This window comes from Dipodomys spectabilis, unplaced genomic scaffold (genome assembly GCF_019054845.1).
Source record: "Dipodomys spectabilis isolate Male_0828 unplaced genomic scaffold, ASM1905484v1 ptg000002l, whole genome shotgun sequence".
Lineage (NCBI taxonomy): Eukaryota > Metazoa > Chordata > Mammalia > Rodentia > Heteromyidae > Dipodomys > Dipodomys spectabilis.
The window spans coordinates 450,785-594,963 of record NW_024870679.1 but is presented as its reverse complement, the minus strand read 5'-3'; the positions used below and the strand labels follow the sequence as shown (position 1 = coordinate 594,963).

At 39.1% G+C, this 144,179-nt stretch overlaps 3 protein-coding genes and 1 pseudogene across 4 annotated transcripts; all 4 read right to left on the bottom strand.

The window, feature by feature from the left end:
* Window positions 1-22,692: 22,692 nt before the first annotated feature.
* Window positions 22,693-33,084, bottom strand: Slc16a1 (solute carrier family 16 member 1). Its single transcript, XM_042680891.1, has 4 exons — window positions 32,868-33,084; window positions 31,551-31,694; window positions 25,786-26,652; window positions 22,693-22,967 (listed from the first exon to the last, which is right to left on the bottom strand). The coding sequence occupies exons 1-4, from the start codon at window positions 33,082-33,084 to the stop codon at window positions 22,693-22,695; spliced, it is 1,503 nt and encodes a 500-aa protein (XP_042536825.1).
* Window positions 33,085-51,845: 18,761 nt separating this feature from the next.
* Window positions 51,846-81,364, bottom strand: LOC122111645 (guanylate-binding protein 4-like). 2 transcript variants are annotated; one of them, XM_042684435.1, is made up of 11 exons: window positions 81,263-81,364; window positions 73,332-73,527; window positions 70,105-70,232; window positions 68,342-68,451; window positions 67,986-68,182; window positions 66,354-66,599; window positions 65,378-65,658; window positions 63,291-63,503; window positions 53,935-54,037; window positions 53,440-53,633; window positions 51,846-52,199 (listed from the first exon to the last, which is right to left on the bottom strand). In XM_042684435.1, the coding sequence occupies exons 2-11, from the start codon at window positions 73,519-73,521 to the stop codon at window positions 51,981-51,983; spliced, it is 1,881 nt and encodes a 626-aa protein (XP_042540369.1). In that variant the 5' UTR covers window positions 73,522-73,527; window positions 81,263-81,364; the 3' UTR covers window positions 51,846-51,980. The 2 variants fall into 2 exon arrangements, with proteins under 2 accessions (XP_042540369.1, XP_042540370.1); XM_042684436.1 differs by having other exon boundaries at window positions 73,332-73,533; window positions 81,263-81,346.
* On the bottom strand, window positions 76,334-112,706 carry LOC122108863 (annotated as a pseudogene).
* Window positions 112,707-127,249: 14,543 nt separating this feature from the next.
* On the bottom strand, window positions 127,250-140,145 carry LOC122110613 (guanylate-binding protein 5-like). Its single transcript, XM_042683197.1, has 11 exons — window positions 139,963-140,145; window positions 136,641-136,841; window positions 135,966-136,093; window positions 134,207-134,316; window positions 133,668-133,897; window positions 133,101-133,343; window positions 131,572-131,852; window positions 130,344-130,556; window positions 129,346-129,448; window positions 128,846-129,039; window positions 127,250-127,486 (listed from the first exon to the last, which is right to left on the bottom strand). Exons 2-11 carry the CDS (start codon window positions 136,828-136,830, stop codon window positions 127,406-127,408), a joined length of 1,773 nt encoding a protein of 590 aa, XP_042539131.1. The 5' UTR covers window positions 136,831-136,841; window positions 139,963-140,145; the 3' UTR covers window positions 127,250-127,405.
* Between the last annotated feature and the right edge of the window lie 4,034 nt (window positions 140,146-144,179).

The window sequence follows — 144,179 nt, the reverse complement described above, 5'->3', positions numbered from 1 at the left end:
CTTCTCTGTATTCACTTCTCCTTATTTTCAACTATACTATACTGTATAGTTGAACTGTACTATATACTCTCATGAGGACTAGAGATCCAAACCAGGTTAATTCTAGGGGCTCCACAGGTCAGGTCCTGCCCACTTACCTCCAAATGCCAAATAACGATATAGGGAAGGGCCGAGAAAGATTTCTTATGCCAGCCCAGGCAGCTGTGGGAAGAGGCAAAGGAAGCATTTTGGCTCATCCTTGGAATACAGACAGGCACTTTAGGTTGACATAGAGAAGGAATTGGAGCAGGGATAATTTTGTGTAATAATAATTACGCAATGGGTACCTGAAATGCAATAGGCAGGCAAAGTGCCATCTAACTGTTCATTCTGTCAGTTACGGTCATGTGAGGGGTTTCAGAGATGTTGTTATTCTCATCGCTGAAGAGAAACCATCTGGTTTCCATAAGATGAAGCTCCACTATTCCTTTCCTAGGGGTAGTTTTGGTCCCTTCTCATAAAGATATTATTGATCAAAGCAGTCCTTTTTGGAATTCAAGGAGGGGGGTGGGCAGGGATGTTAAGCTCTCCTTTTGTTTTGGCCAGATGAGGAATCATTAAATTTTAGCAAAAGCAATTGCTTAGCTTTGTTTTTGAAATGGTACTGGGGTTGGAACTCGGGGCTTTGAGCTTGCTAGGCGGTCATTCCATCACTTGATTTATGCTCCCAGCACGAAAGCGGTTTCTTTCTGTAAGGGATGGATACTGGAGCGCCTCAAGCTCACTCCATTTTGTTTACTTGATTGGCACTCTACCATTTGAGTCATGTTTTGTGCTTTTTGCTGGTTAATAGACTTTTCTTTCTGGGGTGGTTCTGAATCATGGTCTCCGCCTCCTTAGTAGCTAGGATTACAGGTGTAAGCTACTGTCTGCAGCTTAAAACTAGTTTCTAACTAGTTTTCCTGCCATAACTCTCAAATCTAACCTCTAGTGTTGACCCATCCCTGTCCATACTTTAAGTGTTAGACATATGGATCTGTAATAGATCAAGATAGATCACAGATGGCTATCTTTGATTTATCAGGACCAAATATGATTTTTAACATACTTGTCTTTCAAACAGGCTTCACTGTCTTCATCTTAGTAACTGGGCTAAGTACTAGTAACCAAGCTGCTCAAGCCAAAAATATTTGAGACAGCCTAGAATCTTCTTTCTCATTATTTCCCCAGCCACCCCTGCCAGTCCATGCACAAGTCTAACCTGACTTTCCACCCTCTTCTCTGCTTCATCCTAGTAAATTAGCCATCAGCTCAGAATGAGTTGGGTGAAGAGTTTGCAAAGATCTCTAAGTAAGTCTTCTAGATTATTCAGTGGCTGAATCTCAATCTGTTGTGACTTTTCTCCTAAGCAAAAAGGACACTTGAAGCAACAAATCTGGTGGGAGTGAGGGGGAGGGGACCCACAGAGGTGCTCCCAAGAAGCCAGGAAGCAAGAGAAATCAAAGCAGAAAGCTGTCCCTTTTGATGACCTGTCTGTCTTAGAGGGAAGGGGTCCACATCACTCTCTGTAGGTGCAGACTGAGACTGTGTGCTGCGCTGAGGTGACAGCCCATAATTACTCGTGTGGGTTTTACTAGGGCTCAACCCAGGTGAGAACCGCGGCATTTCAAGGAGCAAGCTTTATTCTGGTGTGTTAGCTTCCTGCATGAATCGAAAGGCACTTATTAACAGAAGTGCATTTGATAATTAGGCTGGTCCTGGCTTCATTAAATGCTTCCTGTTTTTCAGTTCAGACAAGAGAAGAACAGAATGACTGTTTTTCAGGTTAAGTCTTTTGGAATCAGAGAGGCAGATTAAGCCTAGTGAAGGGTGAGGCGGCAGGCAGAGGCAGGTTGCCAAGGGCCAGCAGAAGAGGCCTTTTCCCCCTTGGTACCACTCACAAACCAAGGCTCAACTGGGGCTTAAAACCAAAGAAAGGCTTCATCTCAAAGAAGGAAAGATATCTAGCCTGGCAAGAGGGCAGAGATACCTTTGGTGTCCAAAAAGGGAATAGAACTTGCCCCCAAATCACACAGCTGTGTCAAGGCCACTGTTACAATCCAGATGTTCTTTTGATTACCCCAGCCTCAGAGATCCTGGCTCTACCTCACAGCATCACCACAGGGAGCCATTGATGTGAGACACAAACAATGCCCAACAGAGTCAACAGCTTTCTGTGTGGGCTGTGGCTGGGATGATGTCGTGGGTTCTAAACTTGCTTCATTGGGAAGCCGAGCTGGCCAGCTACTACCCAGTTTCTGGGCAGTTACTGGCAATCAACTGGAGAAATGAAGCTGGTGAAGCTGCAGAATGCTGGCGGTGGGGCTCAGGCCTGCTGCTGTCTCCCCCACATCATCAGGCATGCCTTTCTCCCAGGAGGCTGGGCTGCAGCTCAGACCAGCCAGGCACAAACCTTGGTCAGCTTTGGCAACAGCACTTCTGCATTTGCTTTCTGAATTATTTATCTCTCCTTTCTCTTCCCCACCTCAGACCTTGTACAAGATTGAGCCTTTAAATAGGCCTGCAACTTGGCTGGGGAAAGCAACGTTTCCTCCTTCCTCCTGCCAGAACCTAGTTAGGGAGATGGCACATCTCTATGCATACTGATACGGACTCGTTTTTCCCCTTGGCTGTGCCTCATTGTAATGGACTGTGCCTAGGTAGTAATCAGGGAACAGTTGCAGGCAGGGTAAGGCAAAGAGCATTCTCATCCCTGAACCGGGTTCTAGCATCTGCTCCAAGTAAGCACTAGCGGAGTATTTACTGTCATGATTTAGCTAGCTGGCTTGGGGCTAGGTGACAGACTTGAGGCTAGATGACTTCTTGGCCAACGCATTCTGTCCCTTCCTTGGTTCCCAGGTTTGTGCACAGTTCATTCAGGGTCCACAAATGGCAGCCTTCGAACTGCTCTGTGCTCTGTCTGCTCTCACCCCGTCTCCTGCCCAAGAAACTAAATCTGGGAAGGGAGACCCTTGGAATTCCTTGAGTTGATGGGTAGAGCCTTTCATGGGACTGATTAAAAGCTGCTGATTTCTGCGGATTCCTCAAGGCCATCTTTTGGAGAGATGGGGGGGGGGGACTATTATTGAGAGTTAAAGGCAAAGTCCTTGGGACCCAGAGGAGGGGTTGTTCTGCTGTGTAGGGGTCGGAGGAATCCAGCTGAGACTAAGGAAATTCTACCTGCTATTTTGCATCTTATTTGCACCTTTTTATTTGTTTGGGGGCCCTGCAGCCTGGGTAAGCCAACAGTCCTTTCCTTTTTGTTCCCTATTTGGCTTTCTGGACCCAGAAAGCCACACTGCAGTCCCCAGATAGAAGTGTTCTTTCCCACTATCCCCTCAGTCTCTACGCTGCTCAACAGCTCCAAGTGTGTATTACTTTGTTTCCTATAGCTATAATGAATACCTTAGGCTGAGTACTTTATGAAGAAGAGAAGCGAGGTCTATTTAGCTCATAGTTTGGAAGATTGAGTGGCTCCATCTATTTTACCTCTGATGAGGGCCCTCTTGGCTATATCCTAACACAGTTGATGGTGTTAGGATAAGGAGGGGGGAGAGAGAAACAGGGAGAGAGAGAGAGAAAAACATGGAGGAGGGAGGAAAGAAGGGAAAGAAGAAAAGGGAAGGACAGAGAAAGGGAGGAGAGGAAGAGAGAGGGAGAGGGAGGAGGAAGGGACAAAGGAGAAGGAAACGGGGAGACAGAAAGAGAACCTCAAACAAGATAGGAAGCAAGCTGGAGAGACTGGAGAGGAGCCAGGCTTGTTCTTTAAAAATAACCCTCTCAGTATATAATGACCATCTTCACTGGGCTGTGAGTTTTACAGGGACATCAATGTTGCCAGAGCAGTTCTGTGGCTGTCAGTCACCTGACTATCGAACGGAAGAAAGTCCAAGTCCTGAGGTTCAAAAAGGCCAAACAATCAACTGTACTGGATGTTGCACATGTTTCCAACCCAAATGAGAAGTTAACATTTCCCCAAATCAAACTTGTTTAAGAAGTTAGTGCCGTGGGGCTCTGGATAATGTTATAGGGCTCTGAACATCCACTCTCTCCCTAGACTGATCATCTGCTTCATAGTCTCCCTAGGACTAGGTCACTTACTGACTGCCCCGCTCCCCAGCCCTTCACGCTGGTGCTGGCTGGGGAGACCGATGCTCAGGCACAGGTAGCCACAGCAGATCTGAAAGCCCAGTAGGTAGATTTATTTGTGCTGGGTAACTGGCACATCTAGGAAGCCCTGCAGTTTGTGGCAAGTTGTTTGAACGTTGAAGCAAATTAAGCTAGTCATGAATAGTAGACGAAACCAAGGAGATCTCCCAATTGGCACACAAGGTGTTCCCTGGAGGATTCCTGTCACTCACATGAGGATGGCTGTGGCATTTGGGCTGCAAAAGAACTCATGGAATGTGAAATTTCAAGTCTGGGGAATCCTCTGCTTAGAAGGTGGATTTGGAATAAACAGGTCTCTTCCAAGATTATTGAGTTAGCATCATCTTTAGCAGGTATCCATGGGAGAGATTTGGGGGATAAAAATGTGTCCTCCTCAGGAGTTTCTACTGGAAACATGGCTTAAATGGTAGAGAACTAGACTTGTGCAAAAAAGCTAAGTGAGAATGAGAAGCCCTGAGTTCAAGCCCCAGTATTGGGGACATAGAGAAGAAAAAAAAAAAGCCAACACTTAAACCATAGATATACAAATCACATTTAAACCATAACACAGCCCTTCTGGCCCCCAAATCTCCATTTCCTTCCTTCCAAACACTCTCCCTGATTGACAATGACCAGTCTCGGTTGGCATTGCTAAGCATGCTCAACCCCATTGTTGCCGGACACATGCGCCTCCTTCCTTCCCATCCTCCCAGATGCAGGTGACTTGATGGAATTGGCAGGTATCTCTGTCCTGTTTCTTTATCTCCACTCCAAGATTTCCACATCCCAGACTTGAATCTCTTTGGATGCGGTTTTTCATTTCTTTCCCCCTCTTTTTGTGTTAGTAAAAGGACTTGAACTCAGGGCCTTAAGTGTTTACTCTGTTGCTTGCTCATGGCTGGCTCTCTACCCCTCGAGCCACATCTCCCCAGTGATGCAGTTTAAATCTGCGCTCCTCCTGTTTTCTTCCCCAGCAGAATTCTGCAGTAGAGTCTTACATGAATACCCCACTTTCTTTGCTCTGAGGTTGAGAGTGGTTCAGTGGCCTCCCCAACCTCACAGAGCTGTGTCAGAGGTGATGTCCTGGGATCCAGAGCCTCACACCTGCACAGCCCACCACCCCATCCTAGGAGACAAAGCCCATAAGGCAGGTTCTACTCCCATGATCACCTTCCCTTTTCCTTCTCTCCATCCCTCCTCCTCCATCCCCCTCAGTTCCCATGAGTCTGTAAACCATCTGGAAATCTTACAGTCCAATGCAGCTGCCAAGGTAGGAGTGGCTCCTTCCTGCTAGAGGTCCTTTGGGGCAGCATAGGATAGGGGTATTTAGTCAACAGGCCAGGGAGTGATACACAGGCTGCTCCCTGAGTATGGCCTGCAGGAGTCTTGCAAATTATGGTTTATCAACATTTGTTGAAAGGAAAAATAAAATTATAAGCTATGTGGGAAGGGCAGGCAGTGTCTTCAATGGGCTAGGATCGTGGCTCAGGGAAGGTCTAGGGCTGGCATCCAGGAATTGCTTTGAGCCTTCATTGGTTTAATACTTACTGAGATTGGCTGTCTAGGCCCTTCAGGCCCAGGCTTGGTAGAACAGTGCCATCTTGTGGCTAGAGACAGAGGTGCAAAAGGGTTCTGAAGCCAAGTTGGTCAAAGGGGTCATCCTGGGAGTTCTTGGGCACTGGCTAATTCCTTAACAGACCAGTGGCCTTACACAGACCTTACAGTCTCATTTGATCCTCAGTGACAGCTGTAAGGGGACATTCAAGGTCAGTCTGTGATTAAACACTCTTATAGGAGCCTTGCTGAGCAGCTTGCCTCTAATTAGGCTGCTCACAGAGGCAGTGTTCAGGCCTATTGTGCACTGAGCTTTGTCATCCAGGGCACGGTGCAGAACTCACCTGTGAGGTGAGAATTTTTTTCTTTTTTTGCCAGTGGTGGGACTTGAACTCTGGGTCTGGGTACCGTCCCTGAGCTCTTCAGCTCAAGGCCAGAGCCCTACCACTTGAACCACAGTGACACTTCTGGTTTTTTGGTGGTTAATTAGAGATGAGTCTCTTGGACATTCCTGTCTGGGCTGGCCTCCAGCTATGATCCTCAGATCTCAGCCTCCTGAGTAGCTAGGATTACAGGCATGAACCACCAGCGCCTGCTACTGTACTATGTAAGCCACACCTCCACTTTTGGCTTTGTGCTGCTTAACTGGAAATAAGACTCTCACAGACTTTTCTGCATGAGTTGGCTTCAGACCTTGATCTTCAGATTTCAGCCTCCTGCATAAATAAGATTACAGGTGTGATCCATCAACACCCAGCCAATCCAGTTCTTTTGTTGTTTAATTGGAAACGGGGTCTCTGGGACTTTTCTGTCCAGATTGGCTTCAAACTGCAATTCTCAGATCTCAACCTCCTGTGTAGCTAGGATTATAGGCTTGAGCCTAATGCCCAAAGGAGGTGAAGATACTTTGGCTGCTATTTTGTTTTCTCATGCTCTGCTTCTCTTGGTGAAGTTGCTATGGAGAAGCTGTCTGTCATTTCCCTTGGAGTTTTGTGGGGGAGACTTTGGTGGCAATGGATGAAGGGCTCCTTCCCTGAATATTTATGTGTGTAAACGTAGCCTTCAGATGTCTGCAGTCCTGACCAGGATCCTGACCTCAAATTCATAAGACTCTGAGTAGTAACCATTTGGATACACTGTTCCTGGTCTGTGGAAACAAGATGAAACACTAGTTGTTATTTCTTGTTATTACATTTTGGAGGTAACTTGCTATATACATAATCTTTGATAAACACAGAATGTTGAATTTTAAATATGACTGAAAAAGAATAGTCCAAAGTAATGGAAGGGAATCTAGACTGGAGAAAAGCCCAGTGGAAGTCATGGAGGTGGAGCCCTGACATTTGGTGGGTGCATCTATGGGAGGAGAAAATATGTATGATCTCAAATATACACATTCCCATGGCCTGCTGACTCATCCTGCTCCAGGAAAGGGGTTAAGTGAAGGGAAATTGTCAGTTGCTTTCCCTTCTATTCTCCCCTCCCTCATTTTCCCCGCAGTAGAGTTTCTGCTGCCTAAGCCAAGCTTTGTTGGCTCACGCCTGTCATCCTAGCTATTCAGGAGGCTGAGATCTGAGGGTCAAGGTTCAAAGCCAGCCAGGGCACACAAGTCTGTGAGACTCTTATCTCCAATAAACCACTCAGAAAACCGGAAGTGGTGCTGTGACTCAAGTGGTAGAGCGTTCGCCTTGAGCAGAAGAGCTGAGGGACAGGACCCAGGCCCAGAGTTCAAGTCCCACAACCGACCAAAGAACAAAAATAAAACAAAACCAAAAACCTCCCTGCCTGTGGAGAGGTGAGAGAGCTGGGATACTAGGAGAGAGGCTGTGGGGCTGCTATTGGCCACACGAGGGCGCCCTGCACTGCTACTTCTGCGGTTAAGGGCTGGCAGAAGGGAGTGTGAGTTGTGAGTCTGGTGGTAGGCGAGCCGGGCACCTGGAAAGTCTCCTACAGTCGTGCAGAAGGAAGCCCTCTCCTGCCTTGCTGACCCTTCCTGCCCAGGGGAAACCGAGGGCCAGGTGCAGGAAGTTGTCAGTCACTTTTCTCCTCTCTTCTTATTTCCTTCACTTTCCTAGTTGTAGAACTTCTTAAGTCCTTCAACAAAAAGGTTTCCAATGAGATATGACAAAGCAAACAGAACTTAAGAAACAAAGGACCTCCACTTAATTTGTCGTATCGTTTCTAAATGACTCCATGTTCTTGACCTCATATATGGTATATACATGTGCACATCTGAGGGAAGGTAAGAGGAGGGCACAGAATCAGAGGGTAATGGGGGAAAAATACAACAGAAGGACCCATCAGCTGCACTGGACATTGGTGAAAATGAACTAAGCAACTCCAGGGCAGCGATGGGAGGGAGGGAATGAGAAGGAAAGAGGGAACAGCTGACACTAAGCAAAAGGAAAGAAATGTACATATCACCTGAGTTGGAAGAAATAGTTGTACTGTCATACACCATGATAATGACAATTTGCCTTGTGAAGGTTAAACTGTGTTTGCTGCTTTAAGTATCACTATCCCACAATACTGTGAAATTTGTAAAATGTATGTCAGCAGTTAATCTCAATAAAAATAATTTTAAAAAAAGGTTTCCCATGGGGTCTGAATAGGAAAAACCTCTGTGGTTTCTCGGGCATTGTGGATGCTCGATAATGATTGAGGGGTTTAATTGTATGGAAGTCTTAGGGTAGATGCCTGAAAGTGGCACTTGGACATGCTGAGTGCATACATTCAAAGGACTTTGGCAGAGTCTCAGAGGTCTGTCTCTGACCTTCTCCAGCTCTCCCCCTTCTTCCTTTCTCCCTCTCCTTTAAAGTGACTCATAAAAACTAGAATTCCTTTTTCCTGGGTGGTCATGAAAAGCAGAATCCTCTCCTCCATAGCCAGCCACAAAATCTTGAATGGTGGCTCTCTTCTCTCATCCTTCTTCCTTGAAGTCCTCCAGAGGGTCCCTTTTCATACCTGGAGGGAAGAAAAGCTATGTAGAGAGAAGCCATGAAGAATTTGCATGGACAATCCTTGTAAGGAAACTGAGTCATGAGGGTATCAGAAGAAGGGCAGAAAGCAAACTCAACAGACCAACAGGCTTTATTAAGGAGTAAAGCCTAGGAAGGGTCACCAAGCCTCCTTCAGCCCAGCTGAAGGGGAAATGACACTTCCCCTGACAGTTAGGGCTCCTTTAAATATTAGGCAGAAAGAGTGAAGTCAGGAGGTGGGGGGGCAGATGGAAGCTGGAGGAGAAGGAGGTGGGGTAGGTTAGCAGTGTTATTTTGATTGAAGAGTGTCAAGGTTTTAACCGCTTCTGTGTTCATTAGGTGCATCAACATCAGACATGGCCTTAGTCTCAGGCCCTCTTCCAAGACTGCTGGTGCATTTTCAGGGGTAGGGAGAAGACAAATGATTCAGTGGTGGTCCTGGGGCTTGAACTCAGGGCCTAGGCACTCCCCCCCCCCCCCCGAGCTTTTGTGTTCAAGGCTACCGCTCTGCCACAAAGGAGATGCAAACTTTGTTCATTATACACTGAAGAATCCTCACATCATTGCTACAAAAACACCATCTTGGGCGGGGAAGGTGGCTCAGTGGTAGAGTGCTTGCCTTGCATGCATGATGCCCTGGGTTTGATTCCTCTGCATCACATAAGCAGAAGCCAGAAGTGGTGCTGTGGCTCAAGTGGTAGAGCGCTATCCTTGAGCTGAGCGACAGTGCCCAGGCCCAGAGTTCAGGCCCCAAGACCAATAAAGAAAAACAAAAACAAAAACAAAAAACAAAACAAAAAACCCGAAAAAACCCACCATCTTTTCTGATGTGTGGGGTTTTTGACTATTCAAAACACCCTGCTAAACCAGACCCAAGGGGAGCACGTAATTCCAATTTTAAGTGAAGGACTTTGGTCTTCGTTGCAATTCTAATTTGGGTAGACATCTCCTAAGTGCAACTGAGGACCACAGTGCTTGCTGTGGACTAGAAATGCAGGATGAAAGAAAGGCAAACTGTATATGGCAAAGAGATCTCCTATGAGTCACTTGGTTATTATCAAGCACATAAAACCTTATGATCCAAGGACACTAGATCCAATACTGCCTTAAACAGAGCCACTTGCTGGATGGACTTACCAACAAGTTCAGCTTCCTCTGCTTCAATGCCTCCAGCAAATTCATTCTAGCAACTGCTTCTGCAAACAAGGCTGTGTAACTTAACATTTAAAAATCCCTACACCCTGAAGTTTTATAAGAATAAAAATGTCCAAGTCTACTGGACTTCACAGTAGCAATGAGCACCACTTGAACGTGTGGAACTTAAACAGCAGAAGATGCAGGAGCCGGGTGGTGGGGGAACATTTCAAGATCTCAGAATGTAGTTAGAACACCAATGAGTCTGGCATCATTTGCTCGGTGTTTCAGCATAGCATTGTTGCAGGTATGAAAAATAACCTGAAAATATGTACAATTAGGATGAGTCAGGTGTTACAACATCAGAGTCAGAGAGACAAGGATATTAAACCCAAAGAATAGGAGATGTTTCTGGTGAAGGGTAATGTTGCATGAATGCTTGATTTAACATGCACTATAAACGCATTGTCTGGAAGTAAGGCAAGGCAAACAGAGGGCTAGACAGGGAAATTTTATTGTTTCTAATCAATTTCAAAAGGGCAGGCTACAAGCTGAAACCAAGAGGTAACTGATAAAGCAGTAATTACTGATAAAGCTGTACTCTGCCCTCCACTTAAATGCTGAGTTGAAAGGCCTGAGAGCCCTCAAGGGACTTAAAATGGTAACAACCTGGCAATGCTCTGTAAATGGGTAGACACAGGAGGATGAGAAGCTTAACTAAAAAAGCAAGCCACAAATTCACCTGTTATCCAATTAGGTCCAGAGACATCTCCATATTTTAGAATAATAATAATAAGCACCCCTCTTGGCTACCCCAGACTACTGCCTAAAGGTTACAGGTTGCTAGGTGACATGACCACATGTGTCTCCCCAGCTCAGAAAGGATAAAGGCAGCAACCATCGGCTGCCATGTTGACTTTTTCACTTACATTTTCTTTATGAGGAACAGGAAAAAGTTTCTCTTGCCTTCTCCCTCATTTAGCTTTGCTATACTACCTAGTTAAAACTTTTGCCTTGTGAGATCCATCTTTTTGTGAATCACTCTCAAATGTTTTTCATGCATAAACCTCAAGATCTATAGGAGAGGGAATCCCCCATCTCATAGATGGGATCCACTCATCCCATTCATCTGGGACAGTAGGAATGTAAAGCCGCTTGGCTTAAGAGATTCTTGGTCCTCTCATTCTAAGTGAACAAGCGGCGTGTTTGATCATGGTGTAGCTAGAGGAAAAAAGGGATGTTGCTTAAGAGATAAAGTACTTGGTATGCCGTTGATTCTACTGCTGTATATTATCATTTTTCTCAGTTGAACTTCTTGCTCAAGCTTCCAAATATGCAAGGATAGCTCCACACTGGATTGTGTGTGTGAGTGTGTGTGTGTGTGTGTGTGTGCGCGCGCGCGCGCACATGCCTCTACTAGGTCTTGAACTCAGGGCAGCTTATTTATTATTATTATTATTGCTGTTGTTGTCATTTTGTTCATGGCTGGCACTCTATCACTTGAGCTGGAATGGGTTAAATCCATCTTTTTGAAAGTTATTACATTTTTGATCATCTTAAAGGAATTGTACAAAGTGGTTTTGGGTCAATAAATCTGTTTGTAAGTACAATGCAATGCATCTTGAGTTAAATAGGTCATTGTCCTGTGCTGATTATTGTGTATTTATGAGTCATGTTTGACCCTTGTGATAATTATATCATGACTGGAGGTGTTGGGGATATTCAGGAAGTGAAGAGTGAGCAGCCTGGGGGTTCTAGCAAGGCTATGCCTGCTGATGTGAGAGTCTGATGGAAGTCAGTAGAAGGGAAGAAGGGAACAAGGGGGGGGATAGAAGAGGCACTCATACTATCAGCCGACCTTATCAGTGCTGGGAAACGATGCCAAATATCCAGGAGGAAAGGATAAGGGCAACATGTGGCTCAGAAAACTGTGGCCGCAGATCTAAGTCTTCCTTGGCTTTTGCTTATTTAATAAAATATTTGAGAAACTGGATAATGCTTAGTATTCACTTGGCTCTAGGACCGGCATGATTCTTACAAAATGTTCCCACAGGTTCTAATGTGAAAAAAATGTAGAATAAAATCTAAATAACAAAAGACTCTGGGCCTCTTATTAAAAAAATACTTAAGAGGCAAGTATCAGGTGAACCCCGGTTCAAGGCTAGCCTAGACAAAAAGTTAGCAAGATCGTCATCTCAACAAGCCAGGTGTGAAGAGGTGCCCCTGTAATTCCAGCTAGGTGGATAATGTCAGTAGGAGGATCAAAGTTCAGGACAGCTGGGGGCAAAAATGTGTGACACTATCTGAAGATTATCTAAAACAAAAAAGGGATATGGTATGACTCAAGTGGTAGAGCCCTGCCTAGAAAGCTTATAGGTCTTGAGTTCAAATTCCAGTATTGCAAAAATGAAAATGAAGAAAAGTGGAGATCTGAGAGAAAAAAATAAACATAGCAACAAAAATGAATGAATTGGGATTGGGGATTTTTAGCTCAGTGGAGAAGTACTTGCCTGGTAAATATAAGGCCTTGAGTTTGGTCCTCAGATCTATAAAAAACAACAAAAAAATTTAATGAAACTTCTCTTAGTTTTACAGCTAGCACACCTATTCACAGTCCATTTCTCAAATGCCTTTATAAAAAAAATATGTGGTACTAGGGCTTGGACACAGGCCCTGGGCACTGTTTGGGGGCTTCTTCTGCTCAAGGCTTCTTCTGAACCACAGCTCTACTTTCTGGCTTTTTATTTCTGGTTAATAGGAGCCTCATGGACTTTTCTGCCTGGGCTAGCTTCAAACTGCAATCCTCAGATCTCAGCCTTCTGAGTAGCTAGGGTTATATGCATGAGCTTCTGGTGCCCAGTCTCAAGAAGGCTTAACAGCTGTAGCCACTTCCTTCTGGTGCTCACTAGGGGTAAATGAAGCTGTTTTCGTTCTTGCGACAGCAAAACATACTAGGAAGGAAAGTCTACAAGTGTTAAAAATCATATTATGAATTCCAAATCCAAGGAAACGGCTTACAAAGGAGAGTATATACTTCTGGGGACCAGGGATCATTTTACTCATTTAGATGTAGGAACAGGAGGTTGGCTTGGCCTTTATGCACCCTTCAAAGCCACCCAGAATTCACTCTGCTTCCAGAGGCTTCTTTCTGCATAAGCTTCAGGCCTTGGACTAAGCTGGAATGCTCTGACTTTGCACTCTTCGTATCTGAGATGCCCTTCTAGAAGGAGGGACCAGATAAGGAGTCAGCATTATGCTCTTCCTCACTCTTGTAATTTCTGATTTATAGGGAAGTCACTAAGATAGTAAGAGAATTCCTTTATACTCCTCATTCAGCATCCTTTCATGTTAATTTTACACAACCAGGGTGCTTTTTAAAAAAATCAAAACAAAGAAATTAACCTCGGTTCAATCCTATTAATTAAATTACAGGCTAGCTTTTCTGCTAATGTCTGCTTTCAGTTCCAGGATGCAAAGCAGGTGTCAATACCACATGGAATTTGGAGGGTTAGTACTGTTAATTATACTCGCCTTCAAGAGTTTACATGATTAGATGCTATATTGTAATAAAAGGAGAAGGACTTTGTAAACAGTAATTATTACCAACGTTTCTTTATTCATCATTATTCTGGTTGTCTAGTTCATAGTTAGACTTTCTGTGGGAGTGGTGGACACAGCTATAATCTCAACCCTGGGTTGGGGCGAGGGGGGGGGAGGAAGAGGCAGAAGGATTTGAGAGTTCAAGGCCAGTTTGGGATACATAACGAGTGTGAGACCCGCATGGGCTACATAGTGAGACTCAAACATAATAACAAACAAAAGAAAAAAGAAACTTTCTGATACATCCCCCTATATACACTACAAGTACTTGAAAAAAGATGGTGGATTAGGAATGTCTGCCATTTTGACTCCACCAACAAGCAGAGTCTGGAGAGATTATTTTGAAGCAGAAAGAGAGGAGGAATATTGAGAATCACAAACAGGATAGCAGGACAGCAAAAAGCACAAAGAAATAAATCAAGACAACACAGAGAAATTTGGATTCCTGTGGAAACTGAAGATGCCATCCCAAGGTACAGATGGCCCTGGTGTCCATTTGGCAATTCTAGTTGCAATATAACCCCATGCTTCTTTACAAGCCTTAAACCCTGGATGGCGGGGGTGGAGTGGGGAGGGGGGCGCATTGTGACACAGTGATTGCTCTAGTGCTGAATGCTAGCTTTGATGAAGAAAGATGTTCTGTCATTTTCCTTATCTTGGTGGGCAATAGACAGCACTCTCTGCAGAGAAAGCCTATTATTTGAAATGAAGATACTCTGGGATCCTGAAAATACAACACAATTATAGCGCAAGGAGCCCTGGGACATCCTACCACTGAGTCTTGAGTATGAGATCAAGATGATCAAGAGGAGGAGTGGGTCTAATGTGATCCTGCAGAAAAGTTCAAGCAGTGGGGGGCCTCCACTGGCAGGGCACTGTGGTAGTTCTAGGCCTCATCATTACTGTCCAGAAGCAAGTCCATGCACCTGAGGCTCAGGTGGAGAAAGGGTTGAGTCTGTGGACAGTTTAGTATTCAGCCTGTAAGGCCTGCTTCCTGGCTGGGTGTGTTGACTGGTAGGTGGGTCAGGCTCACGCCCTCTGAACCACTGCCTTCTGCCAACAAGGAGGCAAATTATTGGAAAGGGCCTTAAATCACCAAGATCTGCCACTGTGAATTACAACCTGGTGTGTTTTGGTTACCTTGGGAGCATAAAGGCCTATAGTTTAGACTCTGAATCATGAACCTACCACTACCTCTTCACAGGGAGGTGAACTATTGGACAGTCTGTGAGTATTAATATTAACTAGTAGGATCATGAGGTCCTCTAGTTCTTTTCTAGGCAATGTAGAACTCAATGCTGTTCCTTTCTTACACTTTGGGATGCATTTGGGGGTCACCAGAGTCTTGGATGCTTGCTTCCCCTGGGGATATAAAGTGGGAATCTTATAGAGCAAGTAAGAACCTGTTCAGCCCACAGGAAGGAGAGTTCTGTGTACCCAACAGTGGCCCCCAGTACGCAAGCAGGAATGCTTCCATGAAACTCTTGCTGAGGTGACAACCCTTCTTGCAAGAGACTCCAGCTTGTTTACCTCAGTCTGAGCAGTGCTAGGGATCAAGTCCAGAGCATGTGAGTGAATGCTTGGATACCTCCAGTTCAGTGAGGGAGTCTAGAGGTAAGAAATATCACCATAATGGAACCACAACACTGTCTGACCTAAACATTGTAACAATCTCAGCTGAAAGACTACAGGTGATCAAAACTTCCAATCAATGATTTGGCTACAAGTGCATAAATTCCAATATAGAAATACAATTTTAAAACCAAACAAAGACACCCCATGTACAAGTACCTAAATTAATTTTGGAGGATGCAAATGAAGAACTGAATGAACTAAAAGAGAACTCAAATAAGCAGCTGAATGAAATATGATGTTCAGGGCATGTCCTGGAAATGACATGCTTAATTACTCAAATGTAAAAGCTCAGTTAGCTCATGCCTATAATTCTAGCAACTCAGGAGACTGGGATCAGAGGATCTCAGTTCAAAGACCTTGGGAAGACAAATCTGAGAGACTTGTATCTCCAATTAACTAGCAAAGAGCCAAAGGTGGAGGAGTGGTTCAAGTTAAAGAGCATCAGCTGTGAGTGATAAAAGCTGAGTGAGACTATGAGGTGCTGGATTCAAGACCCAGTATTGGCAAAAAACAACTACAACAAAAAAATCAGAATACCCTCCCCCTCCAAACAAACAAACAAAAATCCTCAGGTAAAAGCCTGGCTATTAGACTGGAACAAAATGAAAATAGGGTATCATATAGATAATAAAATAGAATTAGATCAATCAGAAAAAGACAAAGAAAAAACACTAAGATAGTACAAATAGAACATGAGTCCCTCTCAGATACCACCAAAAGACCAAGTCTACAAATTATGGATATTAAAGGAGATACAATACAATACAAGATACAATACAAGCTAGAGGAATAGAAAACATATTCCATAAAATAACAGGTGAAAACTTCCCCAGTCTTGAGATCATCTATATATAGGAGGCTTTTGAATACCAGATGGGAAAGATCAGAAAGAAACACCTCAAACAGCAAATACTTAAAACAGCAAATATACAGAAGAAAAAGAATTTTGAATCCTACAAAACAGAAGTGAAAAGTTACATATGATGGTACACACATCAGAATAGTATCAAATCTTTCACCAGAAACTCTAGAAGCAAGGAGATTATAGAATGATATATTCTAGGATCTGAAATAAAAATTATTGTGGGCTGGGAAGGTGGCTCAGTGGTAGAGTGCTTGCCTCGCATGCATGAAGCCCTGGGTTAGATTCCTTAGTACCACATAAACAGAAAAAACTGGAAGTGGCGCTGTGGCTCAAGTTCTAGCCCTGAGCAAAAAGAAGCTCAGGGACATTGCCCAGGCCCTGAGTTCAAGCCCCAGGACTGGCAAAAAAATACTGTGGACCTAGATTAATGTATTTAGTAGAGCTATCCTTCATATTTGAAGGAAAATCAGACCTTCTATGAGAAACAAAAACTAAGTCAGCAATAAAGAAGATACTTAAGCAACACAACCAGGAAAGTACAGAAAAGAATAAATTCTACTACAGGTGTAGACTAGCAAATGAGGATTAGAAAAGAAGCAAACATCACAAAACAACAAAATGACAGATAATATTACATGCCTTTTAACATTAACACTGGATGTTAATAGTCCTATTGTTCCAGTCAGAAGATATAGATTGAAGGAAGTTACATTTGGCCATTTGGTGCCTACAAGAAACACACCATTGATAAAGGCAAACGTTGGCTTAGGGTGAGAGTATGCAACCAAAATTATTCAGAAGAGACAAAGAAGGTTACTTCATCATGGATTGTTAGAATTAACATTGTGAAATTGCATTTACTACAGAATGTAATCTACAGGCTAATGCAATTCTCATAAAAATCCCATGTCCTCTTTAGAAAAAAAGTAGAAAAATCAATTCTAAAATTCATATAGAAATGTAAAATTCAGAAATCCTGACCAAAGAAAGAAATGATGGAGAGATCTATCATAACACCGCACTTCACATGCTACAGAGCTATAGTAACAAAAATTGTAATACTAAGCTGGGCGCTGGTGGCTCACACCTGTAATCCTAGCTACTCAGGAGGCTGAGATCTGAGGATCACTGTTCAAAGCCAGCCCGGGCAGGAAAGTCTGTGAGACTCTTATCTCCAATAAACCACTAGAAAACCGGAAGTGGTGCTGTAGCTCAATCGGTAGAGTGCTTGCCTTGAGCTGAAGAGCTGAGGGACAGCACCCAAGCCCAGAGTTTAAGCCTCACGAGTGACAAAAAACAAACAAAAAACCCCCACAAAAATAAAAAACCTGTAATACTAGCACAAAAATAGACACAAAGATCAATGTAATAGAATAGAAGACCTAGAACTTAAACCACACAGATGTAGTCATCTGACTTTTGACAAAGATGCCAAAAACAACCTTGGAGAAAACACACTCTCTTCAACAAATGGTGCTGGACAAATGGATTACTGAAACTAGAAACCTATCCCTTACACTGTACAAAAATAAGCTAAAAATATATCAACGATCTTAATGTAAGATCTGAAAATTAAAAAATACTACAGGAAAACAATGGAGGATATAGATGGAAGAAATTATCTTTGGAACAGGACTTCAGTTGCTCAAGAAATAAGAGCAAGAATTGATAAATGGTATTGCATAAAATTAAAAAGCTTCTGCACATTAAAATTAACAATACCAAAATCAAGATACAATGTATGGAATTGGAGAAAAATCTTTCCACCTATTAAGCAGATAAAGTCTTCCAAAGAACAAATGGCTAATAAATAAATGGAATGTTCAGTATCCCTTGTCAAAAAACTGAAATTAAAACTACCCTGAGATTCTAAGAATAAATACTGGTAAGGATGAGGAAGGAAAAGAAATCCTAATACACTATTGGTGCGAACGTAAGTTAAAATAGTGAACCTCAACATGGAAGTTCATAAAAAACTGAAAGGAGATCCACCTTACAAACCTGCTGTACAAGTATGTATCTGCTTTAGTATACATCCAAGGGAGTGTAGATCAACATACAAGAGTGATACCCACACATCATGTTAATCACAGCATTCTTCACAATAGCTGAGTTGTGGAATCACCCCAAATGTCCAACAACTGAGGAATGGATAAAAAAAATGTGGTATATATACACTATGGAGTGTTGTTCACCTATAGTGAAGAATAAAAATGTGGTAAATATACACTATAGAGTGTTGTTCAGCTATAGTGAAGAATAAAAATGTTGTACTTATACACCATGGAGTATTGTTCAGCTATAGTGAAGAATAAAATGATGGTGTTTGCAGGAAAATGGATGGAACTGGGAAGCCAAACTCAAAACTCCAAATTTCATCTATATATCCTATACATGGAATTTAGACCTAAAATGATGGTGCTGATTAATAGTCATAATAACATTATTAGTAATAATAGTAATGACAATGGGACAGGACTGCCATGGTAAGGAAATTAGCAGGAGCGGGGAAGAAAGGAGAAGGGACTAGGGGTAGTGAGGAGGATTCAATGTGAATATGTATATCTATCTATATTTACAAATCCATACACATATACACCTATATATAAAGACAGTAGAGTGAAACCCACCAAACACTGTTTGTAAAAGAGGTGAGGAAGGGGGCTGGGAAGGTGGCTCAGCGGTAGAGCGCTTGCCTTGCATGCATGAGGCCCTGGGTTCGATTCCTCAGCACCACATAAGCAAAAAGAAAAAAGCCGGAAGTGGCGCTGTGGCTCAAGTGGTAGAGCGTTAGCCTTGAGCTGAAGAGCTGAGGGACAGTGCCCAGGCCCAGAGTTCAGGCCCCATGACCGGACCCAAAAAAAAAAAAAAAAAAAAAAGAAAAAAAGAGGTGAGGAAGAAGGGCTAAGGGAACATACTAAAAAGTGTGAACTTGCTGAAAGCACATTGTATGCATTTAGGGAATTATTATTAAATCTCTTTGTGTTAATGTATGTTAACATAAAAGTGGGAAGCTACCAGAAAAGAGTAGCTACCCACTTTCATAGATAATTTTCACAATTGCATTACCCTTGTCTTGTCTGTGACCGAGACGTTGACTGACTTGCTTGAGAATGGACTTGTGGACTTTTAGCACTCCAGGATTGGGTCAGGTGCCTCAGGCTCTACTACAGTTTGGCCTGTCAAATGCAGACTCCATACGGGCTTGGAACTTCTTGCTCACTGTTATCTCTTTTCCTTCCATGCATCAAGGACATAGACAGTGCTACCCCAAAATACCATTTGGTGAAAGAATGAATAAAGGCAAATCTTATATCTATTGGGCTACTTTGAAAATGTTCTTCCTTATGACTTACATGTGTATCAGCTATCTTCCACTACTAGAAAAAATGTCTATGGATTTCAGACAATTGTGTTTCGCTACTACTGGATTCCCAATGCGTAGGACAGTGCTTGGACAGCCTGTGTCAGTAGTGGTATCTGTTAGTGAAAATGTGGAAAGGTAGACTTCTTCTGCCAGCCATCATCACCCTGTCTTTTTGTGACATCACTGCTATGGATTTTCTCTTGCAGATCTCAGTAACAATCATAACTTGTGAGGTGGGTGTGCGTTGAATCTCTAGCTTCTTGAATGACACATCCCCTTGCAGCTGACACACTCAGAAGGGCAACCGCAGAATACTGTCTCCAAGACACCTGGCAGCGGGAAGGAGGTCAGTGCAACATGGCCCTGTGCAACACAACAGCAAGGTGACAACTGGAGACCAAGGTGCTGCTGGGTTCCATGTCACACTCGCAGTAGCTTTGTTTTCTAGGAGATAATGTCTCTTGCTAGGCGCCTTCTATTTCTAACTTATTTCTCTTTCCTCTTGTTATTAGTGACAAGGTAGCAATCATAGTTATATGTAGGAAAATTGGAATAAGTGGGAAAAGGCACCATCCAAACACAAGGATGGGTAGAATTCTGTGTGTATTGCCTTCCTCTCTTTCTCCAAGAGTATGTTGTCTATATTGACCTAACTAGTTGGTACTCTGCCTTTTCCCTTAATGCTGTATTATGCTTGTAACATAGATCTTTCCTTGTTACTAGACTTCATAAACATCTATTTAAATTTATTGCAGCATACTTATGGATTTTTCAAACATATTCATTTTACTGTTACATAATTTGAAAAGTCACCGAGTTTGATAAACAAGAAAAGCAAGTAATTTAATATCTCTTAGATGTTAGAATTAGAAAAACAAAGCTTCACTAAAAATATATGGATGACAAGTATATGAAAAAAATGACTAACATCACTAGTCACTGCATTGTCAAGGAAACATAAATTAAGCAATACTACAGACCTACTAAAACAGGAGCATTAAAAAAACCAAAACAACTAACAATAGGCCAAGGGCTGATAGCTCATGCCTTGTACTCCTAGTTTCTCAGGAGGCTGAGATCTCAGGATCACGGTTCAAAACCAGCCTGTGCAGCAAAGTCTGTGAGAGCCTTATCTCCATCTAAACATCAAAAAAGCTGGAAGTGGAAGTTGGCTCAAGTGGTAGAGTGCTAGCTTTGATCACAAAAGCTCAGGGACAGTGCCCAGGCTCTGAGTTCAAGCTCCAAGATCAACATGCTCACCAGCATGCAAGCATGCGCATGCACAAGCGCGCACTCACACACACACACACACACACAAGACTAATAATAAATAACTGCTGACAAGGAGGTAGAACATCTAGAATTCCTTACATTGCCATGGGACTGCAAAATTGTAGCCACTTAGAAAGTAGTTATTTAGTTTCATGTAAAATTAAACATGTACTTGCTGTACAACTCAGTAATGCCAACCCTAGCTTTATCTAAGAGAATAGGCAAATGTTTATAGCAGCTTTATTCATATAGCCCCAACATTAAAAGACCAAAGTATCTATCATCTAGTGAATGAATATACAGTTGTGGTCTATCCATACAAAGAGATACTACTGAGCAATAAAGAGCAAAAAAGTGCTGACAAATGGAACAACACACACACAAATCATAAACCATGATGCTGTACAAAAGAAACCAAACACAAGGCTCACTTCTTTTTAAAAAATTATATTTACTAATCCATATTAATTGTACAAAGTACAGTAATGGATTTCACAGTGACATTTCCAGACTACTCATGACATTTCTGACACCCAACGAGCTGGGTTTCCAATATGAACGATCACCCACCAGCCTTCTACTACTAACTACCATAGTATCAAACTTCACAGGTTCAAGGACCTGGGCCCACAGACACCAAGTTGCAGGCTGCCCTGCAGTTGATCAGCTAGCTATAAACTAGGCATTTCCATGGCTCTTTTTAATTTGATGATTTGCTGTAACAACTCATAGAAATCGGGAAATCACCTCATGTACATTTAATGGTTTATTATAGATAATACAACCCAAGAGTAGGCACATAGAAGATATGCTAGGGCAAGGCACAGGTTAATGGCATGGAATAAGAGGTACTAGGTTGCATGTTATTTTTTGGCACCAGCAAGCCCACCAAACACTGTAGCTTGGCAGCTTTATGGTTCTTTCATGACGTAGGCCTAACATTAAATCATTAGCCTTAGTGTTTGAACTCAAACTCTAGTTCCTTACCATCTCCAGAACTGAGGGGGTGGAACTCAAAGTTCTAGCCTTGCCAAACACCTCTAGATCATAATAGAGACCAGACCCCCCCTGAAGCCAACTAAAGGCTCTATCCACAAGTCATCTTATTAGTATTCAAAAGACACTGTGAAGACCCTAAGGGTTTTAGGACCTGTGTGCCTAGAACTGGGGAAAAAGACCAAATAATTTATATCCTCTTAGCCACTAAATGATCTCATTTATTCCATGTTGGAAGAGACAAACTAATAGTGTTAGGAATTTTAGAGCTACAGGTTGGTAGAAGAATTGACCAAGAAGAGTAAAAAATGGTTTATTAGGTTGCTGTTCAAGGAAAACCAGCAGGCAGGCAAGCACAAGGGGTATGTTGCTACTGCTCTGCCAAAGTGATCTATGGGGTTGGGGATAGGTGTTCATGAGATTAATGGGGATTCTGTTGATTGGCTGATTCTTTTTCATGTGCATTGCTGATTGGTTGATTTTCTTCCAAGAATGGTGAGAACACACATTTCTTTCTGTTCTTTCTTTCTTTCTTTCTTTCTTTCTTTCTTTCTTTCTTTCTTTCTTTCTTTCTTTCTTTCTTTCTTCCTTCCTTCCTTCCTTCCTTCCTTCCTTTCTCTCTTTTTTTGACACAAGTTCTCACTATGTAGCTCAGACTAACTTCAAACTAAAGATGAAGTTCTCTCAGTTTCCTGAGTGGTGTGATGTGCCACTAGGTGTGTGTACCAGTGTGTGTACGCGGAAGGTGTCAGGCCTGTAATTCTAGGACTCTGAGGTTTTAGGCAGGACTAATATGAGTTTGAGTCCAGCCTGAGCTACACAGGGATACCATGTCTCAAAACAAAACACAACAAAACAGGAAGGGGGCTTGTGAGATTGTACAGTATGTAAAGTATACCTTAATCAATCTAAGCTCAAATAAAAGCCATTTTCTTCTTTCCCTTATTCTTTAAAAACTCCTTGCCCCCAAGGGATGTGATTTTCTTTTTTTAGACTGCTGTGAAGGAATAAAATTGAAATTCCATCAGTGGACACTTGTTTGACTCACCATAGACCTTAACTGTTACTGGTTAGAACACAACTCAGAGAATGTTTCCAATATTTGTGAACAAAAGCTTCTCATATCATGCACGGTTCCAGACCAGATGCTTCTCCTTGGGGCCTTTCTGTTCTGTACATGCTGCTGCTTTAGTGATTTCTTTTGGCTTCTTGTCAACACTTGCACTGGTCTCTTCCTCTTTGCCTTCCCCTTTCGGCTTCTCCGGTGCTTTCTGCTCTTTCTCCATATGTTTATAATTGATGCCCATGCCAATGAAGAGATAGACCCCAGCAACAACTAGGATGCCACCGCATGCCCAGTACATGTATTTGTACTCTCCGTATATGTCATTTAGACGGCCTGGAGATGTGAAGAACAAAGATCTATGTGTGAAAGGAAGTGTAACTACCCTTTCCCAAACAAAGCAGAAGATCTGCTCAATCACCAATGAACTTACAAATGACAAATATGTATAAAATGGAACTGCTAAAAAGTTACCCATCTTATATGTATATACTCAATGCTTTTGAGTAGCCTTGTATATTGTTATTTTCTTTCTTTCCTCCCTCCTTCCCTCCCTCCCTCCCTCCCTTCCTTCCTTCCTCCCTTCCTTTCTTCTTCTCCCCCTCTCTTTCTTTCTTTCCTTCCTTCCTTTCTTTCTTTCTTTCTTTTCTGCCCTGGGGGTTGAACTCAGGGCCTGGGTACTGTCCCTGAGCTTTTTTTTTTTTTTTTTGTTCAAGGCTAGTACTCTACTTCCAGCTTTTTCTGTTCATGTGGTTCTGAGGAATCAAACCCAGGGCTTCATGCATGCTAGGTGAGCACTCTACCACTAACCCACATTCCCAGTCCTTGTTATTCTTTTTCTTTAGCAACTTGGAAAAATAAAAGCAGCCCTTGAAATTAGGAAGAACATAGATCATTTGTTTCAATAGATAATATTCAAATTTGGTGTTCAAAAGACATTAGGAGACTTGCTAAGGCTATTGAGCTATTCCAGCTGTCCAAGGCCAACACTTTTTTTTTTTTTGCCAGTCCTAGGCCTTGAAGTCAGGGCCTGGGCACTGTCCCTGAGCTTCTTTTGCTCAAGGCTAGTGCTCTACCACTTGAGCCACAATGCCACTTCCAGCTTTTTCTGTTTATGTGGTGCTGAGGAATTGAACCCAGGGCTTCATGCATGCGAGGGAAGCACTCTACCACTATGCCACATGCCCAACCCCCAATGTTCCTTCTTTACCAGCATTTCCCACAGACTGTTCTTGTGGATAGGCTAAGAACAGCCACACTTTCCCACCATTCTAAGCACGTAATCTTCACAACACATAGCTTCTATCATTCTCTTGTGCAGATATGAGACCTGAAAGACAGAGTCACTCAGTAACTTGTCCAAGGTCACAAAGCTGGTAGAGAACTTGCTTGGATTTAAGCCAGGAAGACTGGCTTCCGTGCCTTTTGTGAGACACTTCTCATGTTTTAAAGCCAAAGTCAAATGCTGTATCATATCCTTCTCTTCAAGGCTTTATGAGGTTGGTAGTAATGCACATTCTTTAGTTTGGTATTTCCAAATTAATGTTTTTTTTTGGCCATGAAATCCTAGTTACACAAAGTTTATTACATTTCATCAAACTACTCTGTCTAGAAATAAACTTTGGTAAACACTATTCTTTACTCAGCCAAACCAGTCTGTATGGGATATCACACTGTTTCCTAACTTACCATCACTCATCATAGTGCTTGCCATTCTCCAGTACTGGCTCTGAGGGCAAGGGTGAGCACAGGACATAATACCCCTACTTCAGCAGGAGTGTTCAGAACTACACAGAAGGAGAGCTCTTACTGGAAAATAGAGAGCTCTTAATGGAAAATGGAAAATTTGGGACTCAGAAGTGGGGTGAAGGCTTCAATTGAGTCCACTGAGTCAATTGAGCTGAGAATTGCAGGAGGATAGGGATCATTTAGAAGTGGGTAGGGAGAGGCTCCAAGCTAACAGCAAGTACAAAGGCAAAGGGGTAGGAAGAAGCATGGTGTGTAAGGGGAAGCAAAGGCTCAAGTTGTTGGACCCAAAAGCAAAGGGCTAGTGGTAGGACATAGAGCTAGAGAAGACAGATGTGGCTGGGCTCTGCAGAGTACAGCAGGTCACATGAAGGAATTTGATTTCTAGCGAAGAACAATGAGAAGCAGAGGGAGAGGTGTACGACACAGAACAGCTGGAGCCAACACAGGCAGACCAGTTAGGAAGCTACTGTTAACAGCAGTCTCAACAGCAGACAGGATTTTGACTAAGGGTGGTGGGTTGTGATGGGGAAAAATGGGCAGACTAAAGATTCAAGGGATAAAATCTGACAGGATGTGGAGACTCAGTAGCTATAGGTAGAATAGAGGGAGGAGTTTCAAAAAGTCAGTAGGGAGTGACAGCACTAGGAAGCCTTGAGCTTCTGGTTCGTTTCTTTTTTCACTCAATGCTGGTGTTCTATCATTTGAGCCATACCTCCAATTTAGGGATTTTGCTGGATAATAGGAGAATAAAGAGTCTCTTGGATTTGTCTGCCTGTATTGGCTTCAAACCAGATTTTCAGATCTCAACCTCTTGATTAGCTAGGGTTATAGGCAGGAGCCACTGGACCCTGGCAAGATGTGGGATTCTAAGAGAATAATCCTCAAGTTTTAGGGTTGCTTACGTGCTGTGGGATTTTGGGCTAGTTATTTCAATTTTAGAAGCCTATAGTTCTTCATTTATCAACTAATCAATATCACTGCTAGCTCCAAAGACCTGTGAAATGTGGCAGGTTTTATAAAGCAATTACAGCAACCTGTGGTACACTGTATTCCCTTCCCTAATAGCTATTGTGTTTTTGAACAGTTCTGAGATAAATTTCTTGATTAAAATAAAATTGCTATTTAGTACTCAGAAGGAGGCATTGTATATTGCACATTTTCTATAATAAGTATATTTGTTTTTTTTTTTTAATTTTCCTCTTAGCTTGCTAGGTAGGTCAACTTAATCTCATATTATAACTATTTGGGTGAGCATGCTGTGCCAAACACTGTGCCGACAGCATGGGGATGACATGGGGAAGACTTGCTTTTTCCACCAGATAGCTAAGGATCTCTGTCACTGTCCCCATCAGGTATACCCATTTCATGGTTAAAAAAGCCCTAGAGGTAGAGAGTCATACTATACCTAAAAGTGGTGTCCCTAAAAGGATAGGGCAGCATTGCATGATGGTCACCAAGCCCACTGCGCTGGAAAATCTCTGGGGTCCAACGAGGTCCATCAGTGTTTCAAACAATATGGAGCTGAGCCACCCAAAGGCAAAGCCAAGGAATCCCGCATAGACACAGAACCCAATGTAGCTGGAGGATAAAGGTAGTATCATATGACACATGCCATTTGCTATAACAGAAGCAGCCAAAAAATATTGGATTTTGGGTCTTACCCACTTTGTGTTGGCTACGATTCCCATAGAAGGTCTGGCTATAATATCCACAAAAGACAAAATAGAGAGAAGGAAGGCAGCCTTCTCACTAGCATAATGTTGACTCTTGGCATAACTATTAAGAAAGACTAAGGGTGCACCCAGTGCAAAAGCCATTATCATATTACCAGAGAGATACAGAACAAAGCCTCTGTGGGTGAACAGTGACAAATCCAGCACTTGGTTAACTGTCTGGAAGACTGATAGCTTCTCCTCTTCCAGGGTCACACGATGACACGTTGCATTTGCATCATCTGTATCTTTCTTTGCACAAGAATTTCCAGCTTCCTGAAGAGATTCTTTGGACCTAGTTTTCTTTGTGTGGGTTGGCTTGGGCTCTATTGGTCGCATCAGGGATCCTGCTATACAGCAGTGTAGTAGGAGGCTCCCAAGAATAAGGAAGCTTCCTCTCAAGCCAAAGATATCAAAGAGAGTCTGATTGAGAGGAGCCAGTGTAGCAAGGAGCACAGGGCTGCCTGCCATGGCCAGTCCATTGGCCAATGGTCGCTTCTTATAGAAATACTTGCCAATCATAGTCAGAGCTGGGTTCAAGTTGAATGCAAGCCCAAGACCTAGGAAAAGGGAAAAAACCACTATGTACTATAGTGAATGTGAAACATATTTGTTATTAATTAACTAGAAAATAGAAATGGAATGGAAAGAACGCAAATTATCATGATTGTGAAAGAGGTTATTGTAACTGGTAGAACACTGAGTCATTTTATAAACATTCACAGATTCTATGTCTCTTTATGTAGCACATATAAGGCTTACACTATAATGTTGAAGTAACTGTCTTCAATCTAGCAACTAGAAGATAACAATTGTGGGATCCTGTTTAATCTCATAATATTAGCTTTCCAAAGGAACATGAAACTGAGAACCAAGAAGAGAAAGAATAAGTCTCACAAACATAGAAAGATACCAAGCAAGTAAAAATATTTTTGGGTGGTACAAGCCTCCATGGGAAAGCTGGGCTAAGTGGCGAATGCTTGTCATCACAGCTTTGCAGGAAGCATAAATAGGGGATTGTGGTTCAGGTTGGCCTGAGCAAAAATCAAGAACCCAGCTCAAAAAGAATTAAGACAAAAAGGGATGGAGGTGTGGCTCAAGTGGTAGAGTTACCTGAGGCTCTGACTTCAACTCTTAGAACTGGAAAAAAAATCACTGCCATAAAGATGTACAGAGAAGTCATGGGAACACTGATTATCAATGGTAAAAAAATGTTAGCTGAATACTACAAGGCCTTCAAAGCAGAGCTCGCACCAATATTCCTCCAACTCTTGAATGAAATTGAAAGTTCACTACCAAAATCCTTCTATGAAGCCATCATAACCCTCACACTAAAACCAGGCAAGGACTCATCAAAGAAAGAGAACTATAGACCTATTTCTTTGATGAACATCGATGCAAAACTTCTCAACAAAATTTTGTCCAATCGACTTCAACAGCTCATCAAAAATATCATACGCCATGATCAAACAGGATTCATTTCAGGGATGCAAAGCTGGTTCAGTATAGGCAAATCAATTAACATAATTCATCACATCAACAAGAGCAAGGATAAGAACCATATGGTTATCTCAATAAATGCAAAAAAAGCATTTGACAAGATCAAACACCCCTTGATGATGAAAGCTCTGGAAAACCTAGGAATCCACGGAACATTCCTCAGTATAATAAAGGCGGTACATGACAAACCTACAGCCAGCATTATACTTAATGGCGAAAAGCTAAGGCCAATCCCTCTAAATTCAGGAACAAGACAAGGATGTCCACTCTCTCCACTCCTCTTCAATTTAGTATTAGAATGCCTAGCTAGAGCAATAATACAAGATGCAAACATAAAGGGGATCCAAATAGGGAAAGATGAAGTAAAACTCTCCCTCTTTGCAAATGATATGATCTTGTATTTAAAGAACCCCATGGACTCCACTCCCAAATTACTCAGGCTGATTCAAAATTTTGGCAAAGTAGCAGGATACAAAATTAACCCTTAAAAATCAATGGCTTTCCTGTATGCTAATAATGAAAAGAGCGTGGCTGAAATCAGTAAAGCATTTCCTTTTGTAATAGCCCCACAAAAAATAAAATACCTAGGAGTTAACTAAAGAAGTGAAGGACCTCTATGATGAAAACTTTAAAAACCTGAAAAAGGAAATTAAGCAGAACTAAGGAAGTGGAAAAACCTCCTGTGCTCCTGGATTGGGAGGATTAACATCGTGAAAATGTCAATACTTCCCAAGGCTATCTACAAATTCAATGCAATACCCATCAATATCCCAACCTCATTCTTCAAGGGAACAGAAGAGACACTCCAAAAATTCATATGGAACAATAAAAGACTACGAACAGCAAAAACTATCCTTAGCAAAAAGAACAGTGCTGGAGGAATATCAATACCAAACTTCAAACTCTACTAATCAAAACAGTTGGTACTGGCACAAGAACAGACCTGAGGACAAATGGAATAGAACTGAAGACCCAGAAATAAACCCTCAGACCTATAGCCACCTAATCTTCCATAAGGGAGCTAAAATAATAGAATGGAAGAAAGACTCTTCAGTAAGTGGTGCTGGCAAAATTGGTTAAACACCTGTAGAAAACTAACGCTAGATCTTTATATATCACCCTGCACCAGAATCAACTCCAAATAGATCAAAGACCTCAGAATCAAAGCAGATACCCTGAAAACATTACAGGAAGGAATAGGAGAAGTCCTAGTGCTCCTTGGCACAGGCCAAAATTTTCTTTATAAAGACCCAGAAACACAACAAATGAAAGAAAGGTTGGACAAATAGGATTGCATGAAGCTGCAGAGCTTCTGCGTGGCAAAAGACATAGCTAGCAAGATCAATAGAAAGCCCACAGATTAGGAGAAGATCTTCACTAGCCATACAACGGACAAGGGTCTCATATCTAAAATATATTTAGAACTCAAAAAAATTAAATCCCCCAACAACAAATCCTCAAAGAAACGACAACCTCATTAATAAGTGGGCTAAAGATTTAAAGAGAGACTTCCCTGAAAATGAAATAAGAATGGCCAATAGACACATGAAGAAATGCTCAACTTCTTTAGTCCTAAAAGAAATGCAGCTTAAAACAACATTGAGATTCCACCTCACCCAATTAGAATGGCTAGAATCAAGAAATCTAATAACAACAGATGCTGGAGGGGATGTGGCTAAAAGGGAACCCTACTGCATTGTTGGTGGGAATACAAACTTGTTCAACCACTTTGGAAAGCAGTATGGAGGTTCCTCAAAAGACTATACATAGAGCTCCCCTATGATCCAGCAATCCCCCTTTTAGGCATTTACTTAAATGATCACAAACAAGGCCATACTAAAGCTACCAGCACAACTATGTGTATCGCAGCATTATTTACCATAGCTAAGATATGGAACCAACCCGGATGCCCCTTAGTAGATGAATGGATCAAGAAAATGTGATATATATATATATATATTTATAAAATGGAATTCTATGCCTCCATAAGAAAGAATGACACCACCCCATTTGTTAGGAAATGGAAAGACTTGGAAAAAAATCATATTAAGTAAAGTAAGCCAGGCCCAAAGAAACATAGGTCCCATGGTTTCCCTTATCTACAATAACTAGTATATGTCTAGGACAAGCAGAAGAGGTCAAAAGCTATGTACATATAACCATATAACCAGATACTAAGTGAAATGAACCCCAAGATAGGGACACAAGAGGTTTAATTTTTGTTGCTGTTCTTTTTAATGTACTTATAATATACTATGTGATTTTTTTTTGTTTCTTTGAATGTTCTTTCCCCATGGTACAACTTCTGTTGTCACTGTATTTGATTCCGGTGTCCTTCATCTTGTATATACATTTTTCTAATTTGGGAAGGGGAAGGGAAATAACAAAATGCTGAAATAAGGATACAGGATGACCCATTGTAACAAGACACTATTTTGAAGACGAACTTTACAACTTTGCAGGGTGAGGGTGGATGGGAGATGGGAGGGAAAGTTGGGGAGGTGGGGAGGAAAGGGATGATAGGGGAAAAATAAAGGAGAGTGTAACAATGTTTGATAGGAAATGTACTCATTACCTTGCTCATGTAACTGTAACCCCTTGTACAGTATCTTCACAATAAAAAATATATATTAAGAGAAAAAAATTAGTAAAAAATGTGAAAAATCTCTACATGTACATCCATCAGAGAATGGTAAAATAAATTATAGTATTTATTCAATGTATCTTTACTGAGATAGGAAATTATGTGCATGATGTATAAAGTTAAAAAAATTGGTAACAGGTTAGGAGTGTAACTCAGTGGTAGAGCACATGCTTAGCATGTACAAAGCCCTAAGTGAAACCTAAACCCCAAAGCTATTACAACATAACATGTAACTTCATCTTCTTTTTGTTTGAAAATAATTATGTGTGCATGTGTGTGTGCTGTGTGTGTGCATAGGAAGATGTATGAGCAGATATGGCATAAAATAGGAAATGGTCAAATGGTCTTTCTTTTTATTGGTGGTTTACTTGGAATTATAGAAGTATGAATGATGTGTATTTTTATATTATTTGTAGTTCCTCCTCCTTCTCCTCCTCCATACCTCGTCCTCTTCTTCCTCTTTTTTCTTCTGCTGGTACAGGGACTGAGGAATGAACTCAGGGCTTCATGCTTTTGCTTAGTATTTTTAGCTCAAGACTCGTGCTCTACCACTTGAGCCACACCTCCACTTCCTGTTTTCTAGTTAACTGGAAGAGTCTCATGAGCTTTTCTGCCTGGGCTAGTTTTGAACCATGATCCTTAGTCTCCTGAGTAGCTAGAATTACTAGCATAACAAGAGCCACTGGCTTCCAGCTTCAGCTTTGTCTTGTCATTTGTGACCTTCACACTGGGAGGGATACCCAGTGCTTGGGCTCATTTTTTAAAGTTAGTTACTCAAAAGGAGAGCAATTGATGGGGATGTGGCTCAAGTGGTAGAATGCTTGCCTAGAATGATCTAGAAGGCCTTGAGTTTACTCCCCCAGTACTTAAAACAAGAAGGCAGGGGAAGGAAGTTCTCAGGTGTGCCCTTCACTCTGAAAATACATCTGGCTTCTTTACCACAAAATTTGGCACCATCTCTCCAAGTCCAAATGGAGCCAATTTTCAAGGAAAATTTTATGCTGAGTGGGAATAAGTCACTGGACCATACTCTATACCTATCACTATTACCTTTTTTAAGGGAAAGAAAGAAAGACAGGGAGGGGAGGAGAGAGGAGGAAAAGACAAGAAGGGGAAGACAAAAAATTTTAACTTGTTTATTTAACAAATAAAGGTATTGCATTTAAAAGCTTGCTTTTACATTATTCTTAATCTATCCAAACTCTTAAAAAACACTCAGTATATTTTCTAATGCATCTCAAAAGAATAGGCAGATAAATGCTGCACTAGTCCACAAAGTAATGAGTGTGTGAAAATGAATCAGTAGCAGCTTACCTCCAATGACTCCAATACACAAGTAAAGTTTCTGTACAGTGTTACAGAAAGAAGCCACAATGAGGCCACAGCTCGACAAGCAACCACCAGCAATCATGACTGGGCGGCTGCCATACTTATTCACCAGGATACTACTGATAGGACCTAGGAGAGAACGAACAACTTGGTGGTACACAGAAGACATGTTCACACAAGCATTACTAATGAGAAAGGTATCAGGATCAAATCCCCCATAACAATCAGAAAACAAAACAAAACACTGTAAGGAATACTGCTTTCTATCATTATTTTGGAGTTACCAGTTTGTATAGTAGAAAAAAACAGATTTATCTTCTATACATCTATATTAGATGTATAAAAGTATATATAAGCATATATATTATATATATATATGAAAAACTTCAAACTAAATTAGAACAGGCTGCAATTCTATGATTATAAATATCCATAGGCTTCTTCATACATCTAGATTATTACCAAAGTATGTAGCAAGTTTGCTGTTATTTTGTTTCAACAAATCTGATCCAACTTCTACCTTCAGAACATATTTAAAAACTAGCTAAAATATGTTTTGTTTCTTATAGAAGACAACAATAACAAACCAACATAAAATTACAAAACAAGAATGCCTACCATCACCTCTTTTCTTCAATATTAAACTTGAAGTCCGAGCCATCGCAGTAATACAGAGGGGAAAAAGGTATAAGGAAAGGAAGAAACCAAACTATCAGTATTTGCAGAAGTTACTGTGTATATCTAAAATTTTTGATAGAAGCTACCAATGAACAAAGAAGAGCCTAGAGTAAGATTACCAGATACACAATTAAAATTTAGGGAAATAAATCAATCACATTTCTATATGCCAGCAAAAGCAGAAAACAAGGGCCTCATGCATACTAAGCAAACATTCTGAGCCATATCCTCAGGCTAAAAAAACATTTTAAAGAAAGTTATCTTTATGGGTTTGTTTGCTTAAGAGACAGGTTTCTCTCTGTACTCCAGCTGACCTTGAACTTGTGGTCCTAATACCTCAGCTTACTGAGTGCTGGGATTACAGGCATGAACCAATATATCTGTTAAAAATTATTTTTCCAAATACTTGTTTTATAATGTTATGATTGCCCTAAGAGAGCACACAGATGCCATGTAGTTTTGCTGATAAGAAAAATTTTAAAATGGTTCTTGGTATATAGTGTTAACACTCTGTACGAACTCACATTGTGAATATTTTACTAATAAAATCATCGGGAACAGAGACTACCTGACATAGAACTTTGGTCTTCCTTCTGAACATTCAAACAAGTAAGGAGCACTTACCTCCAGCATACATGACAGCAAACATGATGGAGGAAATCCAGGATACGTCACTGGTGCTGGCATTGAATATACCTTCAATTTCTTTGTAAAAGATAGAAACAGATTTTCCAAATGCACAAGAGAAGCCAATAGAAATGAAAGCACCAACTACCACTGCCCAACCCCAGCCTCCATCTGGGGGTGTATATCCAATTGGACCTCCATCTGAAGATGACATCTTATGTGAAGATGGATTTAAAAAATGCGGCTTAACTCCAACTATCTGAAGGACAGAAATGAAAACAGTACGTAAGACGTAGGTCAGTAACAAAGCACTCTGGCAGAACTTCTAACACCTATGTTACAAATAACTAAATTGTTTCTCAGTGTTGCATGTCCTCCTTGAACCTAGCAGGAAAACAAAGAAGCAGAATACTGCCCTCAAATTTCAAATGCTTAAAGTCAGAAACTCACCAACATTTGAACTGAATGCCAAAAAAATTTCCAGTAAATGCAGTATTTGCCTTTAACTTTAAAATCATATCTGTTTCAATAATTAATATCTACATTACTGAAGATAACCAAATTCCTCTTTGGAACTACTTGTGCAACTTAATATACACTCCCTAAGAGTTTTAGAACTTGCTATTTTTTTTCTCCTTTTCTCAAATTTATGCTCCAAAATACTTACATAGTTTTAATTTTCTGGTTTTTTTAGGCTGCCTTGAAAAACCAGGAGTGACTTTTTTTTTTTTTTTTGCCTGTCTTAGGGCTTGAACTCAGGCACTGTCCCTGAGCTTTTGTGCTCAAGCCTGGTGCTCTACCACTTTGAGCCACACAGCACCGTTTCCAACACAATTTGTTTTTAAGTTCACTGGACTCAAAGCAATTTACAATTCAAAAGATCACTTCTAAATGCAAGATTTTTGTTTAGTGGAGTGGAAAATAATCTCAGGAAAATTATGCTTAGATGTCAGTGTTTTTCCTATGATGAGACTAGATATATTCCTAAACAATAGCTGGCAGCTACAGTTAAGAAATCAATCTTACCCAGATGCCAGTGGCTAATACCTGTGATCCTATTCACTTAGGGAGGCTGAGACATTGAGGAGATTCAAAGAGAGGCTGGGCAGAAAGACCACGAGGCTCCAGCTCTAATAAATCAGCAACGGCTGGGTGTGTCTTAAATGGGAAAATGTCAACCTCAACAGCCAGAGCACAAGAAGCCCCAAGTTCAAGCTCAGGTTTAAAAAGCAACAAAAAAGGTAAACCTTAACTTTAGAAGCTGGTAGTTTTAAATAAAATGTTTCCCTACAAAAAGAAATGCATTCTTTACGTGACTTATTTAACTGCAACTCCTTTGTACATAACCTTTATAATAACAATAAAACATTAAAAAAAGATTTCCCTTTTCCTTTTGTTATCCAGTACTAGCAGACAGAAGAATTAGTAAAGGAAATACATTGTAAAATTTGAATTAGTAGCAGGTCGGAGAGGCTGGGAACAGCATTACTAGCATTCTTTTGAGCAATTTACCCTCTCCTTTGGTTTACTTTGGTTTACCAGTGTCAAAGTTATAATAAGTTTGTAAGTAGAAACTATTAGGAAGAGGACAGAAAGAGGGGGTGAATATGATCAAAGTCCTTCATATGCATGTGTGATAATAGAATGAATATCCACCCCTTAAAAATTGTTTGGAAAAGAAAGGGAGATAAGAAACAGTAACAGAGGAGATGAATCTGACCACATCATATTCATGTAAGGATATATCACAATGAAACTCCTTTGTATAATTAATGTACACTAATATATTAAAATTTATGTCAAAATTAACAATGTATCCTGATGCTACCATGACCGTTTTGGTTACCTGGCATGGGTGTAATACAATATCAATATGATTTAGGTCAAATGACTCACTTTTTACCAATGTATGTCTTAGTCTATAAAAATCCTCGTTTCCTGGAACTAAAGGTGTGGCTCAAGTGGTAAAGTGCCAACTGTGAAAATTTCAGTATCCTAGCTATAGAAGTCAACTTTAAATAATTAACATGCTCATCAACATAAAGGCTTTAAACATAATTTACAGAATGATATTACAGTAATAGAAAGAAAACAAGTCTTTTCTTGTGCTTGTTTGTTGGTTTCTCTATTATTTCATTTTGCAGGGGGAGGGGGAAAGGGGGAAGGAAGGAGGTGTTCCTGGCATAATGCCATTTAGAAAACAAGTCTTAAGAGTAGTTCTACTAAAGAAGATGAAAGGCCTTTATAAGGTTTTTTAAAGTAAGACTTTAATGGAAATAAAGTCTCTAAAAATATTATAAAATTGGAAAATGCCCAGGGTTTGCACAACTTTTGTCTTTTATTAAGTTTTATTTTTGTTGCTCTTGTTAATAATTAAAAAATCATCTTTCTCTGTAGTTTTTTAGTATAATAAAAAATTGTATATAGCGGGTGCTGGTGGCTTACACCTGTAATCTTAGTTACTCAGGAGGCTGAGATATGAGGATAGCGGTTCAAAGCCAGCCTTGGAAAGAAAATCCATGAGACTCCTATCTCCAATTAATCTCTAGTGGGAAAACTGGAAGTGGCACTGTGACTCAAGTGGTAGAGCGCTCACCTTGGGCTGAAGAGTTCAGGGACAGCACCAAGGCCCAGAGTTCAAGCTCCATGAGTGACAAAAAAATTGTACAAGCATCATAATTTAATTTCAGTTGAAGTTTCTAATAATTCTTATTAAATTGTCTATTTTCCCTTTAATTTCATCAGTTAGTTTGTTTTGGTGCCATTCCTGGGCTTGATCTCAGGGCCTGGGCATTGTCCCTGAGCTTTTTTGCTCAAGACTAGTGCTGTACCACTTGATACCCACCTCTACTTCTAGTTTTTGGTGGTTAATTAGAGGTAAGAGTCTCACGAACTTTCCTGGCCAGGCAAGTTTGGAACTACAATCCTCAGATCTTGGCCTCCTGAGTAGCTAGCATGAACTATTAGGGCCCAGCCAGAGCTTTTTTTTTCTTTTCTTTTTTCCAAAGGGAGAAGATGAAAACTCTTAGATTGCTGGGTTGATGATTGTAATTGTGATCTTACATATTGGGTATAGTACTAGTAAGCAAAATTACTGAAAATGAACATTAATTTACAAGATGGATAGCATTTGGATAGCATTGCTTAATGCTATCCTGGTGGACGCGTCTATATTACTACATCATTTCATTTAAACAAATTTAGGCTGTGTAGCACAGTGAGTGGTAGCAGGCACACATGGGGTTTCAGGTTTGGTCGGCATTGCCCCAAAGAACAAAAACAAAAAGAAAAGATAAAATATAAATGCATAGCTTATTAAGTAAAAAAATATGGTCTTCAGTTGTTAAACATACCATTTAAATATTAGCTATGCTTCACCATCATAATTAAATTCATAGTATATATTAAACAAGGACTGAGACCTTTTCCCCAAAAGCTTGAGAGGCTCCTGGCCTTTTCCCTAAGTCTCCTCAGCATTTCTTGGCTGGAGAAACAAGACTAAGCTATGACCAGGAGAAACTCCTCTGGAATTGTCCTATTTGCAGGAACCTAGAATCCATCAGAGGGCTTGTAGTTCTCTGGCGATTTGGAACTCACAGTCTAGAAAGCAACACTTCAACCCTTTCTCCCCAATTTAGAAGTTATTTAGAACTTATCTAGTAGCTGCTATAGCCCAGAAATGAACAAGGGATCACTACTGTTCTAGGGCACGAGAGCAATTAAAGATTCATCTCCTTTAGCAATTATTTCAATTATTTATCAAAATGGCAAGAACAAAAACAAAAACAAAACCCTACCAAAAAAACCCATGCCAGGTGTCAGAGCCATTTCATAAAGTCTCCTCAACTCTGTCAAAGCGCACATCTTTGGTGACGGTTTCTGCAGGCACTGCTTAGTTCTGATGTAGAAGCTCAGTTTCTGTTTTCATCTCTGGTTTTGTTCTGAAAAGTGTTTTCTCATATTATTCATTCATTGGGGACTTTTTAATAGAGTTAACAAGTTAATTTTCTTTTTCTAAACTATGTAAGATTTACTTTTGGTGTCAAGGAGAAAAAACAGTATCAGCAAAATGGTGGGTGAGCTCAGTCAGTGGGCTAAAACCAAGCCAGGCTGGGGTTGGGCCATCTCTGTAGGGCAGGAGTGTTCTATCTCCTCTCCAGTACCAAGCAACCAGCTGCTCATTTTTTTTCTCTAAATAATAAAGAACACTGGAAACTGTTTGGAAAATACAACAATATAGATGTCCCTAGGCATGACTATAAAGTCAGGGCTGTATATTGAACCAATTACACAAATGGTTATGGGTTTGGCTAATTTCATAAATTACATGGAAGGAGTGATTATGAAGATATTTGATCATAAGAATCTGTATCTGAGGGGCTGGGAAGGTGGCTCAGTGGTAGAGCGCTTGCCTTGCATGCCTGAGGGCCTGGGTTCGATTCCTCAGTACCACATAAGCAAAAAGAAAAAAGCCGGAAGTGGCGCTGTGGCTCAAGTGGTAGAGCGCTAGCTAGACTTGAGCTGAAGAGCTGAGGGAAAGTGCCCAGGTCCAGAGTTCAGGCTCCACGACCGGACCCCCGGCCCAAAAAAAGAATCTGTATCTGAGAGAGTGATGGAGGGTGTGAACGTAATCATTGTACATTGTATGCAAATATAAAAGTAAAATAATGAAACCATTAAAATTGTGAAATAAATAAAAGGATAAGGAAATGTAGTAGAGGGGGTGAATATGATCAAAATATACTACATATATGTATGAAAAATGTCACAGTGAAACCCCTTTATTTAGTTAATATATGTTAAAGAAAAAGAAGAAAATGGACTTGTATATGCCATACTTTGCAGACATTAAAAGGATGACAGAAAATATAATGGTAAGCTGGGTGTTGGTGGCTCATACCTGTAATCTTAGCTACTCAGGAGGCTGAGATCTAAGGATTATGGTTCAAAGCCAGCCAGGGCAGGAAAGTCAAATAACCACCAGAAAACCGGAAGTGGTGCTGTAGATTAAGTGGTAGAGCACTAGCCTTGAGCTGAAGAACTCAGAGACAGTGCCCAGGCCCAGAGTTTAAGTCACACAATTGACATATATGTCTATATATATCTATATATGTATATACGTATCATATATATAATTGTATCATATTTATCTGATGACACAGAAAGGTCTTCCCGTGGGAATTCTTTATGGAGTAAAAGTGTATGAAATTGGCAATAGTATTATAGCCCATAAAAAAACAATTCATGGATTAACAACATAAAAAGAATTTTTTTTCAGGTTCTGATAATGAGCTTTGGCTCCTTGGAATACTAAGAAGTCATAATTGTTGCAACTCTGCAGTGTGTTCTGAAGGGCCTGATTGAGATAATTGCAAGACCTATTATAAACTTAGGTCTGGGCTGAAGGTGGAGAACTACAGCATACTGGTGGAGAAACGTGGTCAGCATGTAGGCCCTGGAGCCCTGGGCAAAACAGCCTAAGCCCTGCCCTGCCCTGCCCAGCCCTTCTTCCTGTGTTCCCTTTCTTGTGCCAGTGTAGGGCTTAAACCCAGGAACTTGTGCTTTTTCACTCAAAGTTGATGCTTTACCACTGGAACCACATCTCCACTTCCAGATTTTTGTTAATTAGAGGCAAAAATCTCTCAGATTTGTCTACCCAAGCTTGTTTCAAACTGTGACACTCAAATTTCAGCCTCCTGAGCAGCTAGAATTACAGGTAAAACAACTTAATTTTAAAAGCAAACTTGTACAAAAGGCAAAACCAAAATTGTAATAAGCACTGAATATCATTCAGAGATATAAAGGATTAAAATATTAAAAATTTCAGTCTTAGAAAAGTCATGGATGATATAAAGTCATCATTTATACTATTTTCCTTTTTTGACTGTTTAGGGATATTTATTAGCTGTAACATGGGATAAATGGTCTTAATACATAGAGATCATTTTGCTTTTATAAAGTACTTGAGTAATCAACTGAGTATTGCTTTTCTAGCATAAACATTACATACACTACACAGATAAATGGTTATTTGCAAAGATTGTTTTACAGGGCATTTGTGGGCAATAAGGAAGTATTAACATGGAAGTTTGCCACTTCCAAATACACTTAAGGTGAAACTTACATGTTCCCCGTATAAATCTTAGGCTTTGTTGTCATTAAGATAAAAATCACTTCATTATAAAGTACAATTTATAGTAATTCCAACTTATTTCATCTACTTGAAAAATGTTAAATTGTTAATGCATTACTTTTTCTCTATTCTCCATTGAGAGTTTTCTAATGACTACCATGGTGCGAGGTAAACGTGTATCTCCAGTCTGCGGAGCAGACATTCCAAATCTGACTTTCCAATAGCTACATCCAAGGGCCTGCATCGGAAGTGGTACTAAAGACAAAAGTTGCTGAGGGACATCGCCCAGGCCAGAGTTCAAGCCCCACGACCGACAAAGGAAAGAAAGAAAGAAAGAAAGGAAGGAAGGAAGGAAGGAAGGAAGAAAGAAAGAAAGAAAGAAAGAAAGAAAGAAAGAAAGAAAGAAAGAAAGAAAGAAAGAAACAAGAAAGAGAGAGAAAGGAAGGAAGGGAGGAAGGGAGGAAGGAAGGAGGGAAAGAAGGAAGGAAAGGAAGGAGGAAGGAAGGAAGGGAGGAAGGAAGGAAGAAAGGAAGTTGCTCACATCAGGACATTCTACCCTGTACCTAAAACGCTGCTGCTTTGCTTGTACCTACGGTTCCTTTTAACTATGCTCAACACCTACTGTGGGTTCATGGAATTACTCAGAGTCACTAGCTGGAAAACAACAAAAAGACAATCTGTTAAGGAAGGGAAACCATGCAAAATGATGCAAGGTTCACACCCTGCAAATGCACTCTCCCCCAGACTTGTGTCCCCAAGAACCGTGTGTGGAGACGTCCCTTTGCCAGGTGAATCCAAGAGAGCAAAACCAGAAACCCACAGGTGGGAAGGCAAAGCAGCTCTCGCAGGCATCCCCGCCCGAACACGCCCCCCGCCCCGGGCCCGGAGCCGGGGAGGCGGCAGGTCCACCGACCGCGCATCATTGTCCGTCCCGGCCCGGCCCCCGGGGTCGCGTCGCCTCGCCCAGCCCCTCACCAGCTCCGAGCTCCCGGGCTCCGCGGCTGCCGCCGGCGACCACCAGGCCCCGGCCGCATCTCCTCCCTGCCCCGGGAGCCAAAGCCCCCCGCCGCCCCTTGCAGGTCCCTCAGACCCTCCTCTGGCAACCCCACTGACCGTGCTGCGGGCTTGCTGCCGCGTGGGCGTGAGTGGCGGGCAGGGAGCCGCACTCGGGGGCCCCCTCGCGGCCGGGAAGGAGCTCACCCGGCCGCTGGGCTCTGCGGGCAGCCGGGGAAACTGTGGGCCTGGAGCATGCGCACAGGCAAAGAGGCCCCCCCCCCCCCCCCCCCCCCCCCCCGCCCACCCCGCCCGGCCCCAGCCCCAGACACGGAGCGACCCGCGCGGGCTCCGCATCCCGGCGTGCATCCGGCCACCTGCGCTCATCAAACAGCCGCGCCGGGCGGGACCTGGAGACCGGGGAGACCCGGGGTCGCGGGAGGCGACTGCCCGGGGCCGGGCGGGGTGGGTCCGGACCCGGGGAAGACGCCGGGAGCCAGCGCCCGAGAGCCTGGGCTGTGAACTCCCACGAGCCGCGCCCCGATCGCGGCCTGGCACTGGGTCAGCGGCCCGGGATCTGCGTCCTCCTGAACCCACGACTGTGGAGGCTCCTTCCGAGTCTGGATGGAGGAGCCCGGCTGTGTCAGTCATGGACAACCCCCCCCCCCCCCCCCCCCACGTCTGTCTGTCTCTCCCCCTCCCTCCTTCTCCTCACTCTCTCCCCCTCCTTCCCTCCCTCCCTCTTTGTGTCTGTCTCTGTCTCTCTGTCTCTGTGTCTCTGTCTGTCTGTCTCTATCTCTCTCATTCCCCCTCTTCTTCTCCCCTCTCTCCCCTGTCTCTCTCCGTTTAAAGACAGGTGTGCTGAGTGAGGGCCACTTGGAACACCCAGAGCATGGTAGGATTGCCAGTTAGAGGACCACACATTCTTTTTTTTACTTAAAAAATTATTATTAATAAGTTTTTTTATTGTGAAATACCGTAGAGAGGGGTTACAGTTACATGAGCAAGATAATGAGTACATTTCTTATGAAGCATTGTTGCCTCCACCTTTGTTTCCCCCTTCCCATCCTGCCCCCCCCCCAAAGTTGTAAAGTTCGTTTTTCGACATAATGTCTGTACATCTCATTGTTGCAATGGGTCCACCTGTATCCCTATTTAAACAATTTTTTTTCCCCTTCCTCTCCACAAATTATACCAACATCCAATACAGTGAAAACAGGGGTTATACCGTGGGGGAGGGACATATAAAGCAATAAAAAAAATCACCTTATATATATGTTAGAAACAATAGCAAGAAAGAAAAACCACCTGAAGAATAAATCTATAAGTACCTTTTAAAAATGGATGAGAGAAGAACGCTGTCAGAAAATCCAGAGACTGAAACATAGCTCCTCCAGAGGCCAAATCTGTGTGGACTCTGAATGTTTGGGAGCAAATTCAATTATAGCTAATTATGCTGGAGGCAGATTACATGCTAAGTACCTCGCCTGCATTCTTTTGTAGAATCCTCACAACCAGCAAGGTAGGAATCACGGAAACCATTTTATAACGAAGGGACCTAAAGCTCAAAGGATTTAAGTAATTTTCTAGAAGTCACCAAGTTAGAAAGAGGCCCATATTTGAAGCCAGACTGCAAAGTCTGATTTTGGCAGAAGAACTGTTGGATTGAACTCAGAGGTCTGGCCAGCACTCCACCAATTACACCACATTCCAAGGCCCCATTGTTAGTCTTTGACCAGGTCCAGATACCAATTTGCATTGTGTGTTGAAGTAATCAATCATTGGCTGTCTCTGAGGTTTTTTGAGAAATATAGAAAAAAAATATATATCGAGAGTACTCTTTGAGGAACAGTACACGTTCTTTGAAAAGACAGACTAAATTAAACATATATGGAGCACTTACTGCATACCAGGACACTGCCTTCTCCATATCCTCTTTCTCCTTCCTACTTTTCAACCCCACTTATTTTTGCAACGAGCCTGTCAGTAAGGTAGTTCTTACAGTTCCTGTTTTGCAAATGAAAAACCTGAGATTGAGGGAGCAGATCTTGGGGTGGGGTGGTGGTGGTGTCTCAATACACTTGTCTGTTTAATAACAATTCAAAATGGCCATGTGAAATCCATGATCAAGTGCTGCTTGGGAACAATAATTGCTTCTTATGTTTGATGAACACAGAAAATGGGAAAAAATTTCAGGTCATCAGAATAGCCAGGACTTAGAATAATAGTGCTGTGGAGTTGCGAGGAGGGTAGCAGTATTGGAGTTGATAACTTAAGAAGACAAGACTTGGTTAGGTGTGATCTTTCAAGTCTGATAGGAAAGAATGGCAGTGGAAAGAATGAAATGGTACTCAAGTAGTTCTCAAGAAAGGCTTAGGAAGCAGTGTGGTAGATTCTTTTTTTTTTTTTTTTTTTGTGTCCGGTCGTGGGGCCTGAACTCTGGGCCTGGGCACTGTCCCTCAGCTCTTCAGCTCAAGGCTAGCACGCTACCACTTGAGCCATACCTCCACTTCCGGCTTTTTTTTTTCTGCTTATGTGGTGCTGAGGAATCGAACCCAGGGCCTCATGCATGCAAGGCAAGCACTCTACCACTGAGCCACCTTCTCAGCCCCAGTGTGGTAGATTCTAATAATGGATTTGGCAATAGTCTGCCCATCTTCCAACAAGAAAAGTATATATTCCATAGAGTTGTTATGGGACTAGAATAAAAGAAAAGTTTTGTAAAGCATTTGAGCATGGTACTTAGCAACTGCTGAATAAGAATTCGTTAGAAGACAAATACATTAGGAAAGGGATAGAACTCAGGGGCACAATAATTGCTTATCCTATACAAAGGCCTGGATTTGATTCTCAGCATTGGGGGGAAAAGCCCCAACAAGTACATAGGAAATTAAGAAAGTCTCAAAAGGGGCTGAGAAGGTGGCTCAGTGGTAGAGTGCTTGCCTTGCATGCCTGAGGCCCTGGGTTCGATTCCTCAGCACCACATAAGCAAAAAGAAAAAAGCCGGGAGTGGCACTGTGGCTCAAGTGGTAGAGCGCTAGCCTTGAGCTGAAGAGCTGAGGGACAGCGCCCAGGCCCAGAGTTCAGGCCCAACAACCGGACCAAAAAAAAAAAAAAAAGAAACTCTCAAAACTGTCCATACTTTAGCTGTTCCCAAGACCATCCTCAGACAAATAATTTTTCTGGAAGTCTCAACTCATTGGTATAACATTGACTATATTGGCTTTATTATACTCAAGGTTATTTTATGAGGATAGGATACATTAAACTTGACCAAGGAAAGGCAGTATAAGACTAAATCTCAAAAGGGTTTAAATGCACAGCCTCTGGTCACCTTCTCCTTCTGCAGTCCTAGATAGCATTGCCTCCTCCAGTCTATGAAGTGTGACAGACTTCAGACAGTATTGTTGAACCAGGCGCCAATATCTCATGTCTGTAATCTTAGCTACTCAGAAGGCTGAGACCTGATGATCATAGTTCCAAGCCAACTCTGGCAGAAAAGTCTGTGAGATTCTAATTAATGAGCAAAATGCTGGACACTGGAGATGTGGTTCAAATGGTATAGTACCAGCTGTGATTGAAAAGTCCTGGAAGCAGGGTCTCATGCCTGTAATTCTACTAGTCAAGAGGTTAAGATCTGAGAATCATGGTTACAAGCCAGTCCAGGAAGGAAAGTTTGTGAGACTTCTATCTTAACCACCAAAAATCAAAAAGGGGATCTTTGTTTGGCTCAAGTGGTATATTTTAGCCTTGAGAAAAATAAGCTTGGGACAGTGCCCACGCCCTGAGTTCAAGCCCCAGTACCCTCCCAGCACCCCCCACAGAGACAGAAAAGAAAAGGAATAAAGGAAAGCCTTAGTACCACCACACACACACACACACACACACACACACACACACGCACGCATGCACGCACACACGCACGCACGCACGCACACACACACATGTTGCCAACTAGGCAATTTCACCAAAGCTCTGGTTCCCAGAGTCTTTATTATAGAGTCTTCATTATACCAGCATAATTAATGAATTGCCTATATGATTGGATTTGATCTCCAAGCTTCCTTCTCCTCTCCGGAGGTCAGAATAAGTGGTGCAATACTACCATTCTCTGATCACATGATTAGTATTTCTGGCATTTCTAGCTCTCACCCTGAGTCATTTCATCGTACTTACAATTGTTGAGGGTTCACCATGATCCATGGTGACTTATTTTCCATCACTGTGAAAAATGCCTAAGCAAAACAATTTAAAGGAGGATTTATTTTGGCTTAAGTTTCAGAGGTTACAATCCCTGGTCATTTGGCTGCATTGCTTCTGTGCCCATGGTGAGGCTCAGCATCTTGGCAGGTGCTATCTGTCATGAGGAAGCAGAGAGGGATGTAGGAAGGGGCCAGGGACATGAGATACCCTTCAAAGCTCTTTCAAATGATCCACTTTCTTCAAACAGGCCCTACCTCCTAATAATCCCTTCATCTATGAATGCATTAATGAGTTATTCCATTGATGATACTGGCATCCTCATGAGCTAATAACCTCTACTTCCAGTAGTTGGGGACTAAATTTTGAACACATGGGCTTGTGGAAGGACATTTCATGTACAAATCTGAATAGTCTACCTATCATAAACTATGAAGTGTGTTCTGAAGAGTACCACAAGTTTTGAAGGCACTCCTAATACATGGGAATCTGCAAGAATTTAGAGGTCATCTGTGAATTGGTTAAAAGTCAGCTGTCTCTTTAGGTGAGGAAACTTCCTTAATACATAGATGTGAAAGACTTGTATACCACAAAAACTATAAAGCATTATTTAAAGTAAATGAAATAATACATAAATAAATGGGGACTACTCATGTTCATAGATTGGAAGATGATATTGTTATTATTAAGTTAATTTTGTTACGTACTATCTAGAATGACCTACAGATTCTATGCAATTGCTATTAAAATTACATTTTTTTCAAAGTGGACAAACAAGTCTTCAAATTCATGCGGAATTACAGGGAGCCCAAAATAGTCAGAGTAGTATTGGAAAAGAATAAAGTTCTGTCACACACTTTCCAATACTAAAATCTACCACATAATAGATCAAATATAGCATGATAGTGGCATAATGTCGGACATAGAGACCATTTGGACAGAATTGATAGTCTAGGAGTAAACATATATTTATGGTCTATTGGTTTTTGAAAAATGTGTCAAGATGATCCACTGAGAATCAAAAAGTCTTTCTAACATATGGTAGTGGCCAACTAGGTATTATTATGAAAAAGAATAAAATTTTACTCCTGTGTTGAGTCATATATAAATATTAACACAGAATGCATCCATTATAAACAAAAGGACAAGACTATAAGACTTGTAGGAATACAGAAATACTATTTTATAACCTCAGATTTGTAAATGGTTTCTTAAATGACAGCATCAAAAGTGGAATAAAGAAAGGAAACTTAACAAGATTAAAAACTTTTGTGCATCAAAGGAAAAACACTGTGAAAGGCAAACTACAGTATAGGAGAAGATACTTAAAAACATATCTGGTAAAAAGTCTATTCTGAATATGCAGAAATTCCTATATTGAAATTTCCATATATCCTGAGCACATATGTTTAATAATAAAGAGACAAACAGAGCCAGGTGCTGGTGGCTCATGCCTATAATCCTAGTATCAGGAAACGGAGATTTGAGAATTGAAGCTAGAAGCTAGTTTAGGCAGAAAACAAAAGAGAAAATTATCTTCAATTAACCACCAAAATTGAGGAGGTGTGAAGGTGTGAAGGAGAAATTGGGACTAACTAATAGCATGGGAAGTTGGGAGGTACAGAGGGTGGAAATGTTCTGAAATAGTTTTGATGATTATTTAACATGACAGTCACTGAAAACTTTGAATGGCAAATACACTGTTTAAACATAGTAATTTTTTTTTTTTGGGTCCGGTCGTGGGGCCTGAACTCTGGGCCTGGGCGCTGTCCCTCAGCTCTTCAGCTCAAGGCTAGCGCTCTACCACTTGAGCCACAGCGCCACTTCTGGCTTTTTTTCTTTTTGCTTATGTGGTGCTGAGGAATCGAACCCAGGGCCTCATGCATGCAAGGCAAGTGCTCTATCACTGAGCCACCTTCCCAGCCCTACACTGTTTATAAAGAAATGTATTCAATACCTGACTTATGTAACTGTAACCCCACTGTACAATACTTCTACAATAAATTTTTTAAAAAAAGAAATAAAAAATAAGTTCACTAAAAACTTTGAATGGAGAATTTGTGATGAATAAATTATACCTCAAGCAAAAGGATATTAATGAAATAGGATTAAAGATAACTTCCTATTTCTTCTTTCTTCCTTTTCTACTTTCTTCCCTTTTCCCTGCTTTTTTGCTTTCTAGTTTTTCTTCTTCCTATTTGTTAATTCAAAGAAATATTAGAAGGTGGGGTGACACATACCTGTAATCCTAGCTCTGGGAAGCTGAGGCAGAAGGATCTTAATTTCAAGGTCAGTCTAAGTTATGTAGTAAAACCCTGTCTCCTAAATACAAAAGAAAAGAAAACCCTAATGACAAATGGAGCAGTTGAATCTGTCAGTGAAAGTTCAGTGAGGGAGGGAGAAGATAAGAGTTCATTTTTAATCAGCAGAGTAAGTAATACATGGTTAGTAGATGCATACACCATGCTGCTGTTTCTTTGAGGGTACTTAAAATACTGTCCTTTGTCATTCAGAAATTCATTTCCCATGTTACACTTCTAAATAAACTCAGCAGTGATTAGATGGATTGTGGTTTGAAAAATAGCTCGACACATACAAATGCTCTCATTCTTTGAAAAAGATCTTTAATAGAATTGAAACATGGTATTTTATATAGAAGTATGATGCAGACTAGAAGAAGATCCTTCACCTTGCATGAGTGGCTAAAATCTTTACCTGATACTTGCAGACCTAGGGCCTACAAAAAGATTCTTATCTCTAATATCTTACTTTTTACTTTTACATTAGTCATGATTCTAAGAAAGAAAATGTACTTAAGGGACATCTAGTAGTTCTGAACATACATAGCAGAGAACAAGTCTGTGGGTCATTTTCAGGTGCTGTGTCAGAGTATGCTATCCATAACAGTCATTCAGATAGTATAAGATGGTGTCCTGAGGGAAAAAAATGAATTCAGTCTGTAAGAGATGCTTGGAAATAGTATGCCAGTAGTGGGGCTTAAACTCAGGGCCTGTGTTCTGTCCCTTAGCCTTTTCACTTAAGATTGGAGTTCTACCACTTGAGCCATAATTCCACTCTGGCTTTTTGGTGGTTAGTTGGAGCTGAGACTCTCATGGACTCTCCTACCTGAGGTGGCTTCAAACTTCTATCCTCAGATCTTAGCCACCTGAGTATTTCAGAATTACAAGTGTGAGTCTCCAGTGCCCTGCTGGAATACTGGTGAAGTTTAAGATTTTTCTTACACTCTCCTCTTCTGTTCAATTTTAATGACAAAAAGTCTGAAAAAATAGTCGAGACAATTCTATGCTAGTAATCCTTCTCGAGGAGATTGAATATTGCAAATAGTGAAGAGTCAAATACAATTGTTCTTCCCCTCCCCAAAACTCATGAATAACTTTAAAATTGTCCTAAAATCTGGACATTATTCCAGAAGCAAAGATTCTCCCTTAATACCATGACGAATGCATACATGTGCTTTGTTGTTCTTCATCTAGCCACTCCTAATCCAAAAATTTATAGCTTACTAAATATAGGTAGAAAATGCCAAACGTCTGGGAGTTCTGGGAAGACCTCCAAACACAATGTGCAAGTAGATGAAGAGCATGCTGTCTGAAAATCTAAACATCATGAGAGATTTTTACTTTCCCTTTACTCAAACTGCAACATCAAGGTCTTAGCACCAGAGGGAACCATTGTCCAAATGTTGGATTGTAGCTTGATAAGGCACAGCTCGTAACTCTTTAATGATAAGAACCTAATCCAAAAGATTGATCAACAATGATGGAAAGGATTGAACCAAAAAGTAGAGACAGGTTGGGCACGTGTGGCTCATGCCTGTAATCCTAGCTACTCAGAAGGCTGAGATACGAGGATCGTGGTTCCAAGCCAGTCTGGGAAGGAAAGTCCATGAGACTCTTATCCCCAATTAACCACCAGAAAACCAGAAGTGGCCCTGTGGCTCAAAGTGGTAGAGCACTAGACTCAAGTGAAAAAAGCCCAGCCCCGAGTTCAAACCCCATAAATGACAATAAATAAATATGTAGAGACAGACACAATCATTATATAGTTCTATTTTGGATTACCATGTTATTTTATCTATTAAATATCCAAATATTCTAGGTACTCCTAGAGCTCTAACCCAGTAAGAGAAACCACATTAGAATCAAGCTTTTAATAGAAATCTATATAATAAATATAATAATAAATATAAACACTATATAAGAAATTTATATAATAAATTGACAGGTCTATATTGGTTTTAGTTTGCTTAAAATGAGATAAATATGTTTGATGCAAACAGAAAATATTAAAATAGAAGAAAATAAAGAATGCAGATATTTGTGCTCATAGTATTGTCTATCACAGAGCAAATGATAACAATCACCATGTGGAGAAGGGGAACATATGTGGTCGGGAACTCTTGCTTGCAGCCCCATGAATCAGCACAGTTGTAAACTAGACTAATGTGAGAAAAGACAGATAGAATGGCTTGGCAGTTGCATGGTCCAGCTTGGCAGAAGTCCAATTTTTGCACCAACAGAACTGCAAAATAAACTGGAAAATGCTGATGCCACTGAGGCTTTTATAGGAAAACAAATGATGGGTGTGATAATCAATCTTGACAGTTTCCTGATTTATTAGGACATTGTTATGATGCTGTTATTACCTTTTTTTAGTATAATTTGGCAAATGATTTTTACTATTGGAGGCTTACTGGAGGAGAGCTGAGAAGAACTTCTACTCTTCCTTTTTTCCTCCGGGGGTAGGGCTTGAACTCAGGGCCTGGGCACTGTCCCTGAGCTTTTTTGCTCAAGACTAGTGCTCTACACTTTGAGCCACTGATCCACTTCTTACAGTTGTCTTGTGATTGGAGATGATTCTCAGATCTCAGCCTCCTGAGTAGCTAGGATTACAGGTGTGAGTCACCAGTGCCTGGCTGTTTTTTCAAAAAAGTTTTTATTTTATTCTATAGAAAATTGGAAGATCTTGATCTAATTGCAGTTTTGTTCAATTAGCTAACCTTCTTTTGAAATATATTTAAGATGTGGCACAATTACACAAGGCAGTCTGCCTTTTCTTTTACCTAGACAACTGGTCAGCTACCCACATGGATATAGACTTTCTCAGAGTGGGAAATGGGAATAGCATTTATCAACAAAGCAAGCATTGAGACAGAGCAGAAAGTGTGAAGGATTATGATGTGGGTAGATGACACAAAGTTGGGTCTCCTATTCTCTTTGAAATAGAGAAAGCATATATTCTATCTTGTTGCACCTATCACTGGAAGTCTGATCATGTAATTTATGTGCTGCTTCAGTAATCTGCTGTCATTGCATGTGATTTATTCATCTTCCTTCAGTGTTTTTTGTTTGTTTGTTTAGTATTAGATCTCACCATGCAATTGGAAACTAAGAACATCTGGATGTGAACTACACAGTTGTCCTTGTTGAATGCTGACAGCCTTGGAGTTATAAAAAAAGGTGAATCAGGGGCTGGGAAGGTGGCTCAGTAATAGAGCGCTTGCCTTGCATGCCTGAGGCCCTGGGTTCAATTCCTCAGCACCACATAAGCAAAAAGAAAAAAGCTGGAAGTGGCACTGTGGCTCAGGTGGTAGAGCACTAGCCTTGAGCTGAAGAGCGGAGGTATAGCGCCCAGGCCCAGAGTTCAGGCCCCACGACCGGACCAAAAAAAAAAAAAGGTGAATCAGAAAGTCTCAGATACATTTCAGTTTATATATTCTAGTGCTCTAAGATTTTTTAAAAAATGTAACACCTGTGATCTGTCCCTGACATCTTGAAATTCAGCTGTATGGAATGAGGCTGACTTTGGTACCTTTGACATCACATAATGGAGCTTAAGAAAATCATTTTCAGGTTAATAATTGTGTCCTGTGACCCTGCTTCCTGCCTGACCCTATTTAGGGGCAATTACATCATGCTGTAATATGGTGATAAAAATGTGGACAATAAAGGATAGACAGGGATGGAAAGTGAAGTTTTATATGCAAATATTTGTTTAGAATTAAAATTTAACATATTTTAATTCATTAGGTTAGAGACAACCTCAATCAAAGAATAAGGAGGCTTTCAAAAGTAATTTATTTTTTCATATACTAAAAACATATTTGGTAATATTTAATTTCAACTATTTGAACTATTTGTTAAATTCTCATTATGTATGTGTCACTTTTCTATCTTGGTGAGCAAAACACCTTGCATCATGCAGTATTCCCCTTTTTATTTTATTTTTTATTGTAAAGGTGATGTACAGAAGGGTTACAGTTACCTAAGTCAGGGAATGAGTATATTTCTTTTTGAACAGTGTTACCCCCTCCCTCATTTTTTCCCAGTTTTTTCCCTCCCAACCCCTCTCCCCTCAAGTTGTATAGTTCATTTCCAACATAGTGTCTAGTGGGTACCACTGCTGTATTAGTTCACCCTCTGTCTCTCCATTTCTGTGCTTCCCTTTCCCCTCCTGAAATCAGGTAAACTTACACAGAAGACAAAAGATACAGAAATAAAAAACAGCAACAAAAGGGGGAAAACAGAAAAAAAGAAGAACCACAGCCTCCCTGAGTAGCTAGGATTGTAGGTTGAGCCACCAGTACCTGGCACATTTCCATTTTTGGCGTTTGACTGTAACAGTTCACAAACTCCATAGCAAACAGCAAGACTCAACTTCAACTCCTGGCCATCCCAGCTTCTAGCAAAAATACTCTTCCTTGACCACCATAGAGATGAAACAAGAACTTCACAGGTTTAACTTGCACAACTTTTATTTTCGGTCAAGTTTAATGTTTTGTTTCTCACAGTTATTCCCATTTAAATGTGACCACAGCTCAAAAAAGCTCCTTATAAGTGATTTATGTGATATTTTCTTTACCTTGTCATACATGTTTTTGCTGTCCTAAAATCTTTCTCATATATATAGTCATTTGTGGGGCCTGGGTACTGTCCCTGAGCTCTTTTGCTCAAGGCTAGCATTCTATCACAGTGAGCCACAGCACCCCTTTCTGTTTTCTGGTGGTTAATTGAAGATGAGTGTCTCATGAACTTTCCTGTCTGGGGTGGCTTTGAACCGTGATCCTCAGATTATAGCCTTCTAGGGTTACAGGTGTGAGCCACCTGCACCCAGCTCTAGAAATAATTTTATTCTTCTTAAGTTCCAAGTTCTTTCAGTTAAGTTAATCATACTATGAATGTTATTCCCTGATATTCTCTTTCTTTCTTTTTTTTGGTCTGTAATGGGGTTGAACTCTGGGCCTGAACACTATCCCTCAGCTCTTCAACTCAAGGCTAGCACTCTACCACTTGAGCCACCGCAGCATTTCCAGTTTTCTGAGTGGTTTATTGGAGATATGCATCTCACAGACTTTCCTGCTAGGCTGGCTTTGAACTGCAGTCCTCAGATCTCAGCCTCCTGAGTAGGTAGGATTACAGATATGAGCCACTGGCACCAGGCTCCCTGATATTCTTTGACAATTGCTTTTTTTTTTTTTTACATTTTTTATTGTGATTAAGTGATTACATAAATTGCACAAATTTCACAGTATTGTGAGATAGTGATACTTAGTTAAACACATTCTAACCTTCATGGGGCAAATTGTCTTTATGATGGTCTATAAAGTTTGTGAATTCTATGAGCTTTGAGACATTTGCTTTTCATTTTAAAACTTTTCTTGAATAAATTCACTGTGACACATACATTTTGAAATTGAGACACAATTTTCTGCTTTTGAAATAAAAATCAACCCGTTTATACATTAATTCCCAGGAAATTTTAGACTATTCCATCTGTGAGCTCAACACTTTTGTCCCTAAGCCAAACAATTTACCAGCCCCAGGGAGTACTGCCATGAGCACGTCACCAGCCGTAGCAAGGAGTTTTGAAAATAGTGATTCTTTGTTTCTATTTCTTTCAATCTCTTTTTGTAGTCTATCTATCTCTTTAGTTAACTTTTCAGACTCCTTTCTAAATCCATCCATAAGCAGCAGCTCCTGAACCTATAAAAGAGAAAAAGCCTATTGTAAGAATTCCTCCATAATTGATGATCAGTTTTATATCTACCAACTTAGCTCAAGCACACCTATCTATTTCTCCACTATTTTGGAAAGTTCTGAGCTACTTTGCAGACATCTGGATCTAAGGAGTGAAGCTATCCAGGGCTTTCACATTGCTGAGTTTCCCTCAGCACTGTGTGAGGGAGGGAGAGTGGGGGTGGTGGTGATGGTGAGAAGATTCTTCCAGAACACAGATGGGGGAAAATGCAGGTTGCATTCCAATTAGTTCTGAGCTCCAGGGAAGTGTCATAACCAGGATTATACAATGAATTATGGAAATGATGACCATGTAATGAGCACTGATGATCCAGCTCCTTATCAAATCAACAGGGCTTATTGCAGTCAGATTGTATTGAGTGACTCTGTCTGATACTGAAACAAATGGAGCAATTTTTGAACTTTCAACATTGTTTTATTTCAGGTAAAAAAAATTAATGTATTCAGATGGGATGGATTTACTTCATGTGTCTTTGATGGCTCTGCCAAGAATTCTAATGATTAGTAAGCTGTTCTGTTGAGACGTGGAAAGCATCCGTTCATCTCAACAAACAGCAGCCCGACATTCTGGGGGACATTATTTCTACACTCTAAAATCTCATACTATAATATATATAATGATGGATTCTTTGTAAGTGCATTGGAAGTTTTTTTTTTTTCTGGTCCTGGGGCTTGAACTCAGGACTTAAGCTCTGTCCCTGAGCCACTCTGTCTCAAAGTTAGTGCTCTACCACTTAAGCCACAGCACCACTTCTTCTAGCCTTTTCTGTTTATGTGGTACTGAGGAATTGAATCCAGGGCTTCATGCATACTAGGGAAGCACTAAGCCTGGGTGGGGAGCTTAAACTCTGGGCTTGGGCGCTGACCCTGAGCTCTTCAGCTCAAGGCTAGAACTTTACCACTTGAGCCACAGCACCACTTCCGGTTTTCTGGTGGTTGATTGGAGATAAGAGTCTCACGGACTTTTCCTGCCGGGGCTGGCTTTGAACCACAATCCTCAGATCTCAGCCTCCTGAGTAGCTAGGATTACAGGCGTGAGCCACTGGTGCCTGGCTTGGAAGTTTTATGGAAACATTTACCTTTGGACTGTCCCTTGAGAATTGTCTCTGATCTTAAGATTTGGTCCTCCCTTCCGGAAGCACCTGAACATGGTCTGGCAGGTCTTGCCAACCCTCCCCAGACTCACCTTCAGCTTGTGTTCCAACATTTCTTCCTGCTCCTTCAGAATATTCTCCCTTTCTATCTCCCATTTCTTCTGCAGCTGGGCCATGTTTTCCTCGTAGCTTCTCTCTTGAGCCTCCATCAATTGTTCCTGTTCTTTCTGCTTCTGCTTTAGCAGCTCTCTTTCCTTCTCAGCTGCCTCCTTCTTGGCACGCTCAGCTGTTCCAAAATGGTTACAAACAGGGAAGAAAACAACGGTCAAGCCCGAGATTTACCTTTCTGAGCTCAGAAACTGAACTGTTCCCGTAAGACAGGAGACTCTGAATTCTCCCATTGACCAGGACAGAAGGATCCTGATTCCCAATGTTACATAATGGCACTGATGGCTTGGATGTGCTAGCCCAAACCCCCTATTATTTTCAGATCTAAAACAGTATGGGGAAACTGTTTCCTGAAAATCTTCCTATGAGAGCTTCTCAGAAACCTCCCCACACCTCTGAGAGCTCAACCCTCCTGGTACCTGCAGTGGCCTTCTCTCCATCTGTGAGAGCTTGGTCTGATTGTAAGATGGACTTCTCTATGGTAGCCTGGGACTGCAGGAAGCTCTGGAGAACCTCATTTGCCTAGCAAAACAAGAAGGACCAAGAATGACTTAGGCAGCAAAAACCTAGTGTCCTGTGAGGAAATTATTTTTAAAACTTCTCAAAATGGATTCTACTTAAGATCTCAATGTTCCTTTAATTCCACGACCGCAACAAAATGCCTAAGTGTTTGGTGAAACATGCAGCATCTCCGCAGAAGAATCCTTCTTATCTCTTCAGCCTCCTTTCCGTGGGGCACTGTCTACAAGCCAACTAGGTTGGAGGCTTTTCAGATTTTTGTGTAGTTCTATAAATAGGTATCTTCCATTGGTTGTAATGTTTGCACATACCTTTCTGCCTGTCTTGGTAGTATTAGATCCTTTTCTTTGGAAAGTTAGGTTTATTAATTTTTATAACCAGTATGCCATGTTATATACCATATGCCATCATGATACCATATTCATACAATCATATAACATATTTTGTTTATTCACCTCCCACTACCCTTTCCTTTTTCTCTTTCTCCACTGCCAACCCTCTCAACAATCCTTCTATTATATTTATGTGATTCTTTTAGGTCTAGATTTTGCATTTAAGAGTAAATATGCAGGGGGGACCAAGATGGTGACGGGGCAGTAGGGAAACGCCACAGCTCTCTCCAACCAAAAAGAGAGTTCGAGTTCCAATGCTTAATCTCCCCAAGAGACCGACAACAACAAAAAGACGAACACTCAGAGAAAAAACAGAAGTGGAAAATAACAAAAAAAAGAGAGGAAAAGAAGAATTTCAGAACAGAGAAGAGTGAAGACCCCTCCCCCAACCTTTACTGGCCGCGCGTGCGCCAAGCCGCCGGCCAGCCGGTCTGGCGGGGGCTGCCGGAGCCCCAGAGACAAAGGGGGCCGCTTGCAGATCACCAGGTACCGGTTTGCAGAACAGCGGATCACCAGGAACAGAGAAACCTACCAGCCGGAGTCTCCACGAGGATCCCACCCCCACCGCTCACTCTCCACCGGAGCAGAGAGGCTCCATCCCGCCAAAGCCGCCCGGCACCAGCAGCGTGACAAAGGGACCTGTCGGCAGACCACCCACCTGATCGCGATCGCAACGACCCGGCGGGGGCCGCCCGGGTCCCAGAGGCACAGGGGACTGCCTGCAGATCACCCGCGCAGAAGTCGCCTGAGGCACTGGCGTCAGACCCACCGGATCTCTACAACCCGCGAAGAAGCCGCCTGAGCGTGGACACTGTTGACCCAACAGCTTCGATAGAGGCAGAGACAGAAAAGAATCACACAGAGCCACCACCACCCAACCCAGCCCATAACCACCCCAACTGAACTAGGATTGCAACAACAACTGACGACCTACACCACACAGAAACAACCAGCTCCAGGGTGAGTACCCCACAGAGGACAGTGCATCCCTCAAGGGAGACCAGAGCTGGAGGGAATCCCCAGACCCTGACCTAGACTCCCTACCCCAACACCCGGACCACAGGACCCACTAAAACTGGGAACTGTTCGAGAGCTCCACCAGCCCGTGGAGCACACTCTGCTGGCCAGGCCAGAGCAAGAGTGCCCCTGGAAGGGAGCTTAAATGCCCAAGCCAGGAACAGCGCCCCTGGGTCAAGACTACCAACAGTAGAAGAAATTTGAACTGTGTCCTCCAGGCTGCATAACCTAGGTGGTATACACATCAGCACAGGCCTAACGAGTGCGCTCCAGGCTGGGGCCGGAACCAGGCCCGGGGATCCGGCGCCTGAACAACACAACCAACTCCTCCCAACTGAAGTAAAAAGCTGAGCATACGTCTCAACAGAGGGGAGAAAATCAGGAAACAACACTCCCTGGGAAGCACACCTGTGACAACAAAAGACCTGGAGGCTCAGGATAAGAGAAGCCCAAACCCCACCAAAACTCCACCCATATAACCTAGGCTGGGAATTGGGCAACACAGGCTGCCAGCACCTGATAGTAAGCAGGAGCTCAGGCTGATAAGGCAGCTCAGCAATAGAGTGATAGTCTTGGATGTATGAGGCCCTGGATCTGATTCCTCAGCATCACAAAAGCAAAAAGGGTCAGAAGTGGTGCTGTGGCTCAAATGGTAGGGTGCCAGCCTTGAGCTGAAGAGCTGAGGGACAGCACCCAAACCTAGAGTTCAAGCCCACAACCAGCCCAAAACAAACAAACAAAAATACATCAGGAGCCCATATCAGACTCCAGTATTTGGGAGAGTGCATCCAGAGCATCTGATCTTCTCAAGAGCACTTGTAGGAGCAAACACAAGCAGTCTAGGCTGCTCAACCCTTCCAAAGGCGGGAATTGCCAGCAATCTACAGCAGATTGCTGAGAATCCTAAGTAAGTCAAAATAGCAGCTGGAAATAGGCTCCCAACAGAACCCAGATCAGGCACAGACTCTCTCTACCAATACAGAATCAGCAACCAAGCAAAGACAGACACACCAAAACAAAATTGAAGAGCAGTCTCCTGAACCCCCATGCGAAAATCACAGAGAAAAATCACAAGATTTACTACCACCCAGGACAGCAAGCTCACCTCAAAAGCCAGCAGCCACGCAGGGGAGAGCCCCAGTGGGAGCAAAGCAGGAATGGAAGACAAAAGCTACATCCAAGGGTTGCTGGAGGCAATGACTCAAGAAATAAAGCGAGAAATTGATCAGAAATTGAAAGAACACAAGGATGAACTATCAAAAGAGATACAGGATATCAAACAAAAGTTGGATGCAAAAATAGAAGCTGCACAAACCTCAGTAAGAAGTGAGATAAACACCAAATTAGAGGTAATGCATACCTCATTGAGAGGTGAGATCAGTACTCTGAGAACCAACATTGAATCCATAAAGGGATCCATTTCTTCCATGCAAACCACAATAGAAGCCACGGTCAACAGAGTGAATGAAATGGAAGGTAGAGTGTCAGATACAGAAGACAGAATACACCAACTGGACCAAAAAGTGACAGATATGGAAAAATCACTCAAATTAAACCAAAGGGAAATTCAAGAGCAAGCAGATAATGCTAAAAAATTTAACCTTCACATAATCGGAGTGGACGAAGGTGAGGAATTCCAGAGCAAGGGAATGCAACACCTATTTAACAAGATAATCAATGAAAATTTTCCCCACCTCAAAAACGACCATCTTAACTACATTACAGAAGCTTATAGAACACCCAACAAGCAAGATCCCAGGAGAAACACTTCTAGACACATTATAGTAAAAATGATAGATCCAAATAATAAGGAAACAATCCTGCATGCAGTAAAAATGAAGAAGGAGCTATACTACAACGGGAAAAAAATTAGAATCACTGCAGATCTCTCCACACAAACAATGAATGCAAGAAAAGCCTGGGAAAGCACCATACGAGCCCTGAGAGCCAATAACTGCCAACCCAGACTAATATACCCGGCAAAGCTAGCATTCACATTCGATGGAGAACTGAAAACTTTTAATAGCAAAGAAAAACTAAATGAATATATAAACATTAAGCCAGCATTACAAAGAATTCTAAGAGGGGGGACACAACATGAAGAAAGCAACCAGGAACTGGGACCTGCCCCAAACAGGCGTTACTCAAAGTCTAACTGAGCAAGCACAGGAGGAAAGGAAAGAAGAAAAACTTAGGAAAACGGAATGGCAGGGACAACAATGCATCTCTCTATACTTTCTCTTAATATAAATGGGCTGAATTCGCCAATTAAAAGAAAACGAACTGAGGACTGGATCAGAAAACAAGACCCATCCATCTGTTGCCTTCAGGAGACCCACCTCTCAGCCAAACATACAAACAAACTCAGAGTGAAGGGGTGGAAAAGGATCTACCAATCAAATGCCCCCAGTAAGAAAGCAGGTGTAGCTATCCTGGTATCTGACAAAATAAACTTTTCATTAAAATCAGTACAGAAAGACAAGGACGGACACTACATATTAATAAAGGGAACAATCCAAGAGGAGGATATAACCATCATCAAATTATATGCCCCAAATATTGGTGCACCCAGATATGTCAAACAAATGCTCTCAAACTTACAGAACAAAATAGATCCCAATACGATAATATTAGGAGACTTTAACACACCACTCTCACCAAAGGACAGGTCTACCAACCAGAGGATTGGCAAAGAAGCTACTGAATTAAGTGAGGCCATACTTCAAGTGGAATTAACTGACATTTACCGAGTATTTCACCCTAAAACAACACAGTACACATTCTTCTCAGCAGCTCATGGAACTTTCTCCAAAATAGACCATATCATAGTTCATGCAAGGAACTTAAGCAAATACAAAGGGATCGACATAATCCCCTGTATCCTATCTGACCACAGTGGAATCAAGCTAGCTCTCAATAACAAAGCATACCGCAGAAATTTCTCTAATACATGGAAATTGAACAGCACACTCCTTAACAATGCCTGGGTAACAGAAGAGATCAGAGAAGAAATAAAGCATTTCCTACAACTCAATGAAAATGAAAACACCTCACAAAGAAACTTGTGGGACACAGCAAAAGCAGTCCTGAGGGGCAAATTTATTGCCCTCAGTGCCCACATCAAGAGAATGGAGACAGACCAAGTAAATAATCTCATGTTGCAATTAAAACAGCTAGAAAAACAAGAAAAAATGGGACCTAAAGCTACTAGATGAAGCCAGATAACCAAATTAAGAGCAGAGATTAACCAATTAGAAAATCAGAAAACCATAACCAAAATAAACCAAACAAAAAGCTGGTTCTTTGAAAAAATAAACAAAATTGATGGCCCGTTGGCAAGATTAATTAAAAAAAGAAGAGAGGAAACCCATATTAATAGGATTAGGGATGCCACGGGAAACATCACAACACGTACCCAAGATATCCAAACAATTCTAACAGACTACTTTCAAAAGCTATACTCTCTAAAGGAAGAAAATCTGGCAGAAATGGATGCATTTTTAGAGAAATACAAGTTACCCAAACTGAGCAAAGAAGAAGTTAACCAATTAAGTAAGCCAATATCCTATAATGAGATACAGGAAGCTATCAAAAGTCTTGCAACAAAAAAAAGCCCAGGACCAGATGGATTCACAGCAGAATTCTATAAGACCTTTAAACAAGAACTAATACCGATACTCCTCAAGCTCTTCAGAGAAACAGAGAAGGAGGGAGCTATCCCAAACTCATTCTACGAAGCCAATATCACACTCATCCCCAAACCAGGCAAAGACCCAACCAAAAAGGAGAATTACAGGCCAATTTCCTTGATGAACACAGATGCCAAGATCCTTAACAAGATTCTAGCTAACAGAATCCAGAAACACATAAAAAAAGTAATACACTATGACCAGGTAGGCTTCATCCCAGAGACACAGGGATGGTTTAACATACCTAAGTCAATAAATGTAATCCAACATATCAACAGAGCCAAGGTCAAGAATCACATGATTATCGCCACAGATGCAGAAAAGGCCTTTGATAAAATTCAACATTCATTCATGCTAAAAGCTCTGGAGAAAATAGGAATAGAAGGAACATTTCTAAAAACAATAAAAGCCATTTATGACAGACCAATAGCCAATATTATACTTAATGGGGAAAAGCTACAACCAATTCTCCTAAAATCAGGAACAAGGCAAGGATGCCCACTGTCTCCACTCCTCTTCAATATAATCCTAGAACCCTTAGCCAGGGCAATAAGGCAAGAAAAAGACATTAAAGGGATCCGCATAGGGAAAGAAGAAGTTAAACTATCCCTTTTTGCAGACGACATGATACTATACCTCCACGATCCCAAAAACTCCATCCCCAAACTCTTAGAAATCATAAATCACTTCGGCAAAATAGCAGGATACAAAATAAACTCACAAAAATCAGTTGCCTTCCTATACACTGATAATGTACAGGAAGAGAGGGAAATAAAGGGAGCAACCCCATTCACAATAACCTCCCAAAAAATAAAATATTTAGGAATTAACCTAACCAAAGATGTAAAAGAACTATTTAATGAGAACTATAAAAAGTTAAAGAAAGAAATTGCAGAAGACACTAGGAAATGGAAAGACCTCCCATGCTCCTGGATAGGCCGACTTAATATAGTAAAGATGGTAATACTTCCAAAACTAATATACAAATTCAATGCAATTCCTATTAAAATCCCAATGACGTACATCACTGAAATACAGAAAACAGTCCAAAAATTCATATGGAACAACAAAAGACCTAGAATAGCCAAAATAATTCTAGGGAATAAAGACAACATGGGAGGGCTATCCATGCCGCACTTCAAACTCTACTACAGAGCTATAATAACAAAGACAGCATGGTACTGGCACAAAAACAGACCCGAAGACCAATGGAACAGAATAGAAGATCCAGAAATAAATCCACAGGCCTACAGCCAGCTGATATTCGACAAAGGAGCCAAAGACATACAATGGAAGAAACACAGCCTCTTCAACCACTGGTGCTGGGAAAACTGGGAGGCCACATGCAGAAAACTAAAAGTGGACCCCAGCCTATCACCATGCACCAACATCAACTCAAAATGGATTAAAGACCTTAACATTAAACCTTAATCTCTGAAACTACTGCAGGACAGAGTAGGAGAGACACTTGAACTAATAGGCACAGGAAGGAACTTCCTGAACAGAGTCCCAGGGTCACAACAAGTTGGAGAGAGACTCGACAAATGGGACTACCTTAAAATAAAAAGCTTCTGCACAGCTAAATCTATCGCAACTAAGCTAGAAAGACAACCAACGAATTGGGAAAAAATATTTACCAGCAATATATCAGACAAGGGGTTAACATCCTATATATACAGGGATCTCAAGAAACTAATCCCTCCCAAACCTAACAAACCAATTACTAAATGGGCAAGGGAACTAAAGAGGGACTTCTCAAATGAAGAAATAAAAATGGCAAAGAAACACATGAGGAAATGTTCATCATCCCTGGTGGTGAAGGAAATGCAAATAAAGACAACCCTGAGATACCACCTTACCCCAGTCAGAATGTCCCACATCCACAAATCAACCAACGACAAATGCTGGAGGGGATGTGGAGAAAGAGGAACCCTATTGCACTGCTGGTGGGAATGTACACTTATACAACCACTTTGGAAAGCAGTCTGGAGGGTCCTTAGAAAGCTAAAGATTGACCTCCCTTATGACCCAGTCATACCACTTCTAGGCATCTACCCTGAACAACAGGAACCAATATACAAGGACACGTGCACCTCCATGTTTATTGCAGCACTGTTTGCAATAGCTAGGATATGGAAACAACCTAGATGCTCCACCACAGATGAATGGATCCAAAAATTGTGGTATCTATACACAATGGAATATTATGCAGCCATTAGAAATGACAAAATAATGGCATTTGCAGGGAAATGGATGGAGCTAGAAGGAATCATGTTGAGCGAGGTTAGCCAAGAACGAAGAGACAAACGGTACATGGTCTCCCTGATAAGTGGATGCTAAATCCAAAATGTTAGGTGATATGACAAAACTAACAGGACTTAAGAAACAAAGAACTCCCACTCATCTGGTTGAACCACTACTAAGTATCCCCATGCTGCTGATCACATATATGGTATATAACATGTGAACACCGTTATGTATTACAGACTGTGATAGACAATTTGCTCCAGGAAGGTTAGAATGAACTTGTGACTTTAAATGAGCATCATTATTCCACAATACTGTGAATTTCCGGAAATTATGTAATCACTTAATCACAATCAAAAAAAAAAAAAAAGAACCTTGGGGAAGGGAGGGAGGGAGGGGATGGTAGGGGGAAAACAATGGAGGGGGTAACAATGTTCAAGAGGAAGTGTACTCATTACCTCACTCATGTAACTGTAACCCTCTGTATAGTATCTTTACAATAAAAAAAGAGTAAATATGCAGCATTTATCTTTCTGAGTCCACCTTATTTCACTTAACATGATGATTTCCAGCCCTATGCAATTTTCTGTGAACAACATAGTGTTCTATGTGTCTATCTGTTGATGAACACATAAGCTAATTTCTTAAGTTAGTTATTGTAGATGAGTTAAAGACTCAAATATAAAATCTGAAGCTTTAAAGCTCTTAGAAGAAAACTTAGGGGAAAAGTTCATTGACACTGAACTTTATGATAATTTGGGGGGTTTAATAACAAAAGCACAAGCTGCAGAAATAGATGAGAAACCATGAAACTAAAAAGTTTCTGCAGAGCAGGAAACAACAACATGAAAAGACAGCAAATAGAATGGAAGAAAATATTTACCTGCCATTTACCTGCCATCCAAAGTATATAGGAAACCACACATACAATTCAATAGAAAAAAGAATAAATAACATGATCAGAAAATAAAAATAAAAAGCAGACCTGAATAGACTTTAAAAAATTTAAGTGGCTGACATATATTTGTAAAAAAACCTTCGGTATCACAAATCATCTGTGAAATAGAAAATGAAACTATAATCAAACACTATCTTATCTCTGTTAGAATGGCTGTGACCAAAACGTCAAAAGATAATAAATGTTGCTAAAGAACTTTTGGTGGGTTTTAAATTGCTACCACCAGAATAGAAAGCAGTATAAGAATGTCTCAAAAGAAACAAGAAACAAAAACTCCCCCTAATTTTCTAATGGTTGCCATGTTAGTTCAGCCACTTGCTGGCTGTTTAATCTCAGATAACTTACTTGGTCCTCTAGGTGTTAACTTTTTCTGCTGCATAAATGTGATAGAAGGTGTTAGCTAGTTCATATTATTCTGAAAAATAAACTGGCAACCGAGTAAAATGACCTGAAACTGTCTCTGGCATAGGAAGCAAATGCTCAGTGTCTTTTTTTTACCATGAGGCCTATCTTACTCCTTATTGTTTCTTTCTATGTTTATCAGTTAGTGTGATGTATAATAGCATCACACCAAAGCAACATGACCATTATTTTCTGACTTAAACTCAGATGCCTTTTTTTCATCTTGAGTGCATATGATAGCTCAAAATCTATTCCTGACAGGGCTTTGATAGTCATTACCCCAACCCCATCCCTAAACTATCCCCTCCAAATTTTTTTGATATAAGAAGAAAGTTCACCTGGATTCCAGCTTCTCAATCCTTTTAGGGAAGGCGTATTTCTAATTTCTCTTAGAGTATCTAACTACTGATGGATACAAATACAAGATGTTAACATAGTCCTGTGTCTTCTTTCTTTTTACAAATAGTATTCGGTCTTGGATTTTCAGAATAGGGAACAAAGACCCTCCTACTACACTTCATGGGTCATCCTTACTCTCCCCCATTCCTCACCTTCACTCCTTTCCTGGGCACTAGCTTGTAGTCCTGCTCAAACTTCTTCTTGGCTTGTAAGTAGAGACTATGCCCTCCAGGGACAGAGAAAATTCCTGCCGAAACGCTTTCTATGAGGGTTTCTGAGAGTTTCTTCAGCTCAGCCTGGCAATATTCGATGGATGCCGATTCATTCTGCAGCATAAACTCTTCCTTTTTCCTTTCTATGGTGTCCTGTCAAGGCAACGTAAGGAAAGAAGTGCAAAGAAGGTGTTAGAGGGAATGTTCATTAGGGATCCTTTTGTCAGAGTGGACTGAGACATGGATGGAGCCAGGAATCTGGCTTTAGACCAAGTGTGACTGTTGGAAAGCCTATTATCTCTTTTGGGTTTTGATGCAATAGCTATGAAATGATGTAGGAAGGAATAAACTTTATGCAGCTGTAGTGTGACTAAGAGAGACCAAATCCTAACAATTTTTGTTCATTTTTGACAATTGTTTGGTCAATTGAAATCCTTTAATGTAAAATAAGAGATTTTGGTGCTTTAAAATCAAACCCAGATACACTTATGGACATGCTTTCAGTGAAGGTGGCTATCTATGGTCAGGCAAATTAAGATGTCCTTGAGAATTTGCTCTTTTGTAGTGTATACCATTTATTATCCCTCAGCTTGCACATAAACTTTCTACTAATCCCATGATTATATTACCTTGGATAGCACAGGTTGACTTTAAAAAATAGAGCGCCTTATGAGGTATCGCCTGATCACATGAGATCTTTAATATATCAGCTTTATGTGACTGTGGCAGAAAAAGATGTCATAAAGAATAGAAATAAAGGAAGTATTTAATATGCTCTTGCTGGCTTTACATTGGGGTGGTCTTTCCCAGAGTATCCAATTGAGAACTTAGCACATTTGATACCATATTTTAGCTTGAGGCATTGAACACACCACACAGATATTCTATGCTCACATCTGAATTTAAAAATTGAATCTAATACCCATTTAATCTAAATACCCATTAACAAGTGGATAAAATATATTATGTGACATATATACCCAACAGAATAATATTCAGCCATGGAAAATAATCATAACCAATTATTTGTGATGAAATTAGTGAAATTTGAAGTCTTTAAGATTTAGTCAATTAAATAAGACACAGAAAGCAACTAGTCAATGTTTTCTCTCATGTGGATGTTTAAGAAACACCTGATCAGAATATCTAATAATTATTACTAGAAGCTAAGAAGGAAGAGGACAATGCGTGAACAAGGGAGATTGAATAACTGGTAATAAATGCAGATAAAAGCCGGGCACCAATGGCTCATGCCTGTAATCCTAGCTATGCAGCAGGCTGAGATCTGAGGATCATGGTTCAAAGCCAGCCTGGGCAGGAAAATCCCTGAGACTCCTATCTCCAATTAACCGCCAGAAAACCAGAAGTGTTTTTTTGGCTCAGTAGTAGGGCACTTGCCTTGAGCTGAAGAGCTCAGGGACAAGGCCCAGGCCCAGGGCTCAAGCCCTACTACCAACAAAAATTAAAAAATAAATACAGATAAAAGTAATAATTTCTAGTGTTTTATAGTATACCAGGGTGACTTTATTTTACAGTAATCTTTTAAAGATTTTATGAATCATGAGCAAAGTTTGAGGATTCCACATATAAAGTAAAAACAATGAGGTGTAAACATTTCCCTGATGTTATCAGTGTCTGTTGTATAAATATCACGTGGTACTGTGAAAATACGTAGATTACATTTCTTTTTTCTTTGAATGTATTTTTGTTGTAAAGATACTGTATAGAGGCTTTACAGTTGTAGATTACATTTCAAAGAGACATAAAAAATAAATTAACATTTCAAAAAATGTGGGATAATAAACGCATGTTCTTGGAAGTTGCTTAACACAGGACAATTTGCTTTATAACAATGGAAAATTGAGTCTCTTAGAGAAGTATATACTGTAGCCTAAAGAGACATGCTACCCATAAAAATTCAGGTTCTTTGTTTGGTGAGAAGGATATGAACAATGGAATATAAAGGTGGAATCTAGGCCTCTTCGGAAAGGTGGGACTCAGAAAGGATAAATGCTAAGTGACATTACCACCAGTTGCTTCTGGAACTTTTGCTCTTCATCCTGGAAGGAGAGTTCTATGAAGACTGCGATGGCTTCTCTCTCACAGGCTGCATGCACATCCAACAGCTCCTGGAGGTCCTCAGTGGGGAGCCTCAATTGCTGAGCCATGTGCTGGCTGTAGTGGTCGGCTGCCTTCTGCACAGCTGCTGAGTTCTCACGCTGGGCCAGGGTAGTCACAGCGTTCTCCAAACATGGCACTGTTCCACTGTTGATAGCATCTACGTAGTTCTTAGTCAGACTTCCCAGTCCTTAATGTTAGGAAATAAAGTAATTTATAAAGTAATTTCTGTTTGTTTTCACAATTGTCTTTTGTGTATACTCTTTCTTCAAACTTACCATATTGCCAAATTAAATTACTGATTACAACCCGGGGGTTTTTAAGGTTTCCTGGAAAACGACTACCCCATTTAAGCAAAATAAAAATAGGTAATTTATTAGCTAGAGAAAGGAAATTACTCAAATTATCAATCCTGATTCCAAATTAGAATACTTTGAAAAAATATCATCAGAAAATTTAAGACTGCAACATGGAGGACCGGACCAAGCCTGCTCCATCTCAGCACATGCAATATGTTTGCAAAAGCCATGACTCATGAAGCTGCTCTGTTTAAATTTGTGTTTAAAAGAAATTTCATGGTATTCACAGCTTTTTGTTCATTTTTGACCTCTTCCCAAAATGTCTTGCATTTTCTCACTGAGTCACATTATCCTATGAGACTTTTCTTCATCCTGAAGGTTTCTCTTCCTAGCAATAGTTGTGCTTGTATACTTAGTGTATTAGTTTTATCAGATATGTTAGACTTCAATAAACCCACACATAGAGAATGTGTGTTTAAGAAACATGTTATCTGTGTGTAACATGAACACATGCTTCTCTACATTCTTTCACTGAAACCAACAACAACAACAACAGCAACTACAAACCACGATTTGGGAAACTCACGATTTCCAGTGACAATGATTCCTCTTCTCAGTGTCTTGGTCTTTCCATTTGTGAAGATATAAGAACAGAATTTTTTGGATTGCTCCAGGAAATTCCATTCCAATTGGTCTTCTGGAACATTTTCTATGTTTTGTAATAATTTTTTGTCATGTGTAGGCCGGTCAAAAACAAAACACTTCCGGACTGGAAAGAAATACCTGATGCATTCTCTAGACATGTTGGACTTTTGTAGTTTGGGATTCTTCCCTGTAAAAAAGAGTACTCATTGAAGAGAAACCTTACGGACAAAGTGATGTGAACACTTTCCCCAAATCTTTGTATAAGTAGAGCTCCTGTGCCTGTACATCTTCCTTCACCTACTTATACAAACAGCCTCATGAAATTTGGCTCAATAGATAGATACATTCATCACCAGGATAGAGAACTATGATTGGCTTCCACAGCCTTTGTACAAGGGACAATAAATTTATTGTTTTTATTCTCTTTAAGTAGCTATACAGAGGGGTTATCTTTAAACATGTCAGTTGATGAATACAATGCATCTTGATCAATTGGGGATATGTTTATTAAGGTTTTAGAGTAATTGATTCATCCACAAAATTATCAGAAAGACATTTCTGATAATGCAGTTCTATATTAGAAATGAGACACAGCCTCTAAAGTAAGATAATGCTGAAAATAAGGGAATACTGTTGCTGAGGAAACAGTAAAGAAGACATGATTCACAAGTCAGCAAAGAAGAAATCTTAAAAATCAGAGCCCAGACACACATACCATAATTAGGTTTAGTGATTTCTTTAGCAGAAAAATCCCAAAGTAAAGTTAATCTATATGCAATTTGATACTAGATTATATTAGACATTGTCTTACAGAAATTCTGTGGCATAAATCAGTGCTTAAAATAGACATTTGTTCAAAGAATGAATAAAGGAATGAACTGAAATAAATATTGAATCTAGGTATCATTCCTTATCAGCTCCTCTAAATGCAATTCACATAATGAAGTTTTAATATTAACATAACTGTATTTTATGCTGTAGGATGAAGAAGGTAATGTTATGAAAAAGATAAAGAGAAAAATTTTGCAGTGTTTTTTCAGGACACATATGAGTTTTTTTTCCCAGAAAAATTTATTAGAGGATATTTAATGAATAAATATTCTTTTTCAGAAGGGCTTAATGATACAGGCTAATAAAATATGCTAAGTAAAATATGTTTTAAAAATGAGATTTTGTTGTGATTTGGGTTGTATCCACTTCTCATCTGATAAATTATTTTTCTAAAAGTAAAATATGAAGAGCAGATAAACACGAAGCAAATATTTAAGTCTTCAAAGTGGTAGTATTAATAGTAAATTCACAAGTTTTGTTATGATACTTATTGGTCTACAATTATTGATATTTCCCCAAATTTTCCTCAGTAAGTTTAATATGAACTTCTGAAGGCTTTGCATTAAAATTGCCACAGTTAAGGTCATCTGTCAATCACCAATCACCACCTTCAAAGATATTGATCCATGTTTCAAAGACATTGATCCATGTTCCAGTAAACATATATATCAAGTGCTGAACAGGGCTGAGTTGATCCCATTTCTCTACTGAACCTTCCTCTACCGAAGCCAGAAAATTATACCTGAAATCATCTTCAAGGCATTCTCCAGATACTCATCTTCCGTGATGACACAACCATTTAACTTCAGCTCCAGAGAGAAATCCCGAACAGCCCAAACAAAGTCTGGAAAGAAACTCACAAACTCTGAAGAGTCCTCTAGTTCATCAGTTCTAGGGCTGGACTTGGCCTTGATTAGCTGTGTTAATTCAGTTACATAACTGGGATCTTAGGTAAGGAATTTTGTCAGACAACAAACATCCAGATTTCACAAACAAATCTTCTTTGTCCTATGTCCATTCTTACTGAACTAAGACAATTAGTGTCAGTTTCCATTCTAAACTCAATGAAACACGACAATTCCTTTCATAGAAGGATACTGTAGCTGCTCCAAGGCCTGATGGTTGATGGTGCCTAGGCTGTTGTAGACGAAGGAGCTGCTCAGAAGCACAGCCAAGGCAAAGATCCACGAGTCATTCTTAGGATCACCCTTGAAAACACATGAGAGTAAGGGACTTACAAGTGTATTCTTCACTCAACTATTGGTCATTCATTCATTTATTCATTCATTCACTTTTTTCTGTTGTGTAATTACTGAATCTGAGGAAAGCAACATATTTTGAAGATATTGCTAAACTTAAACCTCATATAGATAGTTACAATGAAACTTATCAGATGCTATTCTGTTTAGGATTTAAGAAAGTGACACCTCTAATGTGTATAAATATTTAAAAAATATCTAGGATATAGTTTATTTTCAGTATCATAAAACTTTCATTTTGAATGTGGCTATGCTAAGGGCACAAATATGAGACAATCAAGTTCAACAAATTTACATTAGATCTGTGTTTTGGGCTATGTAAATTACTAAATAATAGTCCCTGTCCTCAAGATAATTCAATATATAAATGCAACCACAGGAGTGGATATAAGCTTTCAAGTAGAACACCACAACAAAACAAATGTTAGTTTCATAAAGTTAGAATAATTATTCTGGGAATTCAGTACAAGAAATTACCATATGTGACTGAATAAATTGAAAATTAGCTGAGCTTGAATGGGTTAATAGGATATGGACTTGTAGAGATGAAGGGATCCAGCACATGGAAGAACAGCAGAAACCAAGAAAAGATGTTAGAGCAAAGAATATACAATCATCACAGAATTATTTCATTGAATGGAAGCAATGATCATGCATGCTAGAGTGGAAAATGAGGCTAGAAAAAAATCCACAGACAGCTTTGAAAGAGATTCAGGTATCACTTAAACCACATTGTAAGTTACAAGAGAAGCCAGAAATTCTGCTACCAACCACTTCTGTTTGGTCTATTGATAATGCAAAAAGATATTTTAAAAAGGTTGAACAAATTTTAACCTATTACAACTCATAGTCCAACTTGGATTTATACTTAGAAGATAACTGAAAAAAAAAACATTTTAAATTCAGAATTTCTAATGCCTTCTTCCTGGCCACCTTTTGCAGGGATGGAAGACAAGGATCAACTGCTGGCATTTTAATTTAGGATCAGGTTAATTTTAAATTAGGAGAAAAGAATTGGTTGCCTCTAACAGTACAAAGAATATACTTCAAATTTTAGTGTTTTTCATGAGTGTAACTTATGCTTTTCGTTATTGAACAATTCATGCCAAGTGCTCAGAGTTATATGCAAGACTTGAGTGATGAAACAAGCTTTCCTGAAAGTTAAATGGATTTCTTCTTTGGAACCCATTATCATGATCGTTACCTGCAACCCATCAAACCCATGCACGTGAGCTAGGAGATCCTTTTAATCCTATTGGTCACAGTGTTTGCAAGGACCTTTCCCTAATATAATGTAGTGGATCAATGTTCTACATTGTCATGATCATACTCCATATATTGTGTCTGCAAAGTCAGGCTCTTGGCCTTTACCATGCTTTCTATTATGTCTGTAGTACTTACATTGGAGCCATGGACCTCAGCTCTTCAATCCATATGCATAAAATTAAATCAGACAAAGCATCAGAGGTTTCCAAGGGAGTTTGTAAAACATGGAATTTAGCACCATGATTACATTTGAACTTTACAGGAGTGTGTTATGGAAGTTGAAAGGAGGTGACAAAAAATTTAGATAATCCAGAGTAGAGAATATTCTCTGTCTACCTTTTCCACATCTCCTAGGCCCTCAGTGTCCAGAAGGACCAGTGTGTGGTTTGGCTTGGTGGGGTGGGGCACACACCACATCCAGATACCCTTGGTTTGAGACCTCACTGTGGATCCCAGGGTGAAGCCTGCAAGGGAAAAGGAAAAACAACACAGGGTCACAACAAAGAAACCGAGTGAATAGGGAAGGAATGCTTAACAAAGATAAGAAAAGTTTTCTGGGACTTCAGTTCTATTCCATTGGTCCTCAGGTCTGTTCTTGTGCCAGTACCAAGCTATTTTGATTCCTATGGCTTGGTAGTAGACTTTAAAGTTTGGTATTGATCTTCCTCCAGCGCTGTTCTTTCTGCTAAGGATTGTTTTTGCTATTTTGGGGTCTTTTATTGTTCCATATGAATTTTTGGGTTGCTTCTTCTATTTCCTTGAAGAATGAGGTTGGGATATTGATGGGTATTGCATTGAATTTGTAGATAACCTTTGGCAGTACTGCCATTTTCACAATGTTAATCCTCCCAATCCAAGAGCATGATTACTTTAATTTCCTTTTTCAGGTTTTTAAAGTTTTTGTCATAGAGGTCCTTCTTTGGTTAAGTTAATTCTAGTTACTTTATTTTTGTGGGGCTATTTCAAAAGGAAATGCTTTACTGATTTCAGCCATGCTCTTCTCATTATTGGCATATAGAAAAGCCATTGAATTTTGAGGGTCAATTTTATACCTTGCTACTTTACCAAAGCTTTGAATCAGCTCTAGTAACTTGGGAATGGAGTCCATGGGGTTTTTTAAATACAAGATCATGTCATCTGCAAAGAGGGAAAGTTTTACTTCATCTTTCCTTATTTGATGTTTGCATCTTGTCTTATTGCTCTAGCTAGGCATTCTAATACTAAAGTGAAGAGGAGTGGAGAGAGTGGACATCCTTGTCTCATTCCTAAGAGGAAATGGCTTTAGCTTTTCGCCACTAAGTATAATGCTGGCTGTAGGTTTGTCATATACAGCCTTTATTGTATTGAGGAATGTCCCATGGATTCCTAGTTTTTCCAGAGCTTTCATCATAAAGGGGTGTTGGATCTTGTCAAATGCCTTTTCTACATCATGTGGTTTTTATCCTTGTTCTTTTTGATGTGATGAATTACATTAATTGATTTGCATATAGCAAACCAGCTTTGCATCCCTGACATGAATCCTGTTTGATCGTGGTGTATGATTTTTTGATGAGGTGTTGAAGTGGATTGGCCAAAATTTTGTTAAGAAGTTTTTATTTTTTGTCGGTCGTGGGGCCTGAACTCTGGGCCTGGGCACTGTCCCTCAACTCTTCAGCTCAAGGCTAGTGCTCTACCACTTGAGCCATAGCACCACTTCTGCTTTTTCTGCTTATGTGGTGCTGAGGAATCGAACCGAGGGCCTCATGAATGCAAGGCAAGCACTCTACCACTGAGCCACTTTTCCAGCCCCTGTTGAGAAGTTTTGCATCGACGGTTTCCCTCATTTGCAGTAATTAGTATATGTCTAGGATAATTTTACCAGATGAGCAGAAAAGCTCAAAAGGTATGTACATCTAGCCATAAGATGATGCTAAGCAAAATAACCCCAAGATATGGACACAAGAGGTCTTTCTTTGTCGTTGTTTTTAATGTACTATGTGATATTTTTGTTTCCTTTGTGTGTTCTTCCCATTATGCTGTATCCCCTGTTGTCACTGTACTTGATTTTGGTACCCTCCATCTTGTATATATATTTATCTAATTTGAGGATGGCTAGAGGAATAACAAAATACTTAAACAAGGACACAGGCTGACTCATTGCAACAATGACATTCACAAGACACTATGTTGGAAATGAACTTTACAACTTCATGGAGGAGATAGGAGGAGTGAGGGAGGTGGTAGAAAGAAGGGATTGCAGGAGAAAAACAAAGGAGGGGGTAACAATACTTGACAAGAAATGTACTCATTGCCTTACTCATATAACTGTAACCCCTCTGTACAGCATCTTTACAATAAAATAAAATAAAAGTTTTTTTGAGCATTGGTGGTTATATTCCTAGTTACTCAGGAGGCTGAGATCTGAGGATTGTGGTTTGAAGCTAGCCCAAGCAGAAAAGTGTGTGAGACTTATCTCCAATAAACTACTTAGAAAGAGCCAGAAGTGGTGCTGTGGCTCAATAGTTAGAGCTCTAAACTTGAGCCAAAAAGCTCAGGGACAGTGCCCAGGTCTAGATTTCAAGCCCTAGGACTAGAAGAGAAAAAAAAAAAAGGAAAAAAGAAAAGAAAAGAAAAATTTTGCTACCATTCAGCAAGTCTAGAAAATATCCAATCTTTATATACATTAAGAATTTCTCAAGCCGGGCACTGTGGCTCACACCTATAATCTTAGCTACTCAGGAGGTTGAGAGCTGAGGATCGTGGTTCAAAGCCAGTCTGGGCAGGAAAGTTTGTGAGACGCTTATCTCCAATTAACCACCAGAAAACCAGAAGTGGCGCTGTGGCTCATGTGGTAGAGTGCTCACCTTGAGCTGAGAGCTCAGGGACAGTGCCTAGGCCCAGAGTTCAAGCCCTATGACCAACAACAACAAAAATAATTTCTCAAGAAACCTTGCATCTCCTATTCACCATGTTGCTTCCAATGATCAAATTAGTGTAAATGATACTAACCTATGTATTTGCATCTGACCAAAAAGAGCTCCTGTGTCTTCTGGCTTTTGGTAGAATTTGAAATGTAGGAAGTAGCAACAAGTCATCCCCAAAGGAGTCATGTTCCTCCAGCTTCTACCCTAGTGGGCCACAATGCCCCTGGAGCCTGACTTCCTATCTCAATCACCCCACTTTTTATGTAGTATAATTTGGATATGAACAGGTATGTTTCTGTGTATTCTTCTGTCCACTCAGTCTCCTTAGAGTCATATAAATTGTATGGCTACTGGAAAAGAGCATGTAGCTTAGGTAAAGAAGGCAGGAGAAAAAGAGAACTTGTTGGAGATTAGCTCCTGAACAAATGAGACTGGCTGGATAGTACCAGAAAAAAAAGTGGGGAAACTTTTAAGATGATTGGAAAATTCTTAATTAGTGGCCAAGAGAGTGAGATTTTGTGGGTAGATTTGAAATTGTAAGTTTGATGATGAAAAGGGGAAACGGTTTTCATGGGAGTTATTAAGCTCTGTCTTAAGAAAATATGATCAGCTTCTTTTATTATTGCATGAGAATGGTACCTGCCCCAAGACTGTACTCACCACTGTTCTGTCCTGCAAGTCGATTCATGAGGTAAGATTTTCCTGTTCGATATAACCCAACAATGGCCACCACCACCAAAGGTTGAGATATCTTTTCAAGAAGTGTTAAGGCTTCCAAATTTACTGTCAGCTGCTCATTCTTGTTTTCTACTAAACAAACTGGAGCCTTCATCATAGACGTAGATGGCATGGTAACCTGAAACTCAGAAAAACCACTCATTAAAATATACAACATTGGAAGTACCTGCTATGGGTAGTGAAGCTATATGCTTATCAGGTTTCTGATTATGAAGTATGTCTACAAACTTTCAACATTTGATATGCTTTTAAAGGAGTGATACTCATTATGAATTCCACGGAATGGCTTTTCTGAGAGGAGAAGAGTGAGCATCCAGTGTCTGCCTGTAGTGTTCTCCAGGAGCCAATGCTGACAGAGTCGGCAATTTTTCTCCAGGGCCACTTAGATTTGGATAAAAGCATTAGCAATGTGGGCTGCTCTTTTTGACACCATCTTTCCCTGAAATCAAGCCATGTACTGTCTCCTCTGTAATAAAAATGTGGGTGTCTGCCACTTGTACATCCTTTCCTTCTGTGGTATGAGTCAGGGTGTAATGGAAGGAGAAGCTGCATCTTTGGCCTGAAGGACCTGCTCTGATTAGGGAGTGATTGGTGGATCATTAAGTCCTGGGTCTTTTAATATTAGTTTAATCTCTGACTTATTATCTCTCTGTCTTTCAGTCCCTTTGACTCTCTCTCTCTCTCTTTCTGTCTGCCTGTCTGTCAGTCTGTCTCACTTGGTATTCTGTTCCTCCAAGTATAGTCATCACAAACACACTGTTAAGAGTTACAGAGAAAGCTCTAATATTTGTTCCAGTCAGTCTGATAAAAAAGGGGGGCATGTAAATCAAGCAGCAGTTCTTTCCTGCTGGCTGACAGGACTGTGGCTTAACACCCACCTCTCCCTGATGGCCGAACTTCTTTTCAGTTCTAGGGAAGTGCCCAGACTAAACTTTCTCTTTCACAACCATTCATCCAATACACTTGAGTGACCCTAATGTGGAAGTTCAAAATCCAGTATCCTCCAAAAAGCCAAACATTCTGAGCACTGACAAGAAGAGTATTCCATACCAGGAAACTTTCTTTTTTTGTGCAAAATTATTTAAAATATTGTATAGAGTTACCCTCAGGCTTTGTACGTGGAGTGTATATGGATTTCATGTTTGACTTGATTCTCATCTGAAAAAATAGGAAATAGCAAAACCATTTTTTCTGTATACATTTTATTCTTTACAATCACTTTATAATGAGCATATGTTTATGTATTTATATTATGTAAGATAAGGAATCTGGATCCTTACAATAGAAACTTTGCCTTCAAGATTCAACTTCAGGTTTAAAAGGCTGAAAAAGATTGGTGGGATAACCTGCTATTACTCTGTATAGGTGAGACATATTTTACACAACTGAGTTCAAATTGGCACATAGCATTTCTCCAGAAACAAAAAAGAAATAGTTCAGGCAAGTCCCATAAAATGTTGAGCAATACGCATATAACAGAACCCCCCACAAAACTATGACCAGCAATGCTGAGAAAAGGGTCTAAAAATACTTAGAGATATGGGTTAGGCGTTATAAAATGTCCATTTTCTATTGTTACTTTCAGGTATTTTTAAATCTCCAGTCCTGGGGCTAGAAATCAGGGCCTGGGTGCTCTGAGTTTCTTTTGCTCACGTCAAGCACTCTATCATTTGAGCTATAGCTTCACATCCAGCTTTATTTTTTGGCAGTTTTTTTGGAGATAAGAGTCTCACAGACTTCCCTGCCTGGGCTGGCTTTGAACAGTGATCCTGAGCAGCAAATGTGAGCCGCCAGCATCTGGTTCCAGTTATTAAGTGTTAGAACTCTGTGAGAAACTTATTCTGCACAGATTATAGATAGTATTCCTCTAATAAGAATCTATATTTGAAGTTCTAAAAGTAGAACTTTTAGATAAATTCAGCTAAATAACCTCAATATCTTTTCAGCTTTAACAATCTAGACAGATGATAAAATCCTGCACATATTCAAGTCTGGATAAAGCATAAAGTCAAATGGAAAGTGGGCACTGGAACACCCCGGCTCCTCTTCTCTGACATGGCTTCAGAGTCTACCAGCCACTCCTGGAAGAGGGGCAGCCCATTTCCTCAGCTGCTTTTTAGTAACAAGAGCACCGGCATTTGAACTTGTAACTCTGAACACTTACTTCAGGATCTGCAAGCTTCTGGGACTATAACTTTAACTTAGCCTTCCATAATAGTCTTTTTGGTTTCTGTTACAGAATGTGACACTGCAATAACAGCAATAAACCCACTTCAGCCTTTTCACTTCTGCAGAAGCTAAAACAAATACAATACATAATGGGTCTGGAAAGTTAATTTCTTGAGAAAAAATACACTGCCTTGCCCTGGCATTTTAATATGCAGAAGAGCTAAGTCCTTTCACTCAATCAGTGAAATACAGAGAAGCCACACTTTTAGAGTTGGGAATCTTTATTAGAAAGACAGCGAGTGCAAGCTGACTAGTGTCCCAAAGAACCTGCAGTACCAAGTGTTCTTAGCATAAAGCTTACAAAGGAGAAAAAAAACACATCAAGGAAGATGCTGCATGGTATGAGGATTAGCAAGCATGTTTACAGAAGCAAAACAAGCCAGTTGTGGTTAACTAAGGGGGGGCACTTAGGGTTCATTAGAAATTAACTAGTGGGGACAATAGCGGGTAGAGATTTACTGGAATCCAACCATCTTAGCAATCAGGGCTAAAGGATAGAGATTTCCTGGAGTCTAACAATCCATAACATCTCTCCAGTTCTCAGCTTGTGCCCCATCTACATGATACCAAAGGTGTTGGTTGGAAATTGTCGGGAGTCTCTTCAGGATCCTCAAATTTCACCAGCAGGATTTTTAGCATCTTTCTGTTTACAAATTATACAAGAGTGGAGAAGGCTTTCAGAGATGGAAGACTATTCAATTCAATAGGGGTTCCCTGCTATTACTAGATAATGTAAGGAGAAAGGGAGAAGCGGGAATCTAAAAGCACATTTCTTGCCTTTATAGGATCCTAACAGGATCAAAGAGCTCCACAATTTGGCCAGACCACTGCTAGGTACTCTTGAAATATGGATATGGGGTCTAAGCAATGCCATCTTGTCCCCACCGCCATCATAACACCTTAATAGGTGCAGGGACATTTCACTCAATTCCAAGAACTATAGATAGGGCCCAGGTCTGAGAACTGGAGAGATGGCATGGATTGTTAGACTCCAGGAAATCTCTATTCTTTAGCCCTGATTGCTAAGATGGTTGGATTCCAGTAAATCTCTACCCATTATTGTCCCCACTAGTTAATTTCTAATGAACTCTAACTGCCCCCCTTAGTTAACCATAACTGGCTTGTTTTGCTTCTGTAAACATGCTTGCTAATCCTCATACCATGCAGCATCTTCCTTGATGTGTTTTTTTCTCCTTTGTAAGCTTTATGCTAACAACACTTGGTACTGCAGGTTCTTTGGGACACTAGTCAGCTTGCACTCGCTGTCTTTCTAATAAAGATTCCCAACTCTGAAAGTGTGGCTTCTTTGTATTTCACTGATTGAGTTCTTGTACACTGTAACACTTTCAAGATAGTCTTCTCTTCAAAGCTTAGCGCATCCACAGGTAAATTAGCTCCAACCTCCATGAACAGGTCCTTAAGGGCAGACACAAGTGCCTGTTTGAATTGGGTAACATTTCCCTTCCACTTCATGATCTTGAAAGTCTAGGCAGACTTTCATGTAGTGGTGCTCAGAGGGGATTTTGTAAACTACTCTTTCATATGTGATACCTGATCACACCTGTTGCCTCCTTTGATGAGGGATCATTAACCATTGTATAATTAGATTACAAGAAAGTAATACAATGTAATTTAATAAAATTTAATTATTTTGGATATAAATTATTACTTGGGTTAAAGAGGATAAAAAATTTAGTACTTTTTTTTGCCAGTCCTGGGGCTTGAACTTAAGGCCTGGGCACTGTCCCTAACTAAACCACTTTGTGTTCAAGGCTAGTGCTCTACACTTGAGCCACAGCACCACTTCTGGCTCTTTCTGAGTAGTTTATTGTAGATAAGAGCTCATGGACTTTCTTGTCTGGGCTGGATTTGAACTGCGATCCTCAGATATCATCTCAGCTTCCTGAGTAACTAGGATTACAGGTATAAGTCACCAGTGACTGGCTAAAAATTCAGTACATTTTGATTACAAAGAAAGAGATTCCTTTGTCTTTTGGTAATATGGAACCTGTTCAATACGGGTTCTTACTATTCCAAGCACTGGATTGGAGGATTATGCACAATATTACCTCATTTTGGTCTTATCACTGGTTTCATTAGTCTCTAGCCATTTCTACCAACATAGATCTAGACATGGTTCAAGAATGTTTTTTCTTTGAGAGGAAGGCTTCTTGGAAATGTTACCTGTTTTAATACTAAAAAATTAATTTGTTCAAGTATGTGAATTAGTGATGTTATCAATACTCCATGGGTTAGGGATAGAGTTTCCATCTGTCACTGCTTTATCTTATGATTTTTTGGTGAGCTGTTCTCTATTCTTTCATCATAAAAATTTTACGATTCCACTCCTGGGCATTTATTTAATAGAGTATAAACAAGGCTACAGTAAAGCTACCAATAAAACCATATTCACTTTAGCATTATTCACCATAGCCAAGATATGAAATCAGCCCAGATATCCCTCAATGGACAAATGGATCAAAAAATATTGTATATATTTGGGCTGGGAAGGTGGCTCAGTGGTAGAGTGTTTGCCTTGCATGCATGAGGCTCTGGATTCGATTCCTCAGCAGAATAAGCCAGAGATGGCGCTGTGGCTCAAGTGGTAGAGTGCTAGCCTTGAGCTGAAGAGCTGAGGGATAGAGCCAAGGCACAGAGTTCAGGCCCCATGACTGGCAAAAAAAAAAAAAGAAAAAAAGAAAAAAAAGAAAATAAAAAAGAAAATATGATATATATATATATATATACACACACACACACACAATGAAAATTTACCCATTCATTAGAAAGAATGATATTATACCATTCCTAAGGAAATAGAAAGACTTGGAAAAATTCATATTAAGTGAAGTAAGTGAAACCCAGAGAAACAAAGGTTTTCCCTCATTTGTGGTAGCTAGAATGTGCTTATAAATCTATAAGTAAACACAATGAGAGGTATGCAAGTGGTTACAAATGAATTAATTGAAGTATAATAGACTCTATAGAGAATGCAAATAGTATACTTCTTTAGAAAAAGTACGTCAAAGCCAACAAAATAAGTGCTAGGAAATGAGTCCTGGCAGAGGGCAGAGCAAGGGGGAGGAGTAGACAAATGAAGTGGGGAATGAGGGAGAATTTGGTCAATAACTCATTGTATATACCACAATATTAAGACAAATAGAGGAAGGGGTGGGTCAAAGGGTGGTGAAAACGTTGAAGGGATGACACAGTTTTGTACACAAAACTGCTTTGTTAAATGGCAAAGTTTCAGTACATATTCTACAAAATTAAGAAAAGTAAGGAAAGAGGTGGGTTGAGCATTTTGAGTAAAAATGTCAAATGGGGTGGCATTGATTAAAAAAGCACTGCATTCATAAACGGCTTTGTGAATGGAAACTCCTTTGTACAACTACCTACACAATAAAAGAATTTAAAAAAAGAAATTGCAAAAAAGAGAAAAGAAAAAAATGGGAAAGAATGCACTCAATAATACAACATATAGCCTATAAAATTAAGGAAGGTGAGCAAAGAAGTGGGCTGGGAGGGAGAGGTAAGAATGTTGAAAGGGCTAACATTTATCAAAATGCATTGCATTTATAAACTACTTTATTAAATGGCAACTCCTTTGCACAACTACTTACAAGTGATAAAAGATTAAAAATGAATAAATACATAAGTCAAAATAAATTTCAGTAGGTGATGGTGTCTTGACCAAACTTCTCTTTCAATTTAGTTATAGTTAACAGGTATTGTGATGGTAAAACCGTCATAGTTAAGGTCCATCTCCTTGTTCTAGTCTGCTGGTCCGTGTGTGTGTGTGTGTGTGTGTGTGTGTGTGTGTGTGTGTGTGCATGCACCAGTGTGTGTGCCAGTGATGGGGCTGGAAATCAGGGTGTAGGCTCTCTCTTAGCTTTCTGCACAAAGGTAGGACTCTACCTCTTAAGATAAAGTTCTACTCCCAGGTTTTTTTGATGGTTAAGAGGAGATAGGGTCTCTTAGACTTTTTAGCCCAGTATGACTTTGTGCCTGGTTCTTCAGATGTCAGCCTTCTAAGTAGCTAGGATTTCAGGCATGAGCCATCATCATCAGATCTGGTACATTGGTTCTTTGATATCTAGTCTAAACAATGCTAAGGGAGTAAGAGTCATCACGTTGGCCTTAAATATTATTATGCTTGTGATATAAATAGGTTTATAACAGATTTATCAGTTAATGTGATATCTGAGAAGATAAAACAGGTAGTGGATTATATCTCCTAGTGGATTATGGAACATTGACCATACAATTTGCTATGTAAGTGAATTTTGTGTGAAAGGGACAAAGTTTTCGAGACATTTTTGTGCCTGAGTTTCTTTCCTTGTAAATTGTGAATACTGACACTATTTCATAAGATATAAGAGAGTTAAAATATTTTATAATCATGACTAAATTAAGTACTGTATAAACATTTTGTTTGTTAAGACAAAATAACTGGCAAGGTGAAAAGGGTGGAATTCTAAATGCAGGTAAGAGACTGGCTTTGAGTAGAATCAGTTCTATAGCTCTTGTCCAGAAGTTGGTTTGAATGTGGAGATAGCCATCCACAGGAACAAGGAAAGTAGCACCTTGTGAAGAAGAAGAACAGACAGGAGAGAAGCAGTGGGAAGAGGCTGCAGGGAGAACCAATGGAGAATGAATCAGGAAATAGGAATCCAGAGTCCACTGAAATGTCACAGCACCGATTTGGAAAACAGCCAGTTAGGGATCAATCTCTAGGGTTTCTATCACTTTACTGCCTGCCAGAGGTAAAAAGAGAGCTTATCGCTGTATATGTTGTTTTACTTATTAATATTGTGAATAAATCAATTTCTGCTTCATTCCTATGCAGGCTAATAAGAAACAGGTTCTCAGTAAGTTATTTTTAAATTTACAGGATGACTGTAATGTATCTGCAGTGAGTGAGTGAGACTAGGAGTTACTAAGTGTCAGCATGCCCTGTACGTGATAATAATTACCAAGGAAAGGACAATCTTTTTGTCAGAGAAACAAATGAATGACAAAACCAACTGGCCTCTTCCTGGACTTGCTCTGTAAAACTTCTATACTTTATCTGGAGCAAAACACCATCCTTTAGTTACTGTATTAGATACAGAAAGAAACAGTTTTTGCTTTATGTATAAAAATCTTAAGAAAACATTGGGAAAAAATCAATGAGCTTAATTTTTTTCTTTTCTCTTTGCTTTTCCTTTTACTTTCTTGTTTTATTTATTTTAATACTGGCTGTAAAGTACTACTGAATCTAAGCCAAGAACCTTTCAACTGCAAGTTAAACAAATAACTGGCAAATAGGATCAGAGTTGTATTAGATCGTGTACATAATCAAACATTTCTATGATTACTAGTTAAAACTGAACAACATTCATTTTCTCTAAGTACGGCAAGGTATACTGGTGGCATTTGAGAATATACCACACATCTGAAACTGTTCAGGACTGGCTTCCCTGAGTCTGATCAGAGGGAGTTTATTAGCTGTGCAGCACCCAGGGCTCCTGTCCTTCCAGTAATCCAGTCCCTCTGGCCTCCCAGAATGTTCTTGGAATATTTCTTGTTTCTGCTTCTTAAGGGAAATGCACACAGAAGACGCATTTACTCTGAGTACTCACCCGATTTTGAAGTCAGGAGACAAATTCTCTGCTGCCTTAGTTTGAGTTTTCTCTGGAGTCTGAATGGTCTTTAAACTAAGAAGTAAGCCAGATATCACAGCGCTCCAAGTAAGTGTTGTGCAAGAAGAAACTGAAATTGAAACTGTATTTAGTTCTTGCTGAATTAATCCTTTCGGTTTCTACAGTGTTTTCTGTTAGTCTGAAATGGGTAGTTTTTAGCATCTGGATGTTAGTTTGACAACCTAAGCAAAACAAAACAGATAACCCACAAAGAAACAAAAATCAGTTCTTATTTAGGAATAGCTGAGCATTACAATGGAAATACCTCTGTCTTCATGAGTATGGAAACTTTAAAGTGTAGGCACTGGGAAAGTGTTAAGTCAAAATTCTTTTTAAAAAACATATACACCGGGCTGGGAAGGTGGCTCAGTGGTAGAGTGCTTGCCTTGCATGCATAAGGCCCTGGGTTCAATTCCTCAGCACCACATAAGCAGAAAAAAAAGATGGAAGTGGCCCTGTGGCTCAAGTGGTAGAGCGTAGCCTTGAGCTGAAAAGCTGAGGGACAGCACCCAGGCCCAGAGTTCAGGCCCAGGACTGGACCCAAAAAGAAAAAGATATACACCAACACAAATATTTTAATATTTTTCAAGTAATATGAGGTTTGCAGCTGTATAAACATTGTATGTATTTTCAGGTATACATCAGAGTAAACAGACCTATCTCCTCAAATATTTGACAATTTTAGGGCAAACATCTTTCTTCTAGTTTTTTGGAAATGTACACTACATTGTTTATCATTAGTCACTTCCACCGACCAGGGTGGACTAAGACTTTGCTGATCTAACTGTAACCTGCTATTCTTTCATTCATTAATATTTTCCCCTCCCTTTCACTGCAAGGGGATTGTTTTTAAAGTAAAAGTGGGAAAGATTGCATCAGATATTATAATGACATAATTCTTCAAGTGATTAATATAACTAGATGGGCAAATGTCCTTGATGTGCATTTTTTTTTCTATGAGGTTGGGGCTGCTGTGGTGAAAGCCATAGTAGCTCTCACAATCTTTTGTGAGGGTTTCCATGAGGCAGCCAGCCAAAAGAAGCTTTCCTTTATAGCTTCCTGGCTTTATTTACTTCACTTGTGGTAGTGGCAAAGCAAGTGGCTTCATTTTCTTCCTGACAACTTTCATATTTCCCTCTTAAGTTTGTGGTCATTGTGCTACTGCTCTCCAGAGATGAAGTCCACTGTTTCTCTTCCTGCTCTGCTTCCTCACATCAGATAAGATCAGCCTTGTGCATTACTGCTAGGGTATGTTAGTTACCATGCCACCCTCCAGAGGGAGCCTTCTGAGTTCTAGAAGGCAGATTCACTGACTTTGCATGTAAGCCAGATAGGCAAACTCCTCCCCCTTCTGACGACAGTCAGGAAGCACGGTGGCAGGAGGGAGTGGGTGGACCTAGCTGAGGTGTGGTTGAGACTAGAATGGTAAAGTGCTAAGTGAAGAATTTCCAATATCACCCTCACACAGTTGCCCATCACACATTTGCACTGTATGTCATAGTTCATTGTAGTTTAAAAATTGTGATTCGATACTATATGTTCCTGTTAGAAAATGACTGCTCCTAATTTCTTTCTGTGTCATTTAAAAGAGAAATGTTACTTTGGGATAACAGCTCTTTTATTTTATTTTTTCCATTCAATGATCTCACAATATCTTAGTTTAACAGACTTCTACATCTGGTTTCAATAGTTTGTAACTACTGCAGCAGAGACAAAAATGGAATCCATACAGTGAACCTCCATATGGTTTGTCATCCTGTTTGTCTGTTTGTCATACTCTCTAGAGTACAGTAGTGACAGAAATGAGTAATTTTCATTCACTATCCCTTGAATCTTGTCATTCCTCCACCAAGCTTCAGAACCCTATGAGAAAAATGAACTCTCTGATGGAATAGTAGAGGGTAATATTGGAGTTCACCCTCCAATGAAGTTTGGTTGCTATGAATGAAATAACACATTTCAATAGTATTGACTTAATCACTTCACATTATATTCATTATCAGATTGTCACACTGTGCCTCTTAAATATGAATGGTTAAAATCATAACCATTTCTAAGATTAAAATAATTTTGAGACTCTAAAAATGAAATTCCAGTTGATCATTATTCAAATTGCCTTGGGACATAGGAATCACATTATTGCTTCCGTTATTTTTCTTCCTTTGTTTCTTTTATCTTGTGTATACAGATATTAATGTTATGGTATCTCTCATTCACATGTCTACTAACTATCAAGTAGGCATTAAGTTCTTTTTTTAAATATAAAAATTGTAGAACATTGCTATAATGAAGATAGTTGTTTATTTGTTTGCATCTTTGTGCTTTTAAGCTTTACCTATAAATCCTAAGATAAGTGATCTCATGTTGACATACAGACTTTGCTTGATGGAGACAGTAAAGGCATGAAGCCCTTCTTTAGACACAATTTGCATTGCAAACACCATAACCAACCAATGAACTTGAGGATTCTTAAAGCAAAAGGAAGAGCAAAGCTTGCTTTAATACTAGTAGGTATGGCACATTTGTGAAGAAGCAAAGGGAAGGACACATTCTCTCAGTCCTCTAGCTGCAGCAATTTCCACCACATTGATTCTCTAGCTCCTCCTAACTCAGACATAAGAAGCATTTCACAAGAATATTTCTTTATATTGCATTTGCTATTAGTTAATGGCTCCCTGGCATGTGAAATAAATAGAATATAACATTTTAACTTCTAATTTGCTAGGGATCATTTCTTGGGAGGTAGAACAATTGAGATAAATATGTTTACTTTTCTTTTTCTTTTTTCCTTTTTCTTTCTTTCTTTTTTGGGGGTGTTGGCTATGAGGCTTGAACTCAGGGCCTGGGCACTGTCCCTGAGCTCTTTTGTTCAAGGCTAGTGCTCCACCACTTTGAGCCACAGCTCTACTTCCAGTTTTTGAGTGGTTAATTGGATACAAGAATCTTAATGGGACTTTTCTCTCAGGGCTGGTTTTGAACTGTGATCCTCAGATCTCAACCTTCTGAGTAGCTAGGATTTCAGGTGTGAGCCACCAGTGTCCAGTTTATTTTTCTCAACTCTTTTTAACTTTACCTCCTATTAAGTGTTTACTTTGCTAAATGTCAGAAAAAAACAGAAAATAGAGGTAAAGAAAACAAGCAAGTAATTTACATATCTTTGCTTAAAAATGTAAATTTAAATCCAAATAAAATTTAAAAAGTCAAGTAATAGATACATCTGGGAAAAAACCCCCAAATCTCTTCTTACTGTTTTAGTTGTCTCTTGATTAGTAGGATTGCTCCACATGTTCCACTGAGTTCTCTCTCTTCCACTGTATACCTACTTATGTCTGTTCCCAACTGGCAGGACACAATCACGTTATGATGTGATTTCTAAAATCCCTAGAGTAGAGATGGTGGACACTGAAGGCAGAGTATACTTACACAAACTTGCTCTATGTCAGTCATGTGAACTTGGACAACAGACAGAAAGAGAAGACTAAGCAGGTGGGAAGCAGAGAGTGTAAAATGTTCTTTTTTTATTGTGAAAATACTGTACAGAGGGGTTACAATTACATGGGCAAGATAATGAGTACATCTTATCAAGCATTATAGCCTCCTCCTTTGTTTCCCCTTCCCATCCCTTCCCATCCTCCCCGCCCCCGCCCCTCGCCCCCTAACCAATCCTCTCCCCCCCCACCAAAGTTGTAAAGTTCGTTTTTGACATAACGAACTTGTACATCTCATTTTTGCAATGGGTCCACCTGTATCCCTATTTAAACGATTTGTTTTTCCCCTTCCCCTCCACAAATGATACCAACATCAAATACAGTGAAAACAGGGGTTATACTGTGGGGGAGGGACGTACAAAGCAACAAAGAAATCATCTTATAAATGTGTTAGAAACAATCGCATGAAAGAAAAAAAAACAATTGAATACATATCTTAGGTTTCATTTCCCTAACATCAACTTATCTGACCTTTTCTGCTTGACTCAGACATATACTAGATATTGCAAATAAGGGAAATCATGGGACCTATGTTTCTTTGGGTGTAAAATGTTCTAAGCACATGTCATGCACAGTTTTCAGTTGTAGTTGCAAAGACACAGCAGACCCCCCAAATACATTAATTTTTAAAATTAATTTTTGGGGACACTGTGCCTCTGCCCCTCATCCACTTGTAACTTAGCATCATTTGTTATACTTCACATTATTGATAATGACCATATATGTATTATTGTGGATACAGCCCTGAAGTCTTTGTCATTCTTTATTACTCTCTTAGCAGCAGATTCAGTGAGCATAATTGGAAAGAAAAATCTTTATCATTGCTTCTTTGTTCTTATTGATGACTGTTATGCCAAGGTCGCAGGTTCCCCCCCCTCCCCCCCTCAAGAAGACCACCGAGAGTTAGACTCTACAGCTGTTTTATTTAAACGGGCTGCAGCTCGGGCCTCGTCCTACACTCTGACACAGCCTAGGAGGAGAACCCCGAGCTAAGGATTTGCAGGGTTTATATAGGCACACAATCAACCAGGTGTTTTGATTACCACCATGTGTTGCTTTGCTAGACAGAAACAAGCAACAAGTGGTCACTGCCTCAAACTTTAACCTTTCAATGACCTTGAGAGATCACTTATCTTCCCCTCACTGTCTGTGATAATTGTGTTGTGATAGTGAAAATATACACATGTATTTTATAGTCTTCCACAGTGGAAAGTGCCCTCTATGATTCTCTAAAAATTTTCAGATTGATCTATTCCTGGATAAGAAATGTTTATATATATATATTTCTGGTCGTGGGGCCTGAACTCTGGGCCTGGACACTGTCCCTCAGCTCTTCAGCTCAAGGCTAGTGCTCTACCACTTGAGCCTCAGTCCCACTTCCGGCTTTTTCTGCTTATGTGGTGCTGAGGAATCGAACCCAGGGCCTCATGCATGCAAGGCGAGCACTCTACCACTGAGCCACCTTCTCAGACCCAAGAAATATTTATATTTTGACTTCAGTGGACACTCAGAGTCCGTTGTGTAAGTCTACTCATTTATATTATTTCTGTTCATTATTACATCATGACCATCAGAACAAGCATTTCTGCTGATTAAAGTACTAAAGGACGTTTTTGAGACCATAAATTTTCCTTTTTTTGTTAATGTATATTTTTTATTGTAAAGATACTATACAGAGGGGTTACAGTAGGTGAGTAAGGTAATGAGTACATTTCCTATCAAGCTTTGTTGCCCCTTCCTTTGTTTTTCCTCTCTTTCCTCCCCAACTCCTCCCTCCCCCCAAAGTTGTTAGTTCATTTTCAGCATAGTGTCCGGTACATCTTATTAATCAGGTAGTTGTTTCTTTGAGGATTTGTTATTGGGGGATTTAAGTTTTTGAGTTCTAAGTATATGTTAGATATGAGACCATTGTCTGTTTTATGACTAGTGAAGATCTCCCAATCCATGGGCTTTCTATTGATCTTGCTATGTCCTTTGCTATGCAGAGGCTCTGCAGTTTCATGCAATCTCATTTGTTCAACATTTCTTTGATTTGTTTTGTTTATGGGTCTTTATTAAGAAAATTTTGGCGGGCTGGGAAGATGGCTCAGTGGTAGAGTGCTTGCCTTGTATGCCTGAGGCCCTGGGTTCGATTCCTCAGCACCACATAAGCAAAAAGAAAAAAGCTGGAAGTGGCGCTGTGGCTCAAGTGGTAGAGCGCTAGCCTTGAGCTGAGGGATAGCACCCAGGCCCAGAGTTCAGGCCCCATGACCGGACCCCCCAAAAAAAAAAAGAAAGAAAATTTTGGCCTGTGCCTAGGAGCCCTAGAGTTTCTCCTATTATTTCTGGTAATGTTCTCAGGGTGTCTGCCTTTACTTGGAGTTGATTCCGGTGCAGGGTGATATATGGGGATCAAGCTTTAGTTTTCTACAGGTGTTAAACCAATTTTGCCAGCACCATTTACTGAAGAGGCTGTCTTTCTTCCATTCTGTTTTTTTTAAAGCTCCCTTATCAAAGATTAGGTGGCTATAGGTCTATGGGTTCAATTCTGGGTGTTCAGTTCTGTTTCATTGGTCCTCAGGTCTGTTTTTGTGCCAGTACCAAGCTGTTTCGATTACTATGACCTTGTAGTAGAGTTTGAAGTTTGGTATTGATATTCCTCCAGCACTGTTCTTTCTACTAAGGATTGTCTTTGCTATTCAGGGTCTTTTATTGTTCCATATGAATTTTTGGGTTGCCTCTTCTACTTCACTGAAGAATAAGGTTGGAATATTGATAGGTATCACATTGAATTTGTAGATAGCCTTTGGCAGTGTTGCTATTTTCACAATGCCAATCATCAATCCAGGAGCATGGGAGGTTTTACCACTTCCTAGTTCTGCTTTAATTTCCTCTTTCAGGTTTTTAAAGTTTTCATCATAAGGTCCTTCATTTCTTTGGTTAAGTTAATTCCTAGTTACCTTATTTCTGAGAGGCTATTCCAAAAGGAATTGCTTTACTGATTTCAGCCACGCTCTTCTCATTAGTGGCATACAGAAAAGCCATTGATTTTGAGGGTTAATTTTATACCCGGCTACTTTGCCAAAGTTTCAAATCATCTCTAGTAAAAAAAACTTGGGAATGGAGTCCATGGGGTTCTTTAAATTCAAAATCATGTCATCTACAAAGAGGGAGAGTTTTACCTCATCTTTCTCTATTTGGATTCCCTTTATAAGACAAGTCTTATTGCTCTACCTAGGCATTCTAATACTAAATTGAAGAGAAATGGAGAGAGTGGACATCCTTGTCTCATTCCTGAATTTAGAGGAAATGGCTTTAGCTTTTTTTCCATTAAGTATAATGCTGGCTGTAGGTTTGTCATACACAGACTTTATTATATTGAGCAATATTCCATGGATTCCTAGTTTTTCCAGAGCCTTCATCATAAAGGAGTGTTGGATATTGTCAAATGCTTTTTCTGCATCTATGGAGATAATCATGTGGTTCTTATCCTTGTTCTTGTTGATGTGATGAATTATATTAATTGATTTGTGTATATTGAACCAGCTTTGCACCCCTGAAATGAATCCTGTTTGATTGTGATGTATGATTTTTTTGATGAATTGTTGAAGTCTATTAGACAAAATTTTGTTGAGAAGTTTTGCATTGATATTCATCAAAGAAATAGGTCTATAGTCCTCTTTCTTTGATGAGTCCTTGCCTGGTTTTGGGATGAGGGTTATGATGAGTTCATAGAAAGTGCTTGGAAGTAAACTTTCACTAATTTCATTGAAGAGTTGGAAGAGTATTGGTGTGAGCTCTGCTTTGAAGGTCTTGTAAATCATACAGTCCTGGGCTTTTCTTGGATGGGAGGTCTCTTATTGCTGTTTCTATTTTGATGCTTGATATGGGTCTTTTAAGTTGGTTTAAATCATCTTGGTTTAGTCTGGGCATATCAAGCTAGAAATTCGTCCATTTCTTCTACATTCTCAAATGTATTAGCATAAAGGTTATGAGAAGTAGTCTCTTAGTATGTTCTGAATCTTGGTTGTTTTTGTGGTGATGATTCCATTCTCATCTCTGAGTTTGTTTATTTGGGTATGTTCTCTTCTTTTTATGATAAGCTTTGCTAAGAGTCTGTCAATTTTGTTATTTTTCAAAGAACCAACTCTTTGTTTTGTTGATTCTATGTTTTTTGGGAGACTCTAATTCATGTAATTCTGATTTAATTTTAATTATTTGTTTCAGTCTACTGGCTTGCTGCACTTTTGCAAGGAGCTTCAGGTGCCTCGTTAAATTGTTGTTTTCAGGTTTCTCCGATTTGTTGATGTAGGAACTCAGAGCTATAAAATTGCCTCTGAGTATTGCCTTTGCTTTGTCCCAGAGGAGCTAGTAGTTTGTGTGTTCATTTTTGTTGAATATCATGAACACTTGAATTTCATGTCTAATCTCTTCCATGACTCACTGGTGGTTCAACAGTGTGTTGTTCAGCCTCCATCTATTACAGAACTGTCTTTGTTGAGCTGCTTTCAGTGTTGTGCTGTAATTTTATTTGCTTGTAGTGTGAGAGAATGCAGGGCATAATTTCAGTCTTTCTGAATTTGGACAGATTTTCTTTGTGACCTAAAATGTGGTCTATTTTGGAGAATGTTCCATGTGCTGCTGAGAACATGTATTCTGATGCTGCTGGGTGAAATGTCCAATAGATATCTGTTAAGTCTAGTTGATCTGTGCAGTTATTCTTCTGTTGAGTTTTTGCCCAGCTGATTTATCCAGCAGGGATAATGAGGTGTTAAAGCCCCCAACAATTAGCATCTTTGGATATATGTGAGATTTGAGAGAAAGTAGTGTTTCTTGGATAAATTTGGGTACTCTGATATTTGGTGAATAGATATTTAGAATTGTAATATCCTCCTGAAGGCGTGATCTCTTATTAGTATGCAATGACCTTCTTTATCTTTGATACTATAACATTTCTGATTCTAGGCTCATTCTATAAACTCTGTGAAGGGTCCAGAGCTGAGAACAGCCTCGATTTTGGTTATGAAATAGGCTGCCAAAGCTGAATTTAGTTGATTCTGTCCAAGACTCATCAATTGGCCTATATGACAAGGAGCAGTGTGTGTGTGTGTGTGTGTGTGTGTGTGTGTGTGTGTGTGTGTGTGTGTGCGCGCGCGCGCGTGTGTGTGTGTATTTAAAAGGGCATAACAGTTGTATTTTTCCTGACAGCTATTCCTATTTTGGAATCTATTGTAAGAGAAGATATTTAAAGTGCATACTGGGAATCCAGTTTTTCATTATTTACTAAATTGAATAAATCTATTCTTTGATGTGTCCACTTTATTATTAAGTATACACCAAAGAGTTGTGTGATCATGCGCACACACAAAACTTACAGAGATCTGGGTGCTGGTTGAATATATTTGTAATTCTAACTACTCAGAAGGCTGAGACTTGAAGGATCACAGTTTGAAGGCAGATGAGGCAGAAAATGATGAGATTCCATCTCTAATTAATTCATTAATTATCAGGCTAGAGGTATGGGTCAAATGGTAGAGTGCAAATTAGGACAAGAAAGCTGAGTGAGATCATAAGGCTCTGAGTTCAAATCCCAGTACTAATATACATATATATACACATACACACAAACTTACAGAGAATGACCAGAACACAGTATTTATAAGAACACTTTCATTCAACCGGGTGCCGGTGGCTCATGCTTGTAATCCTAGCTACTCAGGAAGCTGAGATCTGAGGATCAGGGTTCAAAGCTAGCCTGGGCAGGAAACTCCTTGAGACTCTTATCTCCAATTAACCACTAGAAAACTGGAAGTAGTGCTGTGGCTCAAGCAGTAGAGCTCTTGCCTTGAGCTGAAGAGCTGAGGAATAGCGCCCAAGCCCAGAGTTCAAGCCCCACAACCAACAAAAAAAGAGAACATTTTCAAAATGAAAATATCCAAATGTCCTTCCCTTCTTATAAGATAAAACATTTTAAAATGTAAAATCTTTCAGTACATTTACTAGTTATACCAAAGACATATTAAAATATCATAATGTTGACAAGAAGCACATAGTACTGTGTAATTCCACTCATGTAAAGTTTATAAACAAACTAATTTCTGACATTAGAGCCCAAACTATTGTCTGTCATATTTCTCAGTTATCTAATAGAATTTGGAGTTTTTTTTTAATCCTTGGACTACTTAAAACACAATCCTAAAATCAAATTATGACACAGACTTTCACAAACAGAAACTTAGACCCCAAATTACTAGCCATTTAATGAATAGAGTTCTGGATGTATTCAACTCTAACATGAGAATTGGCATGGTATCATTAATTCTGCCAGTCTCTTCTTATTCTCTCTCAAATTTTCTTAGCCTACTAGTAATATATTCTTGTAAATGATGTACAAGTTATCCCCAGATTTTAAAAGAAAATTAATTCCCCTATCCATTTCAAGACACAAATGGACCCTTTATTTTTTCTTGTAAATGAAATTGAAAGTGAAAACCAAGCAAGCTTCTTGGAAATAGAAGAAATGCGCAGAAATCAGCTGCTTTCCTTTCTGATTGTTTGTATCCGGAACCAAAATATTATTCCTGGGGAAATAGAATTGTTTTACAGATTTAATCAAACAACAAAGTTTCCTTCCTACCCATGGTTCTTTCCAAATAAAGTAAATTGAAGTGAGGCACTGGAGGCTCACAGCTCTAATCCCAGTACACAGGAACTTAGTACTGAAGATCTTGGTTTGAAGCCAGCCCAAGCAGACAAATCTAAGAGACTCTCAACCAGCAAAACCCAAAACTGGATGTGTGGTTCAAATGATAGAGCATTAACCTTAAGCAAAATAAAAAAAGAGAAAATCCAAGCAAGAACACAAGGCACTGAGTGCCTTGAACTCAGTGCCTTGAGTTCAAGCCCCAGTACAAAAAAAGTAAACTGAGGTCTAAAGATAAATTTAGAGATATTGGCTGGCATTGTACTAATTTCAGGCATATTTAGTATGACTTTGTATAAAAATATAAATCTAAAATCATACATATTCCAAAAATCATAGCACTGTTAACTTACTGAAGGGATTAATGATTTGTTTTATTTTAGTAATTTTTTTTTTTTTTTGGTCTGTCGTGGGGCTTGAACTCTGGGCCTGGGCGCTGTCCCTCAGCTCTTCAGCTCGAGGCGAGTGCTCTACCACTTGAGCTACAGCGCCACTTCCAGTTTTCTGGTGGTTTATTGGAGATATGAGTCTCACGGTCTCTCCTGCCCGGGCTGGCTTTGAACCGCGATCCTCAGATCTCAGCCTCCTGAGTAGCTAGGATTACAAGCGTGAGCCACCAGCGCCCGGCTTATTTTAGTAATTTTTGAATTACTATTTCTCAATAAATGTAAAGGGCTTCTTTTAGTCATATATATATATATCAATTAAATCTTTTCCATTTTAAAAGAAAATGACTTATTATAAGAAACAATATTTAGGTAACTTCTATGTAATGAGTATTATTTTCAACTGCTCATTTACTTCTCAGATATATATTTTTTTGAACAGTAGCTCATTACATTCAAAATTCTATCATATAAGGGATAGATTTGGCATAGATGATGTATGTTTATAACTATAGTTTCCATAAAATAATTGTTTAGAATGAGAGCTTGTAGTGAATCTAGAGTCTGAAAAAATATTCACCATTCACAGGACTCCATGCTTCTTATAGGTGGACTAGGAAATGATCCATGGGGTTAAATAGATGAGCTTTAAGCATCATTCAAAAAAGAGAGAACAAGAAAGTCAATACAGAGTACTCCCAGCTTCTTCTGTAGCTCCTGGTTTTCATCCTGGAATGAGAACTCCAAGAAGACTGCCAAGGTCTCCTAAGCTTGGGTGGGGTGGATGTCTAGCAGTTCCTGCAATGAGTCTAAGGAGAACTTCACCTTGTAAGCCATCTGCTTGCTGTAGTGATGGGCTGACTTGTGCAGAGCTGCTGAGGTCTTAAGCCAGGATGAGTTGCCTCTGAGTTTTAAAACCAGTATTAAGCAGATCTCTGTAGATCACTAGCCCTACCCCCAGCCTGAGTGCATCAAGTAAGTTAGGAATAAACATCAAGTTGCCTCTACTTTACTTTTTAATTTGGAAATTGGCATTTTGAAAATCATAAAACCTGAAAGTATAAAGTTTTGTTTTCTTATTTGTAGAAGTCTACTTTCTTCTTTATGTATTTTCAGATGCTTTTAATTCTTATGTTCCAACATAGAGCACTAATATCTACCAGTATAATCAGGGTAGCCTATGAACAATATTCCATGCAAAGTAAAAAAGGAACATATTAGACAAGAAAGATGGTAACATTTATGAGACTAACTCACAATATTATAAACTGCATACAAAAATTTGTCAAGAATCAGAACAGTAAGAGAGCATTATGCAGAGACATTATTTTCTTAGCACTGTAGATCAATACAGGTCTAGGAAATGTACTCATTACTTTACTCATGTAACTATAACCCCTCTGTACACAATTTTTATAATAAAGACATTAAAAAAAGAAACAAAGAAAAGAAACTACTTCCTTTCCTAAGGTCATGCTGAATTTTGGTTACAAATTCTCAATGATTTTTTGGCCTTTTGTTTACTTTAATGTAATAACTACCAAAGCACATCAACTAGTGCAGAGTATATTCACCAATGTCTTTTCTACTCAAACAGAGAAACACTTACTTTTAAAATATATATTTAAAATTATCTTTAGTAGTTGTACAAAGGAGTTTCCATCTCACAAATACAGCAAATCTGATCAATATCACTCATCCCTTCCTTACCCACCCCTTCCCTCACTCTTTAATTTTGTAGGATATACATCACCCCTTCCCTCACTCTTTAATTTTGTAGGATATACATTGAATTCTTCACTGCATTCTCCCCCTCTTCTCATCTACCATTTTCCCCTTTCAAGTACCCACTTCGTGGTGTTTATTTTGTTTAATTTTGACTTTGCCTTTCTAAGGAATTACACTATTTGTGTTCTCCCCTGAATCTACCATATTTCAATTAATATATATGTATACACTTGAAAACTACATACTATATTTACTTTTAAGCTTATATACTAAATCTATCTTCCACATATAAGGAAAAAACATGGATCCGTTGTCTCTCTGGGCCTGACTAATTTAACATAATTTTTCCTAGTCTTTCTATTTCTTTACAAATAGTACAATATCATTCTTTCTAATGGATGAGTAAAATTACAGTGTGTGTGTGTGTGTGTGTGTGTGTGTGTGTGTGTGTGTGTGTGTGAGACTTTTTTTGATCCATTTGTTCTTAGGGGGCATCTGGGCTGATTCCATATCTTGTCTATGGTGGATAGTGCTTCAATGAATAGGGTTGTAATGTGGCTTTACTGAATCCTTGTTTATCATCCTTGGATAAATGCCCTGGAGTAGAATTGCTAGGTCCCAAGGTATCTCTGTGTTTGCTCTATAGTATTTTATTTCAATCACAAGTATCCACTGTTTAACCCTACTTTTTGTTTTTATGATCTCTTAAAGATCTATTAAAGCTCAATAAACCTTCAAACACTCTCCTCAATCTAGATGAAAACTTATTTTGGATTTTTTTCCTTTTTGTGCTGATACTGGGGTTTGAACTCAGGGTGTGCAAGCTGTCCTTTAGCTTTTTTGCTCAAGGCTGGTGCTCTACCACTTGAGTCACATCTCTACTTCTAGTTTTTGGTGATCAAGTGAAGAGTCTCAAAAGTATTTCTTCCTGGGCTGACTGAACAGTGATCCTCACATCTCAGCCTTCTGAGTAGCTAGGATTACAGGCATGATCCACAGTTATCCAATATTATTTTAATTTTTAAAATTATCTTTAAGTAGTTGTACAAAGGCATTTCAATTCACCATGTCAGTTTATGTATTTATGCATGCAATGTATCTTGATCAGTAAGACCTCTTTTGCCAATCTTCCCATCTCTCTCAATCCCAGTCATCACTTCAGGTTATTTTAGTACTATTTTAACATATGTACTTTAATAATATGGCTACATCTGCCTCCCTTTCCTATCTCCATTCATCAGGCAGGCAAGAGATTTAAGTAGATAGGCATCAATGGCATGAGTCCTCCCAAGATTCAGTCTGAATGAGAAGGAAGGCAGACCCACATCAGGAAGGAAACCAGCCTGCCGTGAGGAGGAAGAGCTGGCAGGAGGAGCAGTGGTAGGACCAGTGAAGGATAATTAGGAGAAAAGAGCCCAGAGTTTCTAGGATTCACAATACAGACGAGGAGACAATCTGCTATACAGTCCAAGCTCCAAGGCTCTCAGACCTGGAAGGGGAATGCCTATATAATCTTTTTTTAAAAATACAAATTATGGGGCTGGGAAGTTGGCTCAGTGGTAGAGCGCTTGCCTTGCATGCATGAAGCCCTGGGTTCGATTCCACCAGATAGGCAGAAAAAGCCAGAAGTGGTGCTGTGGGTCAAGTGGTAGAGTGCTAGCCTTGAGCTGAAGAGCTGAGGGACAGTGCCCAGGCCCAGAGTTCAGACCCCATGACTGGACCTGCCCAAAAAATAAAAAAAATAAAAATTACAGATAAAACCGTTTCTGCCTGATTACACACTATACAGGTTAATAACAAATAGTGTCTCAGTATTACTTTTAATTTTCCAGGATAACTAAGTTTCTACAATGATTTGACATGTGATAATATGTCCTATAAGGTATAACTTGCTCCAAAACTGGACTAAATAATGTTTTTTTCTAAAAAATGAACAACTGGTTTCCTAGTTTTGATTTTGTACATATGATTTCTATTTTTCTACTGTGATTCTTGGACAGAATTTAAGAATAAGATGCGACCCTTTATCCCTTTAACCACTAGGGCAGAGGCAGGAAAAATTAAAGAGCTCTTTCTCTTAAATTTAATGCACAGGAAAGTGCTAAGAAAAAGTGGATCAACTCAGTTTTAGTTTTTTCCTTTGTCCTCTCTCTCTGCTTTGTCTTTTATTTCCTCATTTTTTTTCCTTATATGCTTATTTTCCAGGTTGCAATGAGCTATCCAAACTAAGAAGCTTTCACATTCAAGTAAATTAAGCAGAATAATATAATTCCATCAAGCCACATTCACAATCAAATGTTTCAAAAGTTATTTTCCATGTGTCATGTGGATCGACAATGAACTCTCTCCAAGCATCACAAGCTGTTTCTGTTGCCAGTATTGGATGGTTGTTTTAGCATTTGCCTAACAACATACAGAATGGCATCATCCATGTAGTGTTGCTGCAAGGAATCCATGGAATACTACACGTGGACACCATGTGCTGGGCACTTAGGTAGGATTCAAATTCACTGAGGTGAGGGTTATTTTTGCTCTCTTCTGATTTTAGGCACTGGACAGTCAGGAACTATCTGAAGATGGATGGAGAAGTCAGGAAGATAAACTCTTCCAGCAATGTCTCTGTGAGGAGGTCGGGGTTTGGTTCTTCAGTGACGTGAGGCAAATAGGGGGCTGCACTTATTTAGTGTTCCATGCAGGGATTTTTCTTGCAGCTCAAGATGGATTTCCATGGTGGAAAGTGCATCCTGGGAGTGGAGGCCAGTGCTATCCTCCTGCCTCTAGGCCAGAGGGAGTCTGAGCTGTCTTGAACATATTAACATGTGGAGTAAGATTATGGAACCTCCCATACTGTCCAATGATCCAGTCCCTTTGGTTCTCCAGCATATCCTTGGGACAACTCTTTGTTCCTGTGCCTTAAGGGAATTGTACAGGAAAGACCCACTTTCCCCGAGAAGTCACCTGGTTCAAACTCTGCAATTACTCAAGCTGCCTTACCCCTGAGTTTGCTCCCGAGTTTGACTGCTGAGAAAAGCACTTAAAAACTTAATTTTATTTTATTGTAAAGATGATGTACAGAGGGGTTACAGTTATGTAAGTCAGATAATGAATACATTTCTTTTTGAACAGTGTCACCTCTTCCCTCGTTTTCTCCCAGTTTTTCCTCCTGACCTTCCTCTCCCACAAGTTGTCTAGTTCATTTTCAACACAGTGTCTAGTGAATATCACTGCTGCATTTGTTCACCCTTTGTCCCCCCCATTTTGATACCCTCTTTTATTCTCTCCACGACAAATCCACGTACACAGAACACAAAAGGTACAGAAATAAAAATGGTGACAGAGGAGAGAAAAAAATAAAAATAACAAAAACCTCCTGTTTTCGTTTCTTGGAGTTATTTTCAATAAACATCATCAAACCGGAGATTGCAGTTGTGCAAGTAAGTCTGGGTGAGGATAATTGAGGTTGAAACTACATTCATTTCTCGCTGCTCACCCTGGAAGCTTCCAAAGTGTTGCTCGAACTTCAGAGAAACGGAATTTTTGTAAGAGGAGGTAAAAGTGCCCAGAGTTTTCCATACTGTCTCATAAATCTGAGCGGAATAAGACAAAAAAATTTAAAAAAGCAACAATGGAAAAAATTTCCAAAGATCACGGTATTTATTTGACAATCACAGAGCATTGCAATGAGAAAGGTTTTTTTTTTTTTTTAGAAATATAAGTGAAATTTTTGGATTAGCTTATAGGTAATAAGAAATACACACAGATTACCTGCTTATAGGTGATTTATGATACAACTGTGTTATGTATATGTCAGCTTAAATGTACCTATCTCCTCGAACATTATAGCATTGCTTCAGGTGAAAATTTACAAAACATTTTTCTTCTAACTATAAGAAAACCTCACAAAATTGAAGTGGACAGACTTTGGTGACAGAACAGTTCTGGGCAGAACAGTTGTCTGTAAGAGCCACAGCAGAAGGGAAAGAAGGTTCCACACAGAGAATGTCTAGTGTCTGTCTGTGTCACTCCAGGCACTGACACTGTGGCAGTGTCTTTTGGATCTGGATGAAAACATAAGCAGTGTGGACTTGTCCCTTCTCCATCATGCAGGGCTTGGAGACATGGCTCAGACTGTAGAGTGTCAGCACTTCAAAGATCCTGAGTTCAAATCCCCCTATATAAATAGATAGATAGGTAGAATACATAATAAATTATTATGTAAAGCATTAATAAAGAAGGTGCTATGAAAAGATAAAATGAAGGATTTGCTAGTCTTTTAGAAAGATGCATAAATGCTTTTTTTCTGAAATATTTTTTGTCTGAATACATTATTATTATAATATATTACTGCATGTAATATATTTTAAATGTCATTTGATTTTATTATTATTCTCAGTGAAATTTCAATGTCATGTGCTATTGTTTACCCAATGTACAATGGGCATACCACCTAACAAAGAACTAAGTATAGCATTGTAGAAATTATAGCATTGGTAATAATGCAGAATATTTTTGTTTATACAAGACTTTGATTAAAATTACTTAAGTCCAACATTAAATCATAAATTCTTTGAGTTCAAATTCTAATAACTGAAGTTTGCCATGTAATGGGGTGATGTCATGCTTTCTGATGGAGGCATAGAATTAGACTGTTTTATACCACATTTTCTTTTTTATTTTCTTTTTGTATTTTTTATTGTAAAAATCATGTACAGAGGGGTTTCAGTTACATGAGCAAGATAATGAGTACATTTCTTATTGAGCATTATTGTCTCCTCCTTTGTTTTCCCCAACCATCCATTCCCTCCCACCTCCACAACTGTCTATACCACATGTTTTTTTTTGGGTCCGGTCATGGGGCCTGAACTCTAGGCCTGGGTGCTGTCCCTCAGTTCTTCAGCTCAAGGTTATCACTCTACCATTTGAGCCACAGCGCCACTTCCGGCTTTTTTTCTTTTTGCTTATGTGGTACTGAGGAATCGAACCCAGGGCCTCAGGCATGCAAGGAAAGCGCTCTACCATTGAGCCACCTTCCCAGCCCCCTATACCACATTTTCTTGATCCATTCATCTACTGAGGGGCATCTGGGTTGGTTCCATATCTTAGCTATGGTAAATAATGCTGCAATAAATATAGTTGTGCTGGCAGCTTTAGTATAGCCTTGTTTGTGATCATTTGGGTAAATGCCCAAATGTGGGATTGCTGGGTCGTATGGGAGCTCTATGTGGAGTCTTTTGAGGAGCCTCCATACTTCTGTCCAAAGTGGTTGAACAAATTTACACCAACAATGCAGTAGGGTACCCTTTTGGCCACATCCCCTCCAACATCTGTTGCTATGAGATTTCTTGATTATAGCCATTCTAACTGGGGTGAGGTGGAATCTCAATGTTGTTTTGGTTTACATTTCTTTATGGCTAGAGAAGTTGAGCATTTCTTCATGTGTCTATTGGCCATTCTTATTTCCTCTTCAGACGAAGAAGTCTCTCTTTAAGTCTTTTTTTTTTTTTTACATGAGCAAGGTAATATTTCTTTTTTATTGTGAAAATACTGTACAGAGGGGTTACAATTACATGGGCAAGGTAATGAGTACATTTCTTTTTTTTACTTTTATTTTTTAAATTTTTATTTATTTTTTATTGTACAGAGGGGTTACAATTACATGGGCAAGATAATGAGTACATTTCTTATCAAGCATTTGTAGCCTCCTCCTTTGTTTTCCCTTCCCTTCCTATCCTCCCCCCGCCCCCCCTACTATCCCCCCCCAAAGTTGTAAAGTTCATTTTCGACATAACAACTTGTACTTCTCATGGTTGCAACGGGTCGACCTGTATCCTTATTTATGACTTGTTTTTCTCCTTCCCCTCCACAAATTATACCGACATCAAATACAGTGAAAGCAGGGGTTATACTGTGGGGGAGGAACATACAAACGCATATAAATGCGTTAGAAACAATCGCATGAAAGAAAAAAAACATTTGAATACATATCTTAGGATTCATTTCCCTAACATCGCCTTATCTGACCTTTTCTGCTTTCTCTTTAAGTCTTTAGTCCACTTATTAATGGGGCAGTTGTTTCTTTGAGGATTTGTTGTTGCGGGATTTAGTTTTTTGAGTTCTAAGTATATTTTAGATATGAAACCTTTGTCTGATGTATGGCTAGTGAAGATTTTCTCCCAATCCATAGTCTTCCTATTGATCTTGCTAACTATGTCCTTTGCCGTGCAAAACTGTAGTTTCATACAATCCCATTTGTCCAACCTTCCTTTGATTTATTCTGTTTCTGGGTCTTTATTAAGAAAATTTCGGCCTGTGCCAAGGAGTCTAGAGTTTCTCTTATTCCTTCCTGCTATGTTTTCAGGGTGTTTGCCTTTACTTTGAGGTTGATTCTGGTGCAGGGTGATATATAAGGTCCTAGCTTTAGTTTTCTACAGTTGTTAAGCCAATTTTGCAGCACCATTTACTGAAGAGGCTGTCTTTCTTCCATTCCATTTTTTTAGCTCCCTTATGGAAGATTAGATAGGTCTGTGGGTTCATTTCTGGGTCTTCAGTCCTATTCCATTGTTCTTCAGGTCTGTTCTTGTGCCAGTACCAAACTGTTTTGATTACTTGGCTTTGTAGTAGAGTTTGAAATTTGGAATTGATATTCCTCCAGTGCTGTTCTTTCTGGTAAGGATTGTTTTTGCTATTCGGGGTCTGTTATTGTTCCATATGAATTTTTGGATTCCTTCTTGTATTTCATTGAAGAATGAGGTTGAAATATTGATAGGTATCACATTGAAGCCTTTGGAAGTATTGCCATTTTTGCAATGTTAATCTTCCTAATTCAGGATCATGGAAAGTTTTACCACTTCCTAAATTGTGTTTTAATTTCCTTTTTTAGGTTTTTAAAGTTTTCATCGTAGAGGTCCTTCACTTCTTTAGTGAACTACTAGGTATTTTATTTTTTTGTGGGGCTATTACAAAAGGAGTTGAGTTCCTGATTTCAGCCATGCTCTTCTCTTTGTTGGCATACAGAAAAGTCATTGATTTTTGAGGGTTAATTTCATACCCTGTTACTTTGCCAAAGTTTCAAATCAGCTTGAGTAATTTGAGAGTGGGATTCTTTAAATACAAGATCATGTCATTTACAAAGAGGAAGAGTTTTACTTCATCTTTCCCTATTTGGATCCCCTTGATGTTTGCATCTTGCAATAGTTCTAGCTAGGCATTCTAATACTAAGTTGAAGAGAAATGGAGAGAGTGGACATCCTTGTCTCATTCCTGAATTTAGAGGAAATGGCTTTAGCTTTTTGCCATTAATGGCTGGCTAATGGCCAGCTAATGGCGAGTTAATGGCTGGATGTAGGTTTGTCATAGACAGCCTTTATTATATTGAGGAATGTTCCATGGATTCCTAGTTTTTCCAGAGACTTCATCATAAAGGGGTGTAGGATATTGTCAAGTGCTTTTTCTGCATTTATTGAGATAATCATGTGGTTCTTATCTTTGTTCTTGTTGATGTGATGAATTATATTAATTGATTTGCGTATATTGAACCAGCTTTGCATCCCTGAAATGAATCCTGTTTGATCGTGGTGTATGATTTTTTTGATGAGTTGTTGAAGTTGATTGGCAAAAATTTTGTCGAGAAGTTTTGCATTGATGTTCATCAAAGAAATGGGTTTATAATTCTCTTTCTTTGATGAGTCCCTGCCTGTTTTGGGATGAGGATTACAATGGCTTCATAGAAAGTGTTTGGTAGTGAACTTTCACTTTCAATTTCATTGAAGAGTTGGAGGAGTATTGGTGTGAGTTTTGCTTTGAAGGCCTTGTGGAATTCAGCTGTAACTCTATGCGGTCCTGGGGTTTTCTTGGGTGGGAGGTCTCTTATTGCTGTTTCTGTTTTGATACTTGATATAGCTCTTTGAAGTTTGTTTAAATCATCTTGGTTTAGTTTTTGCATGTCAATATTTGGTAGAAAATTGTCCATTTTTCCAGATTCTTAAAAATATTAGCATAAAGGTTTGAGAAGTAGTCCCTTACAATGTTCTGAATCTTGGTTGTTTCTGTGGTGATGTTTCCATTCTCATCTCTGAATTTGTTTATTTGTGTGTGTTCTCTTTTTTTCTGATAAGATTTGTTAATTTTTTTGAAGAATGAACTCTTTGTTTTGTTGATTCTTTCAATGGATTTTTTTGGGAATCTAATTCATTTAATTCTGATTTAATTTTAATTATTTGTTTCTGTCCAATAGATTGGGGTTTAGCTTGCTGCTCTTTTGCAAGGAGCTTCAGATGCCTCATTAAATTGTTGTTTCAGATCTCTCCATTTTGTTGATATAGGAACTCAGAGCTATAAACTTTCCTCTAAGTACTGCCTTTGCTTTGTCCCAGAGAAGCTGGTAATTTGTGTGTTCATTTTGTTGAATATCATGAATATTTGAGTTTCCTTTTTAATCTCTTCCATGACTCACTGGTGATTCAATAGTGTGTTGCTCAGCCTTCATGTGTTACAGGACTGTCTTTGGTGGCTTTTGGTGTTGAGTTCTAATTTTATTCCCTTGTGGTCTGAGAGAATGTAGGGCATAATTTAAATGTTTCTGAATTTGGACAAATTTTCTTTGTGACCTTAAATATGGTCTATTTTGGAGAATGTTCTGTGTGCTGTCGAGAACATGTATTCTGATGTTGTTGGGTGAAATATTCGGTATATGTCTGTTAAGTCTAGTTGAGCTATGTAGTTGTTTAAATCTGTGTTTTCTCTGTTGTGTTTTTGCTGAGTGGATCTATCTAGTGGGGATAGCGGTGTGTTTAAGTCCTCAACAATTAATGTCTTTGGATCTATGTGAGATTTGAGGGAAAGTAGTGTTTCTTAGATAAATCTGGGTGCTCCACTGTTTGGTGAATAGATATTTAGAAGTGTAATATACTCCTGAATGAGAAATCCCTTAATTGGTATGTAATGAGCTCTTCTTGCTAATTTTACTTTGAAGTCTAATTTATCTGATTTTAGGATTGCAACTCCCACCTGTTTATGGGGGCCATTTGCTTGGAAGATTTTATTCCAGCCTTTTACTTTCAGAATATGTTTGTTTTTGTGGGCAAGGTGTATCTCCTAAAGGTAGCAGATAAAAGAGCTTGTTTTTTTGATCCAATTAGACAATCTATGTTGCTTAATTGGAGAGTTAAGTCTGTTAATGTTGAGAGATAGGACTGAGAGGTATTTGGGAGTTCCTGCCATGTTATCCACCTTCTTGAGGGCTGTGCCAACTGGGTTCTTCCTATGCTCCTTGTATTCTCTGTTTGGGGGCTGTTTCTTGTCCTTTATTTTGCTCTTGTTGATTTTCTATGTGTAGGACATCTTTAATTATTTTTTTTTTGTAGGGATAGTTTGGTGGAGATATATTGTTTTAGTTTTTCTTTGCGGTGGAAGGTTTTTATTTGACCTTCCATTATGAAGGAGAGTTTACCTGGGTACAGTATTCTTGGTTGATAGTTGTTTGTCTTTAGAGTGCAGCAAGCATCATTCCAGGCTCTTCTTGCTACTTGTTTCTGCTGAGAAATCTGAAGTTATTCTGATTGTTTTCCCTTTATAGGTGATTGATCTTTTCTCCTTGACAGCTTTAAGGATCCTTCCCTTGGTCTGAATTGATCCTGTGTGGATTATAATGTGAAGGTGGAATGTCCAGTTCTGGTCTGGTGTAGTTGGGGTTCTAAAGGCTTCTTGTATTCAAATAAGCCTATCTTTTTACATGTTTGGGAAGTTCTGTGCTAGGATCCTCTTAAACAAATTTCCTGGACCATGAACTTCTGTCTCTAGGTGCTCCTCTACATCCATTATCCTCAGATTAGGCCTTCTGATGGTGTCTTCTAAAATGTAGAATAGATCTATCATATTTCTTGGATTTGTCTTGGCTAATTGTGTTATTTGTCTATGATATCTAGGCTCTCTTCAATTCCAGAAATTCAATCTTCTGTATGATCTAACATACTATCAAGACTTTCTACTTTGTTTTTTATTTCTTTTCCTTCTAATTGGTCAGCTTTGAAGGCTTTAAGTTCTTTGTTGGAGCTTTGTTTTAGGTCTTGTATGAACTTTTTATTTCTTTAATTTGGTTTTCAGTGTTCCTTCTCAAAGCCCTTAGTTGATTGGTTATGGTTTCATTGGACTCCCTTTCCTTCTGATGGACTCCATTCAGCATTCCCTTTGTGGCCTCCCTGGATTCCTTCAGCTCTCTGTGTATTCCATGAAGGCCTCCATTAATCTTTGTCTATTCTCATCCTGCTCATGCAATTCTTGTATTAATCTTTGATTAGCTTCCTCACACTCACAAAATCCCTTTATTGATCTTTGGTTAGCCTCATCATTCTCACAAAATTCCTGTATTAATTTTTTAGTTAACCTCAACAGGCTCATGCACTTCCTATATTAATCTTTGGTTAGCCTCATCATGCTCACTAGATTCCTTTATTAATCTTTGATTAGCCTCATCATGCTCACACTTTACCCTAACCCACTAACGTGCTTCCCTATCACACCCATATAGAGTCTTTTGCAGGCTTTCAATCTTTTCATCCAGCATGTTTACCAGTAGTGTTTGTAGAGCATTTTGGTAACTCTCCTCTAGATTATTCATTAACTGCTCTGTTGCCTGATTATCACGAGAGGGAGTTGAGATACCTGGACTTTGCATTTTTCTTGTGTTTCTCCAGTTTGCTCTACCCATTTAGTATGAAATCAAAACCAATTTCATGCTAGAACACTATTTTAAGGCAAGCATCAACTAGAACCCTATAGTTGCACAGATTATTTGACACAGCCAAAATGAGTATAGATACAATCTGGTTCAACAGATGCAATGTAGATCAACAACAAACAAGTATGGACTAATGGACTAAGAATGTCAAGAAGGAGTCAGCAGACCAGATATTAGCAGGTTTAGGGAGAATTGTGGGGAGAAAATAAGATTAGAGGAATGAGAGGAGGGAATAGGAGAAAGGGAATTTAACCAAAACCTAAATTTAGAGAGGAAACAAATAGAAGGAAAGGAGGAGAGAAATAAAGTAACAAGGGAAAATGAAAAAATAAAAATGAAAAATGAAAAAATGAAACACTTAAAAATTATGTAAGTATAAAGAAATAATACTACCCTATTAAAGGAGTTAAGCTGAGAGTTTGTTAATTGAGTAATCAATTTCTGAATTATATATGCACACAATGAAGGATAAGGTCTAATAATCGAGATAGGTATATAAGTGGGGATGAGCAGAATAGCAATTGAGTCTTGCAAAAATAATCCAAAAAAGACCAAACAAGAAAAGAGTAAAAAGAGTTTTAAAGAAACGCACATACAGTGAAAGCAGGGGTTATACCATGGGGGAGGAACATACAAAGAAACAAAGAAATAATCTTATAAATGTGTTAGAAATAATCGCATGAAAGAAAAAAACATTTGAATACATATCTCAGGATTGATTTCCCTAACATCAACTTATCTGACCTTTTCTGCTTGACTCAGACATATACTAGATATTGCAAATAAGGAAAACCATGGGACCTATGTTTCTTTGGGCCTGGCTTACTTCACTTAATATACTTTTTTCCAAGTCTTTCCATTTCCTAACAAATGGGGCAATGTCATTCTGATGGGCGCATAGAATTCCATTGTGCATATATACCACATTTTCTTGATCCATTCATCTACTGAGGGGCATCTGGGTTGGTTCCATATCTTAGCAATGGTACATAATGCTGCAATAAACATAGTCGTGCTGAAAGCTTTAGTGTGGTCTTGTTTGTAAACATTTGGGTAAATGCCCAAATGTGGGATTGCTGGGTCATATGGGAGCTCTATGTGGAGTCTTTTGAGGAGCCTCCATACTTCTTTCCAAAGTGGTTGAACAAGTTTACACTCCCACCAACAATGCAGTAGGGTTCCCTTCTGTCCACATCCCCTCCAGCATCTGTTGTTATTAGAGTTCTTGATTATAGCCATTCTAACTGGGGTGAGGTGGTATCTCAATGTTGTTTTGATTTGCATTTCTTTTATGGCTAGCTAGGTTGAGCATTTCTTCATGTGTCTATTGGTCATCCTTCTTTCCTCTTCAGAGAAGTTTCTCTTTAAGTCTTTAGCCCACTTATTTATTGGGCATGTGTTTCTTCGAAGATTTGTTGTTGGTGGATTTATTTTTTTGAGTTCCAGGTATATTTTAAATATGAGACGCTTGTCTGTTGTATGGCTAGTGAAGATCTTCTCCCAATCTGTGGGCTTTCTATTGATCTTGCTAGCTATGTCCTGTCCCATGCAGAAGCTCTGCAAGTTCATGCAATCCCATTTGTCCAACCTTTCTTTGATTTGTTGTGTTTCCGGGTATCTATTCAGAAAATTTTGGCCTGAGCCAAGGACACCTAGGGTTTCTCCTATTCCATCCTGTAATGTTTTCAGAGTGTCTGCTTTGACTCCAAGGTCTTTGATCAATTTGGAGTTGATTCTGGTGCAGGGTGATATATAAGTATCTAGCTTTAGTTTTTTACAAGTAGTTAACCAATTTTGCCAGCACCATTTACTGAAGAGGCTGTCTTTCTTCCATTCTATTTTTTTAGCTCCCTTATCGAAGATTACACAGCTATAGGTCTGTAAGTTCATTTCTGGGTTTTCAATTCTATTCCATTGGTTTTGAGGTCGGTTCTTGTGCCAGTACCAAGCTGTTTTGATTACTATGGCTTTATAGTAGAGTTTGAAATTTGGTATTGATATTCCTCCAGCACTGTTCTTTCTGTTGAGGATCATTTTTGCTATTCTGGGTCTTTTATTGTTCCATATGAATTTTTGGATTGCCTCTTCTATTTCCTTGAAGAGTCAGGTTGGAATTTTGATAGGTATCGCACTGAATTTGTAGACAGCCTTGGGAAGTATTTCCATTTTCATGATATTGATCTTTCCAATCCAGGAGCATGGGAGTTTTTGCCACTTTCTAAGTACTGTTTTGATTTCCTTTTTCAAGTTTTTAAAGTTTTTATCATAGAGGTCCTTCACTTCTTTGGTTAAGTTAATTCCTAAGTATTTTATTTTTTGTGGGACTATTACGAATGGAGTTGCTTTCTTAATTTCAGCCACACTTTTCTCATTGTTGGCATACATAAAAGCCATTGATTTTGGGAGATTAATTTTATACCCTGCTACTTTGCCAAAGTTTTGAATCAGCTTGAGTAATTTGGGAGTGGAGTCTATGAGATTCTTTAAATACAAGATCATGTCATCTGCAAAGAAGGAGAATATTACTTCTTCTTTCCCTATTTGGATCCCCTTTATGTTTGCATCTTGTCTTATTGCTGTTGCTAGGCATTCTAATACTAGATTGAAGAGAAGTGGAGAGAGTGGACATCCTTGTCTTATTCCTGAGTTAAGAGGAAATGGTTTTAGTTTTTCACTGTTAAGTATAATGCTGGCTGTAGGTTTGTCATATACAGCCTTTATTGTATTGAGGAATGTTTTATGGATTCCTAATTTTTCCAGAACCTTCATCATAAAGGGGTGTTGGATGGATCTTGTCAAATGCTTTTTCTGCATCTCTTGAGATAACCATGTGGTTCTTATCCTTGCTCTTGATAATGTGATGAATTATATTAATTGATTTGCGTATATTGAACCAGCTTTGCATCCCTGAAATGAATCCTGTTTGATCGTGGTCTATGATTTTTTTGGATGAATTGTTGAAGCAGATTGGCCAAAATTTTGTTGAGAAGTTTTGCATCAATGTTCATCAGAGAAATGGGTGTATAGTTCTCTTTCTTTGATGAGTCCCTGCCTGGTTTTGGGATGAGGGTTATGATGGTTTCATAGAATGAGTTTGGTAATGAACTTTCTCTTTCAATTTCATTGAAGAGTTTGAGGAGTATTGGTGTGAGCTCTGCTTTGAAGACCATGTAGAATTCCACTGTAAAGCCATCTGGTCCTAGGCTTTTCTTAGATGGGAGGTCCTTATTGCTGTTTCTATTTCAATGCTTGATATGGGCCTGTTAAGATGGTTTAACTCATCTTGGTTTAGTTTTGGCATGTCAATGTTTGCTAGGAAAAGGTCCATTTCTGCCTAGTTCTCAAACTTATTGGCATAAAGTTTTGAGAACTATTCCCTTATAATTCTGAATCTTGGTTGTTTCTGTGGTGATGTTTCCATTGTCGTCTCTGGGTTTATTTATTTGGGTGTGTTCTCTTCTTTTTCTGATAAGATTTGCTAAGGGTCTGTCAATTTTGTTAATTTTTTCAAAGAACCAACTCTTTGTTTTCTTGATTCTTTCTATGGTTTTTTTGGATTCTAATTCATTTAATTCTGATTTGATTTTAATTATTTCTTTCTGTCTACTGGATTGGGGTTTATCTTGCTGTTCTTTTTCAAGGAGGTTCAGATGTCTCATGAAATTGTTGGTTTCAGATCTCTCCAATTTGTTGATGTAGGAACTCAGAGCTATAAACTTGCCCCTGAGTACTGCCTTTGCTGTATCCCAGAGGAGCTGGTAATTTGTGTGCTCATTTTTGTTGAATATCATGAACATTTGAATTTCCTTTCTAATCTCTTCCATGACCCACTCGTGATTCAGCAGTGTGTTGTTCAGCCTCCATGTGTTACAGGATTTTCTTTGGTGGCTTTTGGTGTTGAGTTCTAATTTTATTCCCTTGTGGTCTGAGAGAATGCAACGTATAACTTCAATGTTTCTGAATTTGGACAAGCTTGCTTTGTGGCCTAAAATATGGTCTATTTTGGAAAATGTTCCATGTGCTGCTGAGAAAATGTGTATTCTGATGCTGCTGAGTGAAATATTCAGTAGATGTCTGTTAAATCTAGTTGATCTATGCAGCTGTTTAGATCTGCGGTTTCTCTGTTGAGTTTTTGCGGAGTTGATCTATCTAGTGGGGAAAGTGGTGTGTTAAAGTCCCCAACAATTAATGTCTTTGGATCTATGTGGGATTTGAGGGAAAGTAGTGTTTCTTGGATAAATTTGGGTGCTTTGTTATCTGGCGAATAGATATTTAGAATTATAATATCTGCCTGAAGGAGAGATCCCTGAATTAGTATGTTGGGACCTTCTTTATCTCTTCTCACTAATTTTAATTTGAAGTCTATTTTGTCTGATATTAGGATTACAACTCCTGCCTGTTTATGGGGGGCATTTTCTTGGTAGATTTTGTTCCAGCCTTTAACATTGAAAATGTGTTTGTTTTTATGGGCAAGATGTGACTCCTGAAGGCAGCAGATAGAAGGATCTTGCTTTTTAATCCAACTAGACAGTCCATGTTGCTTAATTGGAGAGTTAAGTCCGTTATTGTTGAGAGAGAGGACTGAGAGGTATTTGGGAGTTCCTGCCATTTTATCCACCTTCTTGGGGGCTGCAGCAACTGGGTTCTTCCTATGGTTCTTGGATTCTCAGTTTGGGTGCAGTTTCTTGGCCTTTATTGTGGTCTTGTTGGTTTTCTATGTGTAGGACATCTTTAAGAATCTTTTGTAGGGCTGATTTGGTGGAGATATATTGTTTCAATTTTTCTTTTCTATGGAAGGTTTTTATTTGACCTTAGGTTATGAAGGAAAGTTTAGCTGGGTACAGAATTCTTGGTTGATAGTTGTTTGTCTTTAGGGCATGGCATACAACATTCTATGCTCTTCTTGCTTTGATTGTCTCTGCTGAGAAATCTGAGGTGATTCTAATTGGTTTTCCTTTATAGGTGATTCATCTTTTCTCCTTGACTGCTTTAAGGATCCTTTCCTTGGTCTGAATTGATCCTGTGTGGATTATAATGTGACGGTCAGATGTCCTATTCTGGTCTGGTCTATTTGGAGTTCTAAAAGCTTCTTATATCTAAATAGGCCTATCTATTTGCATGTTTAGGAAGTTCTCTGCTAGGATCCTGTTCAACAAATTTCCTATATCATTAAGTTCTTTCTCTAGGTGCTCATGTACATCCATTATCTTCAGATTTGGCCTTCTGATGGTGTCTTCCAAGTGTTGGATAGATCTATCATATTTCTTGGACTTGTCTTGGATGGTTGTATGTTTTTCTATAATATTTAGGCTGTCTTCAATCCCTGAAATTTGATCTTCTGCATGGTCTAACCTACTATCAAGACTTTCTACTTTGTTTTTTATTTCTTTTCCTTCTAGTTGGTCGGGTTTGATGGCTTCAAATTCTTTGTTGGAGCTTTGTTTTAGATCTTGCATGAACTTCTTTACTTCCTTAATTTGGTGTTCAGTGTTTATTCTCAAATCACTTAGTTGATTGGTTATGGTTTCCTTGGATTCCCATTCCTTCTGTTGGGTTCCATTCAGCATTCCCTTTGTGGTCTCCCTGACTTCTTTCAGTTCTCTGTTTATGGATTCCATGAATGCTTTTAGTGATCTTTCTGTATTCTCATCCCGCTCTCTCAATTCCTGTATTACTCTTTGATTAGCTTCCTCACGTTCACGCAGTTCCTGTAGTTCTCTTTGAGTGTTCTCAACCTGCTCTCGCCATTCCTGACTTTCTCTTTCAGTTTTCTTAAGTTGCTCATGCAATTTCTGTATCAATCTTTGAGTAGCTTCCTCACGCTCATGATATTCCTGTATTAACCTTTGTTTTGCCTCCTCTCTCTCCCTATCATGCTCATACAGAGTCCTTTCCATGTTTTCAGTCTTTTCATTTACCATGTTTACCAGTAGTGTTTGTAGAGCTTTCTGGGAACTCTCCTCTGGATTATTCATTATCTTTTCTGTCCCCTGATTATCATGAGTGGGAGTTGAGATACCCGGACTTGCCTTTTTTCTTGTGTTTTTCTGGGTTGCTCTGCCCATTTGGGATGAAAGTAACACCCGTTTTGTGTTAGCACACTATTTTAAGGCAAGCATCAACCAAAGTCTGTAGTTGCACAGTCAAAAGTCTGCAGATACAATCTAGTTCAACAGATATATCTATTCAACATCAAACAACTATGTATTAATGGGCTACAAACCGCAAAGAAGAATTTGGCAAATGGAAATTATTAGGTTTAGGGAGAGATGTGGGTGAAAATCGGCATAGAGGGATGTGGAAAGGTAGAGGGAGAGTTAATTTAACTAAATCCTAATCTCAAAGTGGGAAATAGGTTGGATAGAATGATAGGAGAGAGAGAGAAAAAAAGAAGAGAAAAAAGACAAGGAAAAATAGAAAAATAAAAGTTAAAAGTACAATACTTATAATTACGCAAATTTGAAAACGTAGTATTCAGAGAAGAACATGGATAGAATAAGAGAAGGGACAGGATAGAAAGAGATGTGAAAAACTTAAAAATAAAAATGCTTAAAATATTATATAGGTATAAAGAGGTTGTACTGCTATTAAGGAATTTAAGTCTTAGAGGTTTTAAATTGAGTAATAAATTTCTGGATTAAGTGTGTACACAATGGGGGCTAAGGTCTAATAATCAACTACGGGTATATCTGAGGATGAGCAGAACAGCAATTAAGTCATGAAAAGAATGAAGGAGAAGAAAAAGTGAAAAGAATGAGAAAGAAAGAAAAAAAAGGATCAAATGCACTAGAGCTAAACACAAAAATATTTTTTACAAAGAGAAAAGAAAAAAAAAGAAAAAAAGTACACACAGATATACCCCTAAAATAAAAATTATAAGAGGAAGAAAAAAAAAGTTAATAGAAACCAAAATTTTTTTTAAAGTTAAAAATTAAAAATTAAAAAAGTTTTAGAAATTTTTTAAAAATAAAAGGTACAAAAAAAGAGTTCTTTGATTTTTTTGGGGGGGGGATGGGAAGATCCTGTATCTCCCTTGTGTCTGTAACCAGTCTCTTGTTGGAGTCTCTGGTCTGCTTGTGGTGTTTGATTTTCCTGTACTTGGATGATTTCTTCAGTCAATTTGTTTGAGCAGGCAGAAAAATGCTCTGCTTTACCCTGTATTTTGTGATCCTCCTCCCAGGTTAGTTCTATGGCAGAAAGATCTGCTTTGAGTATCACAAAAGAGGGAGATGGCTGTTTCCTCTAGTTTGGAGATGCTGTGATGAGGCTAGGTTCTGGGTAGAGTTGAGGCCTTTCAGCAAACAGCAGCTTTTCCCTGAGGAGCTAGCTTCTGAGACACTCACAGAGCCCAGCCTGGAGCCATTCTCAGGGTTTATGTTTACTGACTTTCAATTGATTGTCAAGGCTGCTAAAGGGAGGGGCAGCTTCTGGCTCTGTTTACCCAGTGAAGAAAGCCACTCCTTGGACTGGGTGACTTTTCCCTGGGTGGAGCTGAGTCTGGCAGGTCAGGTTAGGTTCCTGTGACCTGCTAAATGACTTTTGTTTTCTTCCAAGGCCTGAGTTGGAGCTAGCAGCTCAGCTAGGCCTTTGTCAATATCAAAGATGGAGATCTCTGGTAGTGGCGGGGAGGGGTGGCCTTCCCTCTTCTGCTCCCTGAGAAGGAGTGAGGATGTCAGGCTTCTACTCACACTGGAGTCTTGGTTCCTGGATCGTCTCTGGTCTGTGAGCTGCAGGATGAAGATGTCAGTTCTTGCTGGTGTTGAGTAGAATTTGCTCACCTGCCGCATCTGGAGCCTTTGTCCCGGACTCTCTGTGTTGCAGGTATGGCGGCTATGGCCACCACCGCTGCTGCTGCTGCAGCCACGGCTGCTGGCAAGTGCTCAGATTTGTCTCCTTGTCTGGATTTTCCCTCTCTGGCCAAACTCTCTGTACTATGATGGCACACTTGGTGTGATTCTCTGGCTTAGGACTGTTCACTGGAACACTAAAACTTCTTTCTATGTGAGAACTTGTTTAGCCTCCAGCTTCTCCTTCGCCATCTTCCTGGAACTCCTCCCAAGACATATTTTTTTTAACCAATGATCTAGTTTTGAATGTTATTTGATGGTTCAAGTTCAAGCCTTTCTAAAAGTCAGATAAGATGTAATTTCCAAAATGCATCAACATTTAGAACTAGCTGTAGCTTATTTTCTGTAGTTTATAGGCTTATTTAATCCAACACATCCTACTGTGAATCCAATCATTCCTATACTCTCTGCTTCATAGCGTCTATTAAAATCACGCTAGATATTAGATATTTATTTTTTCTTCCAGAAATTTTGTTGGTTCATATAACTAAATTAGGTGTCTATTTCTATACCTCCATGTTGCCCTGAACTACATGTTTTTTGTCTCCACAGCCATAAGCTAGATCATTGCCTTGTTCATTGACACCTGTAATACTTAGCCCAGAATTCTGAAATTTAACATTAATGTATTTTTTTACCTTACTGAACAAATATTTTGTTTTAGTGTGCTGAATTATTTTATAGTACCTAAGAAATAAATGCAAGGACACAGACTAACCCCAGATTTATAGAGTCAGAAATAGACTACAGAAGTTGAATTGTGCTTGATAATTAAACATAGAGAATAAAGAGCAACATTTACACAACTGTGCCTTTCCCACATACCCCATACCCTTGGCCCAGAGAAACTGAAGTGGGGTGGGTGTATCACTTCAAGATATTCTTGGCTTCAGACATCACCATGGTGCCCATAAACAGGTTTTGAGGGAAAAGGAGAAATTGACCAAGAGTGACAGCAGACAGCATAGATTACACATGGCTATGTTGTTTAAACTTGCAAGGATGCTAAGGTACTTGTCATGGAGAAGAATTCAATTAAATAAAAACCATTATTGCAGTGTTATGTATATAAGGAAGTTCTTGAGAAACTCTTTGTATAGACCTATTTTCTACTATTCAATAAAGAGCAGATCCCATGGACAGATGGGCCTGAGATTGTAACTCGGTGAAAAAAATTCAAAAGTCATCTTTGTTGGGATGAGTTGAGCACTAGTTTTAATATTCAGTATCCAGCACTGAAAAAAACGGATATAGATTCCTGTCTCCCAAAACTCAAATCTAACAGGAGATGGATAATAGATGAAATAAAACAGATGGTAAAAATGCTTTGAAGAAAAAACAGATGCGTGACGTTAAGAGCAAAGAACAAGATGATCAGCAATGCTGAGGAGAACAGCTTCAGTAAATTTATGGGAGTGGAAGAGTGTGGATGGTGTGGAAGAGTGATTATTATAAAAAGAATAAAAATATAGAGTGTACCTGTCTATTATGCAAGAAATATATATCTGCTGAGGATGGAGAACCTGTAGAAAATGAGCATTGCAAAGATTCTGTTAGAGAGAGAAATGGAGAATGAATCAGGTGAGAGGAGATCCGAGCTATACTGGATGCTGTAGAATATGCTCTGAGGACAGGTTATCAGTGGTAGAATCCTATCACCAAAGGGAATCTCTACACCTCAATTTTCTTATCAATAGTGTGTGAAAGGTGGGTGTCTAGAATTCCAGCTTTTTAGAATGCTCTGAGTATCAAGGTTTGGACTCAGCTCAGGAAGACAAATCCAAGAGACTCTATTTCTACTTCACTAGCAAAAAGCCAAAAGTGGACCAAGTGGTAGAACCCCAGTTGTAAGCAAAAAAAAAAGTCTGAGGCAGAGTTTAAGGCCCTGAGTTCAGTAACTGCATGAACCAAAAAAAAGGTAGTATGGGAAAACAATGATTTCTTCTATTTTTTCTGATCAGAATTATAACTACAAGCATATTAATAAAGTAATTTCCCACTCTTAATATCCCATTTCTCCATTGGCCAAGGAAGATATTAAGGTAATGCATTTGCATACTCTAGCAACTACAAATTATTAAGGGAATCAGATAATTGAAAATCTGTGGGTTGGTGGTATTGTTGTTCTTGAGAGGGTCTTGCAATATAGTCCAAGCTGTTCTACAACTTTCTATGTAGGCTAGGCTAAATTAAACTCATGATCTTCCTGCTTCAAATTCCTGAGAACTGGAATTTACAGGTATACACCATTATGCCTGACTTGAAAATATTTTTTTTATCAGATCAGAAAAATAATCAATTTTTTTCTCCTTAAACAGACTTCCTACTTTTCTATACTTATTGAGGGAAAAAACCTCAAGTTGCCATTTATGGTATAAGAAGGCAGCATTGAGACACATTTAATAGGAAAATATGAATCATTTCCTGCCAGGTTACAGAAAAACATTTACATTCTAGATTTAATATTTCACAAACCTTGATCCATCCATCTACTGAGGGGCATCTGGGTTAGTTCCATATCTTAGCTATGGTACATAATGCTGCAATATAAACATAGTCGTGCTGATAGCTTTAGTGTGGTCTTGTTTGTGATCATTCGGGTAAATACCCAAATGTGGGATTGCTTGGTCATATGGGAGCTCTATGTGGAGTCTTTTGAGGAGCCTCCATACTTCTTTCCAAATTGGTTGAACAAGTTTACACTCCCACCAACAATGCAGTAGGGTTCCCTTCTGTCCACATCCCCTCCAGCATCTGTTGTTATTAGAGTTCTTGATTTTTGCCATTCTAACTGGGGTGAGGTGGTATCTCAATGTTGTTTTGATTTACATTTCTTTTATGGCTAGAAAGGTTGAGCATTTCTTCATGTGTCTATTGGTCATCCTTCTTTCCTCTTCAGAGAAGCTTCTCTTTAAGTCTTTAGCCCACTTATTTATTGGGCAGTTGTTTCTCAGTAGATGAATGGATCAAGAAAATGTGGTATATACACAATGGAATTCTATGCCTCCATCAGAAAGAATGACATTGCCCCATTTGTTAGGAAATGGAAAGACTTGGAAAAAATTATATGAAGTGAAGTAAGCCAGGCCCAACGAAACATAGGTCCCATGGTTTCCCATATTTGCAATAACTAGTATATGTCTGAGTCAAGCAGAAAAGATCAGATAAGTTGATGTTAGGGGAATGAACCCCAAGATAAGTATTCAAATTTTTTTCATTTCATGCAATTGTTTCTAACATATTTACAAGATGATTTCTTTGTTGCTTTGTAGGTCCCTCCCCCACGGTATAACCCCTGCTTTCACTGTATTTGATGTTTGGTATAATTTGTGGAGGGGAAGGGAAAAAACAAATTGTTTAACTAGGGACACAGGTGGACCCATTGCAACAATGATGTACAAGTCGTTATGTCGAAAAACAAACTTTACAACTTTGGTGGGCGGGTGGGGGGAGGATCGAGTGGAGGGAGGGGGGAGTATGGGAAAGGGAAACAAAGAGGAGGCAACAATGCTTGATAAGAAATGTACTGGTTATCTTGCCCATGTAATTGTAACTGCTCTGTATGGTATTCTCACAATAAAAAAATATTTCACAAACCTTTGGGAAAGAGTACATGAGCTTACTACTTGTGGTGTTTGAAGAATTTTTTTCAGTTGTACTTTTATTATCTTTAAGTAATTATGCAAAAGGTTACCTTTCAGCAAATCTATTTATAAGTATAATGCACATTTTATTTTATTGACATGGCAGATTCTTTTACTTTTTTGTGCTTGTTAATTGGGTTTTTCTTTTTAATTTATTTGTTATTGTAAAGGTATTGTATATGAGTCAGATGAAGAGTTCATTTCTTTTGAACAATGTCATTCCCTTCCCTTGCTCTCTCCCAGTTTTTCTTGCCCTTTTCCACCCACAGGTTGTATAGCTCATTTTCAACATAATCTAGTGTGCATCACTGCTACATTTGTTTATATTTTGTCCCTCCATTTCTGTGCCCCACTTTCACCAAAGACAGATAAATGAACAAACAAGAAAAAAGGAAATGAAAACAAAAACAGCAACAGAGAAAAATGCCTCTTGTTTCCATTTCCTGGAGTTCATTTCTATAAAAAGTATTTTATATGGTCAAATGCACATAGCTATTGGGCCTATGTGATACTCTCCTAAGAATATCCTCCTTTGGACTCACTGTGTGAATGCATAGATACCAGTATAATTTATCATGTTCCAGTACATTTTTTTTTCATTTACCATTCAGTGTGTTTACTTGTAGATTTACAGGCACATTCTAGTTATCACAAATGAGAGAAATCTTAAACTAGACACATTTTTTAATTGCAAGGTTTGTTTTGGTCTTTTTTTTTGGCGAGCATTACCTTTTCTTTTTCAAAATATTTTTGTTGTTATTATAAAGGTGATGTTCAGAGGGTTACAGTTACTTAAGTCTGGTAAAGAGTATATTTCTTTTTGAAAAATGTTACCTCCTTCCTAGGTCCCTCCCAGTTATTTCCTCTGGTCTCTACCCATAAGTTGTATAGCTCATTTTCGACATAGTTTCTAGTGAGTACTACAGCTGCATATGTTCACGATTTGTCCCTCCATTTCTGTATCACCATTGCCCTCCCAAAGAAATAAATGAACAAACAAGACAAAAAGAAAAGAACAACAGTCACAAAGAAAAAAAAACTCTTGTTTCCATTTCCTGGAGGTCATTTTGATATATATTATTCTATATGATCAGATGTATATAGATAGTGCGCCTTTATGTTCCTCTCCTAAGAATATCCTTCCTCCATCTCACTGTGTCTAAATACATAAAGTCCTGCATAATTTATCATGTCCCAGTTTATATATTTAACACCCAGTGAGTTTATTTCTGGATTGATAGGCACATTCTAATTACCACAAATAAGGGAAACCATAAAACCTATATGTCTCTGGGTCTGGCTTACTTGCTTAATGTAATTTTTCCAAGTCTTTCCATTTCTGTACATTGTAAAGGTGTTGTATAGAGGAGTTACAGTTGTATGAGTCAGATGAAGAGTTCATTTCTTTTGAACAAAATCACCTTCTTCCCTTGCTCTCTCCCAGTTTTTCTTGCCCTTTCCTACCCACAAGTTGGTATATTATCATACTTTCTGATGGATGAGAGAATTCCATTGTGTACATATATCATATTTTCTTGACCCATTCATCCATTGAGGGGAATCTGGGCTGATTTCGTATCTTGGTTATGGTAAATAATGCTGCTATCATGATGGTTGTGCTGGTGGCCTTAGTGTGGCCTTGTTTGTGTTCTCTTTAACGAAAAGTGCTGGCAAAATTGGCTATCCACATTCAGAAAGCTGAAGTTAGATCCTTATATATCACCATGCACCAGAATCAATTCCAAATAGATCAAAGTTCTCAAGGCTAGAAACCATGAAAATATTACAAAAAGGGTAGGGGAAACACTACAGCACCTTGGTACAAGTCAAAACTTTCTAAGATCCAGAGTCACAACAAAGACCAGATAAATGGGACTGCATCAAACTTAAAAGTTTCTGCATGGCAAAGGATATAGCCAACAAGCTAAATAGAAAGCCCACAGAATGAAAGAAGATTTTTTTTTTTTACTGGCTATGTATCAGGCAAGGGCCTAGTATTTAAATATAGTTAAATCTCAAAAAATTAACCTGCTCCCAAATAAACCCTCAAATACACAACAACCCAAATTAATAAATGAGTTAATGACTTGAGACTTCTCAGAAGTAAGAATGGCCAATAGACACATGAAGAAATGTTCAACATCTCTGGCCATAAAAGAAATACAAATCAAATCCACATTGAAATTCTATCTTACCCCAGTTAGAATGAATGGCCATTATGAAGAAAATGATTGCTAACACATGCTGGTGTGAATGTGGCCAAAAGGGAACTCTATTACACTGTTGATAGGAATGTAAACTTGCTCAACCTCTGGAAAACAGTATGGAGGTCCCTCAAAAGACTAAACATAGAGCTTTCCTGCGACCCAGCAATTCCATTCTGAACAGTTATGTAGTATAATGCATCTTGATCAATATCACCCCTTTAAAAGTTTTTTTTTTTTTTGGGTCCGGTCGTGGGGCCTGAACTCTGGGCCTGGGCACTGTCCCTCAGCTCTTCAGCTCAAGGCTAGCGCTCTACCACTTGAGCCACAGCGCCACTTCCAGCTTTTTTCTTTTTGCTTATGTGGTGCTGAGGAATGTAACCCAGGGCCTCATGCATGCAAGGCAAGCACTCTACCACTGAGCCATCTTCCCAGCCCCCCCTTTAAAAGTTTTTTTTGGTTGTGTATTTGGTTTTTGTTCTTACTACAAAGGAAGATTGAGATCTCCAATGGTGATTTTAAAGTTCAAATCTATAACTAGAATGATAATATTTCTATTAGTCTATCTAGATACATACATAGAATATGCATTAAAAAGTGCATGGTAAGAGTAACCCAAGTAGTGATTTTTTTCTCTGGTTTTGCTCCTCCCAACAGGTGGTAGACTGGAGCAAATGACCCCACAGCTGCTCCTCTGCTAGGAGTCTGGGGTCTGATCATATTCAGAGAGGATACAAACACATTAGAAAATGGATGGACAGGGGCTGGGAAGGTAGCTCAGTGATAGAGCGCTTGCCTTGCATGCCTGAGGCCCTGGGTTTAATTCCTTAGCACCACATAAGCAAAAAGAAAAAAGCCGGAAGTGGCGCTCTGGCTCAAGTGGTAGAGCGCTAGCCTTGAGCTGAAGAGCTGAGGGACAGCGCCCAGGCCCAGAGTTCAGGCCCCACGACCGGACCCCCCCCCCCAAAAAAAAAAAAAAAGAAAATGGATGGACATCTTGTTTCCCATTTAGAGTTCTTTGCAAAAAAGAACAACAGAATGACAGCAGCCCTGAGTGTATGAAGGATGCTTGGAAGCAGAGAGCACCACCAGCATCTTGGGTTCACAGGGCACTTACTCTTAGCAAAGTTTCTGGGCAAAACTAAGAATCTGAGCTTAGCTTACCAGGCCCAGGGACCACTCTACTTCTGGCTACAGCTTCCATCCTGCCCCTTTCATCACCCATAGTGTAGTATTTGCGGTTCCTATTCATTTCTTATGAAGGGTTTTCATTTTGAAGCTTAAAAATTCACTTTTGCTTTGGTAAGTGAGGTAATACTACCTCACATTTTTATTGGAAATTGGTGAGTTTATTTATTCTCTTTCCTTACATCAAATGTACAAAGGTACTTTTCTTATATAATATTGTGCAGAAGTTTGCACACCAATCTCCTAAAAAGTTCTATGTTGATACAATGAATCTTATTTTCCTAGCATCCAAATACATATAGTTCATATACTCATATAAGATCCCCAATATTTTCCAGAAATAACCACTATTACTTTGTTGAATATTCTTCCAAACTATTTTTCTCAGATTATTGAGTTATCTATATTTTACTATCATGAAACATATGGAATTTGAGTTTCTGCTTTAAGTAAATTAGTAAAAGTACAAAAACTAAAAAGTAAATATTTATTTACAGTAACCAAATAATTATAACTAATGATGTGTGTGTGTGTGTGTGTCTGTGTGTGTGTGTGTGTGTCTGTGTGTGTGTGTGTGTGTGTGTGTGTGTGTTTCAGTATGCCAGTACTGTAGCATGAATTTAGGGCCATGACACTTTCCCATAGCTTTTTTCACTCAAGGTTAACACTCCACCACTCTACTTCCAGCATTTTGTCAGTTAATTGGAGAAAAGAGTTTTTGAACTTTTCTACTCAGGCTGACTTCAAACTGCAACCCTCATGTCTCAGCCTCCTGAGTAGCTAGGATTATAGGTATAAGCCATCAGTGCCCAGATGCCAATGTATTTTAAAGTTGGTAAATGCTGATTTCATCTGTTTCATTTCTTCTGTTAGACTGCTCTGTTCTATAATGTGTGAATTTCAGTAAAAGCAGTCTTTTGGGCAAGTGAAGTTGAGGTACATGAAAAAAAATCCATTATAATGCACTCCAATATGTCATTTCATTTTGGTGAACAACACAGTGAGAATTACATAATCAAATTTTTTTTTTTACTATATATGGTTTTCTTGATGGATATTGGTAGAATCTATTTGTCAAGAACATTGTGCTGTCTTGAGCTTATAAGTTTCTTTCTCTACTCAGAATGTTCTTGTCTTCCTAAATTTTACTAGTATGTTTCTGCAAACTTGGCTCTTTGGTTCTAACAGATAAAAATTATATGCCAACATTTAGATGCTGATGTTCATTTTTCACATTATTTTTTAGTTTCCTAATATGAAAATTTTGAATCAGAAAAAATAATGCTGATAAAACATTACAGATGAGGGCTGGGAAGATGGCTCAGTGGTAGAGTGCTTGCCTTGCATGCATGAGGCCCTGGGTTTGATTCCTCAGCACCACATAAGCAAAAAGAAAAAAAGCTGGAGTGGTGCTGTGGCTCAAGTGGTAGAGCGCTAGCCTTGAGCTGAAGAGCTGAGGGACTGCCCAGGCCCAGAGTTCAGGCCCCACGACTGGACCCCCCTCAAAAAAAAATTACAGATGAGGGCCTAAAGCAATATCATAGAGGTATTGAACTTGTTCAGAATACAGTGTTTGCACCTGTGGAATTATTAAAAATGAAATCCCTTTGTACTATGAATCTGTTCTAATTAAAATAGTAAATAAAAATAAAAATAAATAAGATACAATAAAGTACTAATATATTCTATACATTAAAAACTTTTATATTCATATGTATGTAATCTATTGATGGGTTGCTATGAGATCTTGTAAAATACATTATTTAGAGGTCAAAAATCAGTTTATAACTCTAAAAGTATATGCACCAATGTCAGATAGAGACATTAATAATTTTGAAAGTGAACTTGAAGTTTTCTGGAGTTGAATTCATGCCTGGGTGAATACAGTGGTGATATACTTACAAAGTCTAAACAGGTAGATTGTCAGATAACCAGTTCAAACATCAATAATCCAAAGTCTCAGAACAGAATTTAAAAGACTGAAAGAATCTCTCTTTCTCTCTCTCTTTTCTATCCTCAATTGAGTTTTGTTTTTATTATTCATTTTTATTTTTATCATGCAGGTATTAAGACATGAATCAAAAGAAAATGAATTTAGGGCTAGTTTGTTTCTATTACTATAAACAGGTTTAGAAATTATTTGTTAATGGAAGAAAAAGCAAATTTGGACTCTTTCTTCCTTGGAGCTGGAAGAAAGAGTTCTATTAGCTGAACTCCTGAAATATCTAACATCTTGTTTTAGACATTATGGATTTTTGTTTGATTTATCTTTATTTTGTTTTGGTACACTGAAGGCAGCTACAGATCCTCTGAACAACAATAACAATAAGGCAATGCTCAATACAAATACCTTAATTTGAATGAAGTATACTAATTTTTCAAACATAAATGTTATTAATCTCAACTGGTACTTTGTCAATGCCCAATATTCAATTAAAAAAATTATGAGACACAAGAAAAATCAAGTAAAAATGATTTTATTTTTAAAGGTAAAGCAATCAATTTTAAAGAGAGAAAAGGCAATATAACAAGAAAGTTACTAATGTGGGGTCCAGATTCACCAGATACTATGTGCTGGGTGCCAGTGGCTCATACCTGTAATCCTAGCTACCCAGGAGGCTGGGATCTGAGGATCACGGTTCAAAGCCAGCCCGGGCAGGAAAGTCTGTGAGACTCTTATCTCCAATAAACCACTACAAAACCGGAAGTGGTGCGGTGGCTTAAGTGATAGAGTGCTAGCCTTGAGCTGAAGAGCTGAGGGACAGCGCCCAGGCCCAGAGTTCAAGCCCCACAACCAACAAAACAACAACAACAACAACCACAACAACAGTACTATGTAATAATTGTCTTTAGATGACTTATTAAATTTAAATGGCTTAGCAATCACTTTAGAAAATATATTACTTGCCAGATGCTGGTGGCTCATACCTGTAAACCGGGCCACTTGGGAGGCTGAGATCCGAGAACTGTGATTCAAAGACAGCCTGGTAGGAAAGCCCACACAACTCTTGCCCCAGTAACCAATAAAAAGCTTGGGCTCCTGTGGTAGACCATCAGCTTTGGGCAAAAAAGTCAAGCGATAATGTAAGTCCCTGAGTTCAAGTCCAAGTACTAGCACTAAATAAATAAATAAATAACATAAATCTGATAATAAAACAAAGATAAATGTTCATAATTTTTGTTGTTGTTGTTGTTGGTCACTGTCCCTCAGCTCTTCAGCTCAAGGCTAGCACTCTACCACTTGAACCACAGAACCACTTCTGGTTTTCTGGTGTTTATTTATTAGAGATATGAGCTTCATGGACTTTCCTGCCCGGGCTGGCTTTGAACCGTGATCCTCACAACTCAACCTCCTTGGTAGCTAGGATTACAGGTGTGAGCCACCAGCATCTAGCTTGTTCATAAAATTTTTGTGAGCAGTAGCTGTGTTGTAGTCCCACCACAGGCACAAAATAAATCAGAAAAATATTACCTAGTATTAATAACTACTTAAAATATGAACTACTAAGTTGTATTTGTTTCCATGTAGTGCTGGAAAGAATATCTACAGACTTCAGCCTCAGAAGAGTTATATTACTTGACTATTCTGTGAAATCAGAAGTCTATGAGGTAAAAATACGTGTTAGGAAGGCTGTGTTCTAAGTGTTGACATCGGTTTTCTTGCTTTTTATTGCATGTATGTTAACTAATTTATTTCACAGATTTAAGACCAGAAAACATAGTATAGTGGATATAGCCTAACAAAACTTGCCACCCTCATCACCTTCCTGTGCAATGTGCCACATCTCTACCCTATAAGACAGAGTATTAGTGGAAATGGAAGCCGAGGAAACTGGCAGAACAAAACTGTTTGACAAGTGGTGAACATAGCATGTGACTATTGGTTTCTATACTTTAGAAATCAGGAAAAGCCTTTTTGGTGTTGGAAAAAAGATCAGGAGAAGTAGAGATACAGATATCAGTTATTTAAGATAAGCTCATGCTAACTACAGAGGGGTGGAAATGTTGTAAATGAATTATAATTCTGCTGGGTCTCATTTTTAAAATTTTTATTTTTTCCACTATTTTTATTAGCATCAATTCAGGGAGGGTTCATTCAGACATGTTTATATATTCTTACTATATATCTTGATCATCACACTCCTTCAACCTCCCCAAATAAATAACAGCTCCCATTTTATTTATTTATTTTTGTTTTTGTTTTTGGGTCCGGCCTTGGGGCCTGAACTCTGGGCCTGGGCGCTGTCCCTCAGCTCTTCAGCTCAAGGCTAGCACTCTACCATTTGAGCCACAGCGCCACTTTCGTTTTTTTTCTTTTTGCTTATGTGGTGCTGAGGAAGCGAACCCAGGGCCTCAGGCATGCAAGGCAAGTGCTCTACCACTGAGCCATCTCCCAGCCCTCCATTTTATTTATGTCCAGATAGATTTTGAACATATTTACCTTCTTTCAACCTCTCCATTTTCCCTACTCCCCCTTACGAATACCCCCATCCCAGAAGGACCCGCTTGACATTCTTCTCATTCATTTTCAAGTGTACAATAGTTGTTCAAAAGATATTTTTAATTTTTTAAAATTTTGTTTTATTGTAAAGAAACTGTACAGAGAGGTTACAGTTACATGAGTAAGGCATTTTTTGTGGAGCATTATTACCTCTCCCTTGTTTGTTCTCCCACTAACCCTTCCCTCCCTTACCCTTACTTGGGACAAATTGTCTTTATTGTGGTCTGTAAAGTTTGTGAAGTCTATGAGCTTTTACTGTACAGCTATTTCTTTCACACTGGATGATATGTACATTGCTTTCCTTTTGCTTAGTGTCAGCTGTTCCCTCTTTCTCTCTCATTCCCTCCCTCCCATCGCTGCCATTGAATTGCTTAGTTCATTTTGATCAATGTCCAGTGCAGCTGATGGGCTGTTGTATGTTTCCCCCTGTTCCTGTGTTCTCCTCCTTGTTTCCCTCAAATGTGCATATATATACCATATGTGTGGTCAGCAACATGAGGTCATTTAGTAATGATAGGACCAGATGAGTGGAGCTCCTTTGTTTCTTGAGTCTTGTTTACTTTGTTGTATTACCTTACATTTTGGATTTAACATCCACATATCAGGGAGACCCTGTGCCATTTGTCTCTTTGCTCTTGGCTTATCTCACTCAAAATGATTTTTTTCTCCATCCATTTCCCTGTGAATGCAATTATTTTGTCCTTTCTTATGGCTGCATAATATTCCATTGTATATAGGTACCCCAATTTTTGAATCTGTGGGGCATCTGGGCTGTTTCCATAGCTTGGCTTTTGTGAACAGTGCTGCAATGAACATGGAGGTGCATGTGTCCTTGTATCCTGGTTCCTGTTGCTCAGGATAGATGCCTAGCAGTGGTATGGCTGGGTCAGACGGGAGATCTGAGGTACCTCCAGACTGCTTTCCAGAGTGGTTGTATTAGTGTACATTCCCACCAGCAGTGCAATAGAGTTCTCCTTTCTCTGCATCTCCTCCATCATTTGTCGTTGGCTGAATTTAGGATGTGGGACATTCTGACTGGGGTAAGGTGGTATCTCAGGGTTGTTTTTATTTGCATTTCCTTTATAGCCAGGGATGGTAAACATTACCTCATGTGTTTCTTTGCCATCTTTATCTCTTCTGAGAAGTCTTTCTTTAGTTCCTTTTCCCATTTAGTAATTGGTTTGTTAGGTTTGGGAGGGATTAGTTTCTTGAGTTCCCTGTATGTACAGGATATTCACCCCTTGTCTGATATATTGCTGCTAAATATTTTTCCCAATTAGTTGGCTTTCTTTCTAGTTTGGTTGCTATAACTTTAGCTTTGCAGAAACTTTTTATTTGTTGTGACCCTGGGACTCTTTTCAGGAAGTTCCTGCCTGTGCCTATAAGTTCAAGGGTCTTTCCTACTCTGTCCTGAAGTAGTTTCAGAGTTTCAGGTTTGATGTTAAGGTCTTTAATCCATTTTGAGTTGATGTTGGTGCATGGTGACAGGCTGGGGTCCACTTTTAGTTTTCTGCATGTGGCTGCCCAGTTTTCTCAGCACCAGTAGTTGAAGAGGCTGTGCTTCTTCCACTGTATGATGTCTTTGGCTCCTTTGTCAAATATCAGCTGACTGTAGGCGTGTGGTTTTATTTCTGGATCTTCTAATCTATTCCATTGGTCTTCAGGTCTGTTTTTGTGCCAGCATCAAGCTGTCTTTGTTATTATGGCTCTATAGTAGAATTTAAAGTCCATCATCAAGATCCCTCCCGTGTTGTCTTTTTTTTCCCTAAAATTGTTCTGGCTATTCTAGGTCTTTTGTTATTCCATATGATTTTTTGGACTGTTTTCTGTATTTCAGTAATGAATGTCATTGGGATTTTGATTGGAATTGCATTGAATTTGTATATCATTTTTGGCAGTATGGCCAACTTCACAATATTGATTCTGCCTATCCAAGGACGTGGAAGGTCTTTCCATTTCCTGGTGTCCTCTATGATTTCTTAAAGTTTTTATAGTTTTCATTAAATAGTTACTTTATATCTTTGGTTAGGTTAATGATATTTTAAAATTTAAGATGAATATTATTGATATAAAGGAGGGGATTTTTTTGTACTATGCACTTTCCTTGGATCTTAAAATGTACTTTATTGTTTCTTGTATGAGCTTCTACAGTTTGCAAAGGTAATTCTAGTGTATTGTTGAACACATACTCAGCCCATGTACTACTTCCTTCTGAACTTCAGGTTCAGCTGAACATAGTTTGCAATGTATGTCCTTATGTGATATAAGATGTTTAGAGAAACAAAATTCTTCAGAGAAGAGGATGGGAAAGTACAGACAAACATGGATTTTATTTTGTTCTGAAAATAAGCAAATCATATTTTGAAAAACAAAAAATATTCAAGCTCTTATAACTAAGTGGACAGGTTCTTGTACAAGTAAGCAGTTAATGACAGCAACAATAAGAGACCTTTGTGTAATGCTCCTACAATTAATTGTACAATTCGACTTTGCTGATGTTAAGTAAAATAAGCAGAGCACAAATAAACATGTTTTTACTAGAATTAAGTAAAATAAGCAGAACACAAATAAAATGATGCAATAAAGCCCATTTCAATTGTAATCTTAAAGTAATTGTTAATTTCCTGCAGGAAATTCAGAAGGCTTACCTATAGAATTTTAAGTCCTGAAGAAAATAAAAACAAAGAGATAGAGTTACAGTGTCAAAGAGATCTTTGTAGCTAAAAAGTGCACTAATCTAGATAGTCTATAATTTAAAAAAAATCAGTGGACTTTCATATTTAATTGCCCAAAATATAGATTTAAAATTTTTACTGTAATCTGGTAGTTGGTGGCCCACTCCTGTAATCCTAGCTACGCAGGAGGCTGAGATCTGAGGATCATGGTTCAAAGCCAGCCTGGGCAGGAAAGTCTAGACGTGAGACTCTTATCTCCAATAAACCACCAGAAAACCGGAAGTGGCGCTGTGGCTCAAGTGGTGGAGCACTAGCCTTGAGCTCAAGAACTGAGGGACAGCGCCCAAGCCCAGAGTTCAAGCCCATAACCAACAAAAAAATTTTCAATGTAGCAAGAATAAAATTAAACAAGGCTGAGTGTTGTGGCTTATGCCTGTAATTACAGCTGCTCAGTAGGCATGGTTTGGGGGGATCATGATTTGAGACTGAATAAGTAAAACCTCCCCCATTTATTCGTTGCTACTTGAGAAGCCTAAAAAAGAGGGTAGTGGTCCTAGTAAACTTCTGACAGAAGTGGAAAGACTTTTATTTTGAAAAATCAGGAACAAAGGGCCGAGAATGGGACAGCAGTAGCCTAGCAAATGTGAGGCCAGAATGGTAAAGAAAAAAACCACCCATACTTTATGATACCTTTGGCACCTAGTGGCTTCCAGCATAAGCCAGCCAGCAGGGGCAATGCCCCTGAGCGCAGATCATCATCCAGTCCATCTAGCTGAGCCCATGTGATCAACACCCCCTCCCCCCATGCAACTTTGCAATACTTTGAGACAAAAAAGCAAAACCAAACAATTGGACAGGAGTCACTAGGATTATTTAATTGTTATTGGTTCCTAGTTGTTTAGTTTTTCATCTCTTTGTTTCTTCAGTGAAGGAGGAAGAAAAGAAAACCTCGATATTTAGCACATTAGCATAAGATACAGTGATCACGTGAGTGCCTCCTGTTCTCTAAATGCCAGAGCATTTCCTCGAGTCTTCTTCTTTCAGCTTCTTGGGCTGCTCTGAGTCTTTCAGCCTCTTCCTAAGGAGCTATGAGTAAAAGTTATAAATCTTAGCAAAATTAAGATCAAGTTTATTTCTGATGGCCTACATCACTGAATAGTCAAGAGCAGCAAGATAGCACTTGAATATCTCTCTTCTGTTCATGTACATCTAGTGTACTCATGTAGATTTTAACTCTCCTCTTTCTCTAGATCTAGGTTTATTATATCTCAATCCCTGAAATGTTATGTCTCTAGAATTCTATCTCAAGTCTTCATATCCCTATTCTACATAATTTCCTAGGGAAACCTTAGTCAGATATTGACTTCAGTTCTTAGTCACACATAAGATATTAGGGACAATTTTAAGAGAAGAAGCTGATATATTATAGAACATCAAAATGATAAAATTAGGTGTTTTGTTTGTGCATTAGGTGAGGGATATGATCTAGGTCATCTCATTCTTAGGTAGAGAGTAGAAAAAATTCAGGAAATAAAAATCCACATTGTGTACATGGTGCACACTGTTCTTCAAGAAAGAACTAAAATCACAAAAAATATAGATTGACTATCTTTGTGTGCAGATGGATTGGCAAGGTGGGGGGTTGTGGGAGTAGGACTATCTGTCTACTGAGGGCACGTTCATAGGAATTTCACACCAGGTTTGCAGGAGAGGCTGCCCTGCAGATCCCACTCTATGGGAAGGTAGTTTCAACAACTTGGAAGGCTAGTGATACTAGCATTTAGTTATCTCTTAGGAATCTCATCTGAAAACTGGGGGCACAATATTTCAATCTCACAGTGGTAAGATAAGAGAATGCATGTAAAGGATTTTATAGAGGGCTAGGTAAATACAAACTACTACTGAATGCTGGCACAGTAAAGGAATGGATGAAAAAAACCCACAAACAATTCTACAAGCTCAAGGTCACTAGTCCAGAGATAATAGAGGAAAGACAAGAACAAAGACACAGTAGCATGAAATTCATGTGTCATTGTATCTTTGCTTAAAGCATAAGGTTGTCCAAATAAAAAGCCTACTCATGTGGGCCAGAAATGTATTCATTTTACTTAAAAATTCATTTTGCTTACTCTGGGCCAAATGTGATTCTAAACATGAACCTTAGTGTATTTAGTTCTAAGAACAACCATATAAAATACATACATTGATGTCTCCATTCTACAGAAGGAAAAATATGATGCACTCAGAAAGTAAGGCAACAAATATGGTCTCAGAAAACTTGCCTAATCTGTATGTATGTTCAGAAGTAGTACTTGGATTCAAACCTAGCAGTCTGGCTGAAGTCCTAACCCCGAGCCTCCATGGTAGGATATCTTTGCCCCTTTGTCATTTGATCAAGCTCTGTTTCTTACAGACAGGGGGACTAAGTAAGACAACAAATAATACCTGGAGGAATAGCTGGAGCCGCTGTTCTTCAGCCCTCTTCTGCTCTGCCAGAAAGTATGCTCTGTTGATCTCCATTTGCCTCAGTTGCTTCTGATGGAGTCTCTCCTTCTCCTCCATCAACTTTTGTTGCATCCTGTGAAGCTCCTCCAATCTTTGTGCATCAGCCCTGGCAGTCTCTGCTTTTGCACGTTGCACTACAGAAAAAAAGAAGACAAGTATCTTTTAGATTCCTAAATCTCATCCTTCTGCCTCCCACTCTTTTTGTTGTTGTTGTTTATTTGTTTTAATTCCACAGATAAAATCTTTGGGTAATTTGTTTTCTTTAGAAGATCATATTGAGGGTATCTGGCTCTAATCAGCTCAGCCTGTGGAGCAAAGAAGCAACATGGTCATTCTTGCTCTAGATGAGTCATCTGGCTGGCCAGATTGCAAGAATTTGAAGTAGAACATTTTTGTTCATCTTGCATAATGTCTATTCTTTTCTTCTATTTTTTTCTCACCTTTCATCTCATTTTCCTTGGCAGTGAGCGCCTGGTCTGTCTGTAGAATTGCATCACTCACAGGCTTCTTGGAATGTAAATAAGTCTGTAGAGCTTCCTCAGCCTATAAGCCCAGAAACATGCAAAATAATTAGAAGTGTGGTAGAAATACTGTAATGTCTGCATTTCTTTTTTCATTGTAGCAGGTGCTTTCCTGTATCTGAGCTGTAGAATTGCCTCAAGACTTTCCTGCTACAGGAGTGGTTGTGATTCACTTGGGGTCATACAAAGCACAATTAGATGTAATGGATGTGCTGAAAGGTTTTTTTTTTTTTAAGCAACAACACTGGAACTTGAGCTTTTAAAAGATTAACATAAAAAATACTCTTTCTTCTCTGAGACCTAAGCACTAAATTTACCTAAACTTGTACCTATTTTCATCTCTCTTACCATGAAGGGTGAGACTGTAAGATAAGAAAACAAAAGAGAAAAATGGAATCTGGAGTGTGAAGGAAAAAAGAAGGGAAATTGATGACACTGAGCTGTTGAAACTATATTAAAATCATTAGATCTTAGTTTATATAATCCAATCAATTATTCATTGTTCTTAAAGTCAGTTGTTGGGATTCTATCCTGTATAGATAGAAAAGGTCCCTTTGTTGCTTCTGAACATAGATGGCTGCACTATAATCTGGTGCTCATTGAATAGTTCAGGTTAATCCTACAAGTGTTGTTAATTGTCAGTTATGTGCCAGGACCTACCTCAGTACAGCCACATAATTTTCCATACATGGTCACTCCACAAAGCATAACTCACTCTGTAAATCTCATCTCTGTTCCTGTATTCCTGTCTTTCCTTTTCTTATTAATAGCTTTGTATTGCAACTCCAGCAGTCTCCAATAACGAATAGATTAAACTACTAGGTAAAATACTATAAATAGTGTCTATATAGTAGATATAATAGACAAAATAGATAAAATAGATAAAAACTAATAGATTTCAAAAAATCCAGTGATACCTGGATTCCTTTCCCAGGCTTCTGGTAGTATAGTGCCTTCAGCTCTTCTATCTTCTGAATGTAGAGATTATGGCCTCCTGGTCTAGAATAAATCCCCAGCTGCATGTTTGCTTCCAGCGGAGTAAAAATATCCTGAAGTAAGGCTGAGCAGCGTTCAGAAGACGCTTCCAAGTTCTTCTGACAAATAGCTTCTTGCTTTGTATGTAGTAGGGCCTTCATGGGGATAAAACCCATTTAGATGTTAGCAACAGTTTAGCATTTCTGGAAATCATTTGCAAAAAGAATTTACATTTTTTTTTAATGAATTAGAGAAATATATGTAAGATTGTATTCTTTTCTTCAAACTTAAAGGAGTTCCAAAGTGATGACATTCTGAAAAATAACATTTACCTTCTTTAGGAATTTCCTGAATTTTGCCTTTTTCAAGATGTTATTTCAGATTCAGACATAAGCTGTAGCTTAGTGTCCTTGTGTAAAATGAAACTTATTTTACAATGTTTGTGGTTTCACTTATTCTCCACTTTTGATGTGAACATAGAATAAAACGATTATCTGGAACAATACTTGCTTATTCTACTACTAATAAACTTATGTATGTTAGCATTGAAATGGCAAGTCTATTTGCTTGATTATATAAAAAAAGTAGACATTTATTTGTGCTTTGAACTCATGGCACAAATTCCCCAAGAGTACAGGCATGAGACACTAGAGCCAAGCTTGTATATACATTTTTTAGAGAAGTATAACCAATTTGAGTTTTAGCCATGCACATATTATAGTAAAAGTGAGTTGTGTTCATGTGGAAAAGTTCAAGGTTTGCAAAGATGAGAAAGGTTACACATGAGTTTTCAAGGCCTTCTTAGTGAGTACTGTCATTTCCCATTCTAGTGAGAATATCTTTTCTCAGATAGTACTATTTTGCCTGTCATAGCTATATGTTGTCTAATTCTTTTTTGTCGGTCGTGGGGCTTGAACTCTGGGCCTGGGCGCTGTCCCTCAGCTCTTCAGCTCAAGGCGAGCGCTCTACCACTTGAGCTACAGCGCCACTTCCGGTTTTCTGGTGGTTTATTGGAGACAGGAGTCTCACGGCCTCTCCTGCCCGGGCTGGCTTTGAACCATGATCCTCAGATCTCAGCCTCCTGAGTAGCTAGGATTACAGGCGTGAGCCACCAGCGCCCAGCTATGTTGTCTAATTCTATAGCCAATAAGCTAGACAAAAAAAAATTACCTCTAATTCTTTCTGGAAACCTTGATCCTCATCCTTGAAAGAATTCTTCTTGAAAACTTCTATAGCTTCTTTCTCACAGGCCCTGTGCAGGTCCAACAGCTCCTGGAGTGTGTTTGTAGGGAGCTGCACCTTCTGGGTCATCTCCTGGTCATAGTGACTCATGGCTTTCTGTACTGCAGCTGCATTCTCTATCTGACTCAAGGCCAGCACTGTGTTCCCCAGGCAGGGCAGTTCTCCATTGTGGATGGCATTAACATAGGTCAGCACCAGGTTCTCTAGACCTACATAGCCAGAAGAGATATTGGCACTATTTACAGAAAAGGAGTCTATGCTCTACACAGAATGATTCTTAATGGGTAAACATGTATGTTATGTCAATAACATGAATGTCAAAGTACATCATGTTTCAGCATAGTAGACAGAACTCAAATGGCCCGGATAAGTTCCACTGGGAAATTGTATAAGAAGTTAAATTTCTCTTTTGTTGGGAAATAAAAAAGAGAAGAGAAATAGAATAGCATTCAAAGAAGAAATAGAGAAAATCTCAAAAGGTTTTGTGACATCCAAATTTCATCCTTATTCACGTAGAACTAAGAAGATGACTACATAAAATTAATAAATGTTTATTTGATCAGAATGCTAAACTTTGCCTCTTTATATATCCCTTTCTTTTATTCTTTCACAGTTTTTCATTGTCCTCATAATTTTCAATTTGTTTTTTACTATCTTCTAATTAAGATGTTATAAAAAATACTCTCCACTGTAAAATGGCTAACTGAAAAATTCAGAGCAGGGTTTCCTGATATGTTGTAATTCTCTGTTTTACTCCTATGTCAGTCTTTCCACACAGGGAGTGCAATTGCTCTATATAATACACATCAGCTATTTACAGAGTTCTGAAATACTGTGTTCTTTATGAAATCTGATTAAATATCTTTCAAGATTCGAGACAATTTGTGCCCATGTTTAATATCTGTGCCAACTAGTTCTATTTCTGCAGGGAACATGTATGTCTTGCCTGTCTTAGATTTGTCTAGCTTGTATAACATAATATGAATTCCATATATTTGATGGACAAATGTTGTCAGCCCATGCAGTGTGTCCAATTCAACAGTGGGTCTCCAATGGATAAAACTTACTGAAGTGGATCTGACTTTTATTATTCTCCTAACTTATGTAACCTTGAAAACATTAATAAAAGAACCCCACTAGAAATCGATCTGATATTCAAAGCTGGTTGATAAATGTATAACATGCCATGAGGAAAGGCCCATGTGATTACTATCCAAATAGTGGGTTGAGTAATGCCGAAGAATAAATAAAAGGCTTGAGGACTAAAAGGCTTGGGGACCCTTACTATCCTTACCAAAATCAGAGAGCTGCAAGTGCTAGAACTTTTATAAACATGGTGTTATGATTTCCACGGTGATTATTCCTTATACATTTGCCAACATTGGCATTATGAGGAGGCTATTATGGGTCCCTTTTCTTCATGTTGAGCTAAAAAGTATTTTAAAAAAGAGACTTACGAGGTCCATTGACCTTGATGTCTTCTGGAAGAGTTTTGATCTTGGAATGGCTGAAGATGTAGGAGCAGAATTCTGCCACTTGTTGCACAAACTCGTGATCCAGCTCATCATCACACAATGTTTCAAGCTGGCCAAGTTTCTTCCCATGAATAGGTGTGTCAAAGATAAAGCATTTCCTTGTTGGGAAGAACTTCTGTATACATAGACGGGGTAAATTATAATTCTGACTCCTCTGATCACTACCTTGAGAAGGAAAAGTAGTATGTATTTAGTATAGAATTAAAATTCATGACAATGTATTTCTCTTAAACACATTTTATTTCTCCTAAGGTTACTAAGGTTAATGTCTCTACAAAGCCTACTCAAAAATACTAAAAGAAAATAATCATGAAAAGAATATAAGGAATCAAATTTCTCATAAGATGAGGGGAGCAATGAAATTTAATATTGCACCTATCTGTTGCTTCTAAAATGACTAATCATTTATTTTATAAGATAGCCTGGTAGGTAAATATAGAAAACAGTACATTTGGCTGCTGATACAAATGGTATCATTTCTTGAGTTACTTTTTCTTTTTTCCCAACCAGTAGGTCTCTTACCTTCCTTTGGCCTCAGTGAGTTCTCCAGGTACTTATCTGCTGTGACGAGTTGTCCATCAGTTTCCAGGTCAAGGTAGAAGTCCCTCAGAGTCCACACTAAGTCAGGAAAGAATGTCACAGTATCAGCAGCATCTTCAACCCCATCAAGATGAGAGGAGGCTCTTGCTCTGAGCAGATCTGTTATTTCTGTAACATTGCTGAGATGAGGTTGAGGAAAACTTGGAAATGTAAGACTGTATCTTAGCGCTGACCTCTTCCTAACTTCCTTTCCCTCTGACACTTAATCAAGTCAGTATTCTATTACTGAATACCCAGACTATAGCCCCTATGTCCGTACACCATGTTGTCCTTAGGCAAGTCAGCATTCCCTCACTGAATATATGCAGCCTTTTGTCCTTATACTTCACTCTCTATCATATTTTCATTTTTAATTCTCTCAAGTCCTCACAGACACAGCTGGTGAGTTCTCTCTATCTTGGTTTTCATGCTTTAACTCAAAAGGATACTGAAGTAGGTCAATAGCCCCTTGGTCGATTTTGCTCATGGTATTGTAAACAAGGGTGCTGCTCAAAAGGATTGCCAGTGCAAAGATCTGGTCATCTTTCTTGTTATCAACCTAAAATCAGAAAAAGTATAAAATCACATCCCATGGTTTTCCTAGATGAACAAGCATTGAAGACAATATCTTTATCTATAAATATCAAATGACAAAAATGGTTGTTAGTCTCGAGCTTTATATACTTTGCTTATTGGTAATTTCATAGTGATTCATCTATTATTAACTTGCCATTTCCTTTTTAAAATACTTTTAAAATGAGTGGTCAAAGATAATGGAGAAACCAGAATATTCAAATTCAAAGTCTTCTAGAGTCTGAAGCAATACTGACCCAAATACACAATATACATGATTATTTTATTCATTAATTATGACCCACAAGGTAGTTACATTAATAATCTCATTTAATTCCATAAATAATATAGTGAGATGTGTTTAATATTGTAATATTGTGAGGAAACCAGAACTCACACATTATGGCTCACCATCTTTAAATCTTTTTTAAAAAAATATTTATTGCTGGGTACCAGTGGCTCATGCCTGTAATCCTAAACTATTCAGGAGGCTGAGATCTGAGGATCACAGTTCAAAGCCAGCCCGGGTAGGAAAATCTGCGAAACTCTCTAATTAACCACCAGAAAACTGGAAATGGCATTGTGGCTCAAGTGATAGAGTGCTCGTCTTGAGCTGAAGAGCTTAGGAACAGCACCCAGGCCCAGATTTCAAGTCCCACAAAAGACAATTTTTTTTTATTATTATTATAAAGGTGATGTAAAGAGGGCTTACAGTTAACTTAAGTCAGATAAAGAGTACATTTCTTTTTGAACAATGTCACCCCTTTTTTTCCCCTCTCCCAGTTTTTCTCTCTCATCTCCACCCACAAGGGTCATGGGGCCTAGTGAGTATTGCTGCTGTATCTGTTCACTGTTTGTTGCACCATTTCTGTGTTCCCCCAACTTTCCCAAAGACCGATAAATGAACAAGTGGACAAAAGGAAAGGAGAACAAAAAAAGCAACAAAGAAAAAAAAACCCTCTTTTCCACTTCCTAGAGTTCATTTCAATAATTATTTTATATGGTCAGATGCACATATCTATTGTGCCTATAATAAAATGTAAGAGAAGGAAACAGAATCATGTCATCCAAACTCCTAAAAGTCAACTGCACAAATCTTTTCCTAAGTCTCTTCTTACTGACCTCACTTTAGGTTATGAATCAAGGCAATTTTCCTAATAATCTAGTTGTTAAATGTATAACATGCCATGAGGAAAGGCCCATGTGATTACTATCCAAATAGTGGGTTGAGTAATACCGAAGAGTAATCTAAAGGCTTGGGGACCTTACTATCCTTACTAAAATCAGAGAGCTCCAAGTGCTAGAACCTTGATTTGAACAGAAATTTATCTGAATCAGAGCCCACTATTAAACTACACTCTCTGCAGGACCAGGCTTGTATCATCTTTGTGTACCCAGAAACTCCTAAGCTTGCCATTGGTATGGTATTGCTAATACTGATTCTGTCTTACAAATAAGTTTTCCAACTTCATGCTTCCATACTCTTTAAAATAGAAAAGGGAAAGAAAGGAATGTATGATCAAGGGAAAAGGCAAGTTTAGAAAAAACCAAACAAGGAAACAAAGTAAAACATTCCCTAAATAAACAATGTTCAGAGATGAGAAAGTGAATTAAAATAGAATCCGCTTTTGTCACCTTCTGCATATCTCCCAGTCCTTCAGTGTCCAGAAGAACCAGAGTGTGGTCGGGCTTGCTGGGGTGAGGCACACACCACATCCAGATTCCTTGGGTGTGAGCCTGCACTGTGGATCCGACAGAAAAGCCTGACAAAGAGCAAAGAAGAGATCATGGGGCCGGGGCTGGAAATGTGGCTGTGTTATTGATGATGGGCCTAGGGCTTAAGGAGTACAGATAATGAGGTAGCAGGTAATTTGAGCAATGGTCTGAGTTCAGTGATTGGATGATGAATAGTGTACATTGGGCTTGAAAGGGTTTTTAAATTTTTTTATTGATCTTAAAAAGGATATGTAGAAAGCAAAGTTTTTTTCTTAAAAAATGAGGTGATACTAATAAAATTTGAATATTTTGTATATAAAAACTATTAAACAGACACCGTACTCCCTATATCCCCTTATGTGCGGGTCACAGTATACTTTCCTCAGGGAGATATTAAGGAAAATAAAGGAAGACATATCAAGGACAGAGGGCTGCCTTCATCTCCCCTAAGATAAGAAGACAGCTGTGACCCAAACATTGACATTCACTATTCATCCTCACTCTTAAGTTTATCTTCCTCATATACTCATGCTGGACCCCTGTCAGTGAGGGTAGGCTAAGGAGACTCAGTAGAACCTTTGAGATGGCACTTACCCTTTTGTTTGCCAGCCAGCTTGTTCATCAGGTAGGATTTGCCAGTGCGGTAGAGGCCCACAATGGCCACCACCACTACAGGTTGTGAGATGGCAGACAGGGTCTCCAGAGCTTCCTTGTTGACAACTAGCTGCTCTTCAGTATTCTCAATCAGACACACTGGGCCTGGCATGTTGATCTCTGGGCCCATGACTAAGATGTCTGCAAGAGAAGACATGGGCAGAGATGGAGTATCTAGTGGTTAAGGAAAGACTATTTGCCTACTGGCCCAGTAAACATACACTAGCCAGTATACATACTAGCCAGTTTCAGAGGGAAATAACAACTGAAAAGAAAAAGAAGCAACAAAGAAAAATACTTCCTGGGGCTGGGAAGGTGGCTCAGTGGTAGAGCACTTGCCTTGCACGCATGATGCCCTGAGTTTGATTCCTCGGCATCACATAAGAAAAAAGCTGGAAGTGGCACTGTGGTTCAAGTGGTGTAGTGCTCACCTTGATCTGAAGAGCTGAGGGACAGCACCCAGGCCCAGAGTTCCGGCCCCAAGACCGGACCCCTCCCCCCACAAAAAAGAAAGAAAAATACTTCCTAAATCCTTACAGGACTGCTATAGGATACCTAATTTATCCTAATTTGATGAAAATATGAGAAACTCACTTCCTGAGTCTACCCCATTGATAATTTAAATCTACTGACAAGTTAAATCTCATTGATTTCATTAGCTTTAGGTTTACATGTTTTGTATTTTTAACTCCTGAAATCCCTAGATTGATTGCTTATGAGTATTCTTTCTTATATTGCACTTGTTGCTTTTCTCTTACTATATCTAGTCATAATGCAATGCATTAAATATATAGTGGTATCTAACAAATTTTTTAAACATGCATTAATGCCCTCTTTGACACAGAACTTCAACTTAAGATAATTTTATCATTGTTTGAATGATTTAAAAATCAAAATCACTACTTCTGGGAAGCGATTCCTTCAATATGAAAAATCCCTGAGAAAATCATTTTATACTTTTCTAGATTTCCTTTTCATAAAGAACCATTATCTTCCATTGTAGAAATGATTATTAATTACAAAAGCTAAAAACAAGTCATCTCTTTCATTTTTTCACTGAAATCTTTAAGTGAAATGACCAAGATTCTTGTGTTAGTTGACAGGAGAAACTATGAGTCTCCTTGTTAATTTTTGTTTCTGTTTCTGTTTTTGTTTCATTTTTAGTTTTGGAAACAGTGCCTCATGATATATCCTAGGCTGATCTTGACCTCATAATCCTCCTGCAAGGTCTGCCAAAGATTGAGATTACAGGTGTTCACCATGTCTAGCTATTGTTGTTTTGAACAATCGTGAATACCTATTTTCTCTTTTCATAGCCAATGCTTTTTTTTTAAAAAATCACATAAATTAAAATTCAGATGACTTGGGAGCAGACATTAGGAAAAGCCTTCAAAAATGGCAGGGTACCAGATAGTGGAGTCAAGAAATACCTAGTGCATTTAGATGGATTTAGGGGCTCAAATACTGAGTGTCTTTTCATCTTAGTCCATTTCTAATTAAATATTGGTTCCTTACCACCCTAGAATTCTGCTTGCCTTGTGTAACAGATGCTAGAAATGTTATCAGAGGATCAAAAGGTACAAACCTTGCAGTGACGACTCATTGTTAGAAAAACAAAAGATAATCAAATCTATAAGTACATGTTGGGTATATGAGCTTTTATGCTTTAGCATAAAAGTGAGAAAGCTAATTTGTCTGAGTTTTCAAACTTCTTTATGAATAATATTGTATTTTATACCTTGTCATAGGTGGTATTTGGATAGCATCTTTAATGCTTTTAGAAAAGCCAGCTCTGTAAATCAGATTGGAATATCACTCTGTTAAAGCCACATATTAGGGGCTAGGAAGGTGGCTCAGTGGTAGGGTGCTTGCCTTGCATACATGAGGCCCTAGGTTTCAATTCCTCAGCAACAAATAAGCAGAAAAAGTCAGAAGTGGCATTGTGGCTCAAATGGTAGAGACCTCACCTTAAGCTGAAGAGCTGAGGGACAGCGCCCAAGCTCAGAAGGCCCCATGACTGACCCTCCCCTGCCCCCAAAAGCCACATATTAGCTATTGCTCAGCCATTCATAACTCAGACTATAACATGCCATCAGGGGTGCATTCTCTCCAACTCTAATAAGAGTTCCATAACTTTATAAATAAAAGCAATACAAGCATGGAACAAAATATATAGGAACACATAGTTTGGGCTTTGTAGAAAGTTAGACCTTTTTTGCAGCCCCAGCCTAGGCTTAGCTGTATCATATTAGCATTGCATGCAACTCAAAAGCCTGTTTTCTAAAAGAGGAAGTCAATAAATACATATTTACATCAGTGTAACTGCTGGCTCAGAAAACAGGGAGTGGTAAGAGAGAAAAGAAATATGAAAAGAAGAAAATTGAAATGCCACACACAGACGAGAAAATGCAGAGAAAGTGCTGCTGATGGCATTTCTGGGGAAAACAGCTCTTTTCAAACATGTGATTTCCTTTATCTTATGGTGTGTGTGTGTGTGTTTACTTTTGCTTTGTCTAATGTTGTTTTGATTTCAGTTTAGAGGAAAGCAGCACTTGTCAATCGGGTGAATGAAAATCTATAAATATGAGCTGCATGAAGAGTGTGGCATAGTAAGACAGTCCAAGGAAGAAAGAGTGACAAGGAGTGGCCAGAATGGCCAGACAGTATTTGAAGTCCAGTTCATTAGTGTTTAAGTGGTTCTTTACAGCAGACAGGGTAGTACTGAAATTTCAACACAGGGAATAGGTATCAAGAAAAAGATAAAACAAAGGCCAAGAAGTATTTCTAAAAGAGGAAATCTTCCTTCAAGTTAAACAAATTAAACATGCATTGCTGCTGTCATGCAACCTCTTCATTTTCATGAAGTTCATCTTCTTTTTTTTCTTTTGTCTGTGGCAATGTTCCCAAGCTGTTTGCACAGAAACTCATTTATTGCTTTCTTATTCAAATAATTTTGAGGTTTTTAAGACTAGTTTGAAACAGCAGAATCAGATTTTAGCAAAGGCATTTGTGACCTCAAAAGGTCTTAAAACGACATTTGGAGGAAACACTGTAAGGCATTTTTGACTGCAGCCCAAACCTGTGTCTAATTCAGTAGGAAGCAAAAGCATTTGGTACACAATAAACCCTGCTGCTATTCTGACCACACAACTATGTTTTTACTAGTTTAGGTACAGCATACTAGGTTAAGCTGTGTGTCATCTAGGTAGAACATGTTCAAAATCTAACAACCTTGAAAATTCCTTCCCCTGATCCATCTTACCTTCACAGTAAAATCTTCAGGATCTGAGATCTTTTAGAGCTGCTGGGAGATCTTTTAGTGCTGGCAAAAAAGTTGCTTTGAGAACTTGGTAAGAGTTCTGACAACTGTACCCTAGTTTAGCTGTCATCATTTCTGGTACGTGGTCTACCCCAATCATGCCAGTTTCCTTTCTCTTCCATTCCCCACCCCCACCACAAAGGATTATTTGAATATGAACCGGCATTCCAGCAGTCAGAAGGACTTCTCTACTGGAAAGTGAAACCAAGAAGCAAATTCCACAAGCAAGCAGTGACGATGGGGATTTCCTGAACTGCTTGGTGGAGGGGCGGGTTGATTTCACCCAATTTCCCAGAATTAGATGTAGTTACTGAAAATGAACTGCGAGATATTTTTGCAGTTTTTCCAAGTGTGTGTTATACTCTCTCCTAAAATAAGATTTATTTCCAGTTTGTGGGCATGAAACTTTTAAGTGGAAATCTCATATCCTTTGGGAGATTAATTTTCTAAAATGTTAAATGAACTTTCAGAGAGTGGTGATAAAATTTAATGCTTTTTACAGTAGGTAATAAATGAGAATTTCAACTGACAGAAAAAGAAAGTTTTGTCACTTAATATGCAAGAAAGTTAATAATGTATTTTCTAAACAGTGGCTCTGTTCTCTGCATAATGTTCACAACTTTATATAGATTATTCTATTTTAATTCTTCTAGCATATACATTTTTTTAGGAGAATGAGAGGCATAGTCCCTAGACACTTAGTAACTTGCTCAGAACCACAGAGCTACTGGCCAGTGAGTCTTCAAACCCAAGCACTTTATATAGCTCTCCTATATTTGCTGAATGAACTACCATCACAGCTTCCAAACAACCACAATAAAGTAATTATTAGCTATTAGCTATTATTATTAGCTATAATAAAAATTTGTTCTTCTAAGTTCATGAATAATTTTCCCCCTCATCCTGGGGCTTGAACTCAGGTCTGGTGCTGTCCCTTAATTTTTCCACTTGCAGCTGAGGTTATACCACTTGGACCACACCTCTATCTTAGCTCTTTGCTGAGATATATCCTCAGATCTCAGCCTCTTGAGTATAGATATGAACCACCCACACTTGGCTGGGACTAATGTTTTTTACATGCAATACATAACTAAAACACTAATGCTTGTAACTTAATTACAGTGGGATAGTAGAATTATTTCTACATAGACGATAAAGGGAGGGCTGTATTTGGTCCTGAACTATTACCTTGTATTTCTATAAACCATGTAGAACTAATAATAGCTGCAACAACAGTCCAACAAAGTAAATATTCCTCAAAAAAACTTCAGTGGAATTTAAATAGCTGTATCATTGCACTTGAAAATTCATTCCTTTATCAAGTTACTTTCCTTCTATGTTACAATCTGCATTCATTCTGGCTCCTTGAAATTTTATGAAAAATTAGCCTGCCTGCAAGCAAACCTTTAAGCTGTGTTCCCAGGGGCACTAGTTTTTTAAAAATAAGGATTTATTATTTTCAATATCAGAATATCAACACTGTTGACCTGAAGTCATATTTAAGTGTATTTATTAAATGTTAGTTGACAACTTGATGTATAATGTTTTCCTTATATGGCCTTATGTAATTGAACTGTTGTTCAAATAAAGTTTGTAAATTTGCCTCAAAGAAAACAAAAAAATAAATAAAATGAGGTTATGATGTTCTCCATTTCTTTCACCTCAACTTTTCACTTTTAAGTTCTTTTATTTCTGGTGGTAACAAATGTTTCACTGTAGCTATATCTCTTCTTATTTATATAATAACAGGTAGATAGAGAGTGATAGGTCTATCTTTAAAGTAATCCAAACTCTTACCTCCTTTGACCAGCTACCTACCAAGGATCTCCATCATCTCTAGTTGCAAAGATGTAGGAAACTTCAATAGAACTCTACAGCTCTATTCTTTCTGGCCCCATTTTAATTTCCTGTGCCATGCTTTTCTTAAACTACAGTCAGATTTTGCAACTGCAGTGCTCCAAGTTTTCCAATTACTTTCCCACATCCTTAAAAGATTCTTGAAAAACAGTCCTAGTATTGGCTCTGATAGGAGAAAGACTTGATAAATGGGATTATAACAAACTACAAGATTTCTGCAAAGGACATAGTTCCTAAACTAGAAAGACAGCTAACAGACTTTGAGAAGATCTTTGCCAGCAATACATGAGACAAAAGCCTAATATCCAAAATATACAAGGAATTTAAGAAACTAACTCTTCTCAGAGTTAATAAATCAATTACTCAATGGGCAAAAGAGCTGAGAGATCTCCCTCAGAGGAAGAGGTAACATTGGCAAAGAAACACATGAGGAAATTCTGATCCCTGGCCATAAAAGGAAATGTAAATCAAAACAACTCTGAGATTCCATCTCACTCCAGTTAGATTGATCAACATTATGAATTTGAGCTGGGTACTGGTGGCTCACACCTGTAATCCTAGCTACTCAGGAAGCTGAGATCTGAGAATCATGGTTCAAAGCCAGCCTGGGCAGGAAAGTCCATGAGACTCTTATCTCCAATAAACCGCCAGAAAACCAGAAGTGGCACTGTGGCTCAGGTGGCAGAGCGCTGGCCTTGAGCTGGAGAGTTGAGGGACAGCGCCTAGGGCCAGAGTTCAAGACCCACGACTGACAAAAAACAAAACAAAACAAAAAACAACAATGTGAATTTGAACAACAAATGTTGGCAGGAATGTGGGGGAAAAGAAACCCTATTGCACTGTTAGTGGGACTGTAAACAAGTCCAGAGGTTTCTGGACAGCAGTCTGTAGGCTCCTCAAATTTTCAACATAGATCTTCTCTAAAACCCAGTCATGTAACTCCTGAGCATCTACCTAGAACATCACTAGCCAAAGTATCAAAAGTTACCAAAAAGACATGTCCATTGCTGCACTATACACAATAGCCAAGTTGTGGAAACAGCTCAGATGCCATACAATCGATGAATGGATTAAAAGAAAACAACATGGTACCTATACACAATGGAATTTTAAACAGCCATTAGAAAGAATAACATTATGTCATTTGCAGAGAAATGGATAGACCTAGAACAAATCATGTTGAGTGAGGTATGCCAAGGTCAGAGAGACAATGCATATGTTCTCTCATGTGTGGAAGCTATATCTAAAATACATTGGGACATTCACACACAGTGAAATCAAAGGAGGATACTCTTAGAAGAGGAACAGAAAGACACAATGCCTATGTGCATCTGATCATAAAAAACAATACTTATTGAAATAAACTCCAGGAAATGATAACAAGACTTTTCTTTTTTGCTGTTTTTTTCTTTTCTTTTCTTTTTGTTCTACTTGTTCATTTATATGTCTTTGGGAGTATAAGGGGAGGCATAGAAATGTAGGGACAAAGGGTGAACAAATTCAGGGTGAACAAATTCAGGGTGAACTCACTAGACACTATGTTGAAACTGAATTATATGATTTGTGGGTGGGAAGGGGAGAAATTGGGAGAGAGTGAGGGAAGGGCTGACATTGTCCAAAAAGAAAATACACTCTTCATCTGACTTATGTGACTGTAATCCCTCTGTATATCATCTTTATAATGGAATTATAATGAAAACTTAATTAAAAATTATAAAAAACAATTGTTTCCTGTTTTTATTACTCTTATCCCCTATCTAGACTCCTCTCCCCTTGCTGTTTCTCTAAAGGTCAAGGGAGCTGCCTGTCTAAGACATCTCATGTGGTACCTGGTAGTTGCAAAACTCTTTCTTCATTTCTACATAGTTATTCCTCTTTCAAATTTTTGTTCAAATACCAGTGATCTCTAATATATTCTCTCACTAATTAAATTTACAAAACTTTTTTTCCTTTGACCCAATTTTAAAAAATTGTCATTAATAATCTGATGAATTTTGCTGATTTGTACATTTATTCCTTTATGCTTCCATTAAAATCTTTTATGTGATGGTACTATGTATGCTTTTATATATTGCTTTACTCTAGCACATTGAACTTTAAACCATATAAAACAAATATCTAATAATTACTGCATTGAACTTTAAACCATATAAAACAAATATCTAATAATTACTGATTAAATGAATGAACAGAGAACTGAAAAACTGACTGTAACAGCTTCAATATCCCAAAACTAAAGTGAATCTGATACTAACTGTTGATTAAATGATAGCCTCTTGTAGCAAATGGTGTGCATTTAAGGA

Coding starts and splice junctions, on each gene's coding strand:
- Slc16a1 (XM_042680891.1), bottom strand. CDS start 33,084: ATGTCATCTTCAGATGGAGGTCCAATTGGATATACACCCCCAGATGGA. Junction 31,695..32,867: donor TGCTGTCATGTATGCTGGAG/GTAAGTGCTCCT, acceptor GTTCTCTCCTAG/GTCCTATCAGTAGTATCCTG. Junction 22,968..25,785: donor TTTAGGGACACCACTTTTAG/GTATAGTATGAC, acceptor TCACATCTCCAG/GCCGTCTAAATGACATATAC.
- LOC122111645 (XM_042684435.1), bottom strand. CDS start 73,521: ATGCCATCTACGTCTATGATGAAGGCTCCAGTTTGTTTAGTAGAAAAC. Junction 70,233..73,331: donor ACTTGCAGGACAGAACAGTG/GTGAGTACAGTC, acceptor TTTCCCTTGCAG/GCTTCACCCTGGGATCCACA. Junction 53,634..53,934: donor TGGAGAGAAGGCCACTGCAG/GTACCAGGAGGG, acceptor ATTTTGGAACAG/CTGAGCGTGCCAAGAAGGAG.
- LOC122110613 (XM_042683197.1), bottom strand. CDS start 136,830: ATGGGCCCAGAGATCAACATGCCAGGCCCAGTGTGTCTGATTGAGAAT. Junction 136,094..136,640: donor GCTGGCTGGCAAACAAAAGG/GTAAGTGCCATC, acceptor GCTCTTTGTCAG/GCTTTTCTGTCGGATCCACA. Junction 131,853..133,100: donor CATCAAGGTCAATGGACCTC/GTAAGTCTCTTT, acceptor CTGGCTATGTAG/GTCTAGAGAACCTGGTGCTG.